The sequence below is a fragment of the Apteryx mantelli genome, chromosome 2 (genome assembly GCF_036417845.1).
Source record: "Apteryx mantelli isolate bAptMan1 chromosome 2, bAptMan1.hap1, whole genome shotgun sequence".
Taxonomy (NCBI): Eukaryota; Metazoa; Chordata; class Aves; order Apterygiformes; family Apterygidae; genus Apteryx; species Apteryx mantelli.
In genome coordinates, this window is record NC_089979.1 from 50,197,530 (window position 1) to 50,298,542 (window position 101,013).

The 101,013-nt window shown below is 40.4% G+C and overlaps 1 protein-coding gene across 1 annotated transcript; it reads right to left on the reverse strand.

Annotated features, from left to right (window-relative positions):
* Positions 1-781: 781 nt before the first annotated feature.
* TAF4B (TATA-box binding protein associated factor 4b) lies at positions 782-76,577 on the reverse strand. The gene is made up of 15 exons (XM_067292350.1): positions 76,259-76,577; positions 59,756-59,904; positions 58,894-59,001; positions 54,263-54,430; positions 54,040-54,162; positions 51,677-51,766; positions 47,681-48,253; positions 41,715-41,850; positions 40,997-41,102; positions 35,265-35,437; positions 32,281-32,411; positions 26,789-26,914; positions 25,703-25,759; positions 12,766-12,879; positions 782-1,101 (listed from the first exon to the last, which is right to left on the reverse strand). The coding sequence occupies exons 1-15, from the start codon at positions 76,575-76,577 to the stop codon at positions 934-936; spliced, it is 2,541 nt and encodes an 846-aa protein (XP_067148451.1). The 3' UTR covers positions 782-933.
* Between the last annotated feature and the right edge of the window lie 24,436 nt (positions 76,578-101,013).

The following is a 101,013-nucleotide window of genomic DNA, read 5'->3' on the forward strand; positions in this document are numbered from 1 at the left end:
GTAAAGTTTTAGAATATTTAATGTATTTTAAGTTTTCCTTTTTCTGCAGTCAGCACAGATTACTTTTGCTCATTTCTTTTTAAAATCTATGCTCGAGTTCATTGCTATTTTTGATATCCACGTAAAGAAAAAACATAAGAGATTTGTTCTTCAGTTTATCCTTCCTTTTTAGGCTCTTTCACTCCCTGTATTCAAGTTTAGTAACTCCAGATTTTCCCAAACATGGAAGTATGCCACTACATGCAACTACACTGTTTGATGTACATTAATCACAGGAATTACCCATTTGTTCATCTTCCCTCAGTTGTTTTCTCAGAGGAGAGGGGGAAGGCAGTTGAGGTGAGGTGGGGGGAGACAAAGTGTCCCTTGTCCCTTTGCTTGCTACTTTGTTCTCCACAAACATTCTCCACTACATTCAGTAGTAATTCTAAACCCAGAAAATTTAAGGAGATGCTGAGTCAGATAGGCAGTACATTAGCATGTTGACTGACTGCTGGTTCATGATTAAATACAGCTGTCATACTATGCAGTGCCTTTAACATGTTAATTTGCTTCCCTAAATAAGGTTGGATTAGAAGAAGGCACTACACATGGAACAGATGTTGCAGGCTCTGGTACTGAAGCAAGTGACATACATAAACTAGGTACGCGTCTCAAGCCCTCAGAGCCTGCAAGCCAGTTAAATGCATGCAGGTAATCAGGTACTTGTGTGCGCAGTTCAGTGTTTTCACTGGTTTACAGATTGGTTTAAGCCAAATATTATTAAAAACCCTACAAGTGATAAGTTAGGTATTTAATAAAAATGTTTATCTGTAAACAAGAGTTATCCTTACAACGGATTATTTTTCCAGAAATTGGAATTTCAAGACAGTGCAACAATGCTTCGGTGTTTTCTTTGGCAGTAGACAGCAGAGTTGAAATGTAAAACTCAAATCACTTCAAAAGAGCACAGTACAAGGCTAGAGAATGCTTCATCTCCCTTTCTTGTTCCATGCAAAATATCAAGTCCCTGAGACAGACACGGGTTATTCTTGGACGAAGCAACTGTTTTGTAAGGCTAAAACACGATGATCCAGGAGCAATTCCGTTGCCATTCAAACCCTAAAGGGGGGGGGGGAGGGTGGTGGGAGAGAGGGAAAAAAAAAAACAAAACTATGTCAGTTTAAGGTTTTAAATCAAACTCGTTGGATTGTACTGCCTGCTTGCACAAAACTAGCCTGCTGATGTTCAGCTTTACGTATGTTAGAAACCAGCAGTCCAGAATTCTGTGTACATTAGATACTTTAAAAGACAAAGCAAGTGTCTGCCAGTTAAATAGCTTATTTCAGTCAAAGGAATGACAAAAATTCTAAGCAAAAAGAATTTCTATTTCTAACTATATTATGGTATGATAAATAACTGCAGTTTCACTGAAGTCATACTATGCAAATACTTGCACAGGCAAATAACAGGCTAACTGTGAAGGTACTACCACAGTTTCTATGCAGAGGCCCAGGTCGTACAAGGCTTACTTCCATTCGGAAACACCCAAGCTTCACATGTTTGCATCTCTTCTTGAAGAAAACTGTCACTGAGAACAGGCTCTAGCCTTAAAACATGGCCAGAAGAAACAGCACACTCTTGCCCCAGCCATCATTTGTGAATAGTCCTTTTTTTAAGGGAGCAAATACACAAAGTCAGAGCATCCGTGTTTTCAGAACATTATATTTAAGTCTATCCATCTCAGTCAGTTGCCTTGCTTGGTTACGAAAGCACAATTGGTGGGGAGATGATGATGTTTAGTAGTTATACATTCAGGCTATTGGAATGAGCAACCCCCATGCATTCCAAAATGCCCCGAGATTTATTATTAGGGCTGGGGAGGAGGAAGATTATCATGAGCTGCACAATAGACTGGCTACTTATCTTGGAGCCAATCTATGCTACACAGCCAGTCTCTTATCACTACTGGAGGGTTCTTGGTAATGAATGCAATTTGTACAAATACGAGTGCTCAGTCTCTGTAACTTCAGCAAGGCAATGCCTGCCAGCATCAACACCACTTGGAGATGGTGTTGCTTGGATGCTGTGTTAACTATATCAATTCTTACCCTAACACTCTCTGCAAGACTTCAGCAAAATGACTTTGCCCACTTTGCTTAAAGAAATCAGTTTAAAAAAAACCCACATATATTAGAAACAAATACCAGTCTATAGCAGTGAGTACTATTGTTGTTAGGGGGGAAAGCACTGAAATACATTAAAAAATAAAAAAGATTCACCAGATAGCACACTAGCCACAGAAAAGCCAGGGCATATAGCAGAAATGGAAGCTGTATTTCTTACTAGCAGCATGCAGGGTATTCAGCATCATTTCATTTGCTTTACAGTGGATACTATTAAACATTATGAAATGCTATCATTTGAAACTTCCAGTTTGTTAAATGGCTTGGAACAAATGTGTGCATGGGGAAGACTGCTGGCCACATAGCGCAGAGAGGGCACTGCTGTCCTGGTAAGACACAAAAGGGTCACAGTTCAAGTTTGTCATATGACAACCCTGAAGGATCCAGGGAAAAGATAGCTCTGCAATGCAGCTGCCAGCACAGGGTTGAAAAGGAGGTCAATCCAACAGGATGCAGCAGAAGGCCTGAGGCAATGTTATAAATGAAACAAACCCCAAGGGTTTTCAGTAACCCAACAGCAATGTCCTTTTTAATTCAAAGAACTTCATGGAGGTGAAAGTATTTTCTCTCTAAATAGTCACTAGATGAGAAGTCTTACCTTTAAAAAGACACAAAACAAAACCATCTCAATCTTGTTCACTCACTTACAAAAATCAGGCAGACATCACAAATCCCTGAGCCTGCTTTGGAAGCTATCAGATCTGCAAGATGTTACAACAAAGCAGAAGCTCCAAGCTGCCTGCATTTGAGAGAGTTATATATTTGCTTAGTTTTAAATTTTTACTTGTCATGCCCAGTGCAGAGATATGGAATGGTGTTATACTGTAAAAATCATTTTGAAGGCCAAAGCTTATACTGAACTTCTGTTCACTAGGACAGCCACATCATATTTTAAGTTTCACACAGCACCACACAAGTGTATCACAGCTACTGAAGAACCTCTGAAATGTAGTACTCAATTAGCCACTGAACCAACAGTCACTACCACATCCAAGTTAAAAGAAAAGGTCCTTCTCTCAAAGTACAAGATGGTTTAAAAATGAAAAAAAGTCAGACTAGGTCATTCTGGTCCAGACAGGGACTGCAGAAAGACTTCATCTTGTTGGGGAACTTATCCGACACCATATGCCAGGTTGCACAAAGCCTCCTGCACAGATGTCAGAACAAAGTTTATACTTTTAGCCTCTGTCCCCCACAGTTGCAAAGCATTAGTCTTTTATGGCTTTATTTTGGATTTTGTAACAAACAGTGGAGGGAGATACACTACCTGCCTTCTTTTTTAATAAAGATTTAAGGAACTAAGAGCATTTGATGTTCCTGAGCCATCTGTGCCTCAAAAATCAACTAACACATGTATGCCTCTGTCAGTATGCAAGACCCAATTTAAAAAGTGCCCAACTGAGCTCTTCCGCTGACACAAGGAACACTTTACAGGAGGATCCTCTGGTGTTCAGTTCTCAGAAGCCTCCTCTTGAGTAAGTTCCTGTTGGTCAGCATGCACATTTTGTCTGGTCCTAGGCAACAGTCAGCAGTTCTCTCCTCTCCCTCTCATATACCCCTTCCTGCACAGAAGCTCTCCCAACTCTGCTTTTCAGACCTTACTCAGTACCTGGTAAGAATAACACCAGCCCACTACCACCTACCTATGCCTTGCTCCCAGACATCTCCATGATGTTCCCTCCAGGGGGGCAGTAAAGGCTTGTGTCTTGCTATTTTGGGGCATTCTTCACTGCCATAAAATCTTCAGTCTATCCTAAGACAGCTTAGTGATTCTCTTCCAAGGGAAACTGAAAAGTGCCTCTCTTCAGCGAGGTCACAATTACAAAGATAAACGAATATACCCCTATATAACAAATTCTAGCAAAGGGTACCAAGCTGCAACCACCTTCTGCTACAAGCAAGAATCAGTGGCTTTGCTATCAAACAAGCAGATTTTTTTTTGTTTTTCGAGAAAAATCCCTTTTCTCCTCCACATGGGAGGCAGGAGAGTCAGTCAACCCAAGGAGTTACTGCCTTTCACTGAATTCCTCTGGAACAAAGACAGGGCCCAGCACCCCATTTTCATCCCAACACTAGGGCTACACAATCACAGACATGCAGCATGAGAGGGGTACCCACCAGCTGACCTGGGTATCAACAGAAGTGCTACAGCCAGCAGCAAGAGTTTCAGTATCCCTTACAGGTCCATCTGTAAGCCCAGGTGAAGTACTGTGGTAACTGGGCTCTGCACCACTGAAAACTACCCTTCACAGTACCCAGGCTAGTTGGCTTAAGACTAGCACCAGGAGGTTACATGAGCTGTGATCATGCTTTTGGTGCATCTTTGGCATCAAAACAAATCAGCAACTTTGTCAACCCCAAAAATCTGTCTCCCTTTCTTGCTCCTCAGAGCCTTTTACGTATTTCTAATAAAAATCAGGAACTCTCACTATACTGATTTTTGGCAATAGAACACACTGTGGGACTCTAGTATCAGTCCCATATCTGTTTTGCAGCTAGTGTTGTTGGGAGGTTGCTTTCTAAACCTGTCTTTGAAGATCTTTAGAGCTCTCTCCAGTGGCTGGACCAAGAATTAAATACTAATTCTCTCACAAAAGGCAAGAGAGAAGAACCTGATACAAGAAAGAGTTATCTTGAAATTAAGGTAGCAAGCCTTGTACGACAAATCTTTTCCTTTACCTGAACCACCATCATAGTTTTATTTCTAATCTCCAAGGAATTTGGAGCATATAATCTAGGAGTTTTAATTACTGACAAGAATACCAAAATTGCTCAGAGTTATTATATAGGACATGATACAAAGCTCACTGAGGCCAGCATAAGCCTTCCTTCCCACAAATTTGGGGCAGGCCCCCAGTGAGCTATTCCTGGCAGAATATGTATTCCCTTCTCAAATTCAATGGCTTCACACCAATTACATTTAAAATTTTAAACTCCTAATCCTATTTTCTGTGGAACACTTTAAGGGAGCAAACTGTTCAATCAAATGTTAGAAGTAGAGTCAATAGTTCTCATTTCAATTTTTGGTGTGGCATAAATACTTCCAAGTCTCAGAGCTAAGATCCCAAGAGAGCAAACTGTCATTGCAGCTCTGCTGTGCATTATAAAAATATCACCAGAAAAGGGAATCAAAGTCATAAGATAGTTTTCAATGACATTTCAAAATGCTGAAAAATTACAACTGTTTGCAGTAGAGATTTTATCAGAAGGTGGTAAGAACATCTAGTAAATCAGAACAGATACTCAAATTCAGGTTCAACTCCCAGCTCTGTCACCTGTGGCCACATGGATGTCTATGATATGTAATGTATCCTGTACACTAGTTTCCCAGCTGTAAAATGTAGAAGATTGTCTCATAAGAGAAAAAAAAGCAAAAATCCATTAATGCATTGTGAAGTGCTCAGACACTTTCCTGGATCTTATCTGGCAACAAGGAGAATGAAAGATATCCTGCCAGAATTCTAAAAATTGTGCTTATATGAAGAAATAAGTGCATAATTTAGCCCAGAGAAAACAAAGTGAAAGAAGTTGATATTACCTTGGTGACAAGCCAGACTTGTGATGCTGCCTATTCTAACAAGCCTCAGTCTGTTAGAAATATACTCCCACATTCATACTACTAAAATACTACATTACTCAGAATGTTTATATAAATATGATTCTTTTTTTAAAAACAAAGCTTCCCCCTCTTTTTTTTTTTTTTAATCTGTTGTAGACCATTAGGATAGATCAAGTTGACATCTGAAAGGCTTAGAACTATTTCCAGACTGTTTCTCATGCAGCTGAAAACAAACATGTATATTTATGATGTTATCTGTAGTCTACAAAGCAGCCTCACTAAGCTGTCGAATATATATATAAATGTTATTCAACTACACATTTTTTTCTCAGATTTCGTTGCTACATTCCAGAAGTCCTTTCAAACGTAGGCAACAAAATGTTTTACATATTGAAACAAATCACTTCAAATGTAATGTCAGTTTATTCACTATTATGCTCAAGATTCATATACGCATGTCACTTTGTATGGCTACATCAGATGCTTAATCTGTACCTGGAGGTAACGAATACTATACAAATATGTCATGTTAGTTAATAGACAATTATTAAGCTGAAATTTTCTGGCTCTTTGCCACATCATTTTAAGCAATGTATTGTCAACTAAATTATAAATCTCTTGACCCTTCACATGTCATCAACATTTGTGTGTTACCAATATGTTCAGCCTAAAGCTACAGTGCAATTAGTCATTTAAATTGCAGATATCTTTCACACATAAGACGAATTAAGTTCATCTCTAGCACAGAGAAAGCACAATATGGGTCAATAAACCACGTATCTGAAGTGTATGAATGGCAGTCAAGAATATTTCAGCCTATTTGTTGGGGGGGGGGGGGGGGGGGAGAATCACATCAAGGGTATGGCCTAGACTGACAGCAGCCAGGAAATTCAGAGCTGAAACAAACTGTCTGTAGCTGACAGGATGTGCTTAAGTCTTGCAGCAGATAAAGGCGCTGAAGCCATCTTTTATAATTACAGCATGCTATTAGCTTTCCTTTTCCCTAAAGGTATGACTACCCTGTAAATTCTTCAGTTGTCCAACAGCTTAGAAAAGAACTAGAAACAAATTAAGGGTCTGCATATGTTAAGCATATGCAAAGGAGAAAAAACCCCTCAAATTACTTTAGACCTAAGTCTCAAAAGGGGCTGGGGAGGAATAAGGGGAATGGTGGTGGGAAGAAATCCCTCAAACGTAGAAATAGATTTAGCTGCCTGGCTCTGAACACCTACTTACATGCAAATAGTCTAGGTCCATTTAAAGTGGTTGCTTTCAAATTCAATTTCTGTCACTTTTGAGAAAATACTTTAGCACACAACCATGTACTAATGAACACTGGCAAGCACCAGGCAGGCAAATCAGCTGGAAGCCTCTCTGTACCCCACGGGTATACGTGTGGCAACAAACCTATTGTCATTCTCAATAGAGCAAAGTTCTAAGTTTAATTCAGGTTTAAACACAGCCACATCCTTAACACCAATACTGAAGCTGATGAATTTATGCTAGCGTGTTCTCACACAGAAAGATTCATTAGAAGAGATTATGGTCAAAGAGGTGCCAATAGCTTCTACAGCTATCATTTAAAAGAGTGCAAATCCACATACCCCTTAATTGCCACACATCCTTTCCCAAATGCCAAAAAAATCAAAGTTATTTGATTGGCACAAAGGGGGAAAATAGGACATATCTTTTCCCAGTCATTTGGGAAATTCAGGAGTTTTCCTTGTTCACTTTGAAGGAAAGGACTTCTTGCTCAAATGTTTAGCTCTTCATAGGTCCGCCTGAAAAACACTCCCAAAGGTTTAACATGCAGCATTTACAGAATGTTTGATCAACACACATATTGGTATCCTAAGCTGTAAAGCAAGAAGGTGGAATTTAAGGTCTGCTGTCAATGACCAGATATTGCAGATGCCTCGACCTGAAAGGGAAGGAGAAGACATGCTAGTTTTCTCCACCCACAATCAGTATTAAAATGGAACTGACTAGTGTAGAAAACAAGATATTTCTCCCATTTCCTCTTGCCAAAATATTTCCCAGAAGGAAATACAACTTATTTGGGAAATGCTGTATTAGAAGGTGTGCATCACCCTTCAAGTGTCACATCATTTTACACACACTGATGAGAGCTAGAAGTTTTACAGAAGAGTCTTTGAATAGCTATGCACTGACCTCAGGATACCAGCTACACCATTTACTTCTGCAGCAACTGCATGGTGTTTGGCACATAGGATGCTGCCCTCTGCTCTGCAGTCTGAGACTTGCTTTAGACATACCTTCCTTGTCACTGCAACAGTGACTACAGTGACAGGGAGAGACAGCACATAGAGAGGGCTGCCCGATGCACCTCCAGTTCTGACACTTCTCCCCAGCACAGCCACATTTACCCCAACAAAAGATCTTTGACACCACCAAGGGAAGGGCTAAGTACGTGTTTGTAAAATTATACTCATAGTAGCCTACATTTCCACAGCAGAGCCAGACTGTAGGTGACAAGGCAAGAAGACCCGCACTTGCTAACAGAGCAGCCAGTCCTGGCTACAGACAGAACAGCCACACACAATATCCAGAAGAAGGAAGTTTCCTCTTCAGTCTGTTGAATCAGGCAAAAAGTATGAAAAGACAGGAGATTAACCTGTGCACATTAAGTCAGTCAATGCGACCAACCTAAAAGAAGGCATGTGAAAGATATGCCATCAACAGCACTTTGGGACAAGACAGACTGCTTCACTTCCAAATGGTTAATGTGTTATCACAGAGCCAGAAAACAGATGAGAAAAAAACTCTCCAAAAAGATTACATAGAAGTGCAGACATCCAATTAAGTTTCCCTGTATAAAACAGAAGAATGGTCTAACTACAGTCTTCAGAAGTCAACCATAAAATTAAGATTTAGTCTGCTAATTCTATTTTCAAAAATGCAGTAGACTTTCTTTCTTCCTGTTGTGTGACACTGAACAAATACACTGCTCTCAGTTCAAGACATCAAAAGAGTTGGGAGCCAGAACACCTCTGGATAAGGGGAAAAAAATTGAGATACTCAGAACAGTAGCTTATTTCCTCACAGAAAAAAAAGCTTTAAATCAACTGCAAGAAGCTTCAAACTTAAGACTCCAGTTACAGTGAGAACTAGACAAAACCATTTCCAAAGTGGTTTTGTCATCAGAAAGAAAGCAAAACTTAATCAACAATAATCCTTGACTGTTTCTCAGCACTAAAAACATCATCTTACCAACAAGAACTACGAAGCAGAACACAGAATCAGGGATATAAATCTGTGGCTTCTAATTTAGTTTTTCTGATTTGTCTTAGGAAAAAAAAAAATGTTCTCCCTTTTTTCAAGGAGAGTTATTTTACCAAGTTTTCCCATCCTCTAATTCATCAATACTGACCACATGAACCAAAACAAGGGGGAGAAGAGGGGGGTAACAAATACACAAAACCAAAACCACGTATGAATCAAATGTAAAGGCCTCTTCTACTCATTGTATCCAAAAGTACCCAAAGGGACCAGAATCAGAGAGATGAAGATATTAACACCTCTGGAATACAAGTAGCACCAATTAGTGCATTTTTACAATAGAGGGATTTTCTTACCAGGGCTTTCTCAAATTACTCTTTCTGAACAATAATACTCAAACGTTAAATTGCAGTAAAGAGTAAAAGCAAAACTACCCCAACTAGTACCCCAACAAGAAGGGATAAAGAATTCCCAATATAGTGCTATTTTTTCCTAGGCCTAAAGCATTAGCTTTATTTTTTCATTACATGATCTTCATGGATTTGTCCTTCATGCTATCCGAGTGTAACGCATGAGCAGCAACCACAGCAGGATATAGTTCACCCTTTTCATATTGCTTTTAGGTCCAGGTTAGATGACAAACTCCTCTGGGCAGGAATCTCTTTCTTCATTTGTTACCTGCCACACAATGAGGTGATGCGGCTGCTAGTAAGCAGGGCTCTACCTGCAGATCATATGCTTGTGTCACCACATCTGTAAATTCCCAGATTAAGGAAATCTGTTACGGATTATTTTAAGAGATCGTTTGCTTAAAGAAACCAGAATTTCAGCAAGCAAGAGGATGTAAATACACAGGAGTTAGCCATTCAAGTATGCCAGGAAAAAGACTTTCCAGACAAGGTGCAAAAGCCACATGGCAGAGTGTGGAGGAAGCAGATACCTAAGGATGAAGAACCATTCCAATTAAACTTTACAGTCATTTGTGGAGAAAGGAAAAGTAGTAGGCTATCCAAGTGCTGTCCTCAGCCCTTCATGCTTATCACTGAATCCATTCTAACCCAGTCTGTTGAGCTCCACTCTTCTGGTACCCTTTAGATTTCAGTACCTAACAAAGGTAAATACATAATCAATTAACTCAAGTTTCTTTTCTTCAATACACTCAATAACTGATCATTTTCTTCCCTGCCTCTCCAAACACCTTGGGGCTTCAAGTTTACATCAGTAATGGCTTGAAACATTTCCTTTTTAATTATTACAGTAGGAAGTTATAGAAAGCTGAACACAGCCATCTCTGTTCTAATACAGACTTCAGAGAGATGAATTTGTACAAAAAGCATTATCCAAAGCAAGCTGAAGAAGTCTAAGTTAAGAAAAAACTAACACAATTATCATTACTGATTTCATTTAATACTATCCAAGGATAACTCATATTCAGGAATAATACCTTCCATCATATCTGTCTGCCAAGATATTATGCTTAAAAAAAAGTCACAGGAGTATTACGCACAGATTTACTCCTAGCCATTGCATAGTCAGGAAGTTCTGACATTTAAGATTACTTGAGAGTAAAGCTGTCTGTATTTGCAATTTGAAATGAGAAAGTACATCCTGCCTGTTTAAATTATTCTCAGACAGGTTGCCCAAAAAGATGATTTTAAAGATGCCCAAATGCGTATCAGCCTAAGGCCATATTGTACTTGCTTTCAGTTTCAAAGACCTCCTTTCATCTTTGAAGAATGGAATGTTGTTTACTGCTCAGAATGTTTTGCCATGTTATCACAAATGTATTACAAATGTTCTGCTTCTTAAAATACAGAATGTTTGTCCAAACCATTTTTTATTCCACATGAGAAATCAAGGCTTTTATAAATCCTCTTCAGATATACTGGGACACTAAATGTCTAAACCTAAACATCTTGCACAAGTTATTATCCTATGTCATTTCACAAACAGGAAAAAAAAAAAAGTCCAGAGAATTGCTTTCTGGTAACATGGAACACTAAGCACTAGGCACTGCAATGCAAGATTGCATATGAGAACAGTAGTTTCACTGGCAGAATTACCTTCACCTACTGCCCTTTCAACTGAGTCTAGTAAAGCAACGTATATGAACAGAAGAATCTTAAAATACAGCAGATAAATTTGATAATGAAATGTCATTAAGGTTTATGGTCAGTTTAGGCATGTCATGCCTCGGTTCTTTTAAAATAGCATATAAATAATGGATCACCACCATACAATATCAACACTACTAACTGTCTCACTGTGGTACAATCCTGTAGAGCTTTTAATAAAGTAGGCACATCCCAGACAATGAGAAATAACTGAAAAGCACCTAACAGGAAGACTTGTTAAACATTCAGAAACAAGTCCTGCAATAATTATAAAAAAAAAAACTATGAAGAACAGGAATAGTTATTCAGTGAAAGCTTGAGGGAAGAGGAAAAAAGGATGGGGGAAAACAACTTCTTCTAGACTCATTTTTTCAAGTTTTTCCAATGGTATTAAGAAAAAGTACCTACAACTTCAGCTTCATGTAAAAGTGCATTAAAAAACTTAAAGAAATGAAGAGTGGCTCCTCAAAAGCTTGAAATACTGCTTTTGGAACAAACTTGCTTAGATACAGATTTCTTCACTCACTTGCTATAAAGTGGGAGCATTCAGGGAGTTATTAATGTCTCCTTGTCAGAATGAAGTCAGATAAACAAGTCTACCTCATCTCCTTAGAGACGTCTCTTGTCACAATCCAAGCTGAGGGAAAACCCACAGATTAGATGCCACTACTGTCTCAGGTTGCAAACACCAGCTGAGCTTTATATAAGGTCCTTCCAGACTCCAGCATGCAAAAATGCTTAAGTATTTTCAACCCTAGTATCCACTTAGGCTTCTTAGGACAGAACAACAAAAAAGCTTAATGCTCATCAGACAAGACAACTTTACCACCATTTCCTCCAAACAAGAGTTACTTTTCAGGATTCTGTTCACTATGCTTGGGTCACAGGCCAACCCGTTCATTCAAGCAGTGTTGAGGCTTCATGAGAAAGAGCAGCAAAACAGACAACAACACTTGAATCACACCTGGCAACTCATTTCTCCCATCTCCAGCCAAGATGATAATCTCTAACAGAACTAGGCTGTCAGTCTCCTTGAAAAGAACTTATGCAACCTCAGAAGCTTCCCAGGTCCCTGAAATGGTTTATCTCCTGCACAACATTAAGAGATATATTAAATCAAGATCTGTTAAAAGCATCTTAAACGTAATTTTAAAATGAAGGATGGGCCAGAAAAGGAGACCTGACTCACTCCTGGAATGGAAACAGAATCTGAAGGATCTAGCTTTTTTTGTTCACTAGCAGGGCGAGCTCATGGTATATTTGAAAAGAGTCCCTGTGCCTTACACACGGGAAAACAGCCTGCAGCCAAATCTAAGAGTCACGGTCATTTCAAGAGCCATCCAAAACTGCTGTCATGAGTTCAACTGATGGGCCACAACAACTAGCTGCTGTGGAAGACTATCACGGCCTTCATTACCTTCCACTGCAGACCAAAGTTTCTCTGAGCCATCATCCAATTTAGCTCTTTGCACATATTACTCTTATCCACAGTTTTTCCTGTAACATACAATTAACATCCCCATTAAATTTACCAGAAGTAATCCTTCCAAACACCTAACATGTAGATTGGTTTCTGTACAGTATGTATCCAGTCTTTTACTGAAATAATTCTCATTTCTCCATACAGAGAAGGATGAAAATAATCCAGTAGGAAGATACAACAATGCCATGCAAGTCATTTCAGTACCTCCAGCCCAACGTTTGATGAATCCAAAGGCCTTTTCTTTCTTGGTCCAATGGCTGCCAAAGCTGTGAGGTTAGCTTCTCTCTGTTGCATTTGTGCTAACTCCAACTGTTGCATCTAATTTAAAAAGAAAATACTTACATTAATTATGATATACAGTATTCTAAAGGGCTTGTTCCCTTTATTGACGCTTCAGACAGTTTGTGATGCTTACTGAAACAATGTGTTTGACAGCAGCTTTTAACATCTTCCCGGACACTTCTAATAGATTCCAATAATCAGTCATGCTTAGAGCCTTGAAATACTGACAGTCCTAGAGATAGTATTGCACAAATAACATTTTGTGGAGACTACATTTGGTATCAAGACAGTCTCAACAGAAACCTCTTTGCTGGTACCTCAACTCTTGAGCTGTGGCATTTCTGGTTAGCAGAGAAAACATCTGATCAGAGCTGGTGTAAGTGGCTGCACTTAAGTTGAAGTTGCTTAGCTCTGTAAACTTAGCATATCCTTTACTCAATTCACAGTTTTACAATTGCACAAGCAAGACATTCTACATTTCTTCCATCTATGTTACCTGAACCTAGCACTCAATGTTACCATTCTAAAATGTCATATTATCCAGCGAACAGGATGTTGTCAGTTCACTGATACTCTTCATTTTTTTTCCCCAGAACATATTTGAACCTTTTGAAGCAAATTAGAGACACACCTGACACTGCATATATTTATTTTCAGTCACTTGATCCCAAAACTCTTCAACACAGAAATCCCTAGAGAGGGCAACATCTGCCTGGGTTAATTTAGCAAGTATGTGATTTTATTTTATTTTTTTTAAGCTGGATCAGACAGCCAGCAAATCTCTTCAATGACATTTTAAAGAACCATCCAGCAGCAAGACAAGGCTCCCCTTTTAAATGTTTGGGGATAGGAAATAATCTCTAGAATGAAGAAGAAAGGAGAAAAAATATCATGGTCAAGAGAAAAAAGGTTTGTTATGTCTGCATTTCAAGGTGCATACCATTTCACTCTGTGCAGTAACTACAGATGCCAGCTGCTCTGGAGCCCAACCAAGTCTGCTGACAGACTTCCTAGTTTAGACTGATCACCTTGCTAATGCAGTTCCACTTCTCCCAGATCAGTCAGCTGTCTCACAGACCACGGGGTGGAGGAGACCTCCCACTCTCTTTAGAAAAGGGGGCCTTTCTATTACCCAGGTTGAGTTTGTCCTTACATACAAACTTCTGGGTTTGATGTTACTCCTTAGAGGATCCGACACGCAACTAGAACAGCACCTTAGCCTGTCCTCTCCTCCCTCCCACAATTTACGAAATCTGAGTTTGAACTGCAATTCTTTACATAGGTTGGTGGGGGCGGGGGAGACGTTAAAGAAAGTACAGTCACTCCATGATAGGAAAGCAAGCAGTTCTCCTCTCCTCTCTTCTGATCATAAAAGAGAATTAAGTTTCCTCATTCAGTGAGTTCAGATGTTTCATTTACTAAGGTTGCAATACACTATGCTTTTGCTTGCTTTTCAGCCCTTAGAAATCCCATTTAAAGGGAAGAGAAATTCAGCTGGTAAAAACAACCAAGCTTGTACTACCTAAATGGTATTATTTTCCCATTTGGTACTACTCAAATAAACTAGAATCCACAATGAAAAATATTAAGTTTCTTTTTTGTAAATCTGTTAATATTATTTGTTCTACTATTATACTTCAGAAAGGTAAAGTTGTTCATCCCTCAATGACGCTAGCAGCTTCATAGAAAGTATTGTAGAGACTAGACTATTGTTAAAAAAGGTATTTCAGTGAAGGATTCCAAAAAAGGACATCCTCCCTTTAAGACTCAAGTAACACACACACACTAAGGATCTTTCAACACAAATCAGGGAATACAAAAGGTTGACATACACATGTTAACATTTTTTTTTCCTTGGGAAAAAAAAAAGATATCAGTTAAGAAAACAACACTATTTACAAGTCAGCTTAGATCATATTATGTAGACTTTTGCTTACAGAAATGTAGCAGTGCTTCTACAACACTGGGCATGATCATTCACTTATCACATGTACTATTATTCTTGCCCACATGTTCAGTGTAAACATTTACAAATTTATTCATCATAATTACTTCAGTTCTGCATGTTCAATACATCCTCCCCCCCTTTTTTTTCTTGGCTTCTTTTTAAGTGTACAGTAAAGTTTTCAAGAACATTTAAGAAACTAAGGTTTTGTGTCCCTTAAAAACTTGAAAAATACTAATGTTCTGTAGTTGTCCAAGTTACCTCCAGCTGGCCTAATGGTATAAAATGTTTGATAGGACGGATATTAAAGGGAAGATTTTATATATATTTTTTTTTCAGAATATATTTATATTTCAGAACATACTGAGAATGGAGGGAAATGACTAAATCAAAAGCTAAATCAAAACTTCACACAAACTGAAAACCTCAGTCAAACACTGAGGCTTAGAAATTTTTTATTTGAAGTTTTCATCATTCCTTGTATTAATCAGAAGCAGTAAAATGCTGAGATTCTGTGGCAGAGGCATTTGTTGACTTCCACCCCAACTACTCAGCCCTCCAACAAACACGCAGAGAGCCACCATTGCTTACAGGCAACTGAGGTGAATCAGTTTCCACACTTTTCCACTAGCAACATAGTTCAGCTGCCACAACGTTCATACATGTGCTGCAATGCTCTTGCCACAGAAGCACGTATTACATGTCATGCACATGGCAATTCTTTAGAGGAAGACCAAATGCTAAGTTTCAAGGATATGCTCCAGTAAAAAGAAAACTCAAGATGGAAAGATGATTTGCCTCACTTTTAAGAGCCATCAGACTGAAACCTAAGAGCTCTATACAGATAAATGAAGCAAATCATGGATCTCAAAGTAAGCCTAGTTAAAAAATTAGCACCACACACCCCACAATCATACAAACCACATACAAAATTACTCCCAATGCAGTCCTCGAAAGCCTTCACTACAGTTAGACTTCTCAAAATTGATGACCGCTGACCATTTGGTAGCTGTCTTGAAACAGCACTGATATAAAAATCCCTTCTCTTGTAGAGCCGATGTTGACAGGTTGCCACAGTAAAGACACAGGACAAGAGCCACAGCTATGAAATAACAACTGAGGCAGCTTATGGTTAGCATCAGTGCATGGTGCAAGAGGATGCAGTAGGGCAAGAACGCTGTTTGGTGGAAATCAGGCATGCTGCTCTGGGCATGTAGACTGCACAGTGTCTGCACACATTCACTCATTCGCCCCAGGAGATTCAAGCTGGCAAATCATGCTAGAGACACTGACTCCTAGCAGAAGCGAGCACTGCTGTTTGAGAGCAGTACTGATAGAAAATCCACCAACGCAAAGGGCAGGATGACACCTGGAAGGCATGAGAAGGAGATGCACTTTCTAGAAACAGAATTGATGCATCACGCAATTCCCAAGATGATGCTGGAAATGCATGCTACTGCTATAACTGCATGTTTTTCCCAATAAATTTTTCCACCTCAAGCAGTCAAAGAATTTTTCAGATCCAGAAGAATCTGACCAGGTTTTTGGGGGAGGGGTGTGTGTGGAAATCATAGCCTCATTGCAATCTAGACATCTCTTAGATTTGAGAACATAAGACAATTTAATTCAAACAAGGTCCATAATGGACTGAACTCATCCCCATTAAGAGATATGGGCAAGTGTCCAAATTATATTACTGAAGCCAGCAAAGTCGTCTTTAACAAGTTTTGTTCTTATAAAAGCGTAATATTAAACGTCCAAGCATTATGTGAACAGTTTAAAGCAGAGGATCAGGAGAAGACAGAAAGACAACATCAAGCGACGCCTGAGGATACTGACTTGTTAATTACTGTTGGAAAACCAAGATTAGGAAAGAGCAAGAGGCAACTATGTTGATCAAATCTTTCCTTTTTAACAGACATTTTGGTAGCACACAAGTTAGGGCAGAAAAATCACTGGAGCAAGTGGAAGACAATAAAAGTAGTACATACATTTTATTGAAATATATGATGTAGAGAAGTTGCATCTGGTATTGTTTTCCTTCTAGGGGTCTCTTTTTAATATCAGTATCTCTGACTAAAATTGGGTAAAAATGGAAAATGTCATACTCTGGTTTGTATCTTGAAAACATACCTTTTTTTTCCCCCAAGATGGAGGTGCATAATGGCAACTCAAGAGGGGGAAGGGGAATCTCTGTCACACATCAACCCACAAACCGGCAGGGTCCCCCTCAGCAGATGAAGCAGATTAGATGGAAAGATGCTGCCATTCCACCATGACACAAGAGCCGAATATGTATGTTCTGTTCAAAATTCACTCAGCAGGGAACGGTCTTCAGACAAGAAGCAAATCAATGTTCATGCGCCTCCTCCAATCCTTCAGATTTTTACATACACTAAGAACCATAGTACAAACAGTTCTAAAAAACCTGTATATAAAGATCAAATTGCTATAAAAATGTCTCAGAACTTGTAAAATACTCTGTTGCTGCTGGCCTTTTTAATAATAAAAATAGGGTTTAAAGTCTGGTCTTGCAGGAAAGCAGGAATTTCTAGGGTGACACAATAACCATTTTAGTTAATCTGACCTGCAGCACAAATCAAAAAGTAAGGTATGTTTTAAAGTCCTCCCTTATAGTGAAATGGCATTTGTAGCACCGTACTAATCACATAAAATGAAAGGTTTTAAAATTGACCCGTTCTTTACTCAATCCTCTCCAAGAAAAACATGTCCTTTTCTGCTCACAGGAATTGTATTTCTCACTTATGATGTCTCATACTCCACATTTCAGAAAATATGCAAAGTCTATTTCTACCCTACACCAACGACATTTTTGGTGGCATTTTAATATTAAAAAAAAAAAGAAATTTCAAGTTGCATAAGACAACAAGAAGTATTTCAGTTATGAGATGCCAAGACTTTTTCTTTAAGCAATTCTGCTAAAGCGGGAATTCCTAAGGCTAAAACCTCTTCAGTCCTAAATACTGACCAAAGAGTAGTTACTAGTGAAGACAGTCTGCTGCTTACAGTGTTAGGCAACAATTAAAAAAGCATCTTTTCACCTTTTCTGAAAGAGGTGCAGAGTTTCTGGTTTTGGCTCCCACACACAAAATAAGTAGGAGATATCAAAGCAGAACAGAATGATACTTGGTTTGCAGAATAGACAGATATTTTTGCAGATATTTCTTCTTTCAACTAAGAGGAGTATCTCAACAGTGACTTCACTAATATCTAGAAGGGAAGGAAAGGGAAATCACACCTCTTAATTTCCAACCTGTAGTCTCTAAATAGGAATCGCTGGAGCTGTTTCACATCCCATATAATACTGCATGTTGGTTTTTAACTCTTTAGATTATTAAGTACATGAAATGCAATTGTTCACATTATCAGAGCTCCACTAATCCAGGCTGTGCAAATCTTGCAAGATTTTCCCAATCACTGCAAGGAAGAATCTCTTAAATACTTAGGAAATTTGTATTCTACTAAAAAACAAACAACCCCCCCCACACACACACACTAATTTATACCATCTATTCCATGATGTGTATAGTAGCAGAAGGCTGTATTATCAAATGGGAGCAAAGAAGAGCTATTTAGCTTAATCCATGTTCTCCTTTGAAAAAGAGTAATAAAAGCGCTCGTGCTTGGTCACAAAGTACACAAAGGATTCAAATATTTGATATAAACTTTTGCAGAAGACAAATGAAGTGCATGAAACCTTTGTTCTCTAGATCCTCAAGAACAGTTTTACTGGTGAAGATTTTTCTAAATTAGAGACAAGAAATTAAGCATCTGTATTAATCAGGGTTCATGGAGGAATAATAGATTTGAGGTTAAAAGCCAAATAGATAGCACTTGTCCAGCACGATGCTGACTGATGACATGCATCTTAATTTATACCATTGTTCACTTTTGAAGGACTCTGAATATGCAAGTACAGAAAAAAACAGAGATGAATTTTTCTCCCCTCTTCCCAAGTTTAAGCACTAGGGAATTATGTTTAGAAAAGCAAAAATATAGTCTTGGCAAGGCAGTAACAAATACAGCTGTGTAGATGTAAATGAGCTCAGAAGAAATGCTGATAAGACGTTATGGGGAAGCTAAACACGACAATTCCAGACATGGTTCTAACTGATAGGAGGAAAAGAGACTAGAAAGCACATGTGCAAGATATTGGGTTTATTATCAAGAGAAGAAGAGGGGATCATGATGTCTCCACATACAATACTGTATGACAACAGAGTACGGGACAGATTAAATAAAATATTTAAAGTAACAGAAGAACTGGCAGGAAAGGAAACCAGGGAAGGCTGAAGACAAGTTAATATATGCCTGAGGGTTATGTGTGCTATCCAGCAATAAGTACATCAGGAGTAATAAAAGCACTAAAGTAGATGAACAAGAATTTGTATAACTTGCAGAAAAAAAATAAAGGAAAGAAATAGGCATACAAAAGAGGGAGGAAAAGCACCCAATTCTTCCATCTTCCAAAGCAAAGAGATTAAGTCATATATTTGTAAATATTAAAATATTATAAAATAGATAAATCAAAGCAATGTCATCAGAAGTCTGAATATGACATATCACATTTACTTCTGCACTGATGCAAGCTGAAAAAAGGGAACTAAACACCTACTGTCCATGGTAAAGAACTAAATGTTGAGGTGCCTTTTAAGTCAGGCTACTTAACCCACCAAAATTGCTTTCATCTCTTATTTCTATCCATTCCTTTTTCTGACCACCTTTTTCAATTAAAGTTCCAGTGAGTTTCATTGTATCCTTCATTTAATATTTTGAAAGTTTTCTACTATTCTCAGTTGCTTCTCCCTTCATTGTCTTTGGAAGAAAAAGCTCCATTTTTTTGCATTCCCTTTAAGCATTTTAAGAAACTTGTGACAAAAAAAGAAAAATAAACCTTAAAAATCTGTTTTTAATTCTGAGCCTCTCACAGTGGTTGTCATAAAGCTCAGCGAGCATTGCTGCTTCCAGCCTCTACCTTTCCTGTACAAAATTTTCTGCCCTACAGGTTGAATGCCGCTGAATACCAGAGTTCTCATATGGTGGACATTCTCTGAGGAAAATTGACATTTGAAGGCTGCATACTTAAGCATTTACCATCTTCTCCTCTTGCCTACGATGCAATTTCTCTTTTTGCAATTACTTCCTTTCAAACTGTTTTAATTAGCCATACAATTAGTTTCCACTGACTTTTCCCTCTGTTGCAATTTAGATTTAAAAGTACAAGGCAGGATAGTATACAGTGGTTTGACGTGCAGCCCTACCTTATAATAGGGTTGTATGCAATACTGTAGGCTTCTTTCAGTTTAATATTCCATAGGCATGCTTCAGTGGCAAAACAGACCATACAGCGGCTGTGCCCCCCAAGACCAGATGCCTTATTTATTTGGCTGCAGTAAGATGTTTTGGAGAATGACAGAAGCACTTACCGGCACAGCAGTGCAATTATGTGCCCACTGAACTATTTTTTCCCTCCTTTGATATTTGACATTCTCTAATAAAGATAAGTAGATTCCCACAGGAAAGAAAAAAAAAAATCCATGGTGCAGTGACTTCTCAACTCCTGGCATCAAGTGTCAAGCTCTCTTTACACATGGTTTTTAGACACAGCCTACACTACTTTCATTGTGTGGCCAAGAAAAAGGTTACAGTACCATACCATAACAATATACGCTAACTTTCATTGTTACAGCTGCTATCATTTGTGAAAAGACTGTTCAATGACTGTTAGTGGATCTTCATTGATCAAAACAGCACAGTGTCCAACCCTCAAGAGATTACTTAAAATATAGTTCTTCCAAATGCACATCATGAATGATTTTCAACTGCTGTAACACTGCCTATTCACTCACTCTTGTGTAGTCTCAAAACTAAAGAATGTTTAAGACTTGTCTTTCACCTGCGGGTTTCTCCATCCCATCGTTCAGTCCACCCAACACTTGTTCCTGGTACAGTACTTTCTGGTTCTTCATCACCATCTTTTGTCCTGTTAAAATAGATTTTTTTCCTCAGTCCTACAGTCTGCTTGATTAGCAAGTTTCCAGTCTGAGGTCATACTTGCAGCTGGTTACTACTTGCTGTCCATTAGTTTCTAGTAGAAATTTAGAAAAGGCTATTTGAACACCCACAAATACACTTAATGTTTTTTGCGGGGAGGTAGGCTTTTGTTTTTCCACTAGACAAAAATAGTTGCTATCATCTTCCAACCAGCTGGTATTAAGGTACCCTACATAGTACTCAGCTGCTCTTCTCTTATGCTCCTTCAAAACACCAGGATGAATGCCACAACTCCAGGGATTTGGTTTTAGTTTGTTCAGTAATCTAACATTTTACAGGATTTCCATCTCTAATTTTCTGCAAGACTCATAACACTAGGATTTTCAGATGGTAGCTGTTCATTATTTGTAGGAATACATTGCAAAGTAACAAAACATGTCTGTTCAATAATCGTGGTTTCTTCGACATGCAGAAGCAGGTAAGAAACAGTAGAGGACAATAAAGATAATACAGATCAGATAATCAAGCAAAAGCTCTCAGGATGTCACTGAAGGCTCATAAAAAGCCAGTTGATCAGGAACCTTATTTGCAGCATCTAGCTGTAAGCATCCAAAGAAAGCAAACTAAGGAGATTGCCTCTTCCTGCCACAAGAGTAGTCTTTGAGAATTTGAACCATTAGGGCCAGAAGACTAAATACAGAAGCAGCACAAGAAGAAAAAAGGAAACAAACAGTTTGAGAATTGTGGGTTGGAAAGAGTAGGGAAAGCAGCAGATAAAGAATTAGGTAACAATTACCCGTTACCTGAGAACATAGGGCAAAGTAAGGGAAAAATAGTGGGGATGGGCACATGAAATAGGAAAAAAAAAGTGAGTTATTTTTGAAAACAGGTACTGCAGAACAGTTGAATTTCAATCATTACTAAATGACACCCAGGAACTCTCAAGAATCATGATGACTTTTTCTTCAGCATTTTCACTGAAGTTTGTTTTGTCTTTACAGAGAGTTAGGGTTTGCTATTTTCTTCCCAATCAGTTCATACTGAAGGTATTGAATTTTCTCAGCATCTCATCTGTTGCTGTCTTGTGACATCCGTGACAAAATCTTAACAGTAAAATGCACGAGTACATCAAGCTGGCAGGAACAAGGGACTAGGAAGACCTGTGCAGTCCTAAGTGACTAGAGTCGCCGGAGCAGCAAGGAACAGGGCAGGCAAGTTTGCTGTCCATCTGTGTGCTCCTTCCCCTTGTTAAAGATACAGCTGCTCACCTCTCTCTCTGATAGATGCTGCAAGGTACCACATGGTAAGAGCCTAGATGAAGGTAACTCTTGTGGAATAAGCTAAGATGCTATCAATGAGGTATCTGTTCGCCTACTCAACCCCAAGGAGCAGTACGCATACTATTTGAAAGGTCTGCCCAGTCTCAGCATTGAACTTTCTGAAATCAGATACTACAAGCACACTCAGTTTTGAGGACATGAGACACAGAAGTATAAAAGATCAGAGTTTAGATTTAAGTTCACAATATACACTGTCACATACTGACATTTTCACAGGTCTTCTGTGATGTTCTGTTTACACTGCATGCTTGCTTATTTGATAGTATCCTACAACAACTCAATTTAAGTAAGGTCATTTCAGAAGAGAAATGAGGCTAAACAAATTCGATACAGCTACAGGAATCACATCAACTGAACATTTTTCTTATAACTAAAAGTACAGCTGAAAGTAGAACAGGGAGTGGCAGAAAGCATCTAGGGAAGTTAAGGTTTAAAGTAAAAGCATCAGTGACTTGTGCGAGGACTGTACCCTCAGTCAGAATGGCAAATTAGGCTGAATGAAAAGCAGGGGCAATTTGCCCAGGCTTTGGGAATGCTGTTATACAAAAAGGCTGGCCTATGAGGTGAGCAAGGACAAAATTCTTGAGTGGATAAAGGAGCAGCTTCGGGCAAGCCTAGCAGCTGTCTCAGAAGGAATGCATTTTCTGTAGGTATTAAAATTTGCTGAAACAGGTGAAAGGGGGAAGTAAATAAAGACCTAATTTATAGCAAGCTACAGACTAAGAACACAGGAAAAACAAGTGACTTGGCATAGGGGAAGTTTGAGGTAATAGGTCACGCAAAAAGGGACAAAAAGGTCACAGCAATTATGTACAGCCTTTTGGATAAAAGAATACATTGCCAAGTCTCTGGATGTACTTCCAGCAATTTTAAGATGTTGCCTGCAGCTGCAAGATGACAGTACATCCTGGATTTATAAGTATTCACTGTTATGTACACCCTGCATTTTGGGAAATATTGCTAGAGAACATGCTCAAAATCTCCAGGGCCATTATCCCCTCACCCTCTCCTTTCTCCCAGCAGGTCACCATTAACATATAAAAGCCAGTCTGGAGGAAGGAAGACCCATATTGTTTTCTTTCTTAAAGAACTACAAGGAGACAAATCAGATTAGTCTTTCCAATGGATACTCAACCAGAATGATCAGGAAACGATCCAATTCCAGCTGACAGAGGTATCAAAATTCCCCAGCAGTTTGGTTTCTTAGGAGCAGGCTACACTTACAACTTGACAAGACAGTAGTAAGCCTTTTCAGGCTTTCATCCCAGGGTACACTGTGCTTCTGAGTTACCAGTTTCAGCCTTGTGATATTTGTTGATTTTTACTTTGCTCTTATTCCAGACTCTGCTCACGTTTGCATTTTTTATGTAAATGTGAGCTGACCATTTATCTCCAAACTGTCAATAAAGTGTCAAAACTAACCAGTTGCATTTGGGCTCATTTAAACTCAAGCTCAGGACGGATTTATACAGAAGGAAATCCGTGGCACATAAGGTTGGTTGCCTGTGCTGTAACCGAAATCTTGAAGTGCTGGTTGCCTCATTCTTAGGAGAACAAAACAACAGAACAGAGGGCGATGCCAATACAAAGATTTGCATTATCCAGAGAGGCAGATCTGCCTCCTCTTCTTTTGATGAAGCAGCTGGAGACAGTCACTCAGGGAGCAGCAAGGAATTGATGGAAATGCAGGACAAGTGCAATGAAGGCTGTGTTAATCTGGCAGAAGATAAGATGTATTAAAGGATGTGAACTCAAGAATAATAGAACACTAAGCACTAAACTCAGATAGCCTTCTCCACTCTGTTGGCTCCATATTTGTAAACCTGTAAGCCACTTTTAAAGAGACCTCACTAACAGTGTTAACCAGTTAAAAAAAAGGAAAAGAAAAAAAGAAACACACCTAACTTTTCTATTCTAAATATCTAATTCACAGAAGATTTTTCAAGTTCCTATACAAGTTCCTATACACTATTGTTCAAAGAAAAAGAGAGAAGTTACACAAATGAATCATGTAAAGGTTTGCAGTGTTTTAATAAAGGGGGGGAGATGGGGACGAAAATCAGACAATGCAGAGGTAAAACCACCTATGAAACAAGGTAAATTAGCATTCATCCACTGATTGCCGATCCTGGTGACCCTAGAGGCAAACTGAGAAGGGCTTTAAGGCAACTTTTGTACTCACAAATTATAAGCATGGAAAAGTAAAAAGTTGTAAGAAGAAAAAAATGAATTAAAAGACAGATCGTAAAATGATAAGAGAAAAGAAGGAACCTGCTTTACTAATTTCTTCTACTTTGGTGGAAATCCAGAACATGGATTCTAACGCTATTTTACTGGATTTCCATTTGTTTTGCCTTGGCTCCTACATTAATCCAAACAATAAGGGCCTTTAAAGCATTCATAAATAACCTGCTGCTGCTGCTGGCATCTAGGAGCCAAGTGCAGCAATGTTAAGCAACAACAAATTTCATAGTTCAAGAGGCACAGTTAAGGAAAAAGGTTGCTCAGAAAATCATTCTCATTTAGCACAAAGATCCTTAAAAATTGCATGAAATCAGTCAAGTAACTATAGAAACCAATTTCTTCAGCTCTGTATCACACGTCTCACACCTCAATTGTCTTTATTATCACAGAAAAAAAAAAATCGTCTGCTGTCAGATCCTTAATCAGAAATGTGAACAGGCTTGATGATTTATTCAGCAGGGAAAAGAATCTGTAGGTCAAGTGAAAAATTTCACACACACATACACACGCACACACATCTTCAACCTTAGGTACTTTCATTTCATTCTGTTCCCAGTAGCTCTGGGGGCAACTCCAGTGAGATCCAATATTAAGGCTCAATTAAAATAAGCTCCAATTAGTGGAGCTTTTTTCTCTCAGGCTAGAAAAGTCAGGAAATGGATATTGGGAAATGTAAAAAGTCAGCTACTGAGAAGAGGCTGCAGACATAAATGAACTTATTTGTTGATTTCTACAGTTGCTATGCAGAGGCCTCTGGGAGTAAAAGCTTAACCAGTCTAAGCTATAAACTAAAACCCCTGCAGCTAAACATGAACTGTGTGAAACAAGGGCTCCATTCCAGAACAGAAAACTGCTGGGCCCAGAAAATTAAAAGCCAGAGGCATTTTCCATTTAAAACTAAATCCCAGTACCGCCTCCCAGCCAAAGAATTATAAGCAGTATCAGATTTACAAAACGAACAATTACCCTGGAAAAATGTAGCCTATTGTACAGTCCCAGATGCTAAATCTCAAAGTTTTTTTGTTTTTTTTTTTTCCCTAATTCCACATTATATTCCTACCAAGTGTGCTGCTGTAGTTTACAAAGAACCATTTCTAGAGAGGACTAAACTATGAAAATAAAATGTTAAAAAGCAAGCTCATAATTCATTGACCTCATTTGAAGTACTGCCCTTGCCTGCAGCAGTTCCTGTCCTTCCCCAAGGCCTCTGCAAATGGTATGCAACAGCAAAATAAACCCTGACCTAATTGCCAGGACAGGGCTGCCAACCTTCTCTCATCACACAAAGGCAGGCATGGTAGCTTGAAAGTCCTACCTCTCTTGCTTTCTGCTTTAAACGCAGTTGCTCTGGATCTTCTTTATTGGAGCGACTCTACCAAAGGAAGGGGAAAAAAATTGAATAGAAATTACTAGCATCCAAACACCACAGCATCCGTTAAATATTTAATAAATGACAGTTCTCTCTTGTGATTGAAAGATTTAGCTCCAGGGGTGAATGCCTCAATCCAGACTGGCTCCCCTCCCCCCCACCACACACGTACAACCCCCTCTCCCCCCATCTGGGCCGGCTGCCTCTGTTATAGCCTGAAGGAAGATTAAGCTGAAAATGATGCTAATGCTGTCAGTCAGGTCCAGTCTAGGCATGATGTTGTTCATGTCAGTAGCAGACACTTAAAAGGGACAGGAAGTACAGAAAAGAAGTTGTACTTGTGCAAGTACTACAGGATTCTTTCAAGCCTAGATCACCCTTCTGCCCAAGTGACTCCAGAATTCAACGTGAAAGCAAAACAAAAGACTGTAAAACAAACAGAAGATCAAGTTGCATCTCATGGTGCAACATTTATTGATCTTTTCTGTTTTTGAGGGGAGAGAAGGGGGAAGAAGGATGCTTATTCTGTACCAACAATGGCTAGAGCAGGGATTCTCAACGGCTAGGCTACCAGCTAGAAGCAGGTTAGCTCTCTGATCTCAGTATAGACAAATACCCGTAGCTGGGCCTTGGATTTCATGAGACTCCAACATTAACAAGCACAGTGAACCCATATTTTGGAACAATGCCATGCACAGATAAGGAGAGACACATAACTGTTTTAGTACCAGAAATAAAAAGACAGAAAGGAAGTTTAAGACTATGTTAATAGACCTCTTTTGTTTCACCCTGACCAGTAGGAACGATCTTAGAAGAAGACATCACTCCTACCACTCATTTGAAAGAACTTCCATCATAAAGAATGTAAAAAGCTCAGAGCCTTTTCTGTACGGCCTGAGCTATCCTAAACATCAACATTTTTTAGTTGCAAAGTTAATAGTGACTTTATTTAAAGCAGAAATTGGAGAAAGCAGCAGATGCTCACCAATCTAAAGAACACCACCACTTCCTTGGAATGCAAGAAGTTCTTACCTTGGCTGCTCGTAGCAACATTTCACGTTCCTCTTCATCCTTTCGCTGCTTTTCTAGGTGATCAAGCTTTTCAAGAAATCTCAGCTGTGCTCTAGTGTCACTAGATACGATGTACTTATCACTCCCCTGGAAAGAGACCTTTGTTATAGACAAGCAGGCTTCCACATACACCATTAAATCCACATACACCATTAAAAAGCTACGTTGAGTCAAACAAATTCAACAATTCAAGTAGTATAGCATTATCTTTTCAAAGCTGAAAAGAAAGGTAGGCTGTTTAAAAAAAACTTCAGACAGTAGGTATCCATTTACATATCTCCTCTCCAAAGAACCATGTTTCTTGTGGTCTGCGCCTAGTCAGTGGTTATTGAACAAGTGACATTATGAGAATATAGTTCTACTGTATTAACTATAACACCGCTCTTACTAAAGGCTAAAATCTTTTGTTTTAAATAGCATGTTCATATCCAACACAAATATACATACAAGACTCTTCTAGACAGGCTGTTACGTGGAAAAAAGAGGGACTGAAAATAGGAGACCCTCACATCCAAAGGGAAAAGGATATGAGGAAGAGCAAAAAAAAAATTAAGATCTGAAACTGCAAATTTGTAGAATTCAATATTCTATGTTTCGCAGAATTTAAATTAAGCCTCATCCCAAAAGATGGGGAGATTATTTGTTTGGTGGGAGGGTGTTGTTTGTTTGTTGTCTTAGAACTAGCTAAAATGCTTCTTGAATGGCGGGGGAGAAAGGCAGTGAGATGATGCATTAGATACTGTTTAGTATAACTTTAAGAACATATACTCTTGCCTCAGTGAATGCTTTCAAATCATAGAATAAATTACACTGAAAGGGGACCCATGGAAGCCATCTGGTCCAACCCCCAGCTCCAAGCTGTGCCAGTGAACACCAGTGATTAGTTCCAACAATAATGGGACATGCATCATTAAAAGAAGACTAAGATCCTTTTAGTATAAATTACTGATTTGTGCTATTATTTCACCCTCATTGGAAAGTCTGATTGAGCACTAATTTTACTTTATATAGCTGGGAAGAAAGGCAGAGAAAGGAAAGATCTTAGATATGGCCCATAGGCAACAAAAAGCTAATTTTTACTACTGCTGCTCTTCTCAAATGCAGGTTTTTTTGGTGTGTGTGTGCGTGTTTAAAAAAAAAAAAAAAAAAGTCATGCAATGGCCAAAGGGGATTAGGCAAAACAAGGCAGCAAGCCCATTCTACAAGAGTCACTTTGCTGCCTCCTGTTTGTAGCACCCTCTTCTAGCTTGCATCCTTGGCTCTTCTTTCTCTCTTACTTTGTGAGCTCCTCTTTCATTGAGGAATTTGTCTTTAGGCTTTTAGCAGCCAAACACACTGCATGTTTTCAGGAGGCCTTTCTTCTCACCACTACTCCAATCTCACAATCTGCATTAATAAAGCAATTATGATATGCAATTATTCTGGAGTAAAAACAGCATATTGTATGGGTATATTTTAAGTATACAAACCCTCAATGACTTCAGTTTCCTAGTTTTCAAATGCACTATATTCAGACTCTTCTTCCCACACCTAGTGATCTACTTTTAGAAGCAGGCAAGGAAAGCAGAAGTCATGCTGTGGGACGCTGTTGTCTCCCAAGCTGAAATCTCACAACCCAGCCCAAGCATGGAGTCAATCCCTCTTCTTGTATGAGCTTTAGTCCTTTTCAATGAGCTACCACATTGTCCGCCTATCACCAACTGACTCAGACCACACCATGTGTTGTAACCAAGGAGACTGTCCTTCTCAGAGTCTGTGGTTCTGCAGAAGAGTTCAACAACACACCTTTCCTCCACCATGTTATTGCTTTAGATTTTCTACTGCTACCCACAAAACATACTACTACATGAATTAATCTCAGTACATTAATACAATTTGTTTTGAAGCTGCAGTTTATAATCCACCACCATGCTGCAATCCTTTCAAAGGGACAAAGGAAAAAGCCGTATTACCAGAAGATTATTTTTCAAAGTTGAAAAATGTTTCACTTTGGAATGCCAAAAGTCAGAGTTAAATACTTGCTTTTAAAACCAAATCAAAGACCCTGTGCCAATTAGGAATGCCAGTGACTCAACCAGAAGTGCTCCAGCACAGTATCATAAGCAGTATCATACATGAGATAAGAAATGAGCGTTCATTACACTATTTCAGCTCATTAGCAACAGTTAAGTTGCACAAAATCAGGTCTTTAAGAGAACACCTGCAGTTACATTGACATATCTACTCAATAGACCTGTTCTCCACGATCATTTAGCATTGTAATTGCTTAGACTGAAAAAATTATGTTTTGCACCTGTTTATAATTCACAGCCATAACAGTTATGAGGGAGCAAGCTGGATTCAGATTTTGTCCTTATAACTTAGCTTCCTTTTATAAGGCCAAACTGTCCCCAGCTACAACAGTACAATCCCAGTGAAAACTGAAGTTACGTAAATGTAACTGAGTACAGAATTTAAGTTACTGATAAAGCAAGTAGCCACTATACAGAGAGCATGCTTAGATTTTCATGTGCTAAGACTGAACTTGTGTAACTAACAGTTTAAAAAATTTACTTTAACTGAACTAAATTTAATCTGGAATTCACTGAAAGTGAAAGGAAAAAAAAAAGATTTTTCACTATCTTGAAAGAAGCGATTATTTCCATACAACAATAGCATACTAGTGCATCTATGCAATCTTGTCATAAAATTCCTTCCTCCACACTTTTTCTTCTTCTCCAAAGAAATCCACATGCTCAAGACATCTCCACAGATGCACTCTACAGTTTGGCCAACTTGTATCAAAATTTTAACCTCAGGTTTACACATATTTGAAACACATGCAGCACTAAATTGCAAAGCATTCCCAGGTACATCTTTAGCGAGAAAATATCTGGCAACAAGTTCAAAAGCAGCTGTGTGCCTTGTCCCCGATTTGTCATTTCCTTTCTAGACTGTCACATATTTGTAAATGAATCAGAAATCTGACTAAGGCAGTTGCCATTTAGCACCAAGAGCGCAACCCATGTCCAGGGGCACAAAGAAAAAAGATCACGCATATGGAAGCTCATTCTAGCTCGGTCCACCAGGCCAAAAGTTGGAAGAATCTCTTAACAGTTCTTCCACATAAGCTGAACAATTTAAGTCATGTTGAACTACACTGCTGTGGACAGAGGGCATGGATAACAGTTACAAAGGCTCAGCTATTATGGAAGAACCTATTGGGCTTTGGCCATTTATATTCAATTCCTAAACTAAATCAAAAACAGAAAAAAATCTCTTAACCTCTGATAAGTTACTTCAATAGTCTGAAGTTTGACTGAAGGCAGGGGAGGAAGTAGGCTGGCAGTCTGAAAGGATTTACCCCCTTGCTTTAAGGGGTAAGCACAAAACGTAGCTATGGAGCTGCCACACTATATTGCCACATTCACAGTACAATTTAGGGTTTCCATTTTTTATTGCTCCTGCACCTTCAGCAAATGTGCAACACCACACACCACAATACCATGAGCCATGCGTTCATGAATCCTAACCTTAGGAACATGAAACAGTTGTCTTGTGTTATGCAGAATCCACACACAAAAACATTTTTAATCACTGTTTTGTCCAATTGTCATTATTAACTCTGCTCTTGGCTATCATGCTACCTGTCACCTGAATATTCTACCTCAGCAGTTCTCCAAATTATAGGAGAGGGGAAGATGCAGTTGAACAAAACCAGCTAGCTAATCACCTTTGTGGTCTTACTAGCCCTAAATAAGTGCATTGCAACAAAGGCTGCACCACAGACATCAGCTTACAACAGTCTGAAAGCCTATTCCTTGCTTTGGATAGCAAGACCACCATGACAGTTTTAGATAGAAGTTAGTAACTTCCCATTATTCAACTTTTAACATATAGCAAGAGAGGGCAAAAGTAGGGATGTACATGTTGGTAGGCTTTTACCCTGCAGATTCTTTCTCTCTTAAGGGCTATCAGGTGAAAGCTGCTCAGCATGAGCTCAACAAACCAGAGAGAAGAGTCTCCTGAGTGGGGGTGTGTGGGGGTGTGTAATGAAACCAGTATAGACAAAAATCAGTATAGGGGAACCATCCAATTCTCTTGTAAAGTCTTCGGACAAGTCTCAAAAACATGGGAGTCCATACTGCAAATTAGCCCAGAGAGAAAAAGAGGGAAGGGGCAAGAACTGGGGTGAGATGGAATAGAGGGCTATATAAATACATAATAGGGCTCTATAACACTACTGTGTTGTGCTCTTGAAGTTAGATGCTCACAAGCTTTTAGAAATCTATCACAGTAATATTACTCATGTGGGACCACCCGAAAGTGCAATCCTATAGGACATTCCTCTATGATGTAATACTATCTTCCTACTGGAAAGATGGTATTATAAGATATTATATTCATTTTCAACCATTACAGCTTTTTTTTTTTTTTTTTTTTTTTTGAGAAAACAGAAAAAGAAAGTTTGTTGCAGCCTTACAATCTTCCTATCTTTGCTTCTGGCACATCAGTCAGTCCAAAACCTATCAGTTTTCCTATTGCTTTAGTTCAATGAGAAAGAAATCAGTCATACCAAAAGCCCACTGTCCAAAAATACCCCCTTGCTATCTTTGACATTTGCAAGACACCAAGCCCTAGCAGTTCCTCAAGATTGCAGCTTACACCTCACTTCTGTTCATGAGCTTTATCAGATCTCCCACTTTGGGAGGACAACACAGGATGTGTACAAGTTTACAGACTTTCCATAGAAAATTGTATGTTTTTTCTATATTGTATTTTTTTCTTCCCATGTCCTCTTCATACCCCAGCTGCCCCAGACATCACTATAAATACTTGGAGGTTTCCAAACATTTTCTGTTCTTCAGTATTGCTTCTCCTGTATTCAAAAGGCTACAAGGAGTCTGTTCAAGAGTTGAACTCCTACCCCATCAGTTGCTCCTGTTATACTGGAAGTATGGATAAAGTTTCTGTAAATAACAAACTCGCACAGTCGACAGAATTAATTTCTAACTTCCAATTCTTTTTTTAAAACAATTTGATACTGAAAAAAGTGAGGACTCATTCAGTTTCCAAGGCTTTCTACTGAGCCAATATTGCAGCTCTACTAAAAGTAAATGCATAAAGAAAATGCCAGTCCCTATTCAACACAGAGCTGATTACAGAGAGCATTCAGAAACAGTTTTATGTCTACCAGGTGACAGGGATTTTGCATTACAATCACCATTTCTATGGAACAGGAGAAATGCATGCATTTACTTGTATTCTAGGTTTTAAGAGTGCCTAACAAGTTAAAAGGAAAATATGAAGTAGTTGTAGTTAGAGGCTATAAATAGTTATGACAAAACCACCTTTTGGTAGATATTGAAAGTGTACATATTATATATGATGTGCCTATACATGGAAGAAGTTTATCTTCAAGGCTGCAAAGCACGAAAACTTCGGCGCAAAGCTTGCTTAATGATTTCCTTTACCTTATGGGTTGATATTCTGTGCTGAGCAATTACAGTTAGCTTTTCTAGAAGCCCTCGTAATCTCTCCTGTGTAGCATGGGAGATCAAGTTCACAACATCAGAGTTAAGTTCCATAATGTCATGCCTTTTACCTGTGGAAGCAGAGAAAATCCATTACGTGTTTTAGTAGTAGCTGATAATTGAAATAATTAGCACAGTAGGTATTCTGTTCCCCCTGGAAGTTATACCCATTATGAATAAAGGTTTGGAGATTATGATTTTCCTGGTAAAGTCACAACTTCAAAGATCTTAGACATTACATTAATAAAACTTAGCCTGGAGCTTCAGAAAATATAGACATTGTTTCACTTAGCCTCTAGAATCACTCTCCTTGCAAGGTCATTTATAGGACAAAGTTAATAAGAATACAAATCAAGCTTCATGTTCAGGGAGGGGAAGAAATGGTAGCAGTAGAAATTAGTGCCATATTCTGTTAATTTCAGTAATTAAAAAAAAATAGAGAATTACATTTTGCCCTGCTTGACACCGTGCTTGTTAACAACTCATGACATTTATTCAATGAACAGGGATGGTTTTTGCAGCACACTCCAGGCATACAGATGCAGGACCCCTCTCACCTACCTCAACCAACAAGCATGTGGCAGACTGACCCAACAATCCCAAGGTAGCAACTTGGAAAATACAGATCTAGTCCAACTGAGGTCATCATGCCATCACCTTCAACCTGTTCTCTCCAGCTGCCACTCCTCTCTCTGTTCCCTAACGCACACTGCTGCCTCTCTACATTTCAACAGCTGCTGTCAAGGCTGGCAACAGCTCTGGGCAAAGCTGTCTGGACCCTATGCCCAGAGCTAGGTGTTAACCTCTGCAACCTTCTCACAGTCACAGACAGCCGATGGAGAAGCATTCTAGAGGTTGACACAATCAATCTCTCAGCATAGTCCAGCCAAGATACCTAGACAACGCTGACTTTTCTTTTGTAGACAGACAGCCGTTTTGCAGACTTTATACACAGTACCTAGCAGCAGCTCATTTTCTTGCCCCTTGCTGCACTTACAGTAGCTGTAATACTTTATGATGCAATATACAGCATGCACTTAAAATCCATTTTAGTATTTATTGCCAAGCTGAGTATTAAGAATGGATAAACAGTACACTGCAGAAAAACTCCACCCCTATGCATTTTGCCTTCATTATTCATTTTCAGTTAGAATAGCAATCTCTCAGGAAGAATCTATGATATTATCCCAGATATGATCAAAATGTTCCCACAGTTTGATCTCACCCAGTAAATATTAAGATCCCTGTCTAAGGCTGTGCTTTATCTCAGTGCAAAGTTAATTTTGCTCAAGCACCTTTCAAAACTTCCTCAGCAGTTCTCCACTAGTCTATTACAATACCTGAAATAAGTCAGTTTAAAACAAAACAACAACAAAAAGGACCCATCCCCCTCAAGACCTCCCTCCATATACACTTCCTAAACAAAATGGAGCTCTCAGTTCAAGAACAGAAGCTATTTTCTGAATTAGTGTACTGCCTGACAGTATTCCTTTCCTTGCAATCAAAACACTTTATTTACAACATGAACTAAAGCTATCTTATTATTAACACGGAACAGCTAGCATGAGAGTCATGAAACAGTCAGTCTTATACTTTCGATCTAACTGAACCGTCATTACATCACAAAACAGACTATTATTCTAGAAGTACATTTTCTTCAAGTCTTCAGAGATTTTTCTTATATCTGCTTTGAATGGATAATGGTTAACTCTACTGAATTTTGAGAAAATCTTCTAGGCACTAATAAGTATCTTCCAATGTGTATTTTCCCTTTTCAACTAGCAACACAACACTGACTTCACTGAACTATACTCTATACAGCTCACATGGCACATTTGGCTAACGAGCTTGGGATGTATTTAAGCAGTAGATAGCATTTGCATGTTACATGCTCTTCACAGACTAGCTGCTTAACTTGGACTACAAACAAGTTGCACATAGAACTAGAGACAGAAACATCACGTGATCTTGTAATTAGACCATTTTAACAGAATTATTACTGTCTATATGTACTGCAGCATTTCCCAAGTGCTTAACCATAAATGCTCATGGTTACAGTAAGGCAAGCTACCAGGCAGAGAACATTAACAAGGAGCTGAGCAACATTCGTCTAATTTGCTGTAGCAGGCAGTGGTACCAACCAATGCGGTGCTCATATTCTGTTACGTGCTGTACAAATACATACTCTCTGCTTTGACATAATGCCACATTGCCAAGCAACTGTTATAATTTTGCTCAGAAACCAACAAGTGAATAGATACATACTAAAAACCTTCCTATCACATTTTAGTCGCAGACACTGACCACACATTTCACAGTATTATTCACTAATATAGATAAAATAACATTGACAATTCTTTTGTATAGAATCAGTCAAAAACTTTTCCATAGAGGGAGTGAAAAACAAAGATCTGCCCTGTGTGTATTGGCAGTATGAAACCTTTTCCTAATCGTGTAGGAAGGATCTGTAACATTGGTCTACAGTGTACATAAACCTGAATAGGCTGAGGAATGCTAAACTGCCTTTCATAGCATGGGGCAGCTTTTACATGTCTGATCAGGAGCTGCAGAAATAGAAGAGCAGACTTAAGACTTTGACACTAACATTTATATGGCTGTTGATGTGTTGCACTGTACAACAGCATTAGATTGAAGAGTAGTAAGTTGCTCACATACTTCTCACATGTAAAAGTAGCACTAGTTTCTCTTTTTCTGGTTGTGTTTCAGACTGTTTCCACGTAAAAAAATAAAAAAAACAAATAAATAGAGCACTCATCTTGGAAGATCAAGCAAAAACTTAGCATAGAATGGTCATGAGTCAAGGTGGTAGATCTTAATGGCTCCTTCTTCTTTAAGGACCATAGGCTGGCTGATGGACAAGAAAATACTACATCCATACATATTAGTTACTTATTTGTTCTCACCTATGCTCAGGATCTTCTTCTGAAGAGCTTCTGAGGAGAGAAAAGGTTCATCTGCACATGAACGCATCACTGTACCAATGAGTTCACTATTTGTTGCCAAAATGCATGCATTCTCCTCGTTAAGATTGACCCCAGCCATAGAAGTCACATCATTTATGTCATCTTCATCTTTACTAAAGAGAAAAACAACATGTTACGCTTCATTCAGAATGAACACAAAGAAAAAGACTATTTTATCAAACAGCCACATTCACATACCTTGGAGGTTACCTCTATACAATACACATTAAGTGTAGGAATGGACAGGGAAAGAAGTCCCCTAAAATCTTTCACAGTGCAGGGAAGTGCCTCTTATCATTTGGCTTAACCAATGCCTCAGATACTAGGCACGCAAATCCTTTATAGGAGAGGAAATATTAGAAGTGAAATTTTAAGCAAGTTTGGAAACCAAGGATTGAAGTAAACTGGGATTGTTTATTCCTTATATGTGCTCTCCCTCCCCCACCGCTACTCTTACAACAGTAGGATTTTATTGGCAACAATATTCAGAAGGCAAAAAAGTCAATGGCTCATTGCCGAGTCCACAGAAAGTCACAGATTAACTGAGATGTTCTAAAGTTGCAATTCATCAGGCAGCACTAAATGATGAGTGAAGAGGAATATTGACTCATACTATAAAAAAGCTCAATTGCTAAATGAGACCTGTATTTGACTGCCAAAAGTTTTCAGAACAAGTGTATTAGCTTAAACTTGTCTTTCATTTTTCTTTTACTGAGTTCCCTTAAAAATAAGAGACAAATGCTCCTTGTCTAGTACACTAAAAAACCATCACAGACCTTGCTCTTTAAATCGGTTCTACTATACAGTACTTACCTAGTTAGCAGAGAGGATGCTATACCTCCAAGGAGCAGCAGCAGAGTTCTAGTCTTAATATTTCTGTGCTAGCTAGATTCTGTTGTAGCAGTTTTAGATTGAACATTGAAAATAAACACTCATGTCTGAAATACTTAGTCTGACTTATGATAGCCCTAACTAAAATTATGGTAAGCTCAAATTAAGCAAACAGCTTGTATGTCTCAGCTTTTTTTTTTTTTTTTAAAAAGATCATTTAAGTTAAAATACTGAATGAATCTTGTATTGGAAAAGTTTTTGTGGAACTTCTGCAGCTAAACAATTCAAGCAATTTTCAGATACAAGTTTAGATCATCAAGAGAAAGCCTTAATGCTTCACAAAATGACAAAGGTCCTCTGGTAGGTTCAAGAGTTTAGGACCAATCCAGAATCGATGTTTGCAATATTTATATAGACAAGTGGAAGCACTCAATCTGAAGCTTTGATTTTCAAAACAAACAAAAAAGAAAACCCCCCAAAACACTGGAGAGGAACTGTGAGAAGGTTTGGCAAACTTATCTTCAGAAAATACTGTATGGCCTAACTCTTGAACCAGGGGTAGGTCAGATACTTGTCATTCTCAGGTGAAAATGGGATCTCTTGGCTGACTTCTGGCTGGCAGTAGGTATAAGCTGAAGTTACGACAAAAGGGTTTGAGTCATATTCCAAAGTCACATGAAAGTTGTTATTTTAACTATAGATACATTTTCTTGTTAGGGCTTTAATAGGCTCCTATAGCACTCATCTTCTCCCGTACACTTCTGAAGAGATGTATGACTAAGAAAAGAATCCTATTTTACACTACTCCTGCCTTTCATTTTTCTACTCTCATGGCTAGGCAGCTTCTACATAATTTGTTTAGGGAAAAGGAGACCCAACAGATTCTCAAGCCAGCTTCATTCATTAAGTCTAACTAGACTAAACTTCCTGACTAGGCTTGTGCCCCAAATTTATTATTTTAAGAAAAGCATTAAATCCCAAGATTGTCAGAACAGTTAAATGACCACTGTTAGTATTTAAAGCTGAAGTCACCACCATAAGAAAGTTTCTCCCCTCCTATGCCATCACAACAAGCAACTGAACAATTCAATTTAAGCATATATTCATACTCTATCAGCCTAATAGAAATCCTAATCTTTCAAGAAGTGTGTAAATGAAGCTTCCGTGCATGATAATTGAGTGCTAACTGATCTTCACAAGTACACTCCAGTTTCCTCCTCTTAATGACCACCAATACTATGGAAAAGTCTTTGGTGGTGGCAAACAAGAATCCCACTGTAGTGCAATGACTCTCATGGATCTGCTGATAAAGGAGATTACAAAAGCAGCATAACTAGCAACAAGAACATACATCACAAGCTATCAGAGCGGCAGAGTCTGAAACCTGACACTACCCTGACAGAGCTGTTTATGGACTCTTTCTTTCAGTAAAGATGCTTGCACCCCAGGTAAAATGTCATAGTACTTCAGTTTAAGTCATTTCAGCTTTTCATCTGGCCACACACTCTGAATGCACAAGAAAGTAAACTTCCCTTCTGTATTTTCATCCACTTTCCACTTTCTACCGACAGAAATTTCAGTTCTCTAAAACTAGCCTTTATCAAGTTACTGTTTTCTTTATTTCCAATCACATGGTTTCTCCTGTGTGAGTACACATGTACAGAGCTTATACATAGACATCTATCTGTGCTGCTTAAAGACAGATTCTAACTTCTTCACTGTGGGACATGAGATTGCATTACGTCACTGAGTCACCAGTCCTGATGAAAGATTAATTTGTACCTAGGAAAACAATGCTGCACTTATTTTACTTAACCCAAAGAAATCATTGCTACATTTCCTTAGATGTGGTGTTCACTAGAGATTAACAGAAGTTTCAGAAGCCATGTTAAGTTTGTACTTTTGCTAGTTGTCTTTTCTTGCTGTTCAAAGACACCTCAGTCACTTTTAGTAAGGTACTGTATATTTAGCATTAGCTATTAAAATATTCTATTAATAAAGTTTAAAATATTTCAGAGTATGTGTGCAAATGTATGGATACTGTCAGTCAGCTGGATACCGACTTGCTTTCATTTTCAGGAATCTCTCTGCAAAGCCCCTCTTATACAGCAGTTCCTTTAATGCTTTTACATTAGTTAATGTCACATCCAGGAAAAAAAAAAAAACAAACAAGAATCAGTAACCGTTTTAAGTCTTTAGTGATATAAGCTTATCAGGATAAAGGGAAAAGCAGAACACATAGTTCTCAGAGTTACTCTGTATGAAATCAGATCTGACATTCAAACAGTACAATCAACTGGAAAAGAAACCCAAGCAATGCAGATATACCTCTTTATATGAATCTGACTGTACTGGTTGAAAAGTGAGTCTGTGGCACCCTCTGGTGTTTGAACAATGCACATGTTTTCTTCTGAATCCATCTTCTATTTTACTCCATTTTATACAACAGAAAGAGGGAAAACTGGAAAAGTATGCTTAATCCAAACCTCTGTAGTGCTGCCACAAACAACTAAATGGGACTAAACAATTCCAATGGAGCGCTCCAGACCAGCATGAGACAGGAGGAACAGCTAGCCAGATGTTCTAGATGTTCTGTGCTCTGCTGTATCACTACTTCTGTTTGTCTGGCAGCTGATGTTTCTGGTACTTTCCAGACAATATGCACAAATCAGAATTATACGCACTTTTGAGGACAACTCTGTTCCATTTGCATATTAATTTTTCCAGAGGACTCTAACATATACTTATAGAATCCTGAGGTTTTTAAAGCAGACCGACCTTTTACAATAGGTTCCACAGGACAATTGAATACCAACTACACCCAAGCTTAGTTGAAGTCTTCTGATTTCTAGCAGGATTTTTTAATTGATGAAGTGTTCACTTTTTTTTTCCCTATTACTCATCCTTAACAACAACAACAAAATCATTCAGTAGCAAACAAAGCAAAACTGCAGCTCATTAAGCACAGTTTGATGAGTATTATGTTCCCAAATCCTAACCTAACACAATGGCAAAGAGAGTCAGGCTTGATGATATTCTGTGAGGAGAGGCCACAGCTTCAAGCATCACATGTACAATCACCACAATCACAAGACATGCTCTCTGCCCCTAGTGAACAAAGCCTGAAAGGGGGCCATGGTGCTTCTCTTCACCTGGTTGATGGATCACAGATCATAACAAACAGCTGTGCTGGGAGTATAATTCATCAAGGATAGAAGAGAGCAAGCCACTTCACAGCCTACTGGAGCATGCCTATTGTCTGGGCCAAATTAAGCCTATGTAGCACTAGATCTGCTTGGAGAACACAGATACTTGATCCAGGGAAATCAAAAGTTTAGGTGCATGCTGCCCAAGTTCAGTTATATGAAGATTGTCGTATGCAGTTTTTAAAGTCTGAATGTTTGGTCATACCAGAGAGTAGAAGAACATTATCAGAGATGTATCCAAAGAGGCACTATCAGAGACAAAAAGCTTACAAGAGTTACATAATGTCATTATTCTTAACACAGACCTATAAAACAGACAGGCTTGTAAAATTTTGACTAGACTTTCAAAGTTAAACAGATATTTCAAACCCGAGTTCTCAGTGACTTAAGCTACTAGGAAAATCATAATCTAAAAGTAAGAGCAGAAACCCACCTGAGATCAAAGTGTAGTAAGAGCTGTTCTAAATAGCTGTGCATAGAACTTGAAAGTTCAAGAATTCAAGCCCTTTTTTCATATACCAGAATTGGCATATACTGACTAGAAGGTCAGAGAAAAATTTCTTTTTCAAAGGTTGCTTTTTTAATGCTGATAATTATAAAGTGATTTTTTTTTCCAAACATCACTATAAAAAATTACATTCCAAGTTATATTCTGAAGATACATTTCATAAGAGCTTGAGAGAGAAAACAGAGCTCTATCTTTAACATTAGCTTTTTGTTCCAGCTTCTGGCTACCAATGTTTTAAGTGTTCAGTGTACACTGTATGTTACTATAAACAACAACAGTTCTGTCTTCATCAGTACACATGAAGTTGTGGCTTTTAAGAGATGAGATGTCAACTGATCAGCAAGACAGAGGTGTCACTTTTTGATCTTTTACCCCTGGAAGACTAACTTCAAGTTTGCCTTAAGGTCATAGGACCACTAATGCTTATGGTAATCTGCACTTCTGTTCCAATATTAGATGTCAGAGATATAAAATCATTTCTCCTCGTGAAAAGTTAATCAGCTACCATAACTAAAAGCTTGAAGTATTCTTGTAATGTAAAGGCCTAGAGAGTATGCCAGAAGCAACAATTAGAGGTGTAGTCAGAGACATTCACCTCCACCTACAGGAACAAGCTTCCAAGAAGAGCTAATAAAGGATTTTGTAATACAGCACAGAGCTTTTAACAGGTTACCAACCAGTCCAAATTACAGCTCAGCACTATCCATCTGTCTGTAAAAAGCAGAGGCTGTATCTGCTTTCATCCTACAGAGAGCTTTCAGTACAAGATAGTATTGCTTTAGATTAGTTAATAGTACTCACACAATCAAGATCAATATGCCTCCTCTGCAACTGAAGAACTGATACATATTGAAGCACACTGTGTGTATACTCTCACTCTGGAAATAGCACAATGTAAACTAACTCATCAGGACAGTTTTGCTATATTAAGAATAATTAAGATCTGCTACGAGGTCCAAGTTTCTAGGTTCTCCCTTGCCAGTTAGTATTACAAGATAAACACCCCCATCATAAACAAGTCTTTTAAAAAAAGTTATTTTTATTTAGGCTCTGTTCTCATCTCTATACTTGCTGTCTGTTCCTTTTGTTCCTTCCTATAGAAAACTTTTGATATTGTTTATTTTTACCTGAAGGATGTTGTTCCATTTTCTTTTATTTTATTTTTCTGAACAGGAGATGCTTGAAGCGACAGAATTTTATTTCCTGGCAGGGTAATTTGTTTCAGAATGGAACCTAAAACAAACCAAACAAACAAAAAAGAACATACCACAGTAGAAAGCAGAATGCTAGACAACTGTTTAATCAGTTCATACATTTCACAAAGGCTGCTGCAGACTCAGTAGCAACTAATTAGGTCCATTTGAAAATCAGATACTCAAGAGTACTACATTCCACATGTTCTGTATGGCCAAAACAGCTATACTCTGAGCAAAGCTCCCTCCTCTGTGCTGATCGGTGAAAGGTTACACATATCAGCCAGAACCAGCTAACAGAGATAAAACTTGCATCATACAATTAACCTGGACCTCCTGAAGGAAGAGCTAAGCCTCATGAAGTGACACTCAAAAGTACCACTGTTCAAAGAAAGCTTACTGCAATGAGCTTACTCTCATGTCACTTTTGAGTGACATGTTCTTAACAGGTAACAGAAGTGGACATTGTACTAAAGGAGATTCTCATCAGAACTCCAAGCAGCCAGTACAGATACTCAATTTATCACACACAACTGGTTGCTTCTGATAAATAAGCACCTTCTTACATTCCTATAATCTGCCAACTACTTATGCATACTTCTGTACCTCAGCAGTCCCCTCAATTCTCCATTAAAAAAAAGTTCAGCTGTACCTGCAGGAAACTGGTTAGTTTGAACAAGTGTATTCAGTGGCATCCTTTTTTCAGAAGACATCTGGAAGGTCAGTGTTGAGGGTTGTGGGAGTGTGGATACTTGTTTTACAACGGATCCTGATGGTTGCTGGACTACCTGAAAGTAGAATATCCAATATCAAGAGTGAGAAGAGCTAAATATACAGAGAAGTAGATAGTATCAACATGTTCATTCAGCCAGAAGTGCTGCAGGGCACGCATGCATGTCTAGCTTTCAGTTTATAACAAACAGCCCACTCAAAAACAAAACAAAAAAGGCATGTTTTTTGACTTCATGTCAAGAAACAAATCTTAACAACTGGTGGTGAGCTTAAAGTTCCAGCTTGTTCAGAGCGCTCCAACAGACATTTCACCCCTACTCTCTATTCATAGTTATATCAGAAGTTTCATTGAATACTACATAATCCATTACGCTAACAGGCTTTCCTCTTGGTAAAAGTCTTGTCTAACAGACTATCAATTGAAAATTGAATCTGCCTGACAGCAAGTTCAGAAGGGTAGGTATCACATACAGTTTCTTAAAACACATGCACATAGTTAAAATCCTGTATGCAATCCTTTTTCTGTCACAAATTAAATTACGAATATGCACAATGAAGTTACTAGGGTATTTTTGGAGCTGCAAGACCAATTGTAAACAGAAATGCTTAGTTTGAAAGTGTAAAGCAAAAGTAAGCTTGAACACATCACTTAAAAGGAATGTGAAATACTTACTAGCAACACCTATACCAAGCACAGCCACTACACAAAAATATCAGTACACTGGTGAAGGGTAAAGGAGGGGGTTTGATAGTTTTGTTTAAAGAGGTTCTTGAAAGAAACAAAACCAGACAGCAGGATGTCATCATAAGACAGATCCACAGGCACAGCTCATAAATACTATTTCTTCCTCTTCAGGGAGAGCAATTAAAATGCAAGAAAGTAATGAAGTTAACAGTATCCCTAAAACGCTTTATCTCTACCCCTCCTAACCTAGTGAAATGTGGGCTGCAGATTTTAATACATCCTTTGGAAAAATTCTTGATTACAAGCAGCAGAAAGAACTAGACCATAATAGATACTAGCATCCTTCTACCAAAGCACAAAATTATCAGCACCTTCAGATTGAATCCTAGTTGTTTAGAGGCAAAAAGCCAATACAAAGGAATTTTCAGGATCAAGAAACCATGTTTTCCTCAAATCCTTTATTGTTACTTCAGAAAGTCTAGAAAGTACTTGCACAGCAACAGTATTCAATTTAAAGGCATTGACATATTTATTATACTTCAAAAAATTAGTCTGTCTCCTTTTGTCATCTAGCTTCAGATTTATCACTGAACACTATCAGCATAAGTGTCACCCATTCACAAAATAGAGGTGCTTTTGTGTATGAAAATTTTAAGATTACACCCTCTAGTTATCAATCTGCTAATTATATCATGGTTTGGCATAGCAGCAGTAATATAGAACGACTTAGCTGAAGTTGATGTCTGAAAACTAAACAAAAGCATACAGTTCTTGAGAAAAAAACTTAAGATCTAGATCCCCAAGTTTTATATACAGAGAAAATAACTTCCAGAATATGGACACCAACTGTGGACAGAGAGATCAAATCTCACACACACATAGCACTTCAACTAGAAGCAGTGTGGACACTAACATTTGCTTCTATTTGTTTTCACCAAGACTAAATTTGATCTTTCTTAAAGATTCAGCTTCCACGTGTCTGAAGTTGAAAATAACTTTAGGGCACAATTTATACATTCAGATAATTACCAAATCACCAACCAATTTGGACAAACTACTCACAGGATCTGCCAACATCCATACTGACAGGCACCCAGAGATCTTCCCTACAGCCAGTGAAAAATAATACTTCATCTTCAGCATGCAAAGAACTGAAATAACGCAGGAAAGAAAATAAGCATTCAAGATTAAGGTGTGGCAGACAACAAAAGAACAGAGACAAGGAATGTAAAATCAATAGCCTAGGTAGAGATTGGGAAAGAAGTAAAGTAATCGAGGAGATTAAATCAACCAGAAACTGAAAGGATGTGTTGGCAGTAAAGCTTATTTCCGTTTGCCATTCTACCTGCTAGGCTAACAAAAGCTGAAAGTCCTTAGAATTTGCAACAGAAGAAGGCAATCCTAGAGATTTTGACAATGATTCCAGCACTTCCTAATACTTGGGGGGTGGGGGGAAGATCTAAAAAAGAACTATTGCCTCTTTTCTTCAGGTTAGCAACAAGAAGTAATAAAGAAAAGGGATGGTTCTTTTGTGCCCCATTAAGTAGGTTGACAGAGACATCAGAATAAAAAGCACTGATACGCTAAGTTTAAAAAAAAAACTGTAAAGCAACATGCATCTGACAGCATTGTCTCAAATTCTGATTAGCTTTACTTGAATCTGTTATACATTCATAAAGCAAAGCTAGCAGATTAGCTGAGAGATAGTTAAAGTATCATTATATTCTACAAGCAGGATTGCTTCATGAACTAAGCCTTGTTAGTCAAGTACAAAAGCATACATCCAGGACAAAATGCAGACTCTTTTGAAAGACTGAGATTACAGTATAGTTTGGTATACACCCCAAAAAAGGACTCTGTTTTGGGAAGCCAAACAATTATTAGTAAGAATGATAAGAAAGTCACAGTTACAGGAAAAGCTTTTCCTTGTGAAATCTCAATATGAGAGATCTTTGTTCTAAGGGAAAAAAGCCTATTAAGTTTCAAAAACAGGAGCTGAAAGCTGAAGTTGAGAATAATAAACAAGTTTCCACCCTGTGAAGACTTATTGTTTAGATGAAAAATCTGATATTCCCTAATGAAATGGTTTCAATTTACTTGAAGACATCTAGTCAAGCACATAATTCTCTGGTCTTCACAACAAAGTTATGAGGCTCATGTAAAATAAAGTGACCAAACCACCTGTTACCTACATGAAACCAACTTTGTTTTAGATTGTTACTGTGCATGATTTGTGATTCTAATTTTGCATCATATGCTAAGTGTAGGGTTTCAAAGCAAGTGACCACTTGATAGTTCTCTCAAGAACCATCATACTTTGCCTGAGGTGCCCTGATGTGAGAACATGGCCAGAGAGATCAGAAGAATCTCTGCTGAAGAAAGTTCAGCTCTCAGGGGATTCAGCATTGCATAACAATTCACTGAGAACAAGATAAGCACAAGGACTTCACCCCTTGCTTCAGTCACTAGCAGTATCCAGTGAGTGTCTCCCACTGATAATTGCAGAGACTAGACTGTAAAACTATCACTCTTTATGCTCAGCGTGAAGTCAATTTCATAGCGGCTTTCTCACCATTAAAAGCTAGGGCTTGGTTAGGTAAGTCTTATTTATCATGCTTTAACAAGAGACAAACCAATACTACAGCAAGACAAGCTATTTTTCCAAGACAAAGCTTCCTAAGCCAACACCTTTAAATGAGGTGGGAGGAAACCATTCAGAATCTGCAGCTGCCAGGGAAGCAACCTGCAGCTCAGTAGAGATGCTGAATCCAATCCCAATAGCATTCCTTAAGAACAGCTCCCTTAATGTCCACCATACAAACCCTGAATTTTGGTAATTTTACTGCAGAAAAGAAACAGTTCTGTGTTACATCACTCACACCACGGTTTTGACACGAAAAGACATCAGTGTTGCATTCTTAAGCATCATCAACTTTACAGTAGAGCTGGTATATGAAAGCACAGAAGATATTTGCTTCACATTCCTCAAGCACTAGAGACAAATTAGAAGCAGGCACGCAGAGGGAGTGTATGGCATCAGACAACCTGGAGGGCTGGAAAAAAGGAAAAAAATGCTGGCAGCATTGTATGGACAAATTTGCACAGCTGGCATGCAGCTCCTTTCAGCTGGCAGCAGGAATCTTATTTAGGGAGGTTAGCTCCTGGATTTGTTTTCATCAAGGTGGAGGGAACAGTCTCTGCTTTTTAAAAGGAAAGGCACTGGGAAAGCCCTACAAGATGCACCCAACTTCTACTAGCTTGCCCATTAGGCTAATAAGTTGCCAGAACAAACGCCAAGCTCCTGATATGGCCAAGCTGCTAAGTGTTAAACTCAGCCCTTCAACTTCATCCAAGACCAAACTTAAACAGCTATTTGCAAGAGCAAATATTTTAATCAATATGTCTGGGATCCACCCAAATGAAAATAAAGTGTTTTGTATACAATTTATTGTTTGTAAGGTACAGAGAAGAAAAATTGCATTCAGTTGCCACACTGCAGTTGTGGAGGAGACAAAAGTCATTTCATGAGTTCACTAATATCGTATTCAAGAAGCATCTCAATTCCCCAGCGCAGAGTTAAGCTTCCTCATCTATTTGTACAGATGGTCAACCTCTCCCCTGGATTACATGGCTTACTGTACAGCCAGACTGCTCTCCAGCCCATATACAATTTAAAGAGTCCTCATTTTCTTCTGGCTGTAATTTCAAAGTTAGTCCTTAAAGACAGTAATGGTAGCGACTCCTTTTCCAGTTTGGCTCTGGCTACTATTGAAGTTCATTAGTGCATACTCTCAATAACAACTTTGCTAAAGTTATTTCATACAAACCCACACTTAAAAAAAGCCCTTTTTCCCCATACAGTTCAGTGCTTTGTTCTTTTTAAGCAGGTCTGAAAAGGCAAAAAGCTGGTAGAATAAGCTCTTTATTTCAAGTGCATGATTCTTGTATTACATCCATCTTATCTACTTTGAAAGGATCTCAAGGTCTAAGTATTGTTAAATTTAGATATAGCAATAACCAAACTACTAATAACCAAACAAAGGAAATTCACACATTAAATGCCCTACTATACTTGGGGAAAGCAAATCTAGCTTCAGAGGAAGTTTAACATTTCCCCCTGATTTTAAGGAGCAAATCTTTATAAAGAAGTCCTATTCAAGCAGAGTTCTTTATCTGTCAAGATGAGAAAATTCTCTCAATAAACCTGAGAACATTACTCAGGTAGACCAGTTACCTAGGATACTATTCAGTACTTCAAACATCCGTAAACTAAACTTAATATATTATACAATATGTTGGGTATACCTGTGATCCATAGTAGTTAGACTCCTTCTCCAGAGCCTAACAGGTTAGTATCTAACATTTGTAAGAAGTTATCCTGTGCCAAGAAAAAGTAACATTAACACTGGTTTTGAGGCTATTGTTTTAATAAGACGTTTATTGCTCCAGTAATTTGTTAGCTAATGAGGCCTGATAGAGAAAGGTCATGTTTTGATGACTTCATAATTAACACGTCTTAGTAAATTTGGAGGTCAGCACTCTGCTCTGGAAAGCACCTTGAGCTAGTTCATACATTTTAGTTAACAAGAGCCGTATCACTAAATATCAAGTCAATTATGCCTGCAAAAAATCTGGGATAGAAACTATCAAGCTAAAGAGACTAGAATCCCTAGTAGCTAGCTGAGGTACAGCCCTAACAGGACATCTAATGGTAATTAATGTAAACATCTCATCATCAATTTCTCTTTCTAATGCAAACGTTTCCTGCCTTTTCTTTCATATGCCAGTCTAGCCTAGCTGTATGCATACCAGGAATCAGAACTCCGATTCCCTCCCATCACATTCAGGATGCTTAGTCTGGTGGAATGGTGGTCAGCACATCTTGCAAGGGACTCAGCTTACAGTTTGGCTTTAGATTCACCATTTTAGCAAGAGCTCAACATCCATAATTGTCACCTGTAACATCTGCTGAAAGACAGTTACCTTTCAACAATGCCAAGAGGACTGCAGACTAGTCTCAGATTAAGTAATGAAGCTACAGTTCATTTATCAAGCACAGATAACTAGTCAGCTATGATAGACAACTAGTTAACTCACAACAGACCAGTTTCTTAGGCTAAGATGCAAATTGGCACCATCTTGGAAAACTGATAGAGTCAAAGCAAATAAGCCTCGTTACAGAGAAGAAGAATTCATCTTACCAACTGTTTCACTTTAACCACCTGCTGAGTACCAACTGACTGCGCAACGATGGAGTTCGGCTGTGAGATTTTAATACTGATTGGGGTTCCAATGACTGGTTTCAAAGGCTGCAGAGGGGTTGGTGCAGAAGTTGCCACCGTTGAGACCAGCACCGGCTTCACAGGTTGAAGAGACGATGTTGCTACTGCAGAAGTGAAGACTGGCTTTACAGTTTGGATAGCAGTGAGCCCTGACGTTGCTACTGTTGTAGTGAGGACTGGACTTGCAGGCCGAAGAGAGGCTGTCACCACTGAAGAGGCAAGAATGGGTTTCACAGCTTGCAAAGAGGCTGTCACCGACGCACTGGAAAGGACTGGTTTTATAACTGGAGAGGCTGCGACTGTTGCAGACACTGGTTTTATAGCTGGAAGAGAAGTTGTTGCTACTGCTGAGGTTGCCACTGCTACAAAAGGTGTTGGTGCTGCAGAGGTACAAGTTGAAACAGCTTCTTGATTTGGAACTGGCTGCTGCATGCATTGCTGGATAAAGCTCTGAGCATTGGGCATTAACTGCCGTAAGGCAAGCATGCTTTTCTAGGAGAGAGAAGAAAAAAACAAACACACACATACACACGCACCACACTGAACATAAGTCTTTTATAAAATTAAATGCTACATCAGCAACTGAATCCCCGTTCCTCACCTCCCAATTAATTTTTTTCCATGAGACAATAAATTGGTTATTCCAAACAAAAAATTTTGCTAGAATTCATAGAACAAACATAGGTACTCTTAAATTGATAAAGATAAGGTATAGTGAAGACCACAAGATTCACTAACACAGACTGAGCAAAGGTCAATAGTCACCATAGCTTCACTATGTGGAGCAAATCCTATCTATAGAGAAATTTTATTCTTTTGATTAGATAGTCTTATTCTGGAACATAAATTCCAGATTGAAACCATCTCAACTACTACCTCAGAAATTCATTTTTGTTTTCCCGCCCCCCCCACCTCTACCCCCCAAATGCTATATCATAACAGCTGTGTTTATTCCAGAGAGGTTCTCTGATAGAGAACTAAAAATTATCCAATAAAGTCAGAAACAAGCTCTAAAGATACAAGCACTTCTATACCAATACAGCTGTATCTACACTAGGGGGGGATACCACTTTAATAATAGACAGATATGTAGTTGGAGCAGCACAACTTAAGTCAAGCAAGTTCTCAGCATCAGGAGAACATTAGTTAGGTTATCTGGCAACTTCTCATTTTTATTACAACTATGTTTGAGAAGGTCAATGAACAGAATAGTCTTCAAGCCCTTTAACAGACTGTAAATAGTCAAGGAGAAAATCTGTAAGGCTCAGAACCAGGGGAAATCATTTCTGTAGCTACCAGTATATTCCCTGAACTTCAAAAATTGACAGAAAAGTGTTCATGTTTGTAAGAGTCTCCAGCATAAAATGCTGTTGCTCTGGACTTCAAGCAAAAGGAACATGTTATCTTACGTGCCAATATGTTAAGTGAGCAAATCATTTGCCCACTTAATTTGCGTATCTGGACTTTCTATGGCACATTTATCTTTCATTTCCTTTAAAAAGCTACTTGCTTTCCTCATGCAATATATTGACCAAAAGCATCCAGCACAGATTTTAAAAATATCAAGTAGGCTTTACAGCCAAAGTCACTGTTCTTTTCCAGCTATTGGAAGAGAAAAAAATATATGCAACGACTTCACCAAAAACCTGTGTCTCAAAGACAAGCAAACTTTAGGTAACTTTAGGGCAACTCTAGGGTCCTCCCTAGAGTTCTACTTTGCTGGCTAGAAGTGAATTGTCAATTCACATAGCAAAGAGAAGCATTCAGGAAGTTGGGCTTTATTCTGCACTCAGTCTTATCACAGCTGCCCAGAGTTACGTATCAATTAAGTCTGGTCTATATTGCCTGCAGATTCTTAAAGTATTTTGGACAAAAACAGCCATTATACAGGACATTTTAAAGAATGGGTAACACTATCAATTCAGCTAACTTCCATCATGACAGCGTCTGAACAATGTTTTTGAAGTCTAGTACTTCATCGTTAAGATGCGCTCTCTCTGTTGTACACTACATTATCAGGGATTACAGGAGCATGGATACTCCCCACAGTGGAATAGCCTAGATCATACCAGTACCTAGCAGCATGCAGCAAGAGAAACATGCAGCAGCTCTGTGTGGTGCCAGCCCAGGTCTGACGCAGGCTGATGAATCTGACCTAACTCCTGTGGAACTGCCTCAAGGTCTTTGCACCATATATATCAGTAATACACATTGCAGGATCACTTACTAACTCTGGCAGAGAACTTACATGAATATATGAGGACAGCACTATGCCTGAACTAATAAATCTTTGGGAACCCAAAGCATTAGCAAGTGTAGTGCAGCAAGCCTAGCCCTTGGACTCCTTTGCAGGAATTAGTCTGGGTCTATCAGGGCTTATTAGCGCCAGGTAGGGGGACCAGATTTAGGCTAGGTCTCAGCAAAGCTACTGAGGTTCATCTGTGCTGTGGTGGCACTGCAGTGGCACCTGAGAGGACCCCATGCACATGCAGCCAGCTTTTGTCCCCTAGGATTCATTATCCAGGGCCCTGCAGAATGCAGCTACACTACTTCTAAGTCAAGCTTGTTGCAGCAGTTAGTAGAGCTGAGACTGTGCAGAACCAAAAAAAGCCTTTTCAGTCACACTGACTGTATTCACAGCCTGGTCATTCTGCAGCCACAATAAAACTGTCCACAGGTAACAGAGCTACCTGTATTACAGTTGTTCCACAGGCTATTCTAGAAACTGATGTGAAAACCTGAACTACAATAGACTGTTACAGTGCAAATCAGTTGCTGAAAGGCTTGTACTCTTAGCTTCTGTATGGACATTTAAGAAGTCTCTAAGGAATTAGATAGAGATTCAAAAGGTGACCAATAGCAAAACTTTTCATCAAGTACTGCAGAGAAGACTAGTACTCTCAATTCTTGACAAACTACTGGCAAAGCATTTAGAAGGCTGCCATTGTAACAAAACAAAAAAAAATCATCCCATACTTGAACAGATTACAATCAGTCATCTACAGTAATCTTAACATGTGGTAACACGCAGTGTTATATGTATGGTAAAGTACAAAGAAAGAGGACAAACTCCAGAGAAACTGTCCCAGCTTTACCACTTCACCATTCTTGATTCTACACTGCCTATATTGTACAGCAAGGAAAAGCACAGATCCATCAAGTCAAAGAGTATAGTATGCATAGCACTTACATAAATATGACTAATTTTCCATGTTCTTACTGGGATTTACAGCTTGCTGCATGAGAAAGATGCTCATTTTTATTTTGATTGTCAATAAATCCCATTCTACCATGTGATTTAAAAAGTTAGGACAGCATTTTTTATTTACATGATTATTTGCTTGAATGGAGGTACGGTTATACTGTGGTGTTTTTAATTTTTTTTTATTATTATTATTTTTTAAGTTGCAGAAGTCCTGTCAGACGCTTTCTGGGGAGGTGGGTGTTTTCTTCCTGCCTACAGTTAAGCACAAACCAGAAAACAACTAAAGAAGCTACATAAAGCTAGTATTTAAGCTTAAATATTTCATAAGCTGTGTTTATAAGCATTATATGCCTCTGAAGTCCAGTTAGGTATTAGAATTTAGAATAGCTGCAGTTTTGATGAGAAAGTAAGAGGTCATTTTACTGCAGCTGCTCTACTGCTACTGTAAGGTGGACCAGATTCCAAAAAAGTAGACTCCAGTAATGGTATTAGTCTCCAACTTGTGAATGCAGATAAAATTACTCCTCTGAAATGCCACACCAACATATCTCCATCTTTCCAAGAGCTGCGGTCACAAAGGACAAGTTTAGGCATGATTTCCTCAACCAATTTGAACAAATAACTATTTGAATACTCCTCCACTCCTTTCCTTTTCCCTTCTGGTCCTGCTACCCTCATTGAATACTATATATCCACAATCAAACACTTACCTTGAGAAAAGGTACTAGATATGGTTGTGGAGAAGACTTGAGTTCTATATATAGCTTTTTTGTAAATTCTTCTGGTTCAATTTTTGCTTCCTAAGGAGAAAGCATAATTATAGTGACAAGTTACTAAGTACGAATCTATCATTTATTTTTCCAGGTGTATCAACAATTCATGGAAGTTTACATTATCATGAAGTTGTTCAGTTTCAGTAATCTGAGACATTTTTTCCTTCCCATATTTTTAACCAAAAGGTTTTAGGACAGAATGATGTTGTAATTCAGATACAGTATTAAAGAATAAAATTCCTTTCTTCAACTACAAGTAGTTGGATAATTGCTCAAATGCCCATTCACTGAAGTGAAGTTAGAAAAAAAATAAATCATAAGTAACACTGATCCTTTTGAAGATCCTTCACTGATCCTTCATTCTTATGCAGAAATACTTAAAATCCAACACAAGAGAACTTTTTACTGTAAAAGTAGTTATCTACATAAACATCAAAATGTGAAGAGATCAGGAGACAAGAGACAACTCATGTAATTTTTGTAAAACAATTTAGTCTAATGCATAAATGGCATAATAAAGCAGAATACTTAACACCTTCTTTCTAAAGCAGAAGAAAACAAACCGGATCACTTTTGCATACCATTAAGGCAACAGTCCTCAGACTGCAGAGTACCATCTTCTTCCTTAATGCTTTGTCCTCTGCCCCAACACAAATACCTATTCAGTGGTTTGGGAGGGTTAGGAAACCACCCCAGACTGCAATCTCCTTATTCACAAACATTAGTACCATAGCACCTGGACTAGGTGGGAGATAACCCCAGATACTGATCCCATTCTCACCCACCAAAGGAGGACAATGGTGGGGCTGAGACTATATGTTATTAAATCAATAAGAGTTTAAGGTTATTGCCACTTGGCTACTGCCACAGGGTCACCAAGAACACTACCTCCTTCAAGAAGGTACAGAAACACAAGCAGGAGAGACCCTAGCGAGAATCTCTCATTCTGCAAAGAAATTCTTCCTTTCACCCATATTCTCCTTTAGAATCACTGTTCCAAAGAGCAATGCATTCAGAACAGGGTGTTTAAGGACTATATATTCATAAACTGCCAAATGTGCTGCAGCTCTATCTAGTCATTTGACCTGCTGCCTGTTTTGTCTCACTGAGGTGTGGATACAGGTCACTGAGGTCTACAAACTCACTGATACAGATGCAGTGATCTGGTACACTACATCAGTGCATACAAGGTGCTTGACACCCACTTCATAAAATATTACCTTAAGGACCATTTTACTTCACAGCTGCCATTACTTGTTTCCCTCATGCATACAAAACATTAATTTACTTTGCATTTATATCACAAACACACACATAGTGAATGCTAGAAGAGTAGCTTTTTAAAAAGTACTGCAAAAAGCAAACAAATGCACAACTCAATGATGTATGTCTGATAAGGACTGTTCTTAAAAAAAAAAAGTACTCTAAGCACAAGCAGGAATAATTCTAATATTGTCCAAGAGAAGCAAGGTGTATAATACAGCAGTTACATGAAGGCAGAAGAGGAGGAGGAGGAGGAGGACAGCATATTTCTGCAAGGCTGTATCTTAAGACAATCTGCTCTCTGAGGTAACATCTCTTTGTCTGCAATGCACTTTTCTACACTGAAAAAGAAACCAACCAGTCCCTCCATACCACCAGCAAAGTCATCTCCCTCTTGCAGCACATAGCCTTTGGCTAAGTTGGATCAACAAAAGAGCAGCAGGGGTCGAATGTCAAGAAGAAGTAGTAGTAGGAGAAAACACTAGCAAGAAAATCCAGCTGGGGCTGCGGTACAGCACTAGAAGGCATCACAGAGGTTGGCAGCCACCAACTTATTCTCTCCATCACATTATATAAAGACACAGATAATATCATGCTTGCTTCACTGAAGCTTCAAACTATCAACTTTTAAGTCAGCTCTGTCTTAGAGCACGACAGTAGTTTGGACTCAGCACTGCACTACAACCTCCTGAATGGGAAGGGTTTTACCCTGACGCAAAACCACACTCATGTGAAAAAAGCAGCTCAGACCCATAAACTGTGAACACACCATCAGTTCCTTCTATTATCAATTATCTGCATGCATAAAATAAATAGGAATGGGGGGGCAGGCAGGAAAGTATGGTATCCAGTTAAAATGCATGTTATAAGGTAAGACTTAGAGGGTCAGGTGTATTCTGCCCAAAATCAAGCTCTTTAAATCAATCTCTTTAAAGAATGACATATAAGCAGAAAGACAAGGAACAAAACTAAGAGAAAGTCAGTATGTCACAAATTGATACACAAATGACACAGACTTTGTTTAAAGAAAATCTCACCAATAGATTTTGCACCAGATTCTTCACATTCTGCCCCATTTCAGGGGCTTGAGGTCCACTAGATGCCAGTTTTATTAGTGTAGCAAGAAAATTCTTGCATTTCTTCACATTCTCTAGAATTTCCTAGTATGGAAATAAAAAGATTGTTAGATCTTGCATTGGCTGTCCAACCTCTGATGAATATAGAGAATGTTAATTTTTAATTAAAAACTTTTTTTCTTACTGCAGAAGTGTTGGTCTGTGCTACTGTTGTGCCCTCTGCTTTCACAGAGACTGCCTTTTGGGAGATCGATTGTGCAGGTGGTCCTGTAACTGGAAGTTTTACAGGTGTTCCAGTACTCGAAGGCTTTACAGCAGTAACTGTAGTAACACTAGCTGTTGCAGCTGCTGGCTAAAAGGAAAAATTAACACTTTTTAATCAAAGACCAACTTGAAAACACAATACAGTATTCTGCCAGCGTATAAAGCAGCATTCTCTCTCCAAACTCCAAATTACCAAGCTATTTACAACATAGCTAAACTATTTCTATCTTTGTTTTTAAAGACAGGATTCATTTGCTTTAAGAGGCTCTATTTAATATAATAAAGATATAGAACCACCACAGCCATAATTCCCTGGTTTTATTTGCAGAGGGGGGACAAAGGTTCACCCAGTCTGGAATAACTGCTTGCAACTTCCAGTGAAGAGAGAGAGTAAGGTAAAGTTATTTGAAGAAACCAATACCATAACTTTGCCAGACTTCTGCAGTCTAGGATTAATCAATTTTGGACAGCACTAAGCCAAGCAATGCTACTCTGTAGAGAGATATGACCTCAAGTGATTATATGTCTTCCTTTGAAATAACTTCCTTCCTCTCCCAATTGCAATAACCCTCATGTTTCCCATCACACACCCACCAGGCAAGAGACAACATGTGTTGTGTCTACTTTGGAGGGATGCATGTGCCAAGCAAAAGCAGCCAGCTGGGCAAAAAAACACCTAATGAACCAGTTTTTCTTGCCTTTCCCTCCACATGGGCACCAGTTTGGCTCATTCCCAGACACAAGTCCTCACAAAATTTAGTTATTTGATACTTTCACCTCTCTTTCAAATCGAATTAAAATTTATCAGCAGGTCCGGAAGTTCCAGAAGCAGGAGAGGAATGAAGGTTTGGGGGGAAAAAAAACAAGAATATAATTGTCTTTTGCCTTTGCAAACCAGGCTAAAGACTAGCACAGTTAAAAATATATATATATATATATATATATGAAAATATATAAAATATATATATATAAATATATATATATACACACACACAAAATGAGTATTTCTACTTCAAACTCAGGGGAAAAAAAATCCCCCAAACAGTTCTTTTGATTCAAAACCAGAATACCATATATGAGTAATATTTTGCCTCTAAAAAAAAATCCCACAACTTTTAATCTCTGATAGCTAAAAAGGTAAAGATTGAAGCTGTAGGATACTGAAATAAGCAAAACAGTTAGCATTGAAACTGATGTTAGATGCCATTTTATCCCCGCCTTTCCACTAACACTTCAAAAGAAAAATAACCTAGTTTTGCAGGCCAAATTCTAGGTTCAGATCTGTGCAGCACAATTTCATTGACTCCTACTACATTCGAACATCGCAGTTTAGTCCAACAATACCAATACCTGATAATTTCATAAAAACAACATATAACACAACACACAAGAATAAAAATAACACATAAGAGCCCAACTTACCCTATCACAGATTAAACAAAAACACAGTTGGACAGTCTGCAGAATATCAAAGTGTTTTTGAATCTTTCCAGACCGGGGGGGGGGGGGGGGGGGGAAATCAGTGAGCAAACATTTAAAACTAGCACAAAACACAGGCACTTTTGTCACTTTTTTTTTTTTCCCCCTGAGGTGGGTCCATTCCACAGCTCCACAAGCTGCTGCCAGCTTGACACGAAAGAAGCAGGCAGCTACCAGAAAGCACTCCAGCTTAGGCTCCCACTGTTGGTAACACTTTAATAGCTCTCTGCAGGATCTTTGCCACCACCACTGCCTCTTCCAAGGATGAAGCTCAACAGCCCTAAGACCACAGGGAGGCAAACTGGGCACGAGAATCCCACCAACAGACGGAAGGGAGGGAGACTGAAGGGGACAGAGCACAAAACTGTCAAGCTGCAATGCTTTGGGCTTTAAAAAACTGAAAACATAAGGTTTGCTGGAGCTGATCTCTTGTGATTCCCACTATGTTTACACATCAAGGCCAGAACAGAATTTTATCAGCTGAGGGAGGGAACAACAGAAAGTCTGCTGGACCCTTTTCCCAGGAAGATGGATATATGGGAATTAGCTTCTGTCATCTGCCCTCAACCTTTTCCACTACTGACAATTCTCATTCTCACTTCGAGCAACAGAGAAACAGTCACCACAAAAATGGCATTAATCCTGCATATTTTGAAGTGATTTCAAGAGAAGAGCTTTGCATCTAAATGAAAGTGCCCCAGCATGATGCTAATTAGATACTTTGCAACTTCGTTATCCCATCTGGGAAGGAGGTGAGACAAAATACCTGCACATTTTTATTTATTTTTAACCTTAGAGCTCAAACATCCAGGAATGACAACAAATGGAAATATTTTTCAGATGAAGAGTCAGTAACTAGAGAGAGTATTGCAGAGAATGTTCCAAGTTACACTTAGCATAGGATAAGAGAAACACAATCAAGCTAAGCATTATTTCCTATTCACTCTCTTCCACTTTTTGTGATGACATCGCACCTCCACACCAACACCCCTTTTCTGTGACCTCAAAATATTGTCAAGAGTAACACCAGGCATGACAAATATACAGCTGCCAAAGAAATCAGACCCATGGGCTCTTCCTTTCTTTCCCCAGAGCTTTCCTGCAACGTGACAGACTAACTTGTCAGCACTCTCTTCTCATAGCTGTCCCACAAACTACATCCTCCAGAGTGAGGAGTGAAGCAGTTCTGTGATAGCAGGATGTATCCACATGGCACCTATCTACGCCTTATTATACATGGCACCTATTTACGCCTTATTATACATGGCACCTGTATGGATATTGCAATCCTCTGCAGAACAGGCAGGCTCTAAGGAACCATTACAAAAAAATGTGGTATGAATTTTTCTTAGAGTCATATTTCTTGCAGTTTAAAGCCAATTCTATGCCTACTAGAAGTGCTCAAGTTTCTGTAGTTTAAAAAAGGTTACAGAAAAGGAATATTCTATGTCTATCTCTTCAAATACCTCAGGGGAACACAGGTTGAACTGATTACATCAAACTGAACTAAGACAGTAGAGAAGAACTAAGAAAAATAAAGAACATAGGCAAATGCAAGCTAAAAAAAAGTGAAGTTATTAGCATAATGAACTTCAACATTTATTACATTAGATTGTGAGGACCCAGGCAGTTTTATCCACCTGACAGAACAAATCTTTACCTTCATCTCTTCTCCCGAGTGCAAGGGTAGTACAGCAGATGATTGTATCTTTTATACCCTAAAGTTCTCTACCTAGAGATCATGAACACATGGTTTTCAAACTAATACTTCACAACAACAATGAATAATGAATATAGGTTACTGTTCTTATAAGACACAAAGGGTATGTTCTTTCCATTCTAAGTAAAAGAGAAAATGTATTAAAAAACAGGTCTCCAGGTTTTCCCCTTTAACCTTAACAATACCTGTCTACAGTGAGGAGGAAGAGATAGAACATCACAGGCAGAGCTGTAAGTTGCTTTCAGTTGCTAATACAGAAGAGCAGCAGGAGGACAAATTTGTAAGTCAGACTGTTAGTTACAGCTGTCAGCAAACACATCATCCTTCAAACACCCTCAAGGTCAAGAACATACATCTAGCATGTTCTTTTGAATGACTGATCCTACTCATTTACTGAGGGCTTGGTCAACAGCTACAGCCAAGTCCCATTCAAGCTCTTTCACAAATGAAAAAAGGATGTACAAGCCAGATTTCTTCCTGATTTCTCCTCCAGGTCATGGGGAGAACAGAGTATTTTAGCTGGAGAAAGAAGCAATTTTCTTTTATCATACATGTTCATCTAGAACTCTGGTCCAAGAACAGAAGAAGAATTGTATCTAGGAGAAGTCTTGTACTCTACAGGTTGCACGGGCCGCTTCAGAAGAGTCCTAAAGCATTTGTGTCTGGAAGGGGAAGAGAAATATGACCTAAGAAACAAGACAAACACCATCTAAAATAATGAGGAATTTCCAGCCACTGTCTATTCACACCCATATCTTTGGAACCTGTCTGTCCAGTTCAGTCAGAGAAGAGGTCTTCAGCTACTACCTTCCTTCAGGTTTTAGTGAGAAAAACAAGAAAAAGAAAATCCAACACATGAAAAACAGCTTGACAGAGGAGAAGGATGAAGAAAGAGCTCCTTCGACCTGGCAACATCTTGGGTATACTTTTTTCCCCCAAAGGCAGCAGGGAACCCACACAGGACAGCATCATTACGAAATCTCCAGCCACCAGAAGAGATTCAGCTACAACCTGAAGGGGCTCAATCACAGGGCACAAACGCATAGGAAATGGTCCTCAGAATTCTTTATTTTACCCAGGTTTTATACATTGCTCATTACCATTATACAAGTGCTGTACTCACCACTACTTCAATGAGCGTAGATGATCTGACACTCTGGCAAAAGTATAATTAAATTATGCATTTAGGAAAAGAAAGGGACATTGAGTAAAGAAATGCATTGTAAGGACAAAAGTTACTAGCTTAGTGAAAGCCAGATTAGAGTTAGAAATAACAAGAATGCATCCATCTGATCTTCAGTTCTCTCCATCACTGAATGTTATTCTACGGGGTTTTAAAGTTTGCCACCTACCTGTATTACAGCAGCTGGCTGAACAGTAGAAGCCACAGAATTTGTTGTTTGCGATAATGTTTTCACAGGAGTAGCTGTTACTTTCTTTAGTAATTGGGTGCCAGAGTTCTTCAAAGAAAGAAGTAATATGGTGTGGAAAACAGTTGTTCGACAAGTCAGTGATAAAACAGACACTGAAGTTAATACCTACTCCTGTCCAACATAAACCAAGACACCCACCCTTACAACAATACACATATCATTTATTTAACCTATATAGTTTAAACAGTTTTCAAAGCTATTTGTCTACCAGATCTACAGGGGAAAAGAGATTAAGACATAGACACAATTTCTAATCAAAATAAAAAGGTTAAATGATGAGCATGCTGTGAAAGACTACAGATGGTTACTTTTTTTGTGCCCCCTCTTATTTTGTGTGCTGGCTACAGTACAAAAAGGAAAACAAAAAGCCAACAAAGCATAGAAAAGGAGGAACGTCCTAGGGACACAGGAGCCCGTTCAAAAAACGTTCTAAGCCTCAGTTAGCATCTGGGAAGTTTCTTATTAGAAGACTGCAAGGTTGCAGTTTCTAGCAGTGACAATTTAGGTGGCTTTTAAAACAATTTGCATCATCATCCTAAGAGAAGGATTCCTGAATCTGACCTATACCATGTATAACTGCTAGCAGGTTTTTCATACTGAGAAAGCAAAGTGTACAGTGACATTTATGTGAAAAATACATACTGTCATGCTGAACAGTCTGTTCAGAAAGCTTTCAGATACTTTAGTGAACCCTTAGCAATTTTTTTTGCAAACCCTGTTATAACTACAGAAAAGAACATAACATACAGCTACTTTAAATTAAAGCTGTTAGAGAAGTTACCTGTACAGCACATATTCTGACTGCAGGTGTGCTGGTAGGTACAGATGGTCTTACATTTGTGTTATTTTGTGGCTGACTCTGTGTTCGTGCTATTGCTTGTTGAGATACTAGCATTAGTTGGCCATTACTGCTTCTGATAAGAACAGTTCCTGTTGGAGAAAAAAAATCCAGACTGTTAGAAATTAAGTGATACTATTTCTTTCACAAAAGTATAAAGTCAGAACTAGACCACACTGATAAGCTATTGTAATATTTAAGTTTCTTATCCCAAGGAACAACTGCCAACAACCACAAAAGCTAAGGCTACATCAGTTTTACTCTGCATTTTATGACAGAAAATTCCTAATTTATGGCAGAAAATTCCAAAAATCAAGAAACAAGTTTGAATAGACAGCAATACCACGTGCGAATTGCAAAGAAGTTCATAGTTTGAGTCAAGATATTTGGTACATTAAAAGAAAAGAAACAACCCCCCCACACTGGGATTACTTTAACAGTAGTCAATTTCTTTAAGTAGTTATTCAAAAATAACTGCAAAATTCACCACCAGTTTCAGACTTGGCTGCCACTGTACATTTCTATTTTTCTGAACATTTAGATACACTCTTACAGGTGAAGATACAGCTTAGAGGAAATCTGCAATGTAAACTGAAGTCTGATTAGTATCAGTTCACCTGCCTAAATCAAGACCATCCCACATTCACAGACCACTAGTCTCTGGTGAAAGCCAACACCATTCAGAGTTTTGAAGCCATCTGCCTGTTCAGGGTCTGTTCAAAAGCATTAAGATTCATGGATTTAATCAAAGTCACCTATAGACAAATAGGGAGATTCCAGCGAAGAGAGAAACTTTCCCTTGTTTTCTTGCTTTTTATTTTTTTCCTTTTAAACCTACAGCAATGCTAGCCCACCATGGTTCACTCCTACCATCTTTCTCCTATCCTGTCAGCTATAATGATCAACAACTAACAGTTAACAAACAATGCAGTATTTTTACTAAGCTTTCAAATTAAAAGCACTCTAAGGAGAATCAGTCAGACATTTCCATCCTCTCTGCACTTAGAAACCATTCAGCTATAAACATCTCCTCTTCATCTCCCAGGGTCTAGACTCTGGAAGATCCAAACATTTAATCAGGATCACAAATACATAACGCCAGCTAGATTCCTGATCTGAACTGCTTCAGAGTCTCTCAGGGAGATATAGAGCACCTTTGTTGGTCTAACCTCCTTGCTCTTGAAGAGCAACTGCTGCTGAGTCCACCACAACCACTGTCCCTCACTGTATGCATTCACACAGCCAAGGTAATAAATGCCTTTCACCTTTTCTCATCCACAGAAAGGAGGAAGGGACAAGGAAAAGCAAAATATGTGGTGTGCATAGAACTTGCAATCTAACACAGAAGTTATTCAGTGCCAGAAGAATCCTAGATCTTCTATGCATGTTTATTTCCTAGTGTAGAACAAATCTGTATCAATGGAATAATCTTTTTATTACCTGGTTAGTCTTAAAGTTTTTAACAATACGCCGTATGACTACCAAAAACACCGATTCCAGTGAGCTTAATGAATAAAACAAAGAACTGCAAGCACTTTTTTAAGATGATGCCATAACCACATGCTTAGTAACAGCTTTTCATCTTCCACATCTAAAGCATGAGATGATACTGCAGGACAATACAAAACTTGGTATAAAATTCTCCTGTTAAAGTCAACATACTACACTTGAGGAGGGAACTACACAGCACATAAAACTAAGACTAAGAGTAAAACTCACATCCAGAAGGATTCCCTTCATTCTCAGGCAACCTTTACTAGAGAAAGGCAGGTTCACAAGACAGTTGCGTATCCAGAAAAGTACTATGCACTCTTTCTGCCAGCTCAGCTTTCTCCTCCTCCCCTGAAATCTTGACTATGGTTGTATTTGGCTTTAGAAGGACCTTTAGATTAATCAATAAATCCCAACAATCACAGAAAGCATACCAAGTTTTATTTTTCTTTTCACTCTATCTTATTTAGACAGTGACTCATGTCAGACAATTTCTCATTAAAAAGTGTATTTCTCATTCACACTGCATGTTTGTGCAGATTGAATTTGGGAAGACAAAGCTGATGATGCCATGTATTTTATGGCAACAGCATTTCTCTGCCCTAGGTCTACATTCAATATTGTAGAAGTGTTGCTACTGGATATTTTTGGTTACTAAGCTTGTTTAAAATTGCTGTTCCTAGTTCTACTCTTTAAGGCACATGTAAACTTACGTAATTCCTTATAGATACTTGAAATGCATTTTGAATCATTTTATTTTCATATATTTGAATATTTTGTTACTTGTCATTACATTTGTTTTCTAAGAAAAACTGAAAAGCACAATTTCTATCTCTCTGAATCACATTATGTACAAGAAACAGCATCACTGTTATTCAACTCAGTCATAATGCTTTTTTGCATTACCGTTCAGAAGTTTCAGTTAACATCCGCCAGAAATCAAGTATGAGGCAACAAGTATCCCACAGACCAGACCTGTGTGCTGCATCTATTTTTGACAAAAAGGTTACACCAATATTGGAAGCCAGAGGAAAGGGAGTCAGATGTGGAACATAACAGAGACTATTGAGGAAAATACGATTAAGATAATTCTCATACACCTCCACATAAGTTACAGCAAGAACCTGTTCCACTTGGAACAGATGCTAATTTTGCCATATTTATTCTGTTTGGCAGAAGTTTTATACAGTGCTAGCCTTTCATACTAGTAGCTTTTCTGCCATGGTTAGTGAAATTAAAACTCCAAACCTGACAAGACCAATACTGTGGTAATCTGCTACTACTGCTCTTACAGGCTTACTATTATAAGTGACTGATACTAGGCACAAATAAAGCTGAATGCAAATTTGAAACAATTGTTACAGCTATAGATCTGTACAGTGAAGAGCCACACGACATTATCTTAAAAAAAAAAAAAATCACAGTTCTAGGCAATTACAGAAACCGATCTCTTGAAATGACACTAGATTGGCATGTGGCTCTTCTGAAAGAATTGAAAACTGTTGAAACGTACATTCATATTCCACTGTTGGTTGCAGCAATTTAATTATACCTTTCACAGCTAATCCCCTCATCCCCCCAAGCTTTTGATACTTCCTTTCTGCCTTGAAACAAAAGCAATGACCCAACACTGAAGTCAATAACAGACTCCAAGAACAGACATAGGAGGTGCCTTTTGCCAGAACAAAGAGTTTTAAAGCACTCAAAACCAGTGGCTGAAGTTTCATGTGTTATGTAAAGTTGTGAAATGAGAGAACAGGTAATGGCATCCTTAAAGTTCTCAACAGAAACAGACTCATGCAGCTACCAAGATGCTACTATGGGAACTAAAGAGAAGACAAGTACAAAACTGAGCAAGGAGCCACTTTCTTCACATTCAGAAAAAAGTATTGCATATCAGAAGCTGGTTTTGCATTCACTAGAAAGTAATTTTTGCCAGTCTAAATATGAAAACAAATCATGTCTTGCAGTCAGTCACTACATAGCAACTCCACAGGAAAAAGGGTGGTGGTGGGAAAACTCTGAAGAGCTCAACCAATGAAGTTTCAGCTATTGCTGCCCAGCACAGCATTTAAAAGACAGAAAAGATGTCTGTAATCTCTGACCAAAATATTGACACCAATTGCAGTTACTAAGTGGTGTGAGACATCTTCTCAGCACCACAAATGCCTTCTTTTGGGCATCACTTCCAGGAAAGCTTGTTAACAGGATACACAGTTTCAGAGTTTCACTGAAGTTGTTTCAGACAACAGGAACCACATTCATAACGCTCACACACTTTGCTATTAAGACCAAGGCACAATCCCCTTAGGGTTACAAGGCTGTTCTTATTTTCACATCTCAAACAAAAAATGTAAGTGATCAGCTACTGGCAGGGATCAGTTCTTTATGTACATCAGTGGAAAACTTGGGCATCTCTCTGAGTAACAGTCCCTTTATAGTGAATCGAGACATCTGTCTCTAGAAATTCTGCCTGCCCTGCCAAAAACATCATTTTGGGAAGTTATTTATTTTTCCTGACTGTCAGTAGGACAGTTAAAATAGAACTGCTTACTCAAGGAGCCAATTTCTTTGTTCCCTGCACACCTACCTTCAGCTGCAATCCTGCAAGAAGGCTAGAGTGGAAGGAACTGACAACTGAAACCAAGCTGAGCTTCCTTTGAAGCTAACCAGAAGGAACAAAGTGATAACTTCAACTTAAAGAAGTCTCCTTGAGATCTATACCTTTCTCAGACTACCTGTGTTCCATAGAGCAGGAGCTCTAGGATCAATCCTTCAGACACAGTACTGACCATCTCTCCTGCAAAGCGGGGGCAGTCACCACCCAAAATGCCCTCTACTTTGGCACAGAAGCAGCACATGTCATGGAAAACTAGGTCTCCTATTTAAATCTCATTTGCTGCTCAAGCCTGACATACCTTAGCTATAAATTTGTGCTGTCCCAGTCCCATCAGCCAAGGAAATCCAGCTTTTTCTAAATTAGCTAAGAACCCACTTCAACTTTTCTAAGCTGTAGCCATGTTTAGTTAGCATCCAACCCTAGAATCAAGAAACAAAACTTAGGTTAGCAGAAGCAGCAGCTTCCCGACACCCGAGTAATTTAAGGGGCGAGCTTCTCTTCATTTTAATTACAGTCAGCAGAACCAAAAACTGTCCCCAGAGAAAGTCACTGACATGAACAAGATGGTGCAGAATCACAATAGAAAACTGTTTGTACCACTGTGCGTAAGAACATCTGCATCAGCTTTACTGTATTCATGCAGTGATGTCATGAAAACTGCACTGCTGTTCATGTAAAATTATGCTGCCAACTGAAGTTCAGGGTTTTATCCAGCAGTACAGAACATTGACACATCCCACCGTAAAGGCAAGTTTTACCATTAAATTTCTATCACATAAGCCAAGTCTGAGGCTGTTTCTGAAGGACAACATCCACAAGGAGTATCTGCGTACCTGAGAAAAACAAAACAGAAGGTGTGCTCCTGTGGAGATATACCATATGTTGCTATATTTGAAGCTTAATTATCAAGTTAAATCACTACTTTGATTACATGATTTCCAACACAACTGCTTTAACAGAACAGCTCTTTAGAATTGCTTTGCCACAGCAGACTGGAGCAACATGAGAAAGTGAAGAAAAGAAGTCTCCTACATAACAAATCATACCTTTCATGTTTGGTTCCTACAATAAAATACGAATAAGATCCAACTGAATTAGACTCCACTGATTTAAAAGAACAAGAGTTACAATAGCTGCTTTCAAAGAAGGGTAACATTAGTTCATTTCAAAACAAGGAGTGCATGTGTCAGCTAACATTGCCAACCTTATTAAAGTTCACTTTAAGAATGGATTTAAATGCAGAATAGAAGTAAAAACCCTCTACTTATAAATATTGGATTAAATGAGACTAAGATCCCAAATCAATAAGGGACTACAGTAAAACAATGTTTTAAAACATTTCTGTTGTTAAAGTGCTCCCTGTTCCTAAACAAATCTCATACTTGCACCAAACTACATAAGCAAAACAAAGGGATAGCTTTTAATGCAGTTGTGAGGTAAGAGCAAATTTAAGGGGACGTTTTAGTAGGAAACTAAATGGCAACTTGAAAGGAATGTTGGCTTTAGTTATTTTACTCTAAGTGCTTAGAATGAATTGAAATCAAGAAAATAAAGGGCCAGATACTACTAATCCATGCAACAGCTTTGAAAAATCATTTCTCTGTTTAAAGATATCATTTTTTTGAAAAAATGCAATTTTTCTTTTTCAACTCAATTCAATGAACCCTGCACAGCAAGACATTTAAAAGTTACAAACACCACATTAAAGGATTAATTAAAAATAGACCTAGAACAGACATTAACAGAGACAACAAGCATTTAAAGAGAGTGACCATAGTTTATCAAGGTGCATTAAGTTGTAGACTGACTGCACAGGACTGCTAGACAACCAAAAAGTGGTAATGAAATGCTATGAAAGAGAAGACAGTTACACTGTGGCTAAGTCTGGTACTGAAGGCCCCAACTTTTACAGGGCTTGCAAAAGCATCCCAATATGTTGGGTCCATGTGTCTTCAGATGAAGTATAGACTGTATCCCATGTAAGACAGCTACTTATTCCACAATACTCTTACTTGGTACTTGAGTTTCCACAGTTGCCTGTTGTAGATTCCAGTACTGAAGATGAGAAAAAGACGACAGCACAGTCTAGAGCAATGTCAACAAGGAATTTCTCACTATCTTAGGAATGGTGCTACAACAAAGATCTGGCTGCTATCTGAGGTTACTCAAGTGAGCCGCAGGCTCCCATGGATAAGCTCTGCCTTCTACTCTTAAACTGAGTAATTTTGGAGAACTGACAGTCTGGGGAGTCAAAAAGATTGCCTGCTTTGGGTTTTTCTTGGGAAAACATCTGACTGCTCTTGGATTTCCCAGACAGACAAGGTAAAGGGCTTGCCTACACTATGTGGATCAAGTTGAGCTGTTCAGCTTGTAGTTCGCTACATCCACAAAGCACTTTGCTGTATAAGACAAATCATTACCAGCCTTTGGAGGCCAACTTCAGTAGATTAAGGAGAAATTCACCCATAATCAACACTGGTATGGTAGCAACCCACCACACCCAGGCCCTCAACGAATTCATTCTGGTCTCATTTTATTTCACTAACTGAATAATTACATACATCAGAAATCACTCTTTGCACCCTTTCCCTCCGTTCCAGGAAAGTTTCTATACTATGGGTCAATGTACCAATGGCTCATGAACTGCAACTCACATGTGGATATTGCGGTTACCACGCTGAGATGCCCCAGTTTGAGTTCTAGAGAAAGACATCTTGTTTTGCCCAGAGGTATGGAAGTATATGATTTCCAGGTCAGGAAAAACATTCAGAGGTCATAATCCTGATACTCTTTCATGCTACAACTGCACACCAGACAACCCACAGACAGGCTAAATATAATACACGAGTGCAGGGAGATGACATATCCCACAAGCACTATAAAGTCATCAATTGCATCTTTGCCAATTGCATGATCACCACATTGCAGACTTGCAAGACTCCAACCCACAAATTTTAAGATTGGGCCAGCTTCAGATGTCTGACTACACCTAGCCTTTACAAAACCAGGGACTAGCCCTACCTGCAGGCAGTGTCTAGTAGATAGCATTATTTCACTAGCATTACTGTTTTCTGATTATCTGAATTGTTTTAAGCAGGCTTTTTTGGCCTGCCTTAAAAACAAACAACAAAACACAAAACAAAACACACCTCTGTCACACTAACAGAAAGAGTGTTAAACAGTCCCAAGAAGGCTGCTGCCTCTAGCAAGCTCCAAGGTTCTGTACTAGCAGTGGACATCAGCTCCTGAAATCTCCAGCACAGACACAGCCTTTTCAAGCACAGAGAGCAAGGAAAGAGATGAAGAAATCTACTTGTAGACAGGATGGGGCAGTCAGACACCCTACTCCATATTTGGAAAAAAAAAAAAGGGGACAACATAGATCTTCCTGAAGAGTATAAATAAAATTCCCTCTCCCATCCTCCAGGAAGTCGACAAAAATGCTAAAAATCTGAAACTAAATTTCACATGCTGCTTAATTGACATATCTCATCCAAATTGTTGGAGGCTAGCTGTTCATCAGTGCATTTTTGGTGCATCTGGGGATGGACATCTCTGTTTAACGGTCTAGCAATTAGGTCCCCCATAGCACTGATGCCTTTTTATAGAATACAAGTCAATGTTTCAGAGTTGAAGTTCTCCTAGACTGCACTGAGTTCAGCCTCATTAGTTCAGAATATGTTTATACTCATGGAATTTCAGAGTTCTGCTATAACTCCTGTGCAAAAATACAAACTGTCCAAGTTGCAAGGTAGTATACCTTTCACTTATAGCAAACAACAGATGTCCATACCAAACATCTAAAGAAAGTCTGGACATTATATTGATTTGTGGAGAGACTGTAAATAACTGACAGTTCATAGATGTTTTCTGGGCATAGTTCCAAGATGGCACTACTGTTTCTATTCAAATTCAAAATGTATTTATTACACTTTAATCCCAAGAGGCTTTTGTTTTTATGAGGCGAAGGCATATGGAATTTCAGGCCAACTCTGCATTCCATGAGGCAGAGTCTTACTTGATACTGTGACAGCATCTAACTCTTCTCCTAGAACTACACCTTTCAGCTACTGAGCTCATTTCCCATCAACATTTCTGCATCTCATCTTTGTGGTTTGCAACCTAGTTACTTGAGGCTGGGTTGCCTTCATCTAAATAATCAGTCCCAGGATAGTCTACAGATAGACAGCCTGAGTTCAAGTTCTCTTGCACCCAAGTTACTTCATGAAAGAGCTGATGGCAATGAAACAGCACCTTGAAGGAGCCAAAGTGCCATATCCACGCTTTCAGGAGAACTCCTGCTCCAAAAAGGCATTGAATCTACATGCCAAGCTTTCTTGTTTGTTGTGTACTCCCAGTATTCACTAGAGTCAAATTCTTTAAATAGCAAGTTAGATGTTTGACACATTGAAGTCATACATAAACAGCATACAGCTCTATATGAACCAGAAGACATGCCAGTACCCTGCACTTACCATTGCTAGAACAGTGTGAGGTATTAAGCTGTTAGAGAGATGTGAAACTTGGTATTTAATTATAGATCTTAATTTTAAATTAAGAGATGTTGAAAACATAACTGTTGTCTTGGCAGAGTTCTAAGAGAGGGCACTATCACCCCTTTAAGTCTCTCTTGACTAAGAGGAGAGCAAGCAGCTGATCGAGATTAGTTTCCCAAGTGGACACGTTTTCTGGGTGTTCACATGGAAACCAATAGAAGGCTGTATTCCACTTTATTTCCTCAGAATTTACATGGTTACCCATGTGAACATGTTCACATGTTTACATGTTCATGGACACATTTTCACTTATTTCAGATGGGCAAGCAAGAGGTTTAATACCATAAGCTTTAACACTGATCCCATTGTTTCAAGTGAGATGGAACAAAAAAAATACTTGTAAAAGACAGCAAAAATTTTACAGAACTATTAATTTCAGTCTATGCAAATACTGTGGAAATCATCACCAAAGCTGTATGACATCTGTAAAATGTTTAGGATACAAACCAGGTAAAAGCATTCTGAATACACTTTCCCCCTTCCACACACACCTTCAGCTGCCTCAAGAAAATACTCTAGGAATAAGCTGCCAAACAGTCAGCTGGACCTGGCTTCTTAAGGGTTCTGTTTTAACTAAATGGTAACTTCCACTTGGCAAGATGGATGCGAAACAGCCTTCAGCTGTTGTGCCAGCCAGGGCACACTGCGCCATTAATCTAGCCTGAACATCCACATAAGGAACTTTAATTTCCCAGGCAACTCCTAGAAGCAGCCAGTACTAACAAATCAAATACAAGCTATGAAAACCAAGTGCCATCATTACTGTATCACCTGACTGTTCCTAGTGCACCAAATTATCCAGGGAAGATCACTATGCTTCACAAGTTCTCTAGTTCTAGGGGAGCCCCGATTTGCTCATTAATAACAAGGGATTTTCATCTCCTGCTCATGTTTTTCCTACTTCAATTGTAATCAGAGACTATTTCCTTGAGACACTGATGGAAAAGATCTTCTAGTAGACTTTGTTCTAGACAGACACCTGACAATTTGAGTAACAGGCAGCTTACATGCATCTATTGCGATCCTTTCCACTTTGCAAATTATGCACATCTTTCTTGTGATATCACCATAATTTTCGGAGACTGGCTTCAGGCAAAAAGAATTCAACAAGAAAACACGCAAAGACAAATGCTTGCAGTGACCAGGACAGTACTAATTATTCTTTGATTTTATCTTTGATACTTACCAGAGGCTTTGCAACTTACAGCAAAACTTGCATACACAATCCTACCCATTAAGCATAGCACAGATTTCCACCACACAGCATGACAAATACTCAGTTCTCTAAACAGACTTAAACTGATATTGCAAGCTACTCAATATAACAGCTCATGAGCTTACGTACTTTATCAGTGTTTTGGGGAAAAATTTTTGAAATATATTTAGTATTTTTTCCAGCTGTCATGTGTGTGAATTATGCTATTTTTACTACTAAATGCTGAAGGGTTCTTTAACTACCACAAAAGCAACAGAAGTTCAGGATCACATTCTCTCTCTTGTACGGAGTAAAAGAAAGTTTAATATCCATCAGCCAGTAGCCACAACACTTCCCAATGCAGTCCAGGTGATTGTAAAATCTAAACAACATTTAGCATTCCTTTAACTTTACTGAGTGTCCTATTTCAATGCTTTACCATTCCAAGTGCATCTATTTTTTGTGAAAACTATAAATCTAGAAATTATGATTTAAAGCTTGGCAGAAGTTAAAGCTAATTCCCACATGGCAGCGCATTTAATGACATGAAAGTCCTGCTTTGCTAGACACATCTAGTCCTGAAAAAAAAACCCAAGTCCTACAGAACATCCGAAATTTCTGCCAGTTACAGTGGAAGACATATATTCACTATGTGTTAAATTTGACTTAGTTCCTCAGATCTGTCAAAATTTTGTCTACTCCTCTTTGGAAAAAAGTTGAGTGGTGTTGCCCACTATGAAGAGAGAAGTTTGCAAACAATCCCTTCTGATAAGCCTGCTAAATAGGAGAAGCTATTGGGATATAAAAGGTTGAAATCACATATTACTCTCCTATTTAGCACCTACTGGTCACCTGAGAGCTGATTATATTCAGACCTTAAGAGATTGTCAATATCCAGAAATTGTAGACTTTGAAGGAAAGCCTCTAGTTTCCTGACTTGTGAAGCAAGAAATACTTGGATAGCCTCCTCCTATTTAATGAAAATACAAACTAAGAAGTATTTTTAAATTAATATTTCCCGCTATTCCAAATTGAAGGACCAGATGCAAATATAAAATATCAGATTCCTCATGCAGTTCTACACCTAGGAATAACAAATAGAACAAGGAGGATTCAGAGTAGTGTATTTTGTGTATTTACAGGTATTAAGCCAATTTCAAAAGTGGAAGGCAGCAAGCCAATGTTTACCTGCCCTCATCTCCCCACATTAACTTAAGTTCTCTATAAATTTAAGAGAGAAACCTGAAGACACCAACTTCTCTATCACCCAGGAGCAATTCTGGGATACCTGCACTAGTTCTCCCCCTTTCCCACCCACAGATGTGTGGGTGTTGCACTGCCTGTCTTTTGCCATTCAGCCCTGGCCATCTGCCATAAACAGCAATTGTGCTTTCTGAAGTTATTCACTATCAGCCTAGATAAGCTGTAGGCAGTGGAAAACTTGCCAGGGGCAAATCAAAACATACAACTGAAGACAACTGAGCTGCAAATAGAAACCAAGAGCCAGTAACTGCTGCCATTTCCCCTCCAAGTCAGATGCAAAGGAACCTGCATCCAGAGGTCACGCCTTACACCAGCTTACTAGTGTAAATGAAGGCAGAGTCAGGGCATGGTTCCAGCCGCTAGAGTCAGCAGTACCCTTTCATGAGTACCACAGTTTGGACCCAGGCCAGCCAGCACTCTTCCACATAACACTTGCCAGTTTGAGGAAAACGGGAGTCAAAGACCACTCAACATCAAGTCCAAGTAAGCCACTAAAAATCAGTCGTATGAATGCCAGCAAAGTCATACTAATTGACCTCAGTTAGTCCCTCTCCCACTCACCAGCTAGAACAAACCCACAGGTACCCATCTATACTGGAGTTTGTTTTTCCCCCCACAATAACTTCTCTTTGTTGATACCGTACTTGTTCAGGTCCACTGATGTTAGTAATAAAAGAAAGGGTAAAATAAACAGATATACTCACATCAGACATAGCTGATGCCACAGTGAAGAGAGCTGGCAGCTGCTATGACAGCTTCTGTAACCAGTAGCAGTGGCATCAGCAACACAGGTGAGTTTTTCCATGCACCTCCTGCTGTAAGCAGATCCTAAGGTAAAAACGAAGGATCCCTAGCATCTAGTCGTTCTTTGCATTTCATTGTCCCTTCATGAGAGAAGCAGACCTGTCTGGTGACTGTCCCTTCAACATCTACCTGTAAAAGCACTGCCATTCTTCTTGTCCACAGTATTTGAAGGCCAGAGATAGCAAAAGATGGACAAGGACAGAAACAGAAGGGACAGAGAACTTAGTTCAAGAAAAGTCAAGAAGAAAGGAGACCAATGAACAAGGCTATCCTCACTATTTTTATGCTCCTTCTCTACCCAGCTGCCTAAAATGGCACTGTGCCCAATGACACTAATGTGAGCTACGGACACTTCTCATAGTCCTTCAGAATTTTCATATTACTTTAACACAATTTTTGCCTTACTCAGCCATGATGGAGGAGAAAAAAGAAATACAGTAAATGACACTAGAAACCTTACCACTCTTTCCCCTTCTACCATCATTCCTTTCCAAGCCTTCAACTATTTCCTCCTGTTAACAGCACAACCCGACCATTTTTCTAACAGTAAGTTTAAGTCAACCAGGGACATAATTTCTTGTTAAACAGATGGTCTGTGACATAAGACATTTGAAGTTTTTAGGAGCATCAGCAGAGGCCAAAGACTGAATCACCAGAGCTCAGGACAGAGGCATATATTGGCAGTACTGGAAAGCACTGCACATGCCATACTTGCCTACTCTTTGGCAATGTTACAGACTAGTCTGCCAAAAACACTCTTTGAAATTCTGCAAAGGTGTTCCTGTTTTTTAACCAGAGGGAAGAAAAAAAATGAGGCATGGTCTCTTCAGTAGACCATACAAAACCTCTCTGTTGAGGAAGAAGGAGTCAAACCATTCAGTCTAAGGGATGATTGTGTTTAAGGTCAAAAGGCCACAACCAAAGCTTCAAAGCAGAATCTCTGTCCTCTTCAAGGCACATAAAGGACGCAGCTCCCAACTGGAATCCTACCACGTTACCCACCATGGCTGGCCATAAAGCAATCTGGGACTCCAACCTCATGACTGCTAGCACAGCAGATATGCCGAGAGCAAAAGAGGAATGCCTTGAGTATACAACACTAGTCTAACAGCTGGTTACTCAGTATAAAATTGGCATTTGGTAGAGGAAAACATGGACAGGAGATAGAAAAGCCTTGTTACTAATGAGCAAATTTGGGTTCTGTTAGAACTGGAGAACTTGCAAAGCTCAGTGATTGATGAAGATTCCTTGGGTAACTTGTTGACCTGGCATTTGGTATAATCTGTGCTCAGAAAAAGAGACTGTCATACCTGATTATCAGTCACTTATTTTCCCAACTCCTGGCTTTATCCTGGGCAAGAGGGAGAGGAAGATAGAATATGGAAGAAAAGAATGCATTAAATTCATGACATGCAAGAACCCTCACTGGCCTTCAAGCAAAGGGGGCAAACAAATACACCCTGTGTGCCTCTTTTCCCCAAACGGTAGCCCCACAGAAGCAGATGAGGAATTCCTGATCAAGATTGCAAGAAATTTACTTTACATGCACTAGAGAATACTCAACAGCAAAAGCAGTCCTGTCCATCTTTTTCTCAAAAAAACAAAACAAAAAAACCCCTTCAGTTTCAGAGTTAGAGGGAGCTTATTTTCTGTGTGCATTTTTTATTAACAGCTTCCATGGATGCCACAGGTTGAATGCCATGATTTTAAAGTCACATGCACTCTTCCTTGTTTATTTTATCCTGCATCACTAGATTTTGCAATTTATCCAAAATATGAACTTCTCAAGCCTAAGAACTTTGTCTTTCATTCCACCCTCTTTAAGTACACTAACACTTGTAGCTTAAATGCTATACATCTCGCATTTCAATTTCTCAATGATTTTTATTATTCAACAAAAAATGAATTCATACGGAAGACAGAGGTAGAATATTAACACTTTCTCAGACTAGAATGCACTTTTGGATTGTCCTTAGGATGATTATTTTAACAAATTACACTGAAACACTGGTCCATTTGGTACATGATAATTTTTGTGCTCCTTCCAAAGTATGAAACTCCATACAGTAACTTTCAATCTACAGTGCTGTACAGTACTGGTACTTCTAAACTTTCAGTACAAAGTCTGCTTTCACTGTTTCTTCTCCCAGGAGCAAGGAGAACAAGCTGATGCAATATAAGTGTAATGCTAATTTTCTCACATCTGCCTACTGCCTCAGTACAAGTCAGATTACACTCAACAGTATAACTTGATGTAATCAAACCAAGCTAGTAAGGGGGAAAAACAAACAAACAACAAAACAAAACCCCCACAGTTTTACTGACTGGAGCTTTCCACAAGTAGTAGAAAGTAAAAGCCTCATACATCCTTATGGAAGATCCCAAACTACAAATAACTCACATGAACATTCACCTTCATGGAAAGAGGTGTTTAACCAAATGTCAATACATTCCAGAACACCAAAATATTAGATAGAAAACCCAAAGATTTAGGGGCCCCAACTAAAAAACAAAAAAACAACAAAAAAACCACACCACACACACACTAATATACTTTCACAGTGGTTCACTTCAGTGGAAACTTGGCAAGGATTTAGACTCATCAAAGATTTTGACTGCTGACTACTCAGACATTACAGCATCATGTGAGTGCTGAGAAATCTAAAGGGAAGCTTACCAATTAAAGACAATTTTCAAAAATTACTTTAACTTCATACAGTTCCTTAAAAGGAGGGAGAGAATACCCAAACCATACCTTCAGCTATTTATTTTGTTCAAGAAAACTGGAAAAAAAATACATTAATCCCTACACTCCTGGTGCATATTTTCAAGATCTGCCATCCATCTCAGCAACATCCTTCACGAAAGTAATTGCGACAGATGTTCCAGTGAAGGAACTGTCTTGGCAGAATATAATCATAGCAATAACAGCAATATAGCAATAAATTGATTACATCTCAGGGTCTCAATATAATGATTTCAAGATCAGTAGAATCAAAGCCACTTTTTTGTTCTTTTACCATTAAAATGTAGTCCGATAGTGAAGAGCAGAAAGTGTAAAATCAATAGCATATTATTTCTCTTAAGAGAAAGTGCAAGTAGGAACACCTGTCTAATCCTCTGTGAATACCCAAAGTATTTAATCATACTCATTTATCTTCACTATAGTTTCTACATTAATCTTTTCTTTGCCTTTGTAGGAAACACATCCACAAATATGTGATGCCTCTCTAAATGCTTTATTTCCCCATGCATGCTTTTTTGGAAGAAAAGCATTTCAAAGGGTGACATGTAATACTATTCCAAACATCTTCATCACACTCCTTATGCACGGTAATATTTTGTTTCAATAACAATTCATATTAGTCTGGTCATAATAGTGAAAAGAGTTCATCTAAAGTAGCTTGTTTAGAGTGTGTGTAAAAATGGTAACATTTGTGTTTAAGTATGAATTATTTCATAGTTGTTAACACATGTTCACACTTTATCACATTATTCATTCAACTTAAGTTCCACCAAAGCCTTAACCATTTTTTTTAAGTTACAAATTAAAGTAACTTAGCCACTTAGTTGTTTATCCCTTGCCCCTCACACTAACTAATCAAAATAAAAAGTTGTCTAATCCAGAGACTTCCAGATCAGTTGTCCAGATATTAAGCATCTCAAATGCTAATTGATTTATGTTACTAATGCTCTGCAGAGTAGACAAATACCCCAGAAGTTTTAGGCAGAAAAGCAACTTGCCCAAAATATTTAGCACATCTGTGAGCTTATCTCAAGTTTCTCAATTTCACATAACCATGAGCTATTTTTCACTGTGCATAGAAAAACTGAAGCAGCAAAGGGGCTTCCACTTTTGTCATAGTGACTGCTGTTCACTTTTCCCCTATGTTGTTTTACCAGTTGCGAAATGACAGCTCATCTCACAAGAGACCGAGGAAACAAGGTAGCAGTAAGCACAAGGAACTTTGAAGGACCCTAAATAAGTGCACGTTCTTCTAAAAGCCGCTTCAATTCATCCTCCCAGCAGGTAGGGTAAGGTAAGGGGCTTCCAGTTCTGCGTGCTACTTGTAGTGAGCGTGTTTGTTGGTCGCCAGCCTTCAGGTACAAGAGCCAGCTGCAACCACGAGTCCGACCGTTTTTTCTGACAGCCCCGCCGCCCTCCTCCCGGGGGTTCGCGGACGCAGGGACACCACCCCGCCCCGTGGATCCGCTCCTCTTCGGCGCACCGGCTTGCTCCGGCAGGCAAAACTCATCAGTACCCGCCAAGAGCCTGCGGAAGGCAAAGCGACGAGGCACCACGCCGGGCGGCTCGCCCGCAGCCCGCCGCAGCTCGCCCACACGGGCCGGCGGGGGGGCGCGGCCACCCACGGGCTCAACGGTCGCAACGGCCGGCGCGAGCCGCGCGCGCCGCGGCTCAAAGTTGAGGTGCCGCCGCGGCGCGCTTCGACGCCCGCCGCCGCCGCCACAGGCGCCGCCAGCGGCTTCCCGCCCGCCCCGAGCCCGGCCCCGCTTACCTGGCGGGAGCTGGAAGTTGGCCGGCAACTGGATGGTGGCCGTGGGCGGCCCCTTGGGAGCCACCGGCGGCGGCGCCGCCGCCCGCGCCCCGCCGGGGGCGGCCGTCACGCGCGGCGGTGGGGCAGCGGGCGCCGAGCCGCGGGGCGCCGTGGCCGCGGCGCTGCCACGGGCGGGCGCCGGGCCCCCAGCGGCAGGGCCGCAGAGGAGCCCCGCGGGCGGCGCGGCCCCGGCGGCGGGGCCGGCGGGGGGCGCGGCGGCCGCCTGCTCCGGGGGCCCGCCGGGCATCAGCCTCGGGGGGGCGGCCGCCGAGGCGCTCATGGAGGGGGAAGCGAGGCGGCGGGAGGCGGGGGGCGCTGCGGTTTCGCCAGGGGCCCCGCGCCGCCCCGCAGCATAGCAGCGGGCGGCGGGAGAGGCTCACGCGCTGCCCCGGCTGCCGCTGCTGACACGCTCGCGAAAACACATGGTCATCCCGCCGCTGCCGGCTCCTCGGCGGCGCACACGTGGGTCCGGCGGGCCCGGCCTCGCCTCCGGGGCCCGCCCCTCCCGGCGGGCCGGCCCACGCCGCCGGCGCGCTACTGCGGCGGCGCCCGGCCCCGCGGCGCTCAGAGCCCGCGCGGCGCGCGCCCCCCACCGCGGCGCGCCGCCGCCCCTGCCATGTTTATGTCGCCACGCGGAGCCGCGGCGCAGGCGCCGAGGCGCGCGGTCCCCGCCGCCCGGCTCCCCCCCGCCCCGCTATTGGCGGCGGCCGACGAACCCCATTGGGTGGGGCGGAGCGGGGTGGGGCGGGGCTCCGCGCGCGGGGCGGGGCGGGGGCGGGGCCGGCGCTGAGGAGAAGTTGGCGGCGGCCCGCGCTGGTGGGGCGGACGCTGCGTCAGGTGCCGGGGTGGGCAGCCACCGCGCCTTCCGCCCGCGTGTAGTCAGTGCTATAAGCGCAAATTTTATTAAACTTCGTTTTTTCAAGCTCCGCTTACCGCATTAGACCCAGTAAGGCTAGAAGGGCTGCCTGGGGTCTGCTCCTCCCGCTGCACCTTCGGGCCCTGCTACCTGCGCAGCCTTCCAAAAGCCGTTGGGGACTCTAGGTGTTGTTAAGGTTACAGCCAAAAAAAGCGAGAGCAGCTGTAGAAAGCATAATGAAATGCCCGGTGTTACGAGCAACGCTTCACCTGAGCTGAGTGTGTCGCCAGGCAGACGTTGAAGCAGTGCTTACCTTTAATGATGAGTGAGGCAAAGTCATCTAGTCTGACCTTCACATCCTAGGCTTGCCCTAAAAGAAGGCCATGTGAACGGGAGAGAGGAGGGAAGTGTAACCTCCCCCACTTTGTAAAGTAAGCATGTTACAGATATCAGTAAGACAAACAGTTTTTTTAAAACAATTTTCAGAGTAGAACTGAAATTTCTTTGCTTGTGTGATAGGGGTGTCAGTTTGACCTTGAATAAATCTATTTTGAGGTTTTTATCATAGTTAGGGTTGGGATAAATTTCAATAGGTTTTGAAGCATGCTTATGCACATGCTTATCTTCACTCATAAACTTAAAGAGAATTGCTCATCTGCCTAAGTTAAACACAGTATAAGTGACTACAAAATGAAGGCCTGGTGTACAATTCATTATAGTGGCACCTAAAGCACAAAATCCAACAAAATGTTCGTATTGCAAAAAAAACCCAAACATTTTAACTGCTCTTACATTAGACATCCTTTGTAACTATGCTTTTCAGGTAGAAATGTATACAAGAAATTCCAATACTTGAAGATACAGTGAAAATGATGCAAAATGTGAACAGAATGCGGAAGATAATACAGCTCTTTTCCATGCAGTGATGGATAGTTCCATGCACAGGTTTGTCAAACTGCAGGAGGAAAAGAAACACTCCTCCTTTTGACCATTTTCATTTGCAGCTTTGCTCAATTTCACAGTACTGCTGCTTTAAAATAGTCAGCAGCAGGTGAGGCAAGTACTGAAGAAAAATCATGTGAGAACTAAAAGCATATGGCTATACCTTAATTTCTGGTGTGATCACAAAACAGGTAACTGTACCCACCAAAACTTAACTTGTACAGTAACAACTGACATGGAGACAAGTGGCATGGACTAGTTGTCTGACTAAGTGCCTTGATCTTTTACATGCACACGAAGTTTATTCTACCATGCTTTCACCACTGTTATTACACTGGAAGCTCTAACAGGTTGCATAAAGTGTTGCAATCATACCTTCATTTGCAGTGCACGAGGTAAGAGAGACCGTGGCACAGAAGCCTATATCTAAGAAATCAAAAACTGTCTCAGGATCCAGACAGGGTATTTCCTCTCTCTCTCTTCTGTGTTCTCTGAACACAGAAGCCTCATCATCATAACTTTCATTTTGCTTCATCATGCATTCTCTTACCATTCTTTAATGAACTCCATCCAAAATCCTAAAGAGGCCGCAGCAATGGTTACAGTTTCAGCGTGTCAAGAACAGACTGTGGAAGAGGAGGCAATGGGGTGACACAAGAGGGAGGCAGCCTCTGTACCCCTTACAGCTTTGCCAAGTCTGAGCAAACTAATCAGTTCTTCTTCTGCATATGAATCTGTGTTATGTGTATAAGGTGACAACCAGAGGATAGTGAGATGCTTCCCTCATGCCAAAGGTTGTTCAGAGAGCAGCAGAAAGGAAAAATTGAATTCCAGCAAACAAAGAACGATGCTGACTGATGACAGGCAGCGTAGGATGCGGAGGAAGGTGTGCAGTCCACAACACAAGTTCTGCTTTTCTGGATCTTCAGGGAAGAACAGAAATGATTTATCACATAGGATCAAGATTTCTCTCCTTGGGGCCACTCAACTTTTATAGGAATCTCTAAGACTCATATGCGAATGTTCAGGAGTAAAAGTGTATCTGGAAGAGACAGAGACAGGTGCAGCAGACAGAAGAGTATGTAGTTAAGCTGGGAGGAATACCAGAGTACGAAAAGAGGAAGTAGAGAATACAGCATAGTGAGAGAGAAACATAGTGCAAAAGTAAAAGAGGAAATGATATGAAAGACAACACAGGAAAAGGTATAGCCCAATGATAGTAAAGAGAAAAAAAAACACTGAACAATGCCCAGAAGATTCAGAAATATACACACCTTTAAAAAATGGTCTAAGAGTGCCAAAACTACTCTCCAAGCAAAGCAGGTACACCCATCATTCCATCAAACTGCGCAGGAAATAAAAGGAAGAGTTGTTTTTCCACACTGAAAGAATGTGTTACTATAGAGGACTGATTAATTACCTGTATCCAGTTTTCATTACCTAAGCTAAGAGAAATGCCAAAACTTAGTCTGAATTGGAAGGAACACAGAATCTGGAATTTTAAAGCTATTTTCATTTTAGTAATTGAGAAGTTTACAACATATGTAAGGGAAGTTACTTTTGTCACTACCTTGAGTATTTTAACCTCTTTTCTTAGGTAATTGCTACCACCAAAAAACTCATCACTTGAAAAACTTTTCATTAAGTCATCATTCTTGTCTACACCTTTTTCCAAGACCTTGTCCAGGAGATACTGATGAATATGGTAATTTTTTTTCAAAGTCAGCTGAAGAAACATCTAGTTATGCATTCAAAGAATGTCCAGGCTTGGTGAATTGACCTGCTTTACTATTACAAGTAACCCATGAATGGACTCATTTGATATTCATCTAGAAGTATCTTCGTTAGCTTCAGGCATAGGAAAGCATTACTGTAAACAAGGGTTCAGATTTCCTCAGGAGCTATTGGGTTATGCACCGCCAGTAGTTGATCTGCACAACCTCTTTCCAACAGCTGAGACTTCTACAGCACAGTGAATTGGTCTCTGCTATACTAAGCTTTCTCTGTGCTTTCAAATGGGGTATTTAAAATGCAAACCAGCTCCCACCCCTTCCAAAATTCCTGCCCAGACAGTAGGCCTTAACTCTTTCAAAGACAGACCTTTATAAAGTCCTGAAATTTTAGGTCGGTTTCACATCCAACACACTGTTTTAGCTTTCCAGAATCCTATGAAATCCATCTAATATGCTTCATTTTAATCTGTCAGTGATCCTTTTTACAAAAGTTTTATTTTCTCTCTGATTGATAAATCATCAGTTAAATACAACCAGTAAATTAGCTGGAATGAAAAACTTGTAATATTTGCCTTAAGCTTTTCTTAAATGACAGAGACTTGGCAGAGGCTGCAGAATTAACTTATGCATGTAACTGTAATATGAAGTGAAGAAATATGTGTGAAGATTCAATCCCATTACTTAAAATAGTTAATTTTAATGGGAAAAATGAAAAGATATTAACTATGCTTACCATGAAATATGTTAAACAGTACATGAGATCTTCAGGAAAAGATGCTGAAAGTAATGAGATGCTGCAGATAAGAGCAGTAAAAATCAGGGAATAGAAAATATCATTCAAATAAAAAAAAGAGGGAGACAGAATGAGCTGGTTGAAAATGAAGAGACAGAAGATATAAGTAATAGGAATACAGTGGCAAATGTGAATTTATTTATTAATGAAAACAACCAAGTAAAATCATAACTGACCATTTGTTTAATATCCTTAATAACTGTGCCTCCACATTAAGTTTGCGACTGGAAGTAGATTTTTCAAATTTACAGTTGGTGTCAAAATCTGCCTTTTTTTTTTTTCCTGTCTTGACTAATCTTTTATATAGGTGCATTTTTTTCTGGACATTAGGGCTGACAGATGTCAAACCAAACATTACGTTTATGTAAGTCAAATTCTTTGTTCCATTGGGTACAATACATTGCAGCTTTAAAGTCTTCCAAAATATTTAAACAACAAGAGAGCATAACAAAAGAATTAGGCGTATACTTCTACATTATTCTAAGCTATAAAGCTTGCTTGATCATATTAAGCTACTAATAACAGGAGAGTTTACTGAACTTAGAGCTTAGCCATAAAGTGAGACGTAACTCCCAGCAGCAGAAAGCCTACCTGGAGGTGGCACCTGCAATTCCTGCTGGGCTGGGGAACCCAGAGCTACATCAGGAAGCCACAGAAGTGATCTGATGAGGTGGGAAGGTCAGGGAAGCACATGCACCTCACAAATTGCATTTTAAGTGAGGAATAAAGATGAGAAAACTAAGTAAACAGAGGGAGAGAGAAGGGAAGAATGAGGATGTGCAGTAGGAATAGGTAGCTGAAAATGTACAGTAATACAAAATAGGTACAGTTAAAATGCCTCTAAAAAAAAGATTCACAGTATTAAGTTTAGCTATAGAGCAAAAGTATGTTCTCAATGGAACACTGAAATAGCAGATTTTTTTTTACTGATTTAACATTTTAAAAAATTATATAACTATATTAAGAAGTCATAGAGAATACCATTTGCTATCTGGTAAGATTCACTAGAAGAAAGCCGTTTTATTGCTGAAGCAGCACTGACCTATAATAATATATTATTACATAACATGACATTACCGATGAAAAATAGATTAGCAATGCACAACATTGTAACATTTAGTAAATGAAACAGAACGCAAATTAGAACTTTACTGGACTCTTAGTATCACTGAACAACAATTATCTCATTTGCAAAAGTTACATTAGAAAAGAAAAAATAGAAATTCTGAGATTTTACATATCTTGTACCAAGACTAACCAGGGGGATAGTTGTCAGCTCTGAGAAAACATGTTAATAACTTTTTGTGGCAAAAACATGTGCAAGAAAATAGAAGAATATGTGAATATATGCCTCCTTGCACAATGCAAGACGCACAAGCATATTAGGTTTAGCACAACTGGAAGTCCATTGCATTTCAGGAAAACTACAGAACTCAGTATAGGATCAAACACAAGTTCATTCAGCAACTATATGCACTCTAGTCAATTCCTGCTTGTCAGAACTTCAAAAACATTTTAATAACAGCCACCATAATTGTTCTGTGACTTAGGTATTTTTCTTCTTTTCAGATTCTTCTTTCTCCTTCTCTGTTTCTGCAACTTGCATTTCATTATTTTTTCACTAAAAATCTGAATAAGACAAATAAAAGTATTAATACCGCTGATTTCCAAATGTGATATTATAATTTATTCATTTACATTCCGTAGGTCCAGATTGTGCTGCTAAATATTTGTAATACTTTGACTGTCAAGAAGCTGGACTTCTTAAAGATACAGCAGCAGTAACTGCAAGCTACAACAATCAACAGGAATCTTGTCATTTGACACTGATGACTTTATTTTATAGCTTAATAAAGTCTTAGATAGCTCAGCTAGATATTTTATATATTCTCTTTTTGCCACGTAGATAATGTAGTAAGTATTAAGAATGAAAGTCTGTTCCAAAAAATGAAAATACTGTATTCTAATCGTATTTTTAATGTAAATTTTCTATGTTCTCAAAGCCTGTGTTTTCCACTTGTGATAGAAACTATTAAGCTATGAAGGGACCACAGCATGTCAGAAATACTGCGATAAGGATTACTACAGGATAAAACATTCCTATCACTTTCATAATTTTAAGAAACAATGGTAATGTCTTATACACCCAATAGATGTAGCATGTTGTCATATGCCTTCCCAGAACTGCTTTCTGCACAGAATGTTCTCAACGGTCTTACACTCTGTTATAAATTAGCAACAATCACTATAGCTCCCAGCGCTATCAGTCTACAGAGGCATCACAGAAGTCACCTAACATTGTATCACCAGATGTTAGGGGACACTTCATACATCAAGCTGAATGCACAGGTGTCACCTGGAATAATTTTTGTGAGAAGATTTTGTATACAGTTGTATTTTTTTCCCTACAAAATCAAACACATACCTGTGGTGCTGGTTTCTTACTATATTAAGTTCCATATTTTTTCCACCAGATCACACAAAACGTACAACAAAATCATTAAAATGAGCATGTTTACAAAGCATTTTACACTCCCATAAAGGAAAGAAACCCAAGCTTTTCTTGAAGTATTTATCACATGCATTGTATTGGATCACTTACTTCTAGCAAAGCTCATCATTAGTTTGATGGTGTCCTTATCAGTTGCTGTAGCTTCTTCTGTGTGATTCTTTTCCAAAAATTCTTGCACAGTTTTAGCATTGTGACAAATCACATTGGGCTGTGGAGGACAGAAAGAGAGCTATAAATCTCACCAAAACATAAACTGATTTACCTGTTGTAATCAGTTGCATAAAGGCTTGTATACATTCCACACTGAGTTCTAATTTGGGACTCCCCCAATATCACTATGTAATATATAATTCAGAATTTGCCTGTCTGCCAGGACAGTGATTTCTCCTCACTTCTATTTAGGATCTGATAACGTTTCAAGACCTGATCTTGGTGTATCTGGGAACATAAATATATCAGAACAGGAGTTCTCAAAACTTTTTCGTGCCACACGTCTTTTTCTTTATGTATATTATGCTAGCAACTCTCTATTTGCTAAAACCTCTTCTGATACAGAGCTAGGGAAGGACAGAAAATTTGAAACCCCTTAGCACAGTCATGTGACCAATAGTTGAAGAAACTCAAATTAAATTCTGTCCATGGGAGAAGCATTAGGAGTAAGCCAGGATGCAGCATACTTCACTGACTGGTATAGACCTATATTCAGCCTTTCAAAAAAGAGTTGAGTGGGTTTTTTTCATAAAAAGTCAAGAAGTTCTGTTTGGAAGAACTGCCAAAGTTTGGTACTGTTTCTTTACATCAAATAGAAAAAAAGGCATGCACAGCATTTCTCTGTAATGGATTTCAAAACTTTTTTTCAGTTTCACCAACATTGAAATTGCTGTCAGAGCTTCCTGGTGGATTGAATGATATCCACATAGTTTGGTGTGTGAGACTGGCTTCTAGTGTTAAAGTTATGTTATTTCTCACAGTGCCTAGTGAATAAATATTTGTAATGATTGCATAATGATACAATTCATACAATGGAAGTTTCAAGGATTATTTTCCCTCTCCAAAGTTTAACAAAAAATGATTTTAATATAATTTTAAAAAGATAAACACCTGTTCATTTGAAAGAAAAGTGGAAGGTGGGCAGAAGTTTCATCTGGGGATACTGAGGAGCTGATTATGAACATCTGCACATATGCCATGACTTTGTCAACTAGCTGTATCCCTGAAAAGAACTCATGTTTTGACCTAACTATCAATACACCACTGCCAATCCCGGAGACAAGGTTCTGTCAACATTTTCTCCAATGATAACTAGAATGGCAAGAATAGCATGTTGCAGTGTTCACAGTGAAACAAGTACATTCAGAATGATTTTTTTTCTCATGTTTACAACACTGTCATTAATAAAACAGTTGTCAGATTTTGTTAACCCTCAGCTTTTCATGGGCTCATTGCTTGATCTATTTAATGTCTATCTGTATGCTCCACAATTCTTTCCCAGTTAGCTCAACAACTGCTTTGAAGTATTATGATAGCTCTTGAGCACAGTGGTCTGTGTTTTGGTCTGAGTTCATTAGAGATGAAAGAAATCCACAGGACAGGGGAAAAGCAGATGGTAGTTTCCACTGCCCTGCTTTTTGGCTCTTGGGAATCAAGGAGAGAACATGAACTGTAATCCAATTAACTACACCCTGGAGGCAAAAACTGGGGAATAAGAAGCAACTACAAGTTGGCCCCAGCAGGACAGGGAAACAAAAAAAAAAAAGGTGTGATGGGTATATCACAGTGTAGAACAATAGAAGACTAGAAGGCAAAACCACTATCACTTGCAGCAGTAAGTTAACTCTGCTGCTCACCTTGGGTGGAGGGGGGGAACCCACAAGAAGTAAGAAAGGAGGAACAAAAGAATTAGGACTTCTTCTTACCTTTTGTCTATTACCTCCAATCCAGAACCTAAGTCTCAGAACAAACAGGAGCTAGGAGGGAGATGATGATACCAGCAAGAATAGCTGTGACCTGACATACTATTTTACCTAAAAGGCAACTCCCCCCACAAAATTTCTGAGAGAACACAAATTGTTTAGTTGCTTGCCAATAGTAGCAGTTACTTTACAGCCATAGATAATATTAAGATGTGCTAGAAAGTGACAAAAATATAAAACTGATAAAACTAGCATTTACAATATCAATGTAGCAATGAGAAATACTTACGTAATAAAACTATCCTCCTGGAAACAAAGATACATCAATACAGAGTGGTATTCACTACTCAATTTTCTCTTTAGATTTTTTATTTCATTGGTGGCTAAAGATAGCGAAAAATTCATAAAATAAGCACAACATATGTAAAGCTGGTGTAAGACCTTAAAGGATCCCTATGTCCTTTCCCTCAAAACAAATGTGATCTTTGATCTTGCCTTCACCAAGACATATATACTGATGGGTTTGGGGGAATTTTAATCCATTCTGCATAAAAAGTTGTTCTGATTTACACATAAATAGAGCACAGAAACTATTACAATATTTTAGCATACTATCTTTCCTCCTCTTCTTCTCCTATTAAGCTTGGAAGATATCTATATTTTATTACCAAAGAGAATTAATCCAAAGCAGAGATGCTGAACTGTAAAGGTGGACACCACTCCTGCCTACACTGGAGAAATCAATCCACTGCAGCAGCTTTCAGTTACCTTAGCTACGCCTGTGCCAAAAGAGAAAAAATACCAGTGCATGGGCCCAAACACTGGAACCTGATCATCAGTATTGCTACAATAGTCTCTGGCAAGCTTTTGGCACTGCCTAATTACTTCTCTCCCAGACAATTTCTAAGCAACATTCAGGAATGGACCACGTTGGGAAGCATCAGTCTGAATACAGGTATTTCGTTTCAGAGGCAAGGAGAGTCTGGTCTGAACATGGCCTCAGGGACAAAAAGTGGGCATTGGCAGTTTTGTTCACTAATGAAGAGGTGGCCCATGAGCTTATACATTACAAGAGCTTTAAGTAACCATTAGGCACAAAGCCAACAATGAAATTACCCCAGTAAATTGAAGGGGTAAAGATTTGACTGACTGCGTACACAGTACAAACACCAGCTACAGTCAGATGTGACCATTTCTTTAGCCTGGGTACATCCTCAGTTCTGCCTCACTCCATCTGTCTTCATTTAAAAAAAAAAAAAAAAGAATAGTAATGATATTCCCAATTATTGTGCCCATGTTCACAGCTCTGAAAGATGGGATTGCTCCACCTCTCTTTTCTGCCTCCTGTACACAAAAGCTCTACCTAGGACCAACCAACACATGCAACAATGTCCCTGGAAATGGAATGGAAGGCTAAATCTAATCATCTGGATTAGCTCTCTTGCCACTACTTCCAGTAGCACAGCTGCAGTGCTGATGGGGAGATCTTTTAGGTTAAACAAACAGTGCACAGAAGGGATCACCATATTTGTTCCTATCTTGCCTGAGTCAGTTACAAAAGCCCATGAGCAAGAGCAAGGTAAGACTCAAAACTACCTGGTACCAAAACTCTAATGGCTTAGTTGGTGTTGTCTGTGTTCCTTCAAACACAGGTAACACAGGAGTTTTCAAAATATAAAAGTTTTCTACACAGAAAAGTTTATATATAAAGTAACAAGTGAACAAAAGATTCACAAAGAAACATGAGATAAATTTCAAATGGAATATACTTTTAGTTTTCTGTAACAAGCTACCATTTTTGAAGCAAGTAGCAAGCAATATAGCAAGCAATAGGTGTATGTTTGTATTTTTGCTATAGTCTTATTATAACTTTATTCGAAAAGCAAGTATGCATCAATGGCTCACTCAGCTTGAACTTTCCTTTTGATTCCGTCAATGTTTGGTTCAGAATTCAATATCTAGCTTCAGTGAAATACACCGACTATACAAACATTTTTATTGTATAAAATTGATTCCACATAAAATCCATATATACAGTATGTATATACAGTATATGTATTAAATTGATAGTTACTTTCCAAGGGTGGTAGGCACCAGATGGATCTGTCTGGTACTGTTTAGGACTCCCCTTGCCCTGTGTGTAGAGCTGTGAGCAAGCTGACCAGTTTTGGCATCCCAGAAAATTAAGAGTATTACAGGCCCAACACACAAGAAAAGTAGAAAACAGAAAAGGCAGGTTACAGCTATTCACCATATAACTATGCATTTTTGATATACCAACTGATTATTCTGATATTCAGAGGTTAGTTTGTGGGCAATGTTGCAGCTATACAACTCCACAGCTGTACAACCCACACAGAAATAACCAAGGCAGAACTGTCTTCATAGTGAAATACGCATTCCCTGTTAAAACCACATGAACTACAGGAATTAAGGCTTAGTGAGATTATCCTTTAACAAGATCTTGGGCACAGCTGTGAACAGATTCCAAGGACCATCTCAGATGCTTGCAATCAATCAGACTGGTTACAGGTGTTCTGCTAATCTTCAGTATTTGAAATTAAGAATCTGTGTCTGTGAGTTTTACTTTCAGTTTAGCCTCTCACATTGCTCTCTGCTGTAAGGGTTTTTGTTGTTGTTTTCTTTTTAAGTTTTCAGTCTTATCTCAGCTCTTTCATGTGATAATATTGTTTGGTCTCTCTGCATTATTATTATTTCCAAATTATACAAGGAAGTTCTTCACCAGATCTATACACACGGAAATAGACAAGAAAATATATTTGCTGGTGTTCCTTAAAATAAAAGAGCTGATAATAGCTGTTATTTTCTTCTGAAAAATAGTTATTTTTCTCAAGTGATACTCACATTTTTTAAGAAGTCCTACAAAGAAAGCTTAACCTGACTTCCTTTTTTAACAGATGGAAGAGAAACAACTGCTTTGTTTTCAGTATTAAGGATTTAAAGCTTTTATACATAAGTCTAACAGTGCCAAACTGCTTACCTGCTTTGAAGTTGCAACTTATTGTGTGAGATACTATACTGTGACTGGATCCTCAACAATCAGTTTACGGCTCTGATGTTCCATCCTGGCTCTGTTAATCACTATTCTAGCATCAGCAGTCAGGCCTGCATAATCATAATGACTAAAAAAATCACAAAGACTCTTCCATCAACTAACAACAAATCATTATTCAAGAAAGAGCAAACTATTACAGCAGTTTTCTAAAAAAATCAGAAACTGCTGAAAAAGCAATGTAAATGGAGACAGAAAACACAATTTTGAAGCAGCATACAAATGTAACTTTCTTATTCTAACTGAGAAAGTCTTTAAATAAATTTCAGGCCATAACAGCTTTTAAGTTTAAGGAAAGTGGGTTTACAGTATTAAGTATGGATTTAACTCCTCCAAAAACACATTAAAAAAAGCCCTGCCCCCTACTGTAGCATGCCATACTTCGTGGTTTTGGTATTGTACCACTCTCCACCACACAGTACCAGGAAACTGGAGGAACAGCATTATCACAGTCTGTAAGAAGAGAGGGTTGTTGAGGTACATCCTCATTCTTGTGCATTACTAGCTAGTGTAGAAAATCCAAGGCATAGTTTCATATTTTAATTTTCCTGACAGTAAATCCTGTTTAATAGGTTTCTGATTTTCCACTTTCCCTGACATAGGCCTTCACTCTCCCATTCTTCTACAAATTCACCCGCTTGTGGGGTCAGTGAAAACACCCAGCTTAAAAAAGTAAATAAATACTTTTTTTTTAAGTTGGATCATTTTGTTGAGCTGGTTACTACAAACAGCTGAAAATTTCTTCTGTCACTTGGAAACCCTTTCTTGGGGAGCATCTCCATGATCAGTATCAGTCAGTCAAAGACAATGGTGCTACCAAAAGAGGTGATTCCCCCTGTGCTCTGTCTCTCAGTGCATCTTCTCAGTCTCTCCCTGTGTCAGCACAAGCTGTTCTACAGTTCCATGTTAGGTCAGATCACTGTGTTTATATAACTCAGAATTAACTGTTTTTTTTTTTTGACAAGCTGAGTTTTGTTTTCATCTCTTGTGAAAGCAACCTAAGAGGGTGGTTTCATATGATGATAACATGACCTAATTGGAGGTTCTGTTCTTCCCAGCCACTTCCCATACATACATTCCTGCAGCTTCCCTTGAGCTGTATTTAACAATCACGCAACTTTATGGCAACTCACCAAAAAAAGAATTATTTTTTCATCAGATCAGTGAGTTTAGGACTATCTCCTTCAGTAACAGCTTGCACTCACAGTAGGTGAAATATAACACCAAATTGTACCTTTAGTGTGTGGTTATACAACACAGCTGAACCACTCTAATGGTTTGACCACCAAAGATGGACAGTCTCACCCCAGCTTCTTCCTTCACTCCCTCTTTCCCTCACACAGTTTTGGGGTTCGTATAGTTGCACATTGAATCAATTCAACAAGCTAACCCAGCAAAACATTTGAAGATTTTTCCTGTGATGTTAGTGAGCTGAATCAACTCGCAAGAGGTCAAGGAAGCATCAGAAACAGCACCAGGGAGGAGATGAAAATGCAACGCTTAGAGCAGAGACAGCGGGAAGGAGAAGACCACCCAGGAGCATGCACTTGTATGAGAGTTTAAACTCATCTAAATCAGTGCTACTGTGGCTCTCCCCTGCGGATTGCTCCCCCTTTCCTGGAGCCTTTGCTGACTCTTACCTGACCTGAGTGAGCCAGGGCAAGAAAACTTTTTTTCCTGGCTCAGCTTGCTGCTGTACAGGCTTCTGACCTGGCTCACCATGGCTCAGCCAGGCAGCAAAGCCAGCACAGAAACAACTGTGGGAGAGCACAGCCAGGAGCAAGACTTTTGCCTTCTGGTGGCAACTAGTCACTACCAGTCAGTTTAGTGGTAACACAAAACTGCATCTTTAGATGGGATGTATGCTTAGGCAATTTTGCTAACCAATCTGCTGAGTTTCCATGCAGTCTTCTCTTCATTCAACCCTTATCTGAAGGAAGATATTCCTTGGGGAGGCAAATGTTCTCAAGTGTTATTGCACAGAGGTTTCATACATCAGAGAATAAGGAGAGCAGCACCAATTTGAGCCTAAAGCTATCTCCCAACTCTCCAGGAATATTTCCAATACCATCCTGGTTTATTTTGCTGAATTTGAGCCCTAGGTTTGCCTTTCTCCTCCCCTTTAGTGTGCTTATTGCTGTTGCAACCAGTCAGGAGCAACTTCTGCTATCCAAGGGGCTTGTCCCTGCTGATGAGACACAAATAGACCTGAGTAAGATGGTTGAAAAAATAATAAGAGATCAATGAAGTTTTAAAGATCAAAATATTTCCCACTGGCCCCATAAGGATCTTTCAGCTATATTCAAACTGCTTATGGATGAACCTAATACCTTCATACCCTAATACCAGTCTCCCAAACCACCTTGTCCATCTTCACAATGTTTTTCATAAATCCAGTCTTTAAAGACCTTTCACATAATACCACACCTGCAATGGGATGCTCTCTGGAGCAGTAACACTGGAAACAATGCCTGCAAAAGCCAAAAAGACAGGATCAAGTGCATAAATCTTTCTCACAGATCTTTCTTCTTGAAGCTTGGCAACAGATTTTTCTTCTGTCCCCAGCACAACTGTATCCAGCCCTCAAATTCCAACCTGTTAAATCAGAATAAAAAAATAGTGTCATTTCCAATATTGACTTTATTCATGCTATGCAGAGGAGATATTATAATACTAAGTCTTTTCATACTGATGTAGGCAAACAGCTTTGTGAAGACTGTGTCATCCTCCTCAAGCAATAAAAAATAATGTGAGGCATCTGTTTAGAAGAAAAAAATGATATGGTGTGGTAAACATCACAGGAAAAAGTTGCAAAGTTGCAAAAGTTGTGGTTTACAAATACAGTACAAAGAGGCAGTCCCTGCACTAAAGAATTACAATCAGAGTAGAAAACAAAGGAAATAAGGTGGTTAAAAACACAAGAGCTCAGGGAGATAGCAACACAACACAGAACAATGTGATAAAAGCAGTATTCTTGTATACTAGTTGTTTGTAGGTGCAGTCATGGCTAAGCTGATCTAACAGCTAACTACTGCCAAAGAATCTGCAATCCTGCTCCACTCTTCTGCCCCAGCAATTGTTTATCTTTGCTTTCACATTGAAACTCATCTGCTCCCGATTTGTGAAACTTAACAGGCAGAAAACTGCTTACTGAGAAAAACAATTCTTTTTTCTACTAATTTAGCTTCCTTAATCATCCCACTATAAGATCAGGTGAGGAACAGTGATGGCACAGGAGACCATGGAGTGGGAATGTGGGGCCACAAGAGAGCGTAGAGGGCACTGAAGGAAAAACATGGCTTTTGGTAACAACTACCTCTCAGGTTGACTTAGCTGTAAGATAATGCCAAACTGCAACCTAAATGTTACCACTGGTTTCATAGCTATTTTGGCAGGGAACAGTTTTGAAGATGGACAGTGATGTACTGTGGTCATTTATGAGATGCTCCTTCCATGTCCACAGGATAGAATGAGAGGAAGATGAAGAAAATTTTTGAAAAATTTTAAGGACTAATGCAAAAGAGTCTAGGGTCAACTTCTCAAAAGCAGATGAGAAACTTGTTTCTTTCTTGGCTGGATCTGAGACTCAGAATTTCCTCTCATCAAACTTTTTTCCTAAAAGATACGAATCAGTGAATGTTAAGAAGGAAATACAACTTTTCACTGGTATTTTGTCAGACCTGGCAATGGGCTGAAGAAAGTAAATGAAAGATATCAGTGACCAATGATAAATAAACAAAGGATTTGAACAGAAAGTCTCAAGCATGACTGAAATAGCACATAAGCATCCCCTCCTTCTCTTCCTCAAAGTCCCATGTGCTGAGAAACAGCCACACTCATAGCTAATAGTAATAGTAATAGTAACAGTAACAGTAACAGTAATAGAAAGATTGTCTCCTCCAGTCACTGAGGAACTGATAAAAAAGAGGGCATACATGGAGATATGAATAGTCCTTTCCTAACAGAAGTCTCCCTTGTCACCCAGCGCTCAAGAAAGAAAGGTTCTTTGAGTACGTTTCTTGCAAAACCCCTCAATTTATTCTTTTACTCTAAAAGGTTATATCTTAACCAATAAGTATCAATAAGCATAGGAGGTTTTATCTGCTTCTCTTCACCAGATTCTCCCACTACCTCTTCCACTTGGCTCTTGTGGTCATAATTTTTGATGAATTTCAGTCTTTTCTTTCCTAGCCCTAGACTGCAAAATTAATTTCTGGTCTGTCCCTGTTTCTAGTTAACTTTCAAGCTGAAACTGGCCAAAGACTATGAGGAAGTCTGCAGAAGACAAACATCAACCAAGAAAATCTATGGTTAATGATCTGGTGGACAACAACTAGCAATGCTGTGGACACCAAGGTGAGCATGAGCCAGCAATGAGATAAGAGAGACAGGGACATGCTGGAGTGAGTCCAGCAAAGGGCTACTAAGATGATGAAGGGACTGGAGCATCTCTCATATGAGGAAAGGCTGAGAGAGCTGGGACTGTTCAGCCTGCAGAAGAGAAGCCTGAGGGGGATCTTATCAATGTATAGAAGTATCTGAACGGAGGGTGTAAGGAAGACAGAGCCAGAGACTCCAGGGACAGTTGTCAAGAGACGGCCCCATCGGCCCAGAGATGCTGTTCAGCCTGACCAGCTCCAGGGCTGTACCCCTGGCCAAAGACAATCTCCACTCCTGGCTTTGCCCCCAGACAAAGGCACCCTTGCTTCTGCCCCACTGTTTGCCAGCCGGACCCTGCCGCTTTGGCAGCAAGGCTGACAGAAGCGGTGGTCTGGCCCTTGGACGTTCGGGCACTTGGGATTTCTAGGGTACAGGGAGGAGCTCTGCCCGGGGTATGTCGACGGGTCTGTGTGGGGGAGCCGGGGCCTGTGGCAGGGCAGGGCTTGAGCCCTTGGCCCGGTGGCACAAGCCTCTTGCGGTGCCCTCAGGGACTCCACACACTGTCCCTCAACACCCCGTATGCCCCTCTGCCCCCCACTCCCGTAGGCAGCTGCCGCACGCAGGGACAGGTGCTGGGCAAGCCCTGGGACAGGGGTGGTGTGGAGCAATGGGACAGGTAGGGCAGGCAGAAGTGCTGGTGAAGCAGGTGGCTGTGAGCAGCCTGGCCCACGCTGGGCTTTGGGGCACCACCACTGCAGACGGAGCAGTGGCTTTCTCTCGGGGGCGAATGGGGGTGAGCGGCAACCTATCGACAAGGGCCCTGGGCTGCCAAACGCCCAGTGGGCAGTGCAGGGAGCAAATGCCCCACGTCTTCGTCAGGGGCAGGAGATGGAGGGAACGACTGAGACTGCTGACGTTCAGGCCTCCCATTTCTCCAGCCACGGAGTCACCAAGCCTGGCTCTGCTTCAGGCCTGGAGGGAGCCACCAACGGGAGCCTGGGAAGCAGAGGTACAGGCTGCAAGAGCAACCTGCCTCCTTCCTGGAGTAGCCGAGGGCTCGGGCCGCGCTGTGGCGCTTTGCATGGGCCCTAGTGATGCGGTGGCCATGTCACAGTGGACAGCAGGCAGCCGAGGGCTTTCACGACCGTACTTGGCTCTCAAGCTCAGCCCGTGGCAGCGGCTGTGCCACAGCGGCGCTCTGTGACACGGCCGCCCACGGTGGGATCACGAAAGCATCGCGGCTCCAGCAGGTCCCAGGTTGGGAGGCAGCACCTCCGAGCAACCTGCGCAGGTGAGGTGAGGGGCGAGGAGGGCAGGGGAGGCAGGGGCTGGCACGCAGTGCCGAGGAGGAGCGGGTGCCCCTGCCTCGGGGCTCTTGTGTCCCGTGCTGCAAAGTCACCCTGGTCCCGCTTCTCCCTCAGGGTCAGCAGAGCGGCGTGTGGAAGAGAAACCTCGGCACTGTGGTGGCCGGGACTCTCCGGAGCGCTCAGTCGTCTGGCCCTGCCTTCGCGATGAAGCGCAAGGCTCCCGACTCGAGGGAGAACGGTGAGGGTGACGCCTCCATCCCCACAGCTCCCTGCACCTGGCGAAGGTGTTGTCGGGACGGTCTGTGAGCGGTGGCAGGGGGAGGCGGGAGCTCCCCGCGTGCCCTGCTGCGCAGAGCCTCTGCTCTCCTCAGCAAGGGGTGCCCAGGTTGGGGCGCGGGCACCTGCTGGGACATCCCTGCCGGCAATGCCCCTGTCCTCTCCAAGCCACGAAGCGCCTTTGCAGCAGCTCCGGCCCTGCCCGTCACTGGCAAGGCCGGGGCAGAGCAGGGCCTTGCCGGGAGTCTCTCCGGACCGCTTCCCCCGGCCCTGGCGGGGTGCTCACTGGTGGGTGCTTTTGCTCTCTGCCCTCCAGCGTGCATGCTGTGTCGGTGGGCAGATGTCAGCTCGGATATCTGCGGGCCAAAACACCAGCAGCAAGGACTCTGCGTGCATGAGTGCTGCCTGGTGAGTTGCCCTTGGGGCTCCCGCTGGCTTTCCCCAGCAACGCGCCCTGCCTCGCCGACCTCATGAGCTCCTGGACTTTTCTGGTTTTCAGTATGTTGCCAGCGGGCTCTTGCAGCGAGGCCCCAAGGAGGAAGGGATCTGCGGGTTCTGGCCTGCAGAGATCAAGCAGAAAATCAAGAGCGCAGCCCAGAAGGTGAGGACCTGACAGGGTTGGGGACGTCTATTCCCGGAGAGGCTCGCGGGAGCTCAGCCTGTGCCACGGGAAAGAAATGCCAGTGTTTCCAGCCAGTTCTGGGCAATGCTACTGCTCCCAGCAGCTCCCCAGCAGCTCCAGCGTAGGCAGACACCTCCTCCGTGAGGTAGATGTGGGGGCTGTGAGCCAGCAGGGCCCAGACCCCGGGGCCTTTGCTGGAGACGTGGGGCTGGCCGTGGAGGCCCAGTGCGTGTCACTGACGGGAGGGGGCTGTGCTCTTTGCAGTGCTGCTTTGCTTGCGGTGAGAGGGGGGCGTCCATCAGCTGCCAGGAGAAGGGCTGCAGCCGCAGCTTCCACCTGCCCTGCGCCTCTGAGCACGGCTGCGTCACGCAGTTCTTCAGGCAGTTCAGGTAAGGGCTGTCGGGCCTCGCACCGCAGCCTCCCTGCCTCGGCACCTCTCCTGCCAGCGCTGGCCAAGCAGCCGAGGAAGCTGCCTGCCTGCCTGCCCCGCAGCGACACCTGCGAGCGGCCTGCCAGAGCCAGGACACGGAGGGCTCCTTTGTGCCCCCTTTGCCCTCCTCTCCGTGACCGTGGGAGGCCTCAGTGCTTCCTGACCTTGCCCCTCTCTGCCATCCTCTCCCCAGGTCCTTCTGCTGGGAGCACCGCCCAGAGCAGGCAGTGCAGGCATGTCCCGATGCGGAGACCACCTGCATCATCTGCCTGGAGCCCGTGGATGACAAAATATCGCACAACACCATGGTGTGCCCCGCGTGCAAAGGCGCCTGGTTCCACCAGGGCTGCATCCGGGTAGGAGGCCCTTCCCTTGCCCTGTAGGCATGGCCGGTGTCCAGCAGCAGCAGCGCCCCGCTAACGCTGCTTGTGTCTCTCCTGCAGGGACAGGCAGTCCGCGCCGGCAGGTCATGCTTCCGCTGCCCCCAGTGCAATAACAAAAGGAAATTTCTCCCAGAAATGCTAAGAATGGGCATCTTAGTCCCCATCAGGTTGGTTGCCTGCTGCCCATCTGCCGGGCTCACGAGACAGAAGGGCACAAGAGCTGTGCCGGGCCAAGGGCTCCCGAGGCACTCCTGGCCTGCAGGGCTCCTGCTAGCCTGGGCCCAGGCTTCCCCGTGGATTTTCAAGCGGGGCGGGGGGTCAGGGGAGCAGGGACATCCTGCATTTGCCTGACATGCGGTGCATGGGAAGTCCATGACTTTCCCTTCCTCCTCCTGCAGAACACCAGCCTGGGAGGAAGACGGGGGCTACGAAGAATTATATCAGAGGCACAGCCGGTGTGATGCCAGCCAGTGCCTTTCTAGGCAAGGCAGGGAGCAGGCGGAGGAAAGGGGGTACGTCACCAACGCAGCAATGTCGCAGCTGCCGATGCAGCAGCAGATGCCGTAATGCTGGTCCCACCAGCTCTCCGCAGGCCCTGGGGATCTCCTGGGGATGGGGACAGGGAAAGGGACAGCCCTTTGGCACAGGGATGCAGAGCTGCCAGGGCAGGAGGGATGCTCCCCACTTAGTGCTGACCAAGCAGTCCTCCAAGCAGTGGAGGGTGCTCCTGGGGCTCTGCTGGGGCCCTTGGTCTCACCAAGGGCTCTGGGAGCAGGCACTTAGCACAAGAGCTCTGCCAGGCACTGCCTTGCTCCAGTCCCTTTGCCATAGTTGCCTTGCTGGCATCATTGCCAGCCCTGGCTGCCACCGCCACCAACCCCTTTGCTTCCCCAGGCCGTGGGAGCTGCTGCTGTGCTCCTCTTGCGCCTCCAAAGGGACCCATCGGTGCTGCTCGGCCCTGGGCACTGCCAGCGACAGCTGGGAATGTGATGGGTGTGCCGGCCTGGGCCCCGGTAAGTGGCAAAGCGCCCAGGTGCCCACGGACTTGGGCCAGGGCCCAGGCAAGGCCTGGCAGTGGGTGCTCTGGGACGGGCTTGCAGAGCATCTCTGCCCCCAGGAGGGCTGGAGGCACTGCTCCAGCCTCTCTGGCTGCAGGGGCTTGGGGCCATGTTGCTGACCTTGCCGCTTCCCCTTGCAGCCCCCACTGCGCAGTCAGAGCTGGCTGGCACCAGCACCAGCAGCCAGCCGGAACTGGGCTCGTCCTCCAGCTCCCTTACAGCCTCCGCTGCGGAGTCAGACCTGGCTGGCACCAGCACCACCAGCCAGCCACAATCGGCATCGTCCTCCAACTCCCCAGCTCCTGAGAGCGGCAGCCGGTCGGGTCAGACAGGGCCAGACCGAAGGATGGGCCACTCCAGGTTATTACGACGGTTGCAACATCCTTACAGCAGGCCATGAAGACCCCGCGGGATGAGCTGTGCGCCAGCTCCAAGCAAGGGCACCAGTACCCAGCCCCCAGGAGAAAAATAAACTGGCAGCTAATCTCAACTGTGCCGGGACATCACACATTTCCTCCCTTGCTTCTTCCTCCTTTGCCTTTCTCAGGGGCTGGTTTTGGGGATGGGACCAGTGGTGCTGTGTTCTCTCCGCATGTTGACTAGACCTTCACCAGACCTGATGAATGGCTTGGCCACGTGACAGGAAAAGAGGCAATGGGCAAAGCTGAAACACAGGAAATTGCACTTGAACATAAGAAAATCCTTCTTCACTGTAAGGGTGGCTGAAAACTGGAACAGGTTGCCCAAAGAGGTTGTGGAATCTCCATCCTTGGTGATAGTCAAAACCCAAGGTGAGACTTCTTGAGCAGCGAGAGTCGGACCTGATGATCTCCAGTGATCCCTCCCAACTCCAACTATTCTGTGATTCTGTGATCTATTTTCAAAAAACAAATGCCGAATCATACCAAACTGAATTATTCCACACTGATCAACCCAAATAGCTAGATCAATAAACTAAAACTATGCATCATGCATGGCAAATTCAAGGAGCACTGGGAATGAGTAAGAAAGAACAGTGTTTAGAAAAATGCATAATGAATATACTTGAGCAGCAAAGTACCCTCCTCCTACAACAGTATACTAATAGCTAAACTGTGAATATATTTAGAGAGTTGTGCAAAATAGTTTTTTATCATCGTCAGAAGACTAATAGTCTTTATCAAAAATGTTTAGATCATGTTATTGAACAAAAGATGCCTTTAGCATCAATACATCAGAGGTATAGATATGATTATGGCCCAACATTCCTATCAGCAAAGCTACTAATTAGGCTTTTAGTTTAGAGTTTTTATTACTGATATCCAGAGTGAACTCAGCTTTACTTTCAAACTGATTTAACAGTAAGATAAATTACTATATTTTTCTTACAAAAGAATGTATAGCAACCTATGGATAATAAACAACTGCAAAATAACACTGTGATACCTTTCTAGAATATCTTTTTAGACTAGAGACATGCTCTAAAATTTCATACAGAATAAAAGCAAAAGATGGGAGATAATACTGCAGATCCCTTAAAGCAAAATAAATATATCAGCACACTTATATTCTTCTATTTTCATATGTTGCTTGATAACAGTCAATGCCTTTTTTAGGGTAACTCAAAGGCAGTTTATGTATTTCTAGCATGCACCCCTAGCTGCCCTCATTTTAAGACAAGGGAAGACCAGGATCTATAGCTTGCAGTTTTCCACCTTCATGCAAACATAAACTTCAGAGACTGTAATTAAGGTCTATATGTGTGCTCCCTGCTTCTCTTGAAGGATACCTTTCCCCCATCATTTGGTATGCCAAGCCTTGTGAGCACACTGGCAGGTCCTCCCGGGCAGGCAGAAGGTCACCCCACATGCCAGGGTGTTGGGGCCCTTGCGGTGCTTCAGAACAATAATCTATATGAGATATAGAGCATGGAACTAACACTGTTTAGGATTAATCGCTTAGCACAACTTGCTTAGCATTAGTAGCTAAATTTGCTGAAGCCTTAGGCCTCAGGCTATAGCCACTGCTACGTGCTTTGAAGTAGTCCACCAAGGACACTGGTGCAGCTGGAAATGATACATCCTGAGAAAGTACAGATAAACTAGCAGAAGCCAGTGGGAACCAAGGTTAAGGGTAAGATAGCTTTGCTAAATAAGTAGCAAGGTACAAGGCATGATCGCTGCGTGCGTGATCGGTGCCATGATTGGCTACCTGTGACATAATCTGCATGGTGATTGGCCTAGCAAAGTGTACGACTGCACAAACATATATAAGATGGGCAAATTGCCGAATAAAGTTGGAATTGAACCTGCATTCTGTGAATGCGTATGATTCTTTCCCGTCACTCCCGCGGACCGCGACACCAGGGGAATATCTGAACATTTTGTCAGTTACATACACCTAGATGGCCTGCACACCTGCCTTCTGCAGTGGCGTACCTTGGGAAGGACAGCGTTCCAGCAGCCATCACCTCTGCAGGTCAAACCTCTCCCTGTGAGTGCAACCTGCCGCATGATCATCACTGCAGCTATCACAGCTTCCCCCTCGCCCAACCACTCCACCGAGTGCACTGGGGCTCAGGGGGCTGGTCTTGCAGCTCTCCTCCTTTGCCTCGCCAGCATGCACCGACACTGGGGGTCAAGAGCCACTTCCCAGCACAGCTCCTGGCGTGCAGCAGTGGGCCCCTCAACCAGGCTGACTAGGGCAGGCCTTTGCAGGGCTGTAAGATCTAATGCTGTGGGGTTTGCAGGAGGTCTGCTAGTATTGCTCAAAGGGCTGCTGGGAGGAGAAAGGCCAGGAGTTCCCACACTGTGTTTTAAAGGGCTTCTCTTGATTAAAAAGAAACACATGCATATAAATATAAGGATACATGTATGTATGTTTAGAGTAATACAGGTTAGAGACACATTTCAAGCAACTGTTAGTTGTACTTGCACAGTCCACGTAAGAAGCTTGGACCAGAGAAAGGTACCATTTCAAAATAACTTAGTTATTTTCTCTAGTGATTGTCTCGCCTTTTGAAAACATATATGTACTCAGTTACTAATTCTGCTTCTCCTGACGGTGTGACTATGCAGAATAGCAAGGTATAAATGCGGAAACTTTTGCAGGAAAGGAATTTTGACTTTCAATTAATCATGTGCCCTTAAGCAGTCCTCGTGACTAAATTACCACAGAAGTAGCAAATACTGAAATGGGACAAAATAAACCTCCCACTTCTGGGAGAATGAATACTAGAGTACAAACAATGATGTGGTATGTGTCTTCAACATAAATTTATTTTGGTTCCTTTTTAAACATAAAATATGAATATACTATATCCCTCATTCCAAGGTTAAGAGTGAAATGTATGCACTGTGTGTGTAAGAAATGTTACAGATCCCATTCTGCAACTGGATGTCCAATCATAATAATTTTATCCGTAAAAATATTTGAAAAGTGGAAGAAAGCAAGCAAGAAGCTAGAATCTCACTGACATTAAAAGTGGAAAACAATAAATATGCATTCAATAAAACATGATTTTAGTTAAGACTATATTTTCCCAAATTGGTTTCAAGCCAGTAATACTCACAAAGCATATTTACAGAAGTATGAGTATACTGTTTCTTTGCTGTGTTTTCTTGTCACTGAAGTGCTGTATAAGAGAAATGGCACCACTGGTTATTAACACTGACAAGACTCTCTATTTTTGGTCAAATATAACTGTATTCCCTGCTTTGTATTTCATTGTACAATTTATTATTTTTCATTTATCAAAACAAATAATCCTGAAGACCTTCTCCTGATAAAATATAGTGACTTTGAGAAATACTATGTATAGCAAGTTAAAGAACACAATGTGAAAATGTCTGTTATTGTTCTTCTAAGACTTAAAAAGCAATGTATAGAGAATACAAACAAAGAAAGCAGGTGGAAGAGAACAAAACCAAACAATCTTTATGTGAGAGAGCAGCTGGAATACATGGAGCTCCGCCTTGAGATGGACAATGAGCCAGCTGTGAGTTTATGGGTTAGGATTAGCGGGCAGACAAACATGGGTGATGCAGTGGTGGATGTCTGGTACAGACCCCCTGATCAGGAAGAAGAAGTAGATGAGGCCTTCTTCAGACAACCTGAAGAAGCCTCACAGTCACAAGCCCGAGTCCTCATGGGGGCTTCAGCCACCCTGGTATCTGCTGGAGGAACAACACAGCAGGGCACAGACAATCCAGGAGGTTCCTGGAGTGCACTGATGACAACTTCCTAACACAGGTTATTGAGGAGTGGATGAAGGCAGATGCTCTGTTGGACCTCACACTTTCCAACAAGGAAGAACTGGTCAGAGATGGCTAGGTTTGGGACAGCCTTGGCTGCAGTGACCATGAAATGGAGGAGTTCTGGATCCTGACAGAAGGGAACAACGAAAAAAAAATGATCACAACTCCAGACATTAGGAGACTTGGGCCAGTCAGGGACCTAC

Bases quoted from the DNA above. Each gene is read 5' to 3' on its own strand.
- TAF4B (XM_067292350.1), bottom strand. From the start codon at position 76,577: ATGAGCGCCTCGGCGGCCGCCCCCCCGAGGCTGATGCCCGGCGGGCCC. The intron at 54,431-58,893 runs GTAGGTGGCAAA...TTTTCCTTTTAG, and splicing joins AGCCAGCTGCTGTAATACAG to CCAGCAGCTGCAACAGCTAG. The intron at 26,915-32,280 runs GTAAAGGAAATC...GTCTCTTTCCAG, and splicing joins ACAGAATATCAACCCATAAG to GGGAGTGATAAGTACATCGT.